The 144,179-nt window shown below is 40.1% G+C and overlaps 6 protein-coding genes across 50 annotated transcripts in view; 2 read left to right on the top strand and 4 right to left on the bottom strand.

The window, feature by feature from the left end:
• Positions 1-7,290, bottom strand: part of PSMC3 (proteasome 26S subunit, ATPase 3) — a 10,454-nt gene extending 3,164 nt beyond the window's left edge. The window contains exons 1-7 of the mRNA XM_070759809.1: positions 6,770-7,290; positions 6,478-6,558; positions 3,464-3,589; positions 2,584-2,688; positions 1,872-1,934; positions 986-1,123; positions 683-826 (exon numbers count right to left, since the gene is read on the bottom strand). Coding sequence (XP_070615910.1) covers positions 683-826; positions 986-1,123; positions 1,872-1,934; positions 2,584-2,688; positions 3,464-3,589; positions 6,478-6,558; positions 6,770-6,796 — 684 coding nt within the window. The 5' untranslated portion in view covers positions 6,797-7,290. The remainder of the gene's footprint in view (positions 1-682; positions 827-985; positions 1,124-1,871; positions 1,935-2,583; positions 2,689-3,463; positions 3,590-6,477; positions 6,559-6,769) is intronic.
• Positions 7,291-11,704: 4,414 nt separating this feature from the next.
• Positions 11,705-36,471, bottom strand: RAPSN (receptor associated protein of the synapse). Of its 4 annotated transcripts, none has more exons than XM_070759774.1 (8): positions 32,722-36,471; positions 26,955-27,293; positions 25,422-25,580; positions 24,441-24,539; positions 24,237-24,359; positions 22,493-22,546; positions 20,933-21,132; positions 11,705-12,817 (listed from the first exon to the last, which is right to left on the bottom strand). In XM_070759774.1, exons 1-8 carry the CDS (start codon positions 32,935-32,937, stop codon positions 12,745-12,747), a joined length of 1,263 nt encoding a protein of 420 aa, XP_070615875.1. In that variant the 5' UTR covers positions 32,938-36,471; the 3' UTR covers positions 11,705-12,744. The 4 variants fall into 4 exon arrangements, with proteins under 4 accessions (XP_070615875.1, XP_070615882.1, XP_070615890.1 ...); XM_070759781.1 differs by lacking the exon at positions 32,722-36,471 and adding an exon at positions 30,872-31,875; XM_070759789.1 differs by lacking the exon at positions 32,722-36,471 and adding an exon at positions 30,872-31,875 and having other exon boundaries at positions 26,955-27,286.
• Positions 36,472-38,615: 2,144 nt separating this feature from the next.
• Positions 38,616-98,283, bottom strand: CELF1 (CUGBP Elav-like family member 1). 41 transcript variants are annotated; one of them, XM_070759536.1, is made up of 17 exons: positions 98,016-98,126; positions 86,717-86,812; positions 75,875-75,917; positions 73,785-73,898; positions 58,663-58,850; positions 57,253-57,335; positions 56,718-56,766; positions 55,752-55,886; positions 55,499-55,578; positions 54,645-54,806; positions 53,647-53,716; positions 50,813-50,941; positions 48,845-48,955; positions 48,534-48,719; positions 47,426-47,569; positions 46,445-46,612; positions 38,616-41,511 (listed from the first exon to the last, which is right to left on the bottom strand). In XM_070759536.1, exons 4-16 carry the CDS (start codon positions 73,853-73,855, stop codon positions 46,485-46,487), a joined length of 1,536 nt encoding a protein of 511 aa, XP_070615637.1. In that variant the 5' UTR covers positions 73,856-73,898; positions 75,875-75,917; positions 86,717-86,812; positions 98,016-98,126; the 3' UTR covers positions 38,616-41,511; positions 46,445-46,484. The 41 variants fall into 41 exon arrangements, with proteins under 41 accessions (XP_070615637.1, XP_070615525.1, XP_070615627.1 ...); XM_070759424.1 differs by having other exon boundaries at positions 53,647-53,728; positions 98,016-98,111; XM_070759526.1 differs by having other exon boundaries at positions 73,785-74,030; positions 86,717-86,820; positions 98,016-98,107.
• Positions 98,245-106,472, top strand: PTPMT1 (protein tyrosine phosphatase mitochondrial 1). Of its 2 annotated transcripts, XM_070759738.1 has the most exons (4): positions 98,247-98,603; positions 104,353-104,433; positions 105,618-105,809; positions 106,014-106,472. In XM_070759738.1, exons 1-4 carry the CDS (start codon positions 98,274-98,276, stop codon positions 106,221-106,223), a joined length of 813 nt encoding a protein of 270 aa, XP_070615839.1. In that variant the 5' UTR covers positions 98,247-98,273; the 3' UTR covers positions 106,224-106,472. The 2 variants fall into 2 exon arrangements, with proteins under 2 accessions (XP_070615847.1, XP_070615839.1); XM_070759746.1 differs by lacking the exon at positions 104,353-104,433 and having other exon boundaries at positions 98,245-98,603; positions 106,014-106,310.
• On the bottom strand, positions 106,444-119,390 carry KBTBD4 (kelch repeat and BTB domain containing 4). The gene is made up of 4 exons (XM_070759380.1): positions 119,138-119,390; positions 116,919-117,563; positions 108,920-109,026; positions 106,444-107,920 (listed from the first exon to the last, which is right to left on the bottom strand). Exons 1-4 carry the CDS (start codon positions 119,154-119,156, stop codon positions 107,060-107,062), a joined length of 1,632 nt encoding a protein of 543 aa, XP_070615481.1. The 5' UTR covers positions 119,157-119,390; the 3' UTR covers positions 106,444-107,059.
• Positions 119,356-138,241, top strand: NDUFS3 (NADH:ubiquinone oxidoreductase core subunit S3). The gene is made up of 7 exons (XM_070759758.1): positions 119,356-119,540; positions 120,617-120,679; positions 125,006-125,103; positions 126,648-126,797; positions 131,233-131,358; positions 135,524-135,643; positions 137,988-138,241. Exons 1-7 carry the CDS (start codon positions 119,498-119,500, stop codon positions 138,159-138,161), a joined length of 774 nt encoding a protein of 257 aa, XP_070615859.1. The 5' UTR covers positions 119,356-119,497; the 3' UTR covers positions 138,162-138,241.
• Positions 138,242-144,179: the final 5,938 nt, after the last annotated feature.

The following is a 144,179-nucleotide window of genomic DNA, read 5'->3' as shown; positions in this document are numbered from 1 at the left end:
AAGCTATAATGTTGGAGTTCAGCCCCATATTCAATATGGAAATGACTAAATCACAGGTGGCCATCCAGTTCCCAAAATTTCCGGCAAGAGGGAATCTAGCACTGCTTTAGGCAAATATTTCCACTGTTTAACAGATCTAACTATAATTCTTGTTAATAGTATCAGGTTGGTTCTTGTCTTGTTCTTAACTCAAACAGAAAATAGGCCCCTTTTTTTGTCACACACTTTTTGTGGACTGCTAACATGCTTCTCTTTACTCTCCTCTTCTTCAAGCAATCGTCTATAATTCCTCCAACTATTACTCCTGAAGTTGGGTTTTTAGGCTCCTCATTGTTTTGCTACCTATCTTCTAAATTCAGTTTCTGTACAGCCATTTTAAAATGTTGTGGCCTACAAACAATTATTTTCACGGATGGGCCACAACACCAAAGTCCAAGAAAAGCTAACCAATGCAGAAAATAATTGTTTGTACACCACAACAGAGCTAACAGAAATCTATCGAACAAACAGAACAGTGTAAATACTAATTTTAAAAATTAGGGAGAATAGGTTCAGTCAGTACAATGTCTTTAATAATAATAATAATAATAATAATAATAATAATAATAATAATAATAATAATAATAAAACTGGAAGCATTCCATAAATTAGGAGAAGCCATCAGCAAGCACATGGGTTTTACCTTTGTCTGTGCAGCACAAGCTCTGGCCAAGAGAGTTTTTCCTGTTCCTGGAGGTCCATACATGAGCACCCCTTTAGGAGGTTGGATTCCCAGGTTTTCAAATTTCTCTTTATGATTCATTGGCAGAACTATTGCTTCCACCAGCTGTAGAAACAAAAAGTAAACAAAATCATCTTCTTAACTGCTGAATCCCTGCTGGCTCTGTAATCTTAATTAGGTTAACATTTTAAAAACACCTAAAATGTTTTCAAAGTTCTGTAAATATTAAGCCAAAAAAAAAAAGAATTAGCAACATCTCGTTACCTCTTGGATTTGTTTATCTAGCCCTCCAATATCACTATATTGTTCCGTAGGTCTCTCATCTACTTCCATGGCTTTCACCCTTGAGTCATACTCTGTGGGCAAGGTTTCTAAAATCAGGTAGGAGTCTTTGTTCACACCCTGCAAACAGAAATACATAAAAATACTTTTTTGAATTCTATCTCTCCCCCATTTTTCTCTCGTCTTACTCATGCAGTTATTAAGAGGCTGCAGTTATTAAGAGGCTGCAGGGGAGAACTACTATTATACACAAAATGGACTCAATACATAGTAACATGAAAAAACAGGGGAGGAAAAAAAGAGGGCAGAATACATTACTCACAGTAACTTGAGAAATATTCAATTTTCCCTTAAAGGTGTTATTTAGGAACATTAAATGCAATGAACATTATTGTATGAATTTATTCAATTAAAATGAAAAGGAAGATGTATGCTTTTTTTGTTATTTTGAGGCGCTAAACAGCTTTGAGATGAGAGAGAAGCAGTAGAGGTATATGGCACAAAACAAGATGGTAATTTAAATTACAGTCAAATTAAATATGCCAAGATTAAGTCTTATAGAAAGTATATTATGTATTATTAAAACAATACTAGGCTGTTTTTGTGTTAAAGAACTATAGATGTTTGTAATCCAAATTCATTTATCTGCCATATTTGAAACTATTAATCATATTTTCCAACCACATTTCAAGAGAGGCCTACTAAGGACTAAATAAATACTGCACAGTCAGAAGGATTACCTCGAATACACAGGTTTACAAATACTGCGAAAGTCTTAGGAACAGTGGAGTTATCTATGAAGTTGCTTTGTTTTTAAAATCAAAGTATGTTTGGTTATTCATTCTTATGCAGCATAGTAACTACTCACCACTAGATCTCCAGGCTTTAACTTTTCAGCATCAACCAACCCAATCACAGGCAGAAAGTAAGTCTGTTGAAGAAGAGGAACATTTTTTTTTCAGCTTGACCTAAATCTTATCAGAATTGTTTGCATACCTTGTTTTGTGAACTAGCAGCAATTTTCACTTTAGATGTAGGATGTCCTGGATTAAAATTTCAGATGCTTGTTAAGAACAAAATAGTTTAACTTCATTACAATATTTATTTCACCTTTGCCTTTTTATGCAAAGAGGCACAAAGAGGTTAAAACATATTCTACATGTAACATATAACATAAAATGACAGAAACCAAAACAGAAGAACATTTCAGTTTAAAACCTTAATCTCAAAAATGTCTGAATTCATACATTTTAAACATATTCTTGACTGAGAATATGAAAAAGTAGGCTCTTAGCAGATCACACTACGATCCTGACTAATCTTCTCCAAGCTGGACATAGATAAACAAACAACTTTAGAATTCTTAAGGATGGCCAATTATTGAGAAATCTGGAAGCTGAAGGATGCGTATCTGGAGAATGTTCACTTGGCATCATTAGTGAGAAAGGGGTGAAGTGGCACATATTGCTGAGAGCCCCTGCCAATATTGGAACAGTCAATACTGAACTGAATCTTATTAATATAAGACAACATCATATATTTATATAATTAAAAGCAATTTGTTATCATGCTGCTTTCACCTGTCGGGTAGAGGTTTTGATGACAGCGCACTTGCCCTTCCTTTGTGAATCAAGGTCAATATTTGCTCCATCTTCTTCCTGGTCATTGGGGTCAACATCCAGCAGCTAAAGATGAAAAAAAGATCAGATGGAAACATAATTATATTGGTCAAGTATATAATAGTATCACAAAATTATTTCTGTCATACCCAGCAGTGGACAAAGGCACTAGATATTTACTCAGTGCTAATGCAGACTTTCTCCTGCAAGCTCTTAAAAATGTTATAGATCCACGTCTAAAAAAGTGACAATTTTCTTTTGTTGAGGAAAGCAGAGGCCTCACAAAAATAAATGGATACACTATAAAGTATTAAAACTATCTACTTATCATTATAAATCTTAGTTGGTGTAATCAGGCAGTACATCACTTATTTTAGCCTAAGAAACAAATTGTGGGTATGATCCTCTTTCTTCCTGAAAGGGGAATGTTTACAGAATCACCTATAACAGCCTACCTGTGCTATAAAAATATGCAATTTTTATACTTATCTTTCTTTGAAAACATCCAGGTTAGCTAGAAATGAATTTGATCCTTGAATCTGCAATAATTTCTTCTAACATTTTCTTTTAAAAAACAAGATTCCTGATTGATATATGCTTATTCTGCAATAAGACTCATTATTTTCTTTCACAAGTGTTCTGGATTACATTTCAGAAATCATACCAAGAAAGAATATCAAGTCAGATTATTAAAAAGTGAACTCTTTTTAAAACCGGACCAAGTTATAATAATCTCATTTTGCATAACCTTTTCTATTCTTTTCTTCAGGGCATTCACTCACAGAAAAATTATAATATTTATAGATGCTATAGACTATATATTATACTATAAGAAACATACCTCTATGACATTGGATACAAGGTATGGCAGAGTTTTATTCACTTTGATCTTTTCGCTATTTTCTTTAATCTTGTCTTTCATTGCTTGCAGCTCATGTGTTACTCTCAGTACTTCACTCTTCATGATCTGAAAATCCAGAGCAATTATTCTTAAAAAATAATTATTAGATTTCCTGCAAATCTGGAAGAAGATAATGAAAATGGGGGAAATGCTAGGAACCAAATGAATCAAAGATGAAATGAAATAGTAAAATCACTTGGTTTTAACAGAGTAATTGGTTTTGTGGAATTCATTTTCTGAGGAAAAAACAAATCAGCAATTATTTGTAAAAATATTGTGCAGCAAGCTCGCTCTTGTGAAAACTGCACGAGAATCAGTATGTAGCTATCATATATTCATGCGATAAAGGGAAATACAATATAACTTACACCATTTTATTTCATACCCACAACACAGGTACAGTGTTGCCTAAAGATAGGGGATAGAGCTTGTGAGAATATGCCAAGAATGGGTGAACTTTCCATGAACCAAGCTAAGTTTTAGCTGTTCACTGTTAGCTCAGTGAACAAATTTAGAATTGAACTGAAAGGCTTACTTTTTAAATAGATTACATCATAATTATGCAACCCATAGTGCATTAAAAATGTACCTCACCAGTATTTTTTTAAAAGTAATAAATCTGTCCCAGGATTTATGCCAAGTTCCTCCAAACCTCACTGCCACCACCAGCTCCAGCACTGCTGCCATCCTACTGGTCAGCTAACAATCTATTGGTATACCATGTATTCTGTTGCAGCCAGTTATTATTAATTTAGCAGCCCTTTCTCTTCTATGAGTTATCACAGCCTTCCATAATCCTAACACGGATTCCTAGAGAACATGGTATGCCCCTTACAAATATCTAGTGCCAGGGGCACTGGATATTTGTGAGGCCATACTATGTTCTGGTATACCATACCAGAAATTGTAACCAGGGCCACACCAAAGGTAAGAAGTCTCTCCAATCTGCCTTCATGTCACATGGCTACCTCCAGAAAGTTTAGAGGATTTTCTAGTTGCCATTTCTAACACTTACAAGATAGAATCTTTCGCTTTCTCATCTGAACCGCATTGGCCGTTACTTCCTTCTTTTCCTTCCGGAGCAGTGTTTCTCAACCTTAGCCACTTGGGATGGACTTCAACTCCCAGAATTCCTCAGGGAACATGCTTCCCCAGAGAGCACAGCTGTAGAGTGCTCTCTGTTTACAGATAAATAGGAGGCGGGTCCCTATTCATGGGACCACCTCTTGCCACACATCTCCCAGCAACCGATCAGGGCTCACAGGGTTGGCCTTCTCAGGGTCGCTTCGACTAGATAATGTCAGTTTGCGGGGCCATGTGGGAGGGTCTTCTCTGTGGCGGCTCCAGCTCTCTGGAACCAACTGCATCCGGAGCTCCGCGCAGTCCCCACTCTTCCGGCTTTCCGGAAGGCCATGAAAACCTGGCTTTTTTGGCAGGCCTGGGACCGATGAGCTACACCATCTAGCTCCAGCCATGGATATGAATCGTTTACTTTGGGGTTTAAAACTGTTATTGTATTATTTTAAAATATTGTATGCGGCCCAGAATCTAGTTGCAGTTGGACAACTTATAAATTAAATAAATTAAATTAGAGTAAAAAATAGCCAGCTTTTAAAGAGGCGCCAGGAATGCTTTTGGGTCAGCCCGTTTTTTAAAAAAATGATTTTCCGTTTTCTGCATTCTCTGTACAAAAGCAGAACAAAAGATAGCCTTGCAAGGGAGGGGTGGGGATATAAAACATTCAGACATCCCAAATCGCAAATGCACCCAATACAATTTGTAGGCACCCTAGAACAGGGGTCTCCAATCTTGGCAACCTAAAGCCTCGAGGACTTCAACTGGAGCACCGTCTTCTACCGCACAGCTTCCAGCGACTGCTAAAGGCCTACAGGGATGGCCCTCTCCAGGTTCCGTCGGCTAGGCAGTGTCGGTTGGGGGGGCCGCGAGGGAGCGCCTTCTCTGTGGCAGCACCCACTCTCTGGAACCAACTACCTCTGGAGATTCATACTGCCCCCACCCTACGGGCCTTCCAGAAAGCCTTAAAAGATCTGGCTCTGTTGGTAGGCACGGGGCTGTTGAGCAATTGATACATCTTCCAGGTCCAGCCACAAGAAGTGTGAATGTTTTTATTAGGGGTTTTTACTACTGTGCTTTTAAACTGTTTTTAGTGATGATATTTTGCTGTACGCCACCCAGAGTCCTTCGGAAGTTGGGCAGCAATATAAATCAGATGATAGACAGACAGACACACAGACAGACAAATTGATAGATTTAATTAATTTAATTTATTTGACTTATATGCCACCCTATCCCATGGGACTCACGGGGATGGATGGATAAATAGATAGATAGATAGATAGATAGATAAATGATAGATAAACAAATTCCATCGTGCTGTGGCTAAATGGATGAAGGGCATAATTTAAGGTTTTTTAAAATTGTTTTATTGTTTTTATGTTGATTTTATTTTGCTGCCCGCTGCCCAGAGTCCACAACTTGAGCCTCAGTGGTGCAGCGGTTAGAGTGCAGTACTGCAAGCTACTTCTGCTTATCACCGTCTGTCAGCAGTTTGGCAGATCGAATCTCAGTAGGCTCAAGGTTGACTCAGCCTTCCATACTTCTGAGGGTAAAATGGTAAAATCTGAGTAAAATGAGGACCCAGATTGTTGGGGGCAATAATTGTTGACATGCTGTGAGCTGCCCCGAGGCCACGAAGAGGGGTGGCATACCAACCCAATAAATAAATAAATAATAAATAAATAGGCTCACTCTCTGTAAACAGCTTAGAGAGGGCTGTAAAGCACTGTGAAGGTTTATAAGTCTTAAATGCCATAATGGGATAACTCCCAGAATTCTATCCGCCAGGCTTAAAGTTGCCAAGATTGGAGCCCCCTGCCCAGAAACTTTTTAAGCCCAGGTTCGTTCCCAAGGCGGCAAGCCCCAGTGAAACCTACCTTGATCTCACTATCCAGCAGGCGGGTTCGCTGGACGATCTCTTCCGTGGACATCTTCAGCACCTCTTCCCCGATGCCATCCTAGAGAGGGGGGAAAAAGCCAGTCATGGCAAGAGGGAAACCAGGCAGGCTCTGCCGATCACGGGCCTTCCCAGCCAAGCAAGATTCCCTGAGGGAATCTCCACAAGCCCTCTCCCCGTTCCATCGCAAGGCAGCTGCTCTCACTACTCAATATTGCCCGCCGACCCCTCATTCTCGCCAAAAATCCCGTCCCCCTCCGGCTTTACTTTACCTCCGCCTCATCCCAAACCGACGCCATTTTTCCTCCCTCAGGAGAAGAGCTGGCCTTTTAATTCTGGAGAGCAGATATCACACGATGGATAAAAAAACCCAAGCCTTTTTCTCCTCTGCCCTGAAAACTAACTCTTTTTTTCCTCTTAGCGTCACCGCCACTATGTTGGCCTCCGCCGCCCTTTCAGTTCAATTAGTTCGCTTCAAGCTCCTTGTCGAATCTGCCAAAGCTGATTTGCTGAGGGGGGTGGCATTTTCTCCGTTCTCGCGGCTGACATCCAGCCGCCATCTTAGTCAGGGGCAAGAGCGGAGGCCCCGCCTTTTGAGTCCGTAGAGATAAAAAATATATATACTGTAAACAAGAATCGGCACGTGGTTTCACGTACGGCCGGTTGTCTCAGTGCCTTAAAAGAAAACGCCACCCGCCTGACCAGACCAAACGCGCCTTTAGTGTTGATCTGAAATTCCATCCATTTTTACAACCCCATTTTTCTTTCGGAAAAGATTCCCACCTCCTAACTCGGGAATTCTGGGAGTTGAAGTTCTCGCATCTTAAAAAGTTGCCAAGTTTGAAACTCCTCCTCCACCACTAGTTTAGACCAGGGGTAGGCAAAGTTGGCTCTTCTGATTTGTGGACTTCAATTCCCAGAATTCCTGAGGCAATCATGCTTGCAAAGGAATTCTGGGAGTTGAAGTCCACGTCATAGATGAGCCAACTTTGCCTACCCCTGGTTTAGACTAAGAATGCCCTCAATTTAATTTGGCGTTCTGATTGGTTCTTGTTATCTTACACCCGGACAGATACCGGTAATTGTTGCAGCAGGTTGCAACCATAGTTCCCTCTAAGCTGAGCAGTGAGCAATCGCTCACTTAAAAATCATCATCAACTCAAGAGTTTTCCAAACCTGCCCAGAAGCCGAGAGGGAAAGAGTGAGAGGGAAGGAGAGAGAGAGGAAGAGAGGAAGAGAGAGAAACAGATAGAAAAAAGAGAGGAAGGAAAATAAAAATAAAAATAATGGGAGTAAGGAAGAGAGAAAGAAAATCAAAATCTAGTTTGAAACTAGCTCAACTATTTAAGTGGCATTTTGATATTGATAGAGTTGCCCTATTATGAGCTCACTGTTATAGACACACAGTACAGTATTTTATTTTGAAATTCTCTGAGGCAAAACAGGGTGGGTTTTTTATTTGTTTGTTTGTTTATTTACTTATTTATTTACTTACTTATTTATTTATTATTTCTGTGCCGCCCAGTCCCGAAGGGACTGCTGCTCAGACACTATACTTTTCCGCCCATCCCCCCCAAAAAATTAGAGGGAACACTGGTTGCGACTCTAAAGAAAGTGCAGAGATAACCAGGATGATGAGATGATTGGAGATTATAAAATACAAAGAGAGGTTGCACATTTGTCAAGAATCCTGAGGTATAACAATGATAATCATAGGGGTCAAAGGATAGAATAGAATTTTGTTGGCCAAGTGTGATTGGACACACAAGGAATTTGTCTTTGATGCATATGCTCTCAGCGTACATAAAAGAAAAAGATACATTTGTCAAGAATCATGTGGTACAACACTTAATGATTGTCATAGGGGGTCAAATAAGCAATGAAGAAGCAATCATTATTAATAAAAATCTTAGGATACCAGCAACAACTTACAGTCATACAGTCCTAAGAGGGAGGAAAAGGATGATAGGAATGATGAGAAAAACTAGTAGAAATAGAAGTGCAGATTTAGTAAAAAGTCTGACAGTGTTGAGGGAATTATTTGTTTAGTAGAGTGGTGGCGTTCGGGGAAAAACTCTTCTTGTGTCTAGTTGTCTTGGTGTGCAGGGCTCTGTAGCGACATTTTGAGGGTAGGAGTTGAAACAGTTTGTGTCCAGGATGTGAGGGGTCATTCAATATTTTCCCTGTCCTCTTTTTGACTAGTGCAGTATACAGGTCCTCAGTGGAAGGCAGGTTGGCAGCAATTGTTTTTTCTGCAGTTCTGATTATCCTCTGAAGTCTGTGTCGGTCCTGTTGGGTTACAGCACCAAACCAGACAGTTATAGAGGTGCAGACGACAGACTCAATGATTCCTCTGTAGAACTGAATCAGCAGCTCCTGGGCAGTTTGAGCTTCCTGAGCTGGTGCAGAAAGAACATTCTTCGTTGTGCTTTTTTGATGATGTTTTTGATGTTAGTTGACCATTTTAGGTCTTGAGATATGATAGAACCTAGAAATTTGAAGGTCTCTACTGTTGATACTGTGTTGTCTAGTATTGTGAGAGGTGGAAGGGTTTCTCCTACCACCATTTCTATGGTTTTGAGTGTTTTCAGTTCTAGATTGTTCTGGTCACACAAGGATTTATTTATTTAGAAACATAGAAACTTAGAAGACTGACGGCAAAAAAAGACCTCATGATCCATCTAGTCTGCCCTTCCAGCAGACGTGGTTGGTAAATCCACAGTAACTGAATTTAAACATGCCTGGGATAAACATATATCCATTGTAAGATAAAATACAGGAAATAGTATAAGGGCAGACTAGATGGACCATGAGGTCTTTTTCTGCCGTCAGTCTTCTATGTTTCTATTTCTATGTTTCTTATTTCTTTTTACAGTTTCTTCCTGTATTTTTATCTTAGGATGGATATGTTTATCCCAGGTATGTTTAAATTCAGTTACTGTGGATTTACCAACCACGTCTGCTGGAAGTTTGTTCCAAGGATCTACTACTCTTTCAGTAAAATAATATTTTCTCATGTTGCTTTTGATCTTTCCCCCAACTAACTTCAGATTGTGCCCCCTTGTTCTTATGTTCACTTTCCTATTAAAAACACTTCCCTCCTGGACCTTATTTAACCCTTTAACATATTTAAATGTTTCGATCATGTCCCCCCTTTTCCTTCTGTCCTCCAGACTATACAAATTGAGTTCATTAAGTCTTTCCTGATACGTTTTATGCTTAAGACCTTCCACCATTCTTGTAGCCCGTCTTTGGACCCGTTCAATTTTGTCAATATCTTTTTGTAGGTGCATGTTTCGAAACACGCTACTCTTGCTTGCTCTCTCTCCTGGCCCGTCACAAAAAGAGCGGCTCTCGGCTGGGGGAGGTAAAGGGAGAGGCAGGTGTGCGCAGGCACCGACACAAGATGCGCACACCCTGTGGGATTGGCTCGGCTCCTCCGGGTTCTTCCTCCAGTGGCATTTTGAAACATGCTCCTGCCTGTGAGGAGGTGGCGGCAAGGCAGGGATCGAGGCTCTGAGGCCGCCCTGCCCACCCCATCCCCTGCCCTACAGTGACATGGAGAGACACGAAAGTGTCCTTCCACCTGCCAGTCCCAGGATCCACCACCCTGCACCTGTGGCTCAGCGGGCAACTGTCTCAGTGGACTCCCTGGTGGGGCCCTCCTGCCGCCGCTGCTCTTTTCCACTACCGATCATGACGCTGCTGGGCATGAGTTAACTCAAACATCTCCTCCCAGTGGGTGAATTGCTGCTGCCGCCACCGCCTTTCCAAGGAAAGGTTGGGGAGCCTGGACCAAATGGGAGCCACCGGGCAAGTGAGTGGCTACCTCTCTTGCTCCCGAATGGGCTCAGAAAGTAGCTGGGGGGCCGCATTATTTTAGCGCATGCCCTGAAAAGCTCTGTTGGGTTTAATATCAGGGTATGTCCAGTAATGAACAACCAAAATTTTTACTGCCACTGTGGGTGTGGCTTGCTTTGTGGGTGTGGCTTAATGATCATGTGACTTGGTAGGTGTGGCTTGATTACCATGTGACCATGTGGGAGTGGCTTGAATGATCATCATCATTCAAGTGAACTGTTAAGTCCTTGACTTACAACCTTACCAGTGTCACTCGCTGGGGTGACAATTTGCTTCATGTTTCCCGTGCTCTCCTTCCTAGGTCGCCCCCCCCCCCACGGCTCAGGCTGGGTAGCTAGGTGAACGGGTGCTGCCAGAAGCATAAATGCTGCCGGTGCCGCTTCCATCCATGCCTTCTGCTTGCACCTCAGGCGGGAGGTGGCCAGGCGAGGCTGGAGAGGAGCCAGGCAGGAGAGAGGGAAGCTCGTCCGAGACCAGGAAGGAGGAAAGAGGTAAAAAACAAGGAGCGCAGACGAAGCATCAGCAGCAGGGGGGAAAAGGAGAGCCGAGCCGAGACCGGTAATCCAGGAAGTGACAGCTGCCGATCTGCTGGAGCTGCGCACACATCTTCATTTCCGCAGGTGGAACTTTGTTCCACCCCATCCTGCCTGCTGCCCATCCCTGGATATATCTTATTGTTGGGGAAACACAGTAGGTAAAATCGTAAACTACTCAAGACTCATTTATACCGCCAGGCATGGGGGAGTTGAGATATTCCTTCCCCCTAGGTCATTACAAGTTATGCATGGTATGTCTGTGTGTATGTTTGGTTTTATAATAAGGGTTTTTAGTTGTTTTATTATTGGATTGTCACATGCTGTTTTTATCATTGTTGTTAGCCGCCCCGAGTCTACAGAGAGGGGTGGCATACAAATCCAATAAATAATAATAATAATAATAATAATAATAATAATAATAATTATCTTTTTATTTTCTTAATTTTGTATTCCTCTCTAAAGCTGTAAATGTCAGACCCCAAGTAATGCTCCCACTACAAATCTAATTGCTTTTCCTCAAAGAACAAATTTATTTAGATACCTCCCTTTGCTCTGGGCAGCGACTGTCTTCCTCCTCTTCTTCCTCCTCCTCCTCCCACCCAAATTCTGAGATTTTATTTCTTTCCTAATGGGTTTGCACGCATGATTTGCTTTTACATTGATTCCTATGGGAAAAATTGCTTCTACTTACAAACTTTTCTACTTAAGAACCTGGTCACGGAATGAATTAAGTTCGTAAGTAGAGGTACCACTGTATGCATCTTTTTTTCTTTCTTTCTGCAATTTCTAAAAGATGAAAACATCTACAGCTTTAGAAAACACTTACTTCTAGGCTATGATTTTATTTATTCCAGTATAAACAGTTTACAGAAAGTATAAATACATTGCAGACAATTCCATGATTGGACAAATCACTGCCCACATAACATTACAAGAAGATCGGAAAGGAATACAAGGCAAGAAAAATTCCCTGGGACACCCCCACCCCCCCAGTCCCACACAGAAATTAAATGTTATGTGAGAATGTAAGCAAATTAAAGGTATCTGATACTTTCAGAAAAACTGAAGGATCCTGTACACTGAAAAAAGAGATATACTGAAAGAGTTACATTGCTGAGGGGCTGGTGGGACATCACAGTCTCTTGACTCTGACAAAATCAGTTGTCCAATCTGGCTCCTTCCAGACAATTTGGACTTTCAATCCCGTAATTCCCAAGCTACCCAAAATTCTGGAAATCATTTGGAGAGTATCAAGTTGGGAAATGTTCTTTGCAAATGGAAAAAGACATATTATTAACAGTTGTTTTAAAGCATTAGCAGCTGCTAGGTACCAATATAAATGACGAAAAACATCAGTCAGAATGTTAAGTTGAAGTAACTTCCAGCAATGTGTGGAAAAGTGTAGCTGTCTCTATGCCTACGAGAAAGCAATACTGTGCCAGTCCAAGAAGCATTATGTAGGCAGGATCAGTATGCTTCCCATGAGGAATGGATAAAAAGAAGTGAAGTATGAGTGTCAGAGTTGGCCCTGAAGGAGGCTATCAAAAGAAGCAGAAAATTAAAATCAAATTGAGATTGTGGAAGGTCAAGCTAATAGTTTGTTGAAGGAGTAAAAGTGGCTTATTGTATCTCCTTTGAAAAAGGAGATGATACAGAATTCCAGGAAAAGGTGTGAAAACTCAGGTGTGTCGTGACAAAGATCTAGGTCTGCATTTTCCATCAATTCTATAGGAGATTTTGTATCTATATGATGGGTTTCATCTCTAGATCATGTAACAGAACTGCTCCACTGCTCTGTCTTGTTCACACCTACTGAATGAATTTTCTTAGGTCATCATTTCGTCAGCAGATCACACAAACCCTGGTTTAACTGAGGAACGCCGGCAGTTGGGGCAACCTCGTGTTCCGTTAGTCTGCAGGCACCTGCAGTGGAAAAGACAGTAGGAAATACCTTAGACAGAAGTCTGAGTAATGTTCAATTTTATGTTCCAAATCCTGATGGAGAAGGTCATGATTTTTTCTGCTATGTTTTCCTGCATATTTCATTGAAGTGATTGTTTTAACTACTGCAATATATTCCTTAATATTAATATTTTAAGGCTATCTCATCTTTCTGTTCCTATAAAGAAATGCAACATAAACAAATATAATTAAAAGACATGCTTGAAATAAACAGTAATAATTTAAACAATTATAATTTAATTGGAATTCACTCATTTGAAATTATTTGAATTAACCCCTTCACTGAAAAGCATTTCATTTTCACAATGTTTACTTCAAGAAAGGAGCCAATAATATGAACATCATTGTAACTGCTGCTTTTTTGTGCTTTGAGGACAGAATTGAATAATGATATAACTCTGGTTTCTTAAAGATGTTTAGGTACTTACCTTTTAAAAAATTAATAATTATATCAGCAATAATGAACCCTTCCATTCTCTCTTCCACAATCTATCATACTGTATATTCACAAGCTACTTGGAAATAACCCAGCTCTCTGTGCTTAGGAACATGTATTGTTGCAATGCAGAATAAAATTTGATGAATCTGATTGCAAATCTCTAATTGCAATAGGATTAGAATTATAATTTGTTCTGATTTTAAAAATACATAGTAACAAAGTACACTGGATCCAATTTATTTTCTTCTTGGATTAATTTTTTTTCACCACATAAAAACAATCAACCAGAACCAGATAAACCAGAATGGAAACATAACCTGACTTGAACTGCACTCCAGGACATCTCAAAATGCTATATATCTATATCAATGGGTCGTAAGGGGAAATAGCCTCCTTGCTTTTATTCATGCCCCCATCCTTGATTAATTTGTTATTTAATTTTATTTTACAATATTTCTACAACATCCATTTTGTGAGATTTTGGGCAGCTCACAATAGTGAGGCTTATCAAAATTCCTTCTTCAAGGCAGTCATTTTTCTCTGGAGAGAGAAAAGAAGAAGAAAAAAAAGAACCACTACTTTTTATTTGTACCTGTAATGTTTTCTTCTGGTCCCAGGGAAAAAAGGGAGGGTTGCAGTTTACAAAGTATTACCATACAGGCACAAAACATCTGCATATTTTTTTCTGTAGGTACTGTTGAAATATGGCACTGGTGACTATTTGGTTGCTATGGTCTAGCTCCCTATTGTGACATTAACTTCTTTCCCCAAAGGGAAAAAGGTGTTGCCAAAAAAATTATATTTTTTTCCAAATAGAAATTTTATTTTTCTCCAACATAGAATAAAAAAAACAATACGTAAGTACAAACAGTAAAACCTTGCTTAAAATAAAACATATATAATTTTTTTCTTTTTCTATTGATCCTTCAATGGAGGCTTATTTTCTTCCATTAAAAAAACATTCTATAGAACTTATATAATATTATCAAGTAAAAGAAAAACATCAGAAAACAACAGTCCTTTTCCCACCTTACACTAAAAAATTACATTACATCAGTATAAACAATATCTAACTCTCTATTATGCCCATCTTAATACAAACTTTCATTTCTACATTGAGTTAATTAAACCAATATCAGTTTATCCTGTAATTACTATAGCTTCTATATATATATATCTAAAATAGAAAAAAATACTTATCATGTATCACATACGTTGCATGAGACAATTCTATATGTTTAAATTCTTATTACCGTATATACTCGAGTATAAGTCGGGTTTTTTTAGCCCAAAAATGGGCTGAAAAACCCGACCTCGACTTATAATCGGGTGACTGACATGTCACCACAAGAGGGCGCAAGCGGCTGAGGGAAAGACAGCCGTCTGCCTTTGCTTCAGCTAGAAAGAAGCGGCAACTGCCCGGTCAAGAAGCAAGAATCCACCTAGCCAAACGGCTTTTTTCTTGTTTAGCGCGGCGTTCAAGTGGTTGGCAGGTTCCTTTGCTTGCACGCAAGAGCCAACCACTCGAACGCCACGCTAAACAAGAAAAAAGCCGTTTTGCTGGGGGGGGGGGGGGAAATTCTTGCTTCTTAAACCGGGAGCAGTTGCCCCCTCTCCCAAAGCGATGTCCCAAAGCGGTCTGCGGGAAGCGACCGAGGGAAAGGCAATCGTCTGCCTTTCCTTCAGCCCGAAAGAGAAGGCAAATGCCCCGCCTTCCCCCAGCCAGTTAACCGAGCGCTTCAAGTTAACCGGCTGGGGGAAGGCGGGGCATTTGCCTCCTCTTTCGGGCTGAAGGAAAGGCAGACGATTGCCTTTCCCTCGGTCGCTTCCCGCAGACCGCTTTGGGACATCGCTTTGGGAGAGGTTTAAGAAGCAAGAATCCCCCCCCCCCAGCGAAACGGCTTTTTTCTTGTTTAGCGTGGCGTTCGAGTGGTTGGCAGGTTCCTTTGCTTGCACGCAAGAGCCAACCACTCGAACGACGCGCTAAACAAGAAAAAAGCCGTTTCGCTGGGGGGGGGGGAATTCTTGCTTCTTAAACCTCTCCCAAAGCGATGTCCCAAAGCGGTCTCCGGGAAGCGACCGAGGGAAAGGCAATCGTCTGCCTTTCCTTCAGCCCGAAAGAGAAGGCAAATGCCCCGCCTTCCCCCAGCCAGTTAACCGAGCGCTTCAAGTTAACCGGCTGGGGGAAGGCGGGGCATTTGCCTCCTCTTTCGGACTGAAGGAAAGGCAGACGATTGCCTTTCCCTCGGTCGCTTCCCGCAGACCGCTTTGGGACATCGCTTTGCTTGCGCCTGCCCCTCCTACAGCGGAGAGAGGCGGCAAATGGCCAGCCCTTCCCCCACCCGCTTAGCTGAGCCCTTCGGGAAGGTGCCGCCTGTCTTCGCTGTAGGAAAGGCAGGCACATCCGAAGCGCGTGGGGAAGTGGCTGTGGGAGGCAACGACATTCCTAAGCCGGTGAGGTGTAGGGGGGGGGGGTGGCGAGAAGATAGAAGCAAGAATCCACCCCCCCAGCTTTTCCCCCCTCTCCCCGCAAGAAAAGGAGCCAGCCAAACACTCCAATGCCGCGCTAGAGGGGGGAAAAGCCGATGAGGTGTGTGTGTGTGTGGGGGGTGGATTCTTGCTTGTCTTCTCAACACCCCCTCACCCCACCTCTCGGGAAGAGAGCAACAGGAAAGGACGCGGTTTTCTTCTGCCGGGTCGAGGACAAAGCGGGTGTTGAGGGCGGCGGGCGAGCAACATTTCAGCGGGGAGAAAACCCCAAGCTGAGAGTGCCTTTTAAAATCACTCTCCTCTCAGCCTCGGCAAGCTGCCGAGAAGTGGGGTTTTCGGAGTGGGGAGGCAAAAACGCTCAGAATGTCACCAACGAGGCATTTCTCCAAGGGGCGGGGGTCCCTAAACTTTCCTTTAACCCCAGCGGACACAAAGATGGGAATGCGTGGTCCTTGCCAGCCACCCATCTGCGGGGGCTGCTCCGTGCCAAGGCAGAATTAAATTCAACAACCAAAATATTATATTTTTAAAAAACATACTTTTTTGACAGTTTGTTTGCCTTTTAAAACATCTCTCTGGCTGTGCCTAATGTCAACAATAAAAATTTTTGCCAGGTGAATTTTTTTTTGCCAGATTAGCTATGGATCTCACTGAAGAAATTTTAAAGAATACTCAAAATGATTCTTCATTTGCTTTGTAACCTTAAATAAAAAAACAATACAGTATTGACTCTGTAATTTACCCGGGGAGGGGACAGGAGGGGGGCGCAGACAGACAGGAAAGGAAGACAGACAGACAGACAGACAGATAGAGACCTATGACCACAATTGAGCTCAAAATTTGTTGTTAAGCAAAAGCATTGTTAAGTGAAAATCACCACATTTTACTCAATCCATGACATTTCCTAGCTCTAACAGTGATGTGCAAGCTAGGGAAGTACCGGTACATCTGAAGACATGTGTAATGTTCTAGTTATGGTTAACTGTGTGGCAGAAAGTGGACTCTGGGTTTGTTTTCCTATTACAGTGAGGTTGAATGTACCATATATAATTTTACAAGAGCTCTCTCTCTTTCTCTCTCTGTATATACACATACAGTTTATATAGTAGATAATGTACAGTATATTTTTGTGTGCCTGTGTGTAATATTTATTTACACATATGGCATATATACATAGAATTAAGTATATTTTGGATGTTCAGTAATTGTAAATATAGAGGGAAATTGTATCTCTTTGAGGCAAGGAGAGGTCAAGTATCCTAACCCTAACCCAAACCAGCAGGAGCAGGGGATTAAGGTAAGTACCTAGGTACTTGCAATTTTTTTGCCTATACCTGCCTTGGGGGATATATACCTGTTTACCCTCTTTTAAACTTACAGAGCTAGTTTACTGGCTTTCTTTGAAATAAATATTCTAAAATATTTAATCTACTGATGCCTCAATTGATGTAATTTTATTGGTTTCCATTTTTATAAGTTACCAGTAGCCGCTGCAATTTCCACCCTCGACTTATACAGGGGTTTATAAATTTTCCCAGTTTTTGTGGCAAAAGTAGGCGCCTCGACTTATAGTCGGAGCGACTTATACTCGAGTATATACGGTAATAAGAAAATTTGTGTTGCCAAAATTAATGTTGAAGTCTGCAGCCACTTACAGCCAAAAACAAGATTCTCACCTTATCTTCTTTAACTAGATTTATAGGAAGAAAAACTAGTTTCGGTGATAGAAAACCTACTAGCTGAATACATCTACTCTAACATCCAATTTATCTCTTTCATTCCTTAGGGCGATATCTTGATCCAGCTGTTAATGCATGGTGAGGTGGCTACCCATTTCCTTGAGAATTAAAATAGGCAAAGAATGGTTCTTCACAGTGTTCTCTTCTTATAAGAAAAAGGCCCCTGTAGGGCCATGTACAAGAATGAGCTGAAGTTTCCCTGTCCCTGGACTAGATCTTCCAAATGGTATTGATCTTCCTTCCTTCCTTCCTTTTTCTCAACAGGCAATGATTAACATGTTAAGCAGTGAATATTCTTAACAGCATTTTGCCACACATCCGACTTTTAATTTTAAAGACAGTAATGACTTGTTACATTTTGCTGTTTTATAAATGCCCATTGGCTATTTGTCAGGGCCAGTACAACATGTTCACAGGAGTATTTTGGTTTCTGAATATCTGCAGTGCTATTTAGTGCACTCTAAAGTTAACCTCGCCGTCAGACCCTGGCTGCCAAAAACACTCATCCATGAGTTCATTCGCTATTTTTCTTGTAACGTGGGCCTTGATAGCTCTTTGTTTACAAAAGGCTATCCAAGTTTCTCCTTTACTCAGGTTGAGTGATCAATTTGAAAAGAAAAACAGGACAAATACCATCGTAATATTCGCTGTATAAGGCGCACAGACATTTCCACCTACTTTGGGGGGCGGGGGAAGTGCGTCTTATAGTCTGAAAAATATTTATTTCAGTTGGGGGGGGGGTAACATAGGTTATCAATTCTTAACAATGCTTATTGTGCACAGCACAAATGAAAACCTGCTGTAATTTAAAAAGTCCATCCAATCAAATTAGTCCATGACTTTAAAACCGAACAATTAAATAAAGGTTATCAATCAAAACTACCCATCATACATATTTCAAACAGTCCCCTGCAATAGTGCTGTGTGTGTATATATATATATATTTGTGTGTCAAATCACCCTGGTATATTGAAGGAACATCACAGCTCCTTTTTTGCCGCTTGGCCCAACCTAGCATCATTTCCAAGGCGGTTTATTTATTCATAGCTGTCAAACTATATTCTGTATGTGTCACATGTTTTTGCTGAATTTGAAAATTAAGGGAGAGTAGTAATTGCCAAAGTTAAGGAGATACAGTAAGATAACCAGGCTCTATGTTAACTTGCTACTCAAATGAAAAAAAAAGTGTTTTTGAAAATCTCTTTAAAAGCCATCAAGCTTTCATTAAGAGGAGGAGAGAGCTGAGCTGACATTTCGCAAGGCTAAGCCGCTGAAAATTGGAATCCGGACACAACTTTGGAGGGGGACCTTGATGAGAAGAACATCTGGAGCAAGCAGGACTGTCAAGGGAAATAATGATAGACTGATACCATATCATTAGCAATAGTATTTAGACTTATATACCGCTTCGTAGTGCTTTTACAGCCCTCTCTAAGCGATTTACAGAGTCAGCATATTGCCCCCAACAATCTGGGTTTTCATTTTACCCACCTTGGAAGGATGGAAGGCTGAGTCAACCTTGAGCCTGGTAAGATTTGAACTGTCAGGCAGTCAGCAGTTAGCAGAAGTAGCCACCACGGCTGATACAGGCAGACTTGTCACCCAAGAATTCCAAACAGGATGACCCCTGATTAAAGTGACCTTTGACTCAAATGGGGAACCAGCAAAGAGCCATGAGAATAGCCAGGAAGGTTCAGAACAACATGAATGCTACTGTTCTGGATAAGATGAAGGGACAGAAAGAGGACCTGGGGACATTTACTTATGTGCCTGTAAAAGCAATGTACGTGCGCAGCTACCAAAGCAGTGGTGGGTTGCTATCGGTTCAACCCAGATTGGGCAAATTTGTAGCGGTGGAAGGCTCCACTCATCCACCCATCTCTGCAGAAGCGCTGTGCTTGCACTCCCACTAGCGAATTTTGTTTTTTTCTCTCTCTCTATTTCATGGAGCCAGTGAGTTTTTGAGCTGAATTCCTTGCTAATCTAATCTCTTATGTGCCATACCTTTTAATAATAGCTTGACGTATTTTTAGTTTTATATCTTTATTGAAGGATGCTGCTTCTTGTGAGGCAGTTATATAAATTTGATAGATAAATCTTGAGTTGGGGGGGCGGCGGTTCCAGTGGTTAGAGTGCAGCACTGCAGGCTACTTCAGCTAACCGCTAGCTGTAGTTCAGCAGTTCAAGTCTTACCACTGGCTCAAGGTTGACTCAGCCTTCCATCCTTCTGAAGTGGGTAAAATGAGGACCCAGATCATTGGGGGAATATGCTTAGAGAGGACTGTAAAAGCACCATGAAGCGGTATATAAGTCTAAATGCTATTGCTATTACTTTAGTGTGGTATACATAGGTAGTATAAGCACATACAACATATACAGATTTTGTATATGTAATAGTATTAAGATAGTTTTCAGCTGAATGTTTCTTCAAGTGCATATTTTAAATGGAAAGTACATTTATTAACATCTCTGCAATTCTAACTTGTTATTTTTCTAGTTCTCAGCTTTTTAATGCATAGATGACGGAATGAGACAGCACCCAGGAAAAAAGGGAATGATCGCAACACACATTAAATCACATTGTATAGCACAGGACTGGACAACTTGTGATGTCTAATTAAATGCAGCTTCTGACCAAGTTAGAACATTCCACTGCATGCTTAATATATACCTGATTTTTCTATTTTTGGATAGGCAGTGTAAACAGGCTGCTGGCAAGTTGTTAACCACAGCTGATAACTGTGTTTGGCTCAAGGGGTCATGGGTTTGGGGAGTCTGACTCTCAAGCTTGTTCCCCTGATTTAGCATGCCAAAATTTACCTCCAATTACACAGATATTATGTATGTCTAAATCACAACTCATTAAAATTGGACTGTAAGGACATAAGAAGTCAACTAAGACATTGATAAAATGATGCATTCTTAAGTAAGTACACTGCTCAAAAAAATAAAGGGAACACTTAAACAACACAATATAACTCCAAGTAAATCAAAATTCTGTGAAATCAAGCTGTCCACTTAGGAAGCAACACTGATTGACAATCAATTTCACATGATGTTGTGCACATTCAACTTTGTACAGGACAAAGTATTCAATGAAAATGTTTCATTCATTCAGATCAAGGATGTGTTATTTGAGTGTTCCATTTATTTTTTTGAGCAGTATATAAGTAGCAGATTAAAAATCAAATTTGGGAAAAATTTCCCAGCTTTCAGGGGAAAAAGTTTCAGAGATAAGGAGTTGTTTCAATGGAGTGGTAGCAAGGATTTTTTAAAAACCATGAATGCCAACACAGAACTTCCTTGCTTCATTTATTCTGGAGGAATTGCATCTTCTATTTTTTGTCTTTAGGGTTCTGCTTTCCCTTATTCCAGCATGGTTTACAGTCTCCACTCTTTCCCCCTTACTTTAAATGGAAGACATGGGAGCAGGGCAATGCCTGGAGCTGGTGGTTTCTGTCACCAATGGATTCGCCACACATGCCACAGTAGAGTTCCATTTCTTCCACGCATTCGTGGAACTTCACCACGTGATTACGAAGTTCCCTCTGCTGACCCTTTGTGCGATAGATCCCTTCACAGAGGCAATGGACCTTCAGCAGGCAAAGCTGCATATAAGAGAAGACAGAGAAAAATAGCCACACGAAGAGAGCATTAGAAAGGAGGCACTCCAATGGGTCCAGCTCATTCCTAGTTCCTGATTATCCAAAACGCTGCATCTTTTAAGCTTTTGAAATGTGGTGTTCTTTTCTCATCCCTTCTGCTGCCTTTTATTTTACTTAGCAGAAGCTCACCAACTGTCAGACAGATCCTTCTTTTCTTTGCCCATTTGCTGCCTCCCCTCCCCAAACTCTGCTTCTCACCATTCCTATTTGTACTTTGGGGAGAAAATGGGTGATTTCACTCTTTGCTTATCATTTTATCTTAGACATTCAGCCATCACTTCTTTTTTTCATATTTACATAATTGCATGCTCTGCAAAATCCTCCCTTCTGAAGAGTTCCACGTGAATAATGCTAGCTACATAGTATGTGTAGGGCTTGGATTTCTCAGTGCAAGAAATTTTGTGTGGGTATCCCTGGTACCTCCAAAAACCACAGGTTCAAAATGTTTCAGGCTTTTGGGTTAAGATATAGTATTTTCTAGCATCATCTTTCCAAAGCCACAATTAAATACCCTACCATTCAGAAAAATCAGGAGTTGCAATAATTCCACTTTAGGAGATGCCCCACCACCCAGAATCAAAACATCTGATGCTAGCTTTCCATTCTTCTATGTAACCCTCACGGGAGAGCTAATTTTCTGATGAGCGACAGAACCTCATCAATAATGTCTAAAGGGTTGGAACACAAATATGGGCCATTACTGTTTATCCCTCCCTTATGACATCAGTGGGTTATTAATGTTTCAACATAATATTTGGATAAATACATTTATTTATTTATTTATTGGATTTGTTTGCCGCCCCTCTCCGTAGACTCGGGGCGGCTAACAACAGTGACAAAAAACAGCATATAACAATCCAATACTAAACAACTAAAAAAAACCTTATTATAAAACCAAACATACATACAAACATACCATGCATAAATTGTAGAAGCCTAGGGGGAAAGAATATCTCAGTTCCCCCATGCCTGACGGCAGAGGTGGGTTTTAAGAAGCTTACGAAAGGCAAGTAGGGTGGGGGCAATTCTAATCTCTGGGGGGAGTTGGTTCCAAAGGGCTGCCACAGAGAAGGCTCTTCCCCTGGGTCCTGCCAAACGACATTGTTTAGTTGATGGGACCCGGAGAAGGCCCACTCTGTGGGACCTAACTGGTCGCTGGGATTCGTGCAGCAGAAGGCAGTCCCTGAGATAATACATTTCAAAACCCTGTATGTTTATCATTGGGTGGAATTATGACATACATAGATAAACACATATTAAACAGAACATCTAGTTTATCGTGGATATGCTAAAAAAAACTTACTTTGTTTCCTAGTCCCTCTGCCAGCTCATGAGCCCTCTCAATATTTTCTAATGCCTGTAGAAAGCAGAACATATATGTACTTGAGTCAAGTCCGTAAGATTTTGGGGAGCCTAAGATAACACAACAATAAAACAGTATGAACGTAAGTGATGTGCATCCAGGAAAAAACACAAGATACATAAAATCCTAGGACTTGATAACTATCCAAACCCAAGGCCTGGCTTTCAAAGACATCTTGAACATCATCAGGGCAGGAGTCATGCAAATCTCAGGATGGGTGCTCTTTAAGAGCAAGTGCTACAATAGCAAAAAAAAAAAAAGGCCTTGCTTCCTCTGGGTGCTGATAGATGACATTGTTTAGCCAAAAGAATTTGGACTGTCAGTCCAATTGTAGGAGACAGCAAAAACTATCTCAGCTGGGTAGTCCATCAAGTAATTAGCCCATGCCATCAAGTGTTTACAGATGAGGAGGGTGAGGTGCCAAGGTATGTAAGATGATGTCTTGAAATATGTGGCGGTTCTTAAAAACCTCTTGCTTGAATCTGCGATGTGTACCAGAGGTTCAGAGGGTGCCGAGATAGGGAGAACTGCATTAACCTAATCCTTGGAAGTCTAGGTAATTCTAGGGAACATTTAGTTTGCTGAAGTAATTAAAGACACTGGATTAAGAGCAAGGAGACTCTTGATTTCTCATCCTCTCACAGGAATAGAAGCCAGATGGGTCGTTTTGTGTCAGTCACTCTCAGCCCTAGACCTGAGTGTCAGCCCTAGGGGAGGGGTAGGCAAAGTTGTCTCTTCTATGACACGTGGACTTCAACTCCCAGAATTCCTGAGCTAGCATGACTAGCTGAAGAATTCTGGGAGCTGAAGTCCACAAGTCATTGAAGAGACAACTTTGCCTACTCCTGGCCTAGGGATTTGTAAAATCCTGGAAGAAGAAATGTCAAACCACTTCTACAATGTTTTCAAGAAAACTGCTTATGTTTATGAAATTGCCAAGAGTCAAGATTTCATGATATCCAAATTATACATCTATCTATCTATCTATCTATCTATCTATCTATCTATCTATCTATCTATCTATCTATCTATCTATCTATCTATCTATCTATCTATCTACCTACCTACCTACCTACCTACCTACCTACCTACCTCTATCCATCCATCCATCCATCCATCTTCAATAGACTCTGGACAGTGTACAAGCCATAGTTAATAACCCTACTAAATGTTATAATATTCTTCATCCACATTAATACAACATAGCCATAAAACTAGCTGTGCAGCCCACAGGATCTCATTCTCGGCCTAAGGCCTGCTTATAAGCAATGGTTTTTAGTATCTTCTGCAATGTCAGAAGGGAGACAGCATTATATCTCTGGGGTCAGCATATCTTATGGGGAATCACTTTGATCATTTCTGGATGCTCAACTACAATAAATGAATCATATTTGTCAAGGCAGCCCATGGTGAATCCCAGCATTATTCCATTTATTCATTTTATTTGGAGATAACTGTGTCACACAACTAGGGTATTCATGTTGCAGATCAAAAGCTACATTGGATAAACAGTTTTGAATACAGCTGAACACTTATTTCCTTGGTATGGATGTTACTGTTTGGACAGAAAGACTGTCGATAGAAAAGGGAAAAAAACTTCATGCATTTTAGAGCCCATTTTGGTGGCTCATAATGCAAATGAATCTAATAAGGCTGCAGTTTCTTACTACAGCCTTTTACTGACCTTGTCGAGGTCCTTTTGCATCAGCCAGCACTTGGCTACACCAAGCAGCACCTGAACCTGTCCCAGACGGTTTCCAATCTCAGTCATGATGCTCATCGAGGAATCATAGCGGGGAATGGCTATCTAGGTTGTAAGAAAAGGTGTCAGTCGCTGTGCACTATTGCCCTCAAGGCAGTCTCTTTGATAGAGAGAGGGTCATCATACCTGTACATCTGCACGATTGCGATGGATATCAGCAAAGCAGAGCAGGCACTGTGCTTGCAAAGGACGGTCTCCATGCTGAAGGGCAATCTTCATTGACTCCTAGTAAAACAAGCTTTCAGAATCTGAACTCAGGTTCAACTTCTACTATGCACTAAGTTCTAAACTGTGATCTAAGGAAAAGATGTTTGAGTGAAGGAAAGGGTGTCTTGTCTCGTTCGCAACCTACTTTAAGACAGCATCCCTTCTCCCAAATTGTTTCAACAAAATAAAATGGGTGAAGGAAGAGGTAGGTTGTGGCAGAAGAGAAACAGCACGTATACCTCTGAGTATTTGACCTCAAACGGTCAAAATACTTTGCTATTGCTCTGGAGTTTGACTGGGTTCCTTCTCAGTTCAAAAACCACTTTCTTCCACCAAAGAACAGAACCTGTGCTCTTATTTTAAAAAAAGAAGTGGCATGTACTGATATTTATGGATAGATGGCTTTCAATTTATTTTTGTCCCATAACAGGGCTTTATAACAAAAAAAATGATTGTATTGACAGTGGATACAGTTGCTGCAAGATGGCCAACAAAACACACCAACAACTAATCCATTTGCTACAATAGTCTAACAAAACAGTGATTACAGCATAACTCAATGTGGTCAAATCTGCTTTCTTCTGAAAGTGATGCAACTAACATACACAACACACACCCCAAGTTAAACCCCCAAACTCCTAAAAACCCACCTCTGCCGCCAGGCATGGGGAAATTGATTCCCCTCGGCTGTCCCGTTTTATGTATGGTTTGTTTAGGTTGTATGATTGTTTTTAAATTAAGGGTTTTAACTGTTCTGTTTTTAATCATTGGATTTGTATTGTGTATTGTTGTTGTGAGCCGCTCCGAGTCTTCGGAGAGGGGCGGCATACAAATCTAATAAATAATAATAATAAATGATAAAGGAGACTTCCCCCTACTCCAAGAAGCCTGTGCTTGTACCTCACAGCACTCCATAGCATCTGGCAACCTCCCCAGCTTCCGATAGGCTACAGCCATGTAGAACTGGCTCATTGCTCGGTACTTTAAACTCCAGCCCTTTCCATAATCATTCACCAACTCTGCTGCCTTGCATGGGAAAAACAGAGCTTTTTCATAGTCCTTGAAAAGAAAAGAAGAAGCAAGGAATGAAGTTGAGGGGAAAGATACAGAAAGGCTGCAGAAATGGTAAAAGCTATCTATGATTGCTTACAGTTATGAAATCTTTTAAGCTGTTCTGATTGATTTTGACTTTTTCTATGGTTAACGGTGAGATATAAATCCATCAAGGAATAATGTTTATGACAATTTGTAACCTAGACTGATTGATTTAAAAATGACAATGAAAAAAGTCACCTATTGTTTTTTTCATTGTAATTTTTATAAGAAGCTGCTTTTAAAAGAAGCGCTAATATGTTTGGGAATAGTGAACTCATTGGAATATATTTTTCTGGTTTAAAAATGATGATAGTAAACGCATGTGCATTATACATGTACACATTCTGATGATAGTAAACGCATGAGTTCAATATAGCAAGTTTCCACTAAGTAAGAAAACTGTAGTCGATACATCTGAAGCCTCTGTTAAGATAAGGCAAATCCTCATACTTCATTTGAGTTCAGTGGAAAGATTGTAAAATTAATATTGTTAAGTAAATTTGTCTAAATTTATACTAAAATAAGCAATGTTAATGTTTTGTTTTGTTTCCATTTTCATCAATTTTATTATGATTGATGCTCTGAGTCCATTTTGGAATGAGCGGCAGATAAATACAATAAATGAATGAATGACTGAATGAATGAATAAATGAATGAATGAATGAATGAATAAATAAATAAATAAATAAATGATAGAGTCCTTTCCTTTATGTCACATACTAAATTGGTCAAACCATGTTAACTTTTATGGTGTTTGCTTTTGAGTACTGTCATAACGACTACAGAATTTACATTTGTTAATTGACCACCTAGTGTTTTTTTCTTTATTTAACTTTATATAACTTTATTTATATACACACACATAACATAAACATTTTAAGAACATTGGACACTTTGTGACCATCCTGGTTTGTCGTTCAATAATAATGCCATCACAAATACATGTAAATATTTACCTTGCAATATGTTTTGTTCTTACACAAGCATCTCTCATTTCTGCTTATCTTTATCCGATCCTTCTTAACTTTCTATCTTTATTTTTCATATTTTTTTACTGTTTTTCATTTCTAACCAGTAATAAAATATCTCCCAAATTATATAACAATCTGTATCATCCTTATCTTTCATTTCCATTATTAATCTATCCACTTCCGCACAAGCCATTATTTTTTCTATTAGTTCATCTTCAGTTGATGTATGTTAATGTTGAGGGTATAAATTTCCACAGAAATAGGAAATCCTTGAGACAGTTGGAAAAATGTCTTTATTCCCTTTTCTTCCATCTGCATTTTAAAACTTCTGATCTACATTATCTTGTCATTTTTCTGCAATACTCACTTTGAGATGTGTGTAGAAATTTCCTAGACTGCAACAGACGCGACACTCAAGCATCTTATCATCGTTGTTGTGTGCGTACCGTAGAGCTTTCTCAAAACACTCCAGAGCTTTTTGGAAGACACTGAGGCCAAGGTAGGCATTGCCCATACTAAGGTTGACTTGGCCATTTAGTTGCAGGCCCAACGTTGTACCTCGCATGTTCAGGCAGGTCTTACAATAGGAGATGGTTTTGGGGAATTCGCAGAGCTTCTCATTGCTCCGTGCCAAATTCAGATAGCTCTCAGTAAGGTAGTCCGGATCTTCTAGTTCTCGGGCAGTGTCAATCTGCATGACTGCAAACTTTCAGCAAAAGAACATGATGTTTAAGAAGCAATAAGTCTAATCCTAAAATTCAGTCATAATGAATTCATGTAATTTTATTGATGATTTTTTAAAACAAGATTAAAACCAATACAGTGGTACCTCTACTTATGGACTTAATTCGTTCCATGAGCAGGTTCTTAAGTAGAAAAGTTTGTAAGAAGAAGCAATTTTTCCCATAGGAATCAATGTAAAAGCAAATAATGTGTGCGATTGGGGAAACCACAGGGAGGGGGGGAGGCCCTGTTTCCTCCCAGGAGATTCCTAGAGAGGCACCACGGAGGCTTCTCTCTGACTTTTCCAGTTACAGTTTCGGAGGCTTGGGTTTGTAAGTAGAAAATGGTTCTTGATAAGACCCGGTTCTTATCAAGAAAAGTTCATAAGTAGAGGCATTCTTAGGTAGAGGTGCCACTGTATAGGCATTATTTTTTTTTAGAAAGAATAGTGAATAAGTAAAAAAAAAATAGAAACATAGAAACAAAAGGAAAATTTTATCTCTCTCTAATCAAACTGGATAATTTTGTCATCTCTAGTAACTCTGACACGTTCATCGACCATAATCAAGATTGGAGGTGACAATTTGGACCTTCTCCATGACAGACAAGACTCAGGGCTACAAAACTTGCCCTGTTTTTACTATAAAGTTAAACTGCACCAAATGGTGTCATGTACAAAATAGTGGCTCAAGAAAGCAGTCAAATGCTAAAGAATGTGGTACCCTATTTGCATACGCTTTTGATTGTCTGTTTTTGAAAATGTTCATCCAATTTTTAATTTTAAAAATCCATAGGAAAAAAAGGAAAAGGATATGTTTTTTCTTCTTTTCTCTTAAATGAAATTTAGACGATGAAGGGGCAATTGTGTAATAATTATTACATCAAATAACCTGTTGCTTTTATTGCTATTGATGTATTTTGACTCAGGATTGACTCAGACTTCCACCTTGGTTGGTACAATGAGGAGCCAGATTGTTGGGGGCAATATGCTGACTCTTTAAACCATTTAGAGAGGGCTGTAAAGCACTGTGAAGCAGTATGTAAGTCTAAATGCTATTGCTATGTATAGAATAGAATAGAATCCTTTATTGGCCAAGTGTGATTGGACGCACAAGGAATTTGTCATTGATGCATATGCTCTCAATGTACATAAAAGAAAAGATACATTTGTCAAGAATCATGAGGTACAACACTTAGTAATTGTCATAGAGGAAAAATAAGCAATCAGAAAACAATCGATATGAATATAAATCATAAAGTTACAAGCAACAAGTTACAGTCATACAGTCATAAGTGGGAGGAGATGGGTGATAGGAACAATGAAAAGACTAATAGTAATAGTAATGCAGCCTTAGTTAAAAGTTTCAGTGGTGAGGGAATTATTTGTTTAGCAGAGTAATGGCATTTGGTAAAAAAATCTGTTCTTGTGTCTAGTTGTCTTGGTGTGCTTTATGTGTATGTATGTATTTATGTGTATGTATGTATATATGTATGTGTTTTCTAATTAGTGTTGTTTTGTTAGCTGCCTGGACAAGCCCTTTAACCTTATAGATAAAACATGTTCTATACTGAACAATAGGGCTCAAACATTTGAAACAGACTTTTTACATATGAGTCAGTACTAGCAGTATTATGTGCAATCCACAGCTGACATTGGAACATGATCTTTCGGCTGTGGCGAGGAGGGCGTTTGCCCAGGTTTGCCTGGTGCACCAGTTGCGGCCCTATTTGGACAGGGAGTCATTGCTCACAGTCGCTCATGCCCTATCACCTTGAGGTTCGATTACTGCAATGCTCTCTACATGGGGCTACCTTTGAAAAGTGTTCGGAAACTTCAGATCGTGCAGAACGCAGCCGCGAGAGCCATCGTGGGGCTTCCCAGATTCGCCCATGTTTCTACAACACTCCGTGGCCTGTATTGGCTGCCGATCAGTTTCCGGTCACAATTCAAAGTGTTGGTTATGACCTTTAAAGCCCTACATGGCATTGGACCAGAGTACCTCCGGAACCGCCTGCTACCGCACGAATCCCAGAGACCGATAAGGTCCCACAGAGTCGGCCTTTTCCGGGTCCCGTTGACTAAACAATTAATTAACTAATTAATTAATTAATTAATTAATTAGATTTGTATGCCGCCCCTCTCCAAAGACTCGGGGCGGCTAACAACAATATAAAGAGACAATGTAAACAAATCTAATATAAAAAATAATCTAAAAAACCCCAATTTAAAGAACCACTCATATATACAAGCATACCATGTATAAATTCTATAAGCCTAGGGGGAAGGGAAATTTCAATTCCCCCATGCCTGACGACAGAGGTGGGTTTTAAGGAGCTTGCGAAAGGCAAGGAGGGTGGGGGCAACTCTGATATTTGGGGGGAGCTGGTTCCTGAGGGTCGGGGTCGCCACAGAGAAGGCTCTTCTCCTGGGTCCCGCCAAACGACATTGCTTAGTCGACGGAACCTGGAGAAGGCCAACTCTGTGGGACCTAACCAGTTGCTGGTATTCGTGCAGCAGAAGGTGGTCCTGAAGATATTCAAACAATGTCGTTTGGTGGGCCCCAGGGGAAGAGCCTTCTCTGTGGCGGCCCCGGACCTCTGGAATCAACTTCCCCCGGAGATTAGACCTGCCCCCACCCTCGTCTTTCGTAAACTACTCAAGACCCACTTATACCGCCAGGCATGGGTGAGTTGAGACACCTTTTCCCCAGGCTTTTTATATTTTATGTTTGGTATTGTTTGGTTTTTTAAATATGATAGGGTTTTATATGCTTCTTTTTAATATTAGATTTGTCTCGCTATAATATTGTTTTTTATTACTGCTGTGAGCCTCCCCGAGTCTTCGGAGAGGGGCGGCATACAAATCTAATAAATTATTAATTATTATTATTATTAAACTAGACATATTCTTTGGGATATGCTTTGCAAAGGGCCTCTTTCAAATGCTTTGCACAGCACTACTAAGCAAATTGCCTGTGATGAATTCTGCCAGAATAGACTAAAGAGCTAATTCAGCACAGAAAGTACAACTTTGGAGATATGGACTGAAATGTTCAATTGGCAATGGAGTTCACAGAACATATTTCACTTGAACTCTTTGGAGAAAATCAGGATAAAAATATATTATAATAATCGGAAAATCCCTTTCAGACCCCAATTGATTTTTTCTCTTGGATTCCTACCATTTTAACCAAACTACTTTAATATGTTACCAATTTAAATCTTATAAAAGCTGTTAGAGATTACTCTGAATATAGTCCCCTTCAAAGCGTCTGAAAGAATTTCTACTTGCGTATTGTGTTTTCAAAAACACCATCCACAGGCTTTATTATAACAATCTGGAGAGGAGTCAAATCAACACATCAGGTTCAAACTACTGTGAATTTATGGAACTTACATTACATTTTATGAACATGCAAGTTTACTGATTTCAGCATTAAGCCTTTTTATTCGTCTCCCCAACCTGCTTTTTGTAACATTTTATTAACAAAGAGAGTGGAGAATTTAAAACATTGGGTTGAAAGTTAGCTTGATAATACAAATTTGCAATCTAGAATGCACCTTAAAATATCAATGGATGGATAAACTGTTCTTCCTTATGAAATGTTTTTTTCCTGTCATCCGATCAGCATCTGGTACCAGCTGTCCAAACAACACTTTATTCTTCTGTTGTATGCATGATCTTTCATGGTAAAAAAATTATTCCCATAAACTCAAGAATTAACATTAAAAATCTCTAACCAGTCCCTCCAAAGGTAACTGAACCTCTCTATTTTGTGTAATGTTTATAGATCCCATTTGGATGTAGATTTAAATATTAAACCCTGCTCTACAAGCAAGTTACTACTACATCTGCAAGTACAATTGTTCCTAAATATTTTCATCAGGGGTCCCATGAACAGAAATATACTTTAACTGAAAGCCCACAGGCTTATCAGTCTCGACCTTTAATAAACTTAAAACCATTTACAATCCAAATTGTACAATACAAATATAGTAGTCTATACGATTGTTAACCAGATATGGCTACATTACTATACTACAAATACAGGTAGTCCTACCTTTACGACCACAACTGAGCCCAAACTTTCGGTGCTTAACTGAGACATTTGATAAGTGAATTTTGCCCCATTTTACAATCTTGCTTGCCACAGTTAAGTGAATGACTGCAGTTGTTAAATGAATTTGGTTTTCCCATTTTCTTTGCTTGTCAGAAGGTTGCAAAAGGTGATCATATGACCCTAGAACACTGCAACTACACGGGGATGCTGCAATGATTGTGTGAAAAACGATCGTCAGTTGCTTTTTTCAGTGCTGTTGTAACTTCAAATAGTTACTAAATGAACTGTTGTAAGGCAAGGACTACCTGTGTCACACCATTGGTGTTGGGGGTTCAGGGTTCTAACTCAATACTACTGTAGGTTTTCCACTGTAGGTTTCTCCAGGTTTCTCTTTCCTACTTTCCAGAAGATCTAGATCTACAAGATAATGAATTGGGAGTAGAAAAATCATAATTCACACCTCATCTCAACTATGGATCTCTGGAATGCCTTTTAAAACTCCTACTCACCCCTCAACCAGAAATAATAATAATAATAATAATAATAATAATAATAATAATAATAATAATAATAATGACTTTTTGATTCAAGGCAATGCACGGAGAGGGGCGGCATACAAATCTAATAAATAATAATAATAAAAAATAATAATAATAATAAATAATATTGAAAATGATTAAAGATTTTTGCAGTATTTACCCAAAAGTAAGAAGATCTTGAATTTAAGATCTTCCAAAGCAACATTTAATAGAAAACAACAACTCAGTGAATCTATTTATTTATTAGATTTAAGTGCCACCCATCTCACTTTGAAAAGGGACCTAGATGGCTTCTATGGCAACCATCACATTGTGAAAGTAGTTATTTTGAACAGAAAAAGAGAATGTTCCATTCAAATAAATGATGTTGAAAAAAACCTAACCCTAACATAGCAGTGTAAACTGTGTGTATGTGTGTGTTTGTGTACACACAAACACGTACACACACGCACATACTGTTCAACCTACAGTTATTTTATACAGCTGACAATTCTACAACATAAAGAAGAGTCGTAGCATACAAAGTTTCACACAACCACACAACCCCCAAGTGCAAATGACTAATGTTGTAACACCCAACGTACTTAATTCTGCTGATGAGAAACCTTTAGATTGCTCATTAGGTCTAGGTGGAAATGCAGAATGGCGATTTTCAAAGGTAAGAATTTGGCCGGGCTTCAGGACCTGCAATTTCAAAACAGCGTTTGCTGTTCCGATTGTGGCTGAACTGTAAATCTGGAGCCCCACTTTTCTACCCACCCCCCTCTGGGTGGCAAGAGAAAAAGACATGCAGCCAATCAGAATACTTTACCTTTAACATATCTCTGTACCTGCCCATCTCCGAGTGAGCAGTGATGAGGCATCCCAGAACTCGAAACCTGCCGGCTGCATCGGTGCTCTTTTCCAAAACCCGCAACCAGACTTGAAGGGCTTTTTCTGTCTGGCTGGACTGATACAACTGGAGTCCTTTTTCTATCTGCTGCTTGGTCTGGTCCTGTCCCATCTTCTTTGTGCTCCGGAGCTGCATACACCAACTTGTCGGAAGAACAAACCTGTCGGAGTGGCTGTTTAGATGGGCTAAAAGAAACAATCACAGTGAAGTTGATGCTAAAACGGGAAGATGGGCTGCATGGTGCCAAAGATTAGGGCCCACCGGAATCTTGGATGGCTCAGCCTGGAGGAATGTCAATCGGAGATGGGAGAGAACGTCCCACCCCAAAGGTTGAAGCGACCACCCTGGTCTTCTAGAATAGCATCCTCGGCACTGCTATTCTGTCAGAGCTTTCTACAAGCCAGGCCACAAACAAGACAGTGGAAGGCAAGAAAAGCACAGAGAGGAAAGCAGGAAAGAGCCTAAGTGGCTGGAGTGAAATTCAATCGGAATGGACCCTCCCAAGCCCCTCCCTTCCATTGGGGACAGCTGTGCCCGCCAATCCTTGCCATGTGATCTCACAGGAATGTCAGACTTGGTAACCCCCAAGGTCAGGAAGCAAGCTGGAGCAACCAATCTCCTTCCCTCTGCGCTGCCTTTATATAAATACCTCAGAGAGGCCAAATGGAGCCTTCATGTATAAGCGGCAAACGCAAAACGAAGGGAGGTTAGAGATGACGTTTCAGAGCTTTAAAAGGAAAAGGTGTTTTTTTTCCTTCAACCAATTAATAGGGGGGGGGGGGGGGAAATCACTAGAATTATTTCTAGTGGGATGGTCACTAAGAGCTAGAGACAAACATTTTTTATATTGTATTTTATTTCAGTTTTGACAATGTCAGTTTTTAAAAAAAAAAACATGTTATATGACTGACAAAAATGTAAAAAGGACCCATCAAAAACAAACGGGAGATTATTCTAGCTATTGTACAAGGAAAGTTGAAACCACTGAGAGATTTTTTAGTTAAGAAACTACTTTTGGGAGATTGTGACAGAGATAAATAAAGAATGGTTTGAGAGAGTGAAGAAAGCAGGTTGTTTCTTGGCAACCGAGGATTGGGGGAAGAGGAACAGCTGAAGGACTCCTGCTTGTCAATTTTCATTATTCTAAAGTATTTCCGCTGTTCTCTCTGTGTCAAGTCACCTGCCAGTTCTCATCCTAAAACCCCATCGTAGTGTGGCATATCTTACTCATAAATGGGGGGAAAAAAGGGGGGGGAGTGCAGTTTCCTCAAGACAGCATTTATTCCAACGGCTGAACTGCAGTCAGCTTTTTCTGAAAATGTGGGCCCGAAAGAACATTATTTTCAGAATGAAAGGTCATAAGAATCTAGATACTTTATGGATACTTTGTTACTATTTCTGATTTTTTTGGGGGGGGGAACAGAATGTGCAGAAATGAACATAGGAATACTGTATATGAAACATGGAAGCATAAAGGAAGAATATGAAAAAGGAAGTAGGAAGAAATGTTATAAAGGGAGTTATGACAAATACTGACACATGGAACAGAAGGGCTTAGAATGAAACTGAATAATATTCTTCCGTATCTTTGAATCTACTGGTAGATTTCCAAGCCACTGTGACTTTTTTGCTAGCCATTTTCTAGATAAAACTACTCATGTGAGTTGGATACTTCATGGGCTAAAACAAACGAGGTGACTTAGGAAACCTCTTGTGAGATTCTGAACCCATGGAAGCCAAGGAAATGGACATCTTTACATTGTATATGGCTCAGTCTCCTTGGGTTTTTTTAAAATTGGAAATATCAGAGAAAGAACAGGCAACTTGCCAGATATGCAGCTCTATTTCTTGGTTGAGCAGGAGCCCCAGTGAAAATCCTAATCTGGTGTACGGAAGCTGTGAGGGACTCAATGGGCTGAAACAGATTCTGTAATAGCTAGCTATTCTGTAACAGATAGCTATAAGTCCAGTAGTCTTCTGGCTTCGTGTCAGTTTCAACACTGATTTTAGACTGGGCCAAACTCCATCAGATGGAGCACTGGATTTCTCCTGGATTCATGATTCCTGTTTGAAAGCAAGCACAAACATGGACAGCAAGACCTTTACTGAGTTTCATCTGGTACACCAACCACCTTTGCTTGTGGGATGTGAGACCTGCATAACAGTCAATCATAACCTTATCAGTCCACACTTAATTACTACAATGTGTTCGACTTGGAGCTGCCTTTAAAATGTAGGGAAATTACAATTGTTTAAAAAAATTAACTCTGTATGGATGAACATTATTTTAGCAAAATAGCAGCTATGCTATGATTCTATCTATCTATGTATCTATCTATGTATGTATGTGTCTGTCCGTCTATCTATGTGTCTACCTATCTATGCATCTATCTATGCATCTCTCTCTCTCTCTCTGACTTCTATGCCGCCCAATCCCAAAGGACTCAGGGCTTACAACAGGATAAATTACAAAACAATAAAAATAAGTCAAATATAACTCTAAACTGTAAAACATTTATTAAAAGCTTTCCAAGTATAAAATGCTGGGGATGACCTATAATGCTGTGACTTACAGCTTGCATCCTTATTACCTTCATAACAGTGTACTTTTTGTTTCTGCCCATACGGAGAAGGGATGTTGCCCTAGCCCTAAGGAAGAATAAGATAGCTGTCCATTTTTTGAGGAATGGGATCCTTCTCTGCCAGATTGACAAAGCATAGTTTGTTAGATACAATGCTGTCAAGTGGAAGCAGCCAGGTCCACACATGTAGAGTCCAAGCTAACTACTTTATTACATTCTGTTTATTATAAAGTAATCTCTTCCGATTGTCTTCTCCTGGGAATTGATAGATAAGGTTCCATGGAGTCTGGGAGGGGCATGGTGGCGTCAGTGCTGGTTCTCTGTTGTGACAACCCCCCCCCCCCCACACACCTTTAGGGCACCCGGGACCAGTTATGTGGAGGTTTTTCCATGGACCAGAGGATGGTGGTGGTTTTCCATGCTGCTTGTACCCCACTTTGCTTGTTTGCGGCAGTTTCTGGCATACTGTGGCCAGATGCTGACCCACAGGCTAGGGGTTTGGGCTGTGCAACAACCCAAATCTAACCCCAAATTAAGTCCGCTTCCGTATTTTGTCACTTCCGATCACCTAAAATGTTATCTGTGAAGTTACTGAATTTTTAACTTTATTGGATTTTATGCTGAAATGCTGCTTTGTGTGTTTCTCTATTTTTATAGTGAGCCACTCAGTGTCTATCTGGGGCAGCAAGGAAATTCTGTGAATATGCATTTAATTTTATTGGAATCGCCCTTCCAAATTTATTAAACAAACCCCAGCACACAGTGCACTGATACTGGGAGACAGAATGGGAATCAGATTTATGTCAACTAACTTATGCACAAATTAACGTTAGTGACAATGCTGTATTTTTAACTTTTTATTAACTTTATCTGCAGTGTATTGAAAGAGTAGTTTACCTGCAGGAATCAAATAACTTCACCTGTTATGTGGTTAAAAGAAAGATCTCTGCATATCATGGTTTATAAGTCAATTGGCAATCCAAATTCCTTTTCAGTTTCAAACATCAGTAGCTGTAGAGAAGGGCTAAGACAGTTAAGACACCTGTGTAAATCAGTACTCTAAAACAGCCATTGCAATATTTTATTTTTGAGATGAGAGAAAAGAAAAAATATATATGTCAGAATGTATTACTCCCTTGCATTATACCTCAATCCTAAAAGCCAATTAGGAATGTGAAATTTGTCTGTTTTAAACATTTAATTCCAACATAATATACTTAGAAATGCTGTTAACTATTCTAAGCATGTAGCATGAGATTATATCCCAGATTAGGAATAATCTGTTTTCAATACTTTTCTGTATTTAAAAAAAAGATAGTATCCATACAAACATATCATAAGAACATTATACTGAAAGCAACTTTATTTAATTTGAACAGAATTAAAAACCAGAAATCCCTTCACTTGCAGTTCAATTCACTGTTATCTTATTTCATTGCAAGTAAGGACCAAAGTACAGAGTTGGTATGTGATAAAATGCCATATGATTTTTTTGGGAGCAATTGTACCTAATAAAAACTCAGCTACATCCCTATCTAAATTCTTAATGCCAATTGAACCATATGGAAATGATTGATCACAGAATATGACAAACATTTTAGTGTTGCTGGGATTTCAGTTGAATTAAGTTTTTAATTCTTAAAAAATATTTTTTTGAATTCAAGAATGGCTGGAATTAAAAATCACGAAGGTGCATTTAATAACCAGATTATGTTTTAAGGGACTTGGGTTCCTGTTCTGGCTTTGGCTGAACATCACCTTCATAGGAATCATAGGAAATCTGGAAGTGTGCCTATGGTTTACCTAAAGATTAGATTTTTAAATATGTAGTTGGGGCGATAAAAGGAAACCACTAGCAAAGCAGAGGCCTTGCTTACACAATTCTTAACCTCATTCAACACTGTTTTCATTTTAGTACTAACATATAAGAAATACTGTACAATGATGCTTGTAATGTTTTTATCAATGTCGAATGGATTGTTCAAGTGTTTCCTCAGTTTTCCAGTCACACTTACAAATGACTTCAAAATAGCTTTTCAATCTTCTGTTGTTTAACATACCACAAAATAGGTGATGCAGAATATTGTAATGGTGCAACAGAAGGCACAATGACGACTAAATACTCACCCTATACATTTCAAATTAAGCCATTCAAAACATTTCCAAAATCATTTCTAGGATTATTCTAGCAGGAAAAAAATATAGCAGAAATGATTCATGCACATCATTAAAAAATTATTAGAAGAACAAATGTTTTTCAATTTAACTTGATTTAAGAAAGAATCCAAACAATTATTAGTATTTATTAGGTGGTAGAATTTATTGCTTTATTAGAATGTAAAAGTTAAAAGAAATAAGAATGCCAATTAGGTGACTTTTAAATGAATTTCTACCTAAACCTCATTCTTATTTTGTAGGATTTTGCTTCCTTTATTTGCTAAGGTAAAAAGTAAAAACAATTTGAAGAAATGCATCCTGCAATATAGGTCTTTAAGATTTGTTTGTAGTATAAATAATTATAATCTATACTCAATATAAATACTTATAATAAAGTTATAATAGAAAACACTGAAGTTTTGCAAGGACACTAAAGATGCAAGTACAGTTGCAGGAATTAGGAGAAAGAATCTAAAAGGCTATCTGTATCAGTGACGGTGAAACCTTTTGGAAATGAGTGCCCAAAGTGGAATGTACGTGCCTGTACATGTGCTGGAGAGCCAGAGACCCAAATACCAGCTTTTTAGGGTTGTTTTGGAGGCTTGGGGGCCCTTTTCAACCTGAAAAACGGCCTGGTTTTTTGGTGCCTGCAAAGACCAGCCGGCTGACGTGCGTGCCCACAGAGAGGGCTCTGTGTGCCAGAAGTTTGCCATCATGGATCAATATTGTTTATTTTTATATTTAAAAAATGTGGAAGCTTTCCCAAGGTGGAGAAGCACTTTTGTATAATAAACTATTCCTCAAGTGTATATTTGCCGACCAGAAAAATCTTTGGTGAGACTGATCCTGGTCCAGTCAATTTACATCAGGGAGAAAAAGTAATCCTTAAAGTGAAATGCTCAGAAAAATAATGTAACTTAAGAGAGAGGGAAAAGGTGAGCTTTTATATTTGGGGAAGCAGCATGCCAATGACAGAAAAAATGATTTAGACTAAGCAACTCTGTTTTCAAATACCCGGATACCAATATACCAATTTGCCTGTTCTATATAAGTAAAAGAAGGATGACACAAAAGTTTCTTCTCAAACAGTTTAATAGCAAATAAACAAAGGGAGATACCACACTTGGCATATACAAAATGACTTCTTGTCTGTGTGTCTGTGCAATTAAAACAGCTTTAAGTTCCCCAGTGGGACAAAAAGAAACCACACACAAAAGGAAGAAAATTCCTTAATACATACTCGCTTGTTCCAAACTTGTAACAAAACTTTCATTTTTTAAATCCACTACACAAACTCCGTGATCAGAAAAGCAACATGTGCTTCTTTTTTAACCACTAAAGTAAAATCCATAATTTTCTACAGAGTACAACACAATTTCACACAAAAAAGACATTTTGTTTTGCAAATCAAACAAGAAAAAGGAACAGTTCAAACAGGGTAAAGAAAAGCATTGCTACAACAGAATCACGACTTTGAGTTGATTAAATCCTGTTAAACTGCAGAACAGATTCTACATTTGGTCATAGTGGCAATTTGTTTTCTTGTCACATTTGTGAATCACTTTACATTGTTTTCTAGTAGAAAAGGCAAAAAACTGTACAAAACCCCTAGTGTTAAATACAATGTTTGTACCAATAAAAAAGCCCACAGGTTTTTTTTCCAAAATGTAAATTTTCTTTTTTTTTTTAATTATTCACAAAAAGCAGCTAGAAATAAAAGGCAGCTGCTGCTTTACTGTCTTCAAATCCATTAAAACCACCACAGAATTATTAAAACAATCAAAGGAAAGAAAGGAAAGGAACATCTAATGTTTGGCATTTTGGTTTTCTCCAGAGATTTTTTTATTTTTTACCACAGGATTCTCCAGAGTTTCTCATGAAACTGTATGCGCATTATAAAGAAATGTATTGGCAAAATTAATTAATACACTGCAAGGCCTTGACTTCCCTGCCATCAGACACCCCTGTGCATTGTGACTGTGAGCCTAAGGTCAATCATCTCACAGCTGTACCCCACATAATGCAATGATATATTCCCCTTTCAAGTCATTCTCATCCTTAGCGATGCTGGTCGCAAGGTTGAGAGAAAAACAAATACGGAGAGAGATGACCCATCCAGCAAGAGTTGGCGGCTGGTTTACGCCAACAATAGAATGAAAGCTCCCTAAGGCCTAGATAGGTCTCTTACATGTTTCTACTCTCCAAATGTTTTGTTTCACATTCCTTCCTCCTGTTAAAATTCCTTCATAGCTTCTCCTCCACCCCGTTGCCCCTTGTGCTTAGTCCTTACCACAGGACTTTTTGCAAGTGCTGTGAAGCCCCTGGACTATATCTCAGCTTCTAAAGCAGATCATATGTGCAGCAAAGCTGAAGCATGTTTCCCAGAGAAGGATAATCTGTCCTATTTCTTCATCAGGCCAGGAAAAAAAAGGAACAAAAGAAAAGAAAAGAAAACTGCATGTCTCCTAACCCAATTAAAGAACATAACTTTTTTTTTTAAAAAAAATTCTCCACAGAGGAGATTTCCCCCAGCTAAGGCCCCTGAGAAAAGGAGCCGGGGTTGGTACCCTGTTCAGGCAACAGCCAACGTGCTGTTATATTGTGCTTGTCACTTGGAGAAAGAGCCAGCAGTTTTGTGCCTAGGCTTACAGATTCCTTCTATGGGATATATACGACATGCTATTTCAAGTGTAAGAACGAATTGGAGAGCAATCAAGCTTCCATTCACTGAGAGTTAATGGTGTTAAAATTTCACAAAGCAAGTCGCATATTAAACAAGAGGTACAAATTAAGGCTACCCCAAAAGAGCCTGAGCTCCGTTGGATTTCAGAAGCAGCATTACGCATAACATCCCACATCTTTCTGTTTAAACTTGTATCCCTGCCGCTGCCACCATGACCATCTGAACAGTGCAATCAAGCCCCTGAGACCTTTCCATAGCTGTGATAATAGAGCAAGGTGCAGATACTGTGTAAAGCAGTCTAAATGCACAGGAGATGTCCTTACATGACATATGATCACAAGTCTGGCATCCAAAAAAGGACAGCTTTGAAACCTAATAAATTGCTCAGTTTTTGCACCAACTATAGAAAACAGAGGTGAAGGGTATATATATGTATATATATACAGGATTGTGAAGAACACAGCAGGAAACATGCAAAACTTTTACAGGGGGCATTATTTGAAATTTTAAAAGAAAAACAAAACAAAAACTCACATTTTGCTGAGGAGATTGTAGTTACAAAAACTAAGCATGCAAAGGTTTAACAAAATACAACACCAATTTTGATTAAATTCTCACTGCAGACAAAGGTTGATAATCACACAGGAAGGAAAAAAGCAGTTAAGTGCCAGGGCAAAAATGCAGCTACAATCAGGAAAAATGTGTAGTTCAAGTGTTTTTCTGCTGAAGCTACTCGAGTCAATGAACACATGCTCTCTCCTAAAGCATGGCTAGTAGGTTCAGCAAAATGTGACCAGAAGCCTCCTGAAAGCTTTGAGTTGCATCCTTTTACTTTTTCCTTCAAAGATTTTTTTGTTGAAACTAAGCACACAGAAAAAACTAAGCCTAGAAAGTGATTGGCTGTATGTTCACAGAAATACAAATAATCCACGAGGTATGCTAGCAAGGCTGCTCTGAAGACAATTACAAAGGATCAGAATCACAAAATCAAGTGGTTATCATATGAAGTTCTAGAAAAATAGAATTCTTTTATATTCAAATGCAAGTTTAAATATTCCCCATCAGCAGTCTTTCTAGCAAAACCAATTTGGCAGCACAAAAAAAAAAAAGGAAGGGAAAAAAGAAGAAACAAACATAATAAAAATACACATCAGCATCAAAAGTCAACACAAGGTCAAAGGGTGAGAGTTCAAGCATCAGAGAAGCTGAAGAGACAAGGATTTGGACGATGTACTTGAACGCCACATCGACATGCTTTAGGCACAACGATGAACAAACGGCAGGAATCTAGAAAAAAACAAACCAGAAAGAAGGAGACCTACTGAGTTACACAGAACAGTACATCCAAACAGAGAGAGAAAGAGAGAAGAGAGTGAAACAGGAATGGGCACTGTACAATGAGACCTCTTGGGGAGGGGAGTTGACAAGGAAGGGCAGCACATGCCAACAATGAACAAGTAAAAGTTGAAGTGCATAAGACACCAAATAAATGTAAAAATTGTCAGAAATTAAATGGAACAGAGGCCTGGGATTCCCTTTAGACTCTGGCTACAGAATGGACTTAGCGGCATACAGCTGTGTATTCAACACAGCTCTAAGTCAGTGTTCCTGCTATGTCTTCATGCTGCTCCCCCCTTTCACTGGAACCTGACTTCATAAAATGTAATTGTAGGACAGTTCACATAACAGGTGGGAGACAAAGCAGAGATCATTGGGCAACTGGGCACTGATAGTTTAACACTTTCTTTTTCTTACCATGGGGCATACTTAGGCAATAGAAATTCATATGCGTGTGTATGTAGACATATGTAGATTCTGGCATTAAAATGACATTAAATACATTTACTATGTAAGTAAAACTGATGCCCCCAAAGAAAGGAAAGAATTAAGACTTGACTGCAAGTTAAGACTTGCTGCAACTGAGCCCTTTTTACTATGATATTTGCAAGAAAAAAATTCCACCACCCTCCTTTGCAACTCTTTTCAATAAGTAAATGTTGCTCTTTGATTCTGTGAGGAGGAATTCTGGACTCTCAAAAGTTCTACAGTCACCTCTGCCAGTTTTGAAAGGAAGGATTTTTATCTGCAGACTTGTAAGAGATTTTCAAAGTGACAGAATCTCTAACTGGATCACAACACAAGAGGAATAAATATCAAGGACAAACACATTTAAGCATTCTCTTAACATAGTGTTCATAAGCAATTGTCTGAAGCAGCATATGATTATTGGAAAAATATCATTCTTAGATTTGTCCTCACTTCCATCCTAATTATAATAAATGCATGTTACATCATTTTGATTTAAATACAGAGATCTATTTCAACTGAATATTACAAATGAAGTATACATTTGTGTGAATGAAATTTATTTTTTCTAACAAATGTCAAATTACACTATGTTATTTAATTTTAAACTTACTTAAAAACAACACTGGCTTGGAGTAAAAATGAGTGATCTCTAAACAAACCATCCTTTCATTAGTTCAATTTTCAGATCCAGGGCAACCCTTCTTCAGCTGAAACAAGGGAGGAGTTAATCCTTGTTAACCTTTTCCCCCTCTTTATAATTCCCTACACCCCTGAATGTCCTGGGATTGGGAAATTCATTGGAAAAAATTGATAATAATGCTAAGAGAAGTACATTAGCAAAGCCACTTCCCCTGGAGTATCTTTAAGGAACCCAAGAAGGCTCCCACTGGCAGAAAAACCTTTGATTCAACTAGAGATGTGCAGCATTCATGTCAAAAGATGGCGAAGATCTGGCTTGAGCACCCCTCTCTAATGTGTCAACTGCTCTTTTAAGAAGCAGACTCTTTTCTTGGTGTGTGTATTTATCTAAATATCTTTGAATTAAGGAACCAGCAAAGATTGCATTTGCTCCTATCCTTGGGGGTGGGGTGGGGGTGAGATCAGAAAGGCTAAATTGTTGCATTGAAATGAGTGTTTTTTTAAAAAAAATATTATCATAAAATATTTATAGAACATTGTCTCTTTTCCAGAATCTACCCATTCACATAATTAACAAAATACATAGTTAAAAAACCACATGCAAAACCATGATGATGACTTCTTTATTTTAAAGATATCCACCCTATCTCCCAATAATACTAAGGCTCTGGTGTTGCAAAATTTTCTTCATGAATGCAAACCCTGGTTCAATATAAATTTCAGTATAACTTGAACTTCTTTATCAATTTCTGTGTTCTGCATGTGTATTGCCAAACTTGCCATTTTAATCTAAGGATGTGTATATAAGTAACTATGATATCAAGTAACTAAATGATTATGTTCCAATTTGATCTCTTTCGATGATATTTTTGCCAAAGATTGGGCAGAGGGAGCAGACCAAGTAACAAGCTATGCAGAAAAATGATATGTGGAAGCAAAACTCCAAAGGGGAATCTATATGTATCCTTGTATAAACCAGATTCATTTTCTTGCCAAGTGGGAATCTCCCTGGGAAACAAAGATTCATTATTTATTCTGAAAAATGTATTTGTGTGGCCAGATCAAGGGATATTGAGGAGAAACAAGTATTTTGGTTGAAGCATTCTATCTTAAACCATTCAGAACAGCACCAATGAAGGCACAAGAATTCTGCCAATCTATTCCAAAGATCTCTTTTAGAATTTAACCTGCAGTCTTAACTTTGGTAACTCTGACGTAGAATTAGGGCACTTGCATTGATCATACTTATGAAAGGAAACATTATAGGATAAGCATAACACAAATATTGTGTTGCTAGTTCAACAGGAGGAAAGTTGCCCCATAAGCTGTTATGATGGAAGCATACAGAAAAGTTACAAAGTATATGGACATTGAATAAATAGTGACAAAGTATTTAGAAAAGCTAGTAATAGTGACTGAGAAGAGCAGTACTGGGAGGAGTGACTATAGCAAAAATTGAGCACAGCTTTCCCCCTCCACTGGTTCACAGCATTAATTCTTATCCTATTTAGCAGTTTGCTAGTTACAAACAGGCCACTGAAAGTCAGTAGTTTCAATCATGCACATTGTTTATGTATGTATTACACAATCACATTCAGGATTATGCAAAACCCTGGTCTTATCCAGTGAAATAATTTAGATAATAAATATTCTCCACCCTGGAGCAGTATAAAACTTCTATAAAAATAGAAACAACATTCTTGGTTATATCAGGTTGCAACTGGAGCAACTGCTCCCAACCATGACCTCTTTTTTTTCCTGAAAGTATATTTTTATTTAAAAAATCCCTTGACAATTCTGGGACCCTCAACACTCCCCCGTCCTCATAATATCAGGATACAACTTCTCCTAGTGCACAAACTTCAAATGGTATACAGTTATATAAGTGTATGCATATCCTTTTAAATTAGACCCCAAATATTCAACACTGAAGGATACCACATGCCAGCACAAATGGAAAAATTGGCAATTTGACCATTCAACATTTTTATCACCATTGCATATGCCTTTTAAATAAATGCTGTTTAATTTTTACTATGCCGTTTATCGTTATAAATCTGCAGTGAGATCCCAAATTCATCAGAAAAACAAATTGAATCACAGATATGTGGCCTTGTGCAAATTATAATGCCTCTGTTTTAGTAAAGAAAGGAACTCAGTCCCGAGTAAATGCCTGGATATCCTACTGAGTTTTATCTCATACAATGGCATTTCAAACTTGATGAGCTTTTGAATCTTCATTGGAAATAATTTTTTTCCATCTTCTCTTAAAATGCCTTATTTCTAAATACAAAATTTATGGGTTGACCGGCGTGCTGTGAAAATGTTTTAACAAATGAGAAAGATCATATTCAGAAAATAGTAATACATTGAATCTGTAGATATATAACACTGTAAACTTTCCTAACAATAGGACTAGCTTCTTCTAGCTTCAGGACTAGATTTTACATAACTTCTTGCCATGGCTCAAACTCATTCCATTAAAAATTCCCTTTGGATTCATGTCTAGTGTTTATAAAAATTTAATACTTTTGGCAGTTACACCCATGTTAAAAAAGGATGTATATTAGCAGGGGGAAAAATCTGACTGAATTATTAGGCACTGGGCTCAGGCAATATGTAGACCATATCAAAATTCTGCAGAGATTCAGTCCTTTGAATTTAGTCTGTTGCACTGGCACACGCTAAAAAGAGAAAACTGCTATGTAACTAGATGACAATATTTGTGAAAAATAAATCTACATAAGAAACAAGAAAAAAAAATCTTTGGGACAATATTATTCTGACACACAGTTGTACAAAGTTGGGGAGGGGGGAGAGAATGCCAGAAATCAGAGCAATAAGAGCTCATTTGAAATTCATCTGTCAGTTTAACACTAAGGAGACTTTAACTTGTACTTTATAAGCACCATTTCTTCATGTATAAGTTCTAGAACAGGGGAAGAACAAATTTTATCATGAGACATTGGCTCTTTAGCAAGATTGTAAATTAAATCCAGGAATTCCTGGATTATAGCCTAAAGTATAGATAATTTCATTAAACAAACTAACTTCAAGTGTAGTTTCCAAGAAATTGAAACACTAATTCATATTATCCAATTTTTAAAAAGGTTGTTCTGTCCAAAGTGTAAACAGCTGATCAAAAAATGTCACTGGATACTTTTATAAGCTGCAACCACACACATTGCACTATACAAACGTATTTTAGCATTATAATTACTGCATTTTTCCTTTACCACATGAATATTTTTGCCCAACTATTATCCTCCAACTGACTGATTCTGTATACAATTCTCACATAAGGCATTGACTAAATAAACCTAGTAAATAGCTTGGCAAAGCTCCTTAGGGGTTGTTCATTAACCAACCACCACATGATTTGGATTCAGCTTCCTGCTTCCCCCTTACATGAGTATCATTGGGGTATCCTCGTATCTAAGTCATGTAGTGTCACTTCCAATTGCACTTACTATTTTCCTTTCCTCTCCAAGGTGGCTGGCATTGGTCCTTCTCAAAAACACAGTTACAAACACAGCAAACTTTTTTTTAAAAAAATAATAATAATAGTGATATGGCACCTAAGCTCCAAAGTAAAACACTGGAAACAAAAGCACAAAGTTGTTCTCCATCCGCAGAATTCCCAGTAGAGGCTGCAGCTGAGTCTTCGGGGGAAGATGTGCCAGACAGAATGGTATCAAACAGCTTCCGCGACTGTAAAAATACAGCCTTAAAAGAGTTTTTGAATCCCTAAGTGGGCTCCTCCCCAACTTACCAGAAGATCCTTCTCACTCCAGTTCCAGGGGGAGGGGCACTCAATATGGCTTGCTGTCATTCTTAGAGCGCTTGAGCTGTACTTTCAGTCGCTTCATGCCAATTTGAAATCCATTCATTGATTGGATGGCAGCTTGTGCAGAGACGGGATTGTCATAACTTACAAAACCTAAGAAAAGAAAAGCTCAGAGTTAAATGCAATTTAGAGGATAGGAATGAGTATATCACCACCACCACCACCACCACCACTTGCATTTTTGAAATACAAAACCACTCTTAACTTTCAGTCTAACTACAGATAAAGGCATATGAGATGGAATAGGACTTAAAAAAATACAATTCCCTACTCGACTCAAAACAAACAAATAAATGTTTAGTATCTTTTTAGTGCTGTAATCTGTAAGTGCCAATTATACTGATAAATTTAATTTCTTGGAAAAGAAGAACTGGAATATTTCAGATGCCACCAAACCTGGAATTTTTACTGACTCATCATGCTAACTCTACTTTTAAGTTTAGAGTCACATTGCTTTCTTATTTACTTACCCTGTTTCCCCCAAAATAAGACATCTCCTGATAATAAGCCTAATCTGGCTTTTGAGTGCATGGCAATAAGGCTTTTTTCAGGGTTCAAAAAAATATAAGACAGGGTCTTATTTTGGAGAAAACACGGTATGTTTTTGTTAACATATAACTTGCTTGTACAAACAAATGGATATATTTTCAGCTAAAAGATTTTAATTATTTGAAATACTTCAGTGTGTTCTTTTAATGCGGCTCTTGACTTAAGTTGCTAGCTGCAGAGCAGCAATTTACTGACTTAAATATTTCACAATAAAAGTTTCTGTACCAGTTGGTTGTTCTTTTGTGAGGAGTAAATCTGAGAGAAAGAACTAAAGGAAGACAGTGGACAAACCTTCCAAACAACTGTTCTGATATGAATATTCTTCTCTTTTACGAAAAACAATGTAACAGAACATACCAAAACATTTGCTCAGATTGGTCTGCTTGTCAATGAAAACCTTGGCAGAGACAACGTTCCCAAAAGGCATGAACATCTGTAGCAGATCTTGGTCCCCAAACTCCTGGGGAAGATGGTAGATGAACAGATTGGCTCCTTCTGGACCTTTAAAATATTAATTTAGAAGGAAGTTAAAACCAATAGAACTTCTTGGATTTTACTAGAGAATAAAGGACAAGTAAAACACGTTCGTTTAACAGTCAAAACTCATGCTATTACTGAAAAATATGTCTCTAGGAATCAATTATCTCACAACGTTAAAAATGATACCTAGTGCTCATTGTTTTTTTTAAATAAGAACAATAGAAACAAAATAAAAAAAATAAAGGATCATTATTTGTGGTTTCAGTCGAAGAACCAAAATACAGATACAAATCTTGATAATTAAATACATAGGCACTTTCTAGCCCAGTTCAGGAAGTTGTGATACAATACAATTCAAAATAGGGATGGAGTCAGTTGCAGAGCTCAATTACTCTTTCCATTTTAAAGCCTACAACATCAGACTGATGTTTCAATAAGGTTGTCATGTATTTAAAATGCGATAATCACAATACGTATATGATCTGTAAGACAATGTTATCCATAAAGTAACAGCACTCTTTCATCAGGTAAAACTAATTAGACAACCTTTCATTAAACCAATTTTTTTCACTAAACCAAGATTTGCCAATTTCAATTCTCCAAATTGCAATAGTTAACAACACTGGCCAAATAACTTGCAAAGCAACTGTACAGATTAAGTATACTGTATGCAAAACCCACTACATTCTTTCTCATAAATAAGAAATTATTAATGACAGATCCAAATTATGACTGGACATATTAAAAATAACATACCATATATATTAATTTTAAAAATGAATTTCCTGGTTGGGTGAGAGATAAAACTAAACAGAATTTTAGAATTAGATGTTTCAGAGTAGCCAGAATATTTTGTAAAAACGTCTACAAAATACACCAGGTCTGTATGTCCTATGTTTTATCCATGATACTGTATCTCTGGAGAAGAACGTTTTGAGTATAGCATGACATCTAGAGCTCAGTATGACATAGCTAAACTACCTACCTTCTTTCTGACTTCCTGCTGCACCAATACTCTGCTGTGTTAAAAGACTCTGGTTATAAAGTGTGGGCAATGCGGCAGCAGCATATTGCTGGATCCCAGAGTATGCCTGAGTTAGGGCCTCCATTGTGCTCCCTGTGCCATTTGAAAGGCCACCACTACCAAGCCCTCCATTTAAGGCTGCCATTCCTACACAGAAAACATGAATAAATATCATTGTTTCAAGTAAGACAATTGATCAAGTAAGGGCAATTGCGACATGGGGTTGAAGGAAAGATGGATTCTAACTTTTTCTTACAATGCACTGAACTTGCCTGCTAAAGAGCCAACATTCAGGCCTGCAGTAGCCCCTGCCAGTGTTTGCAGCGCTCCAAGAGAAGCCATTGGGTTTACTGAGGAACTGCTATTGGAACTGGGTGACGAACCTGCTATTAAAATGAGAGTGTTAAAACATCAGCAACAACTTCCAACAATGTCAAAATGACTTAGCATGATCTCTAAAAGGTCTAAATAAAGCACATTCAAGATCCTTCTAAAATATCAAGTGGAAAGTGGGATAAGCTTTCCTTTTTTTCTCGACTATTTTCCAAAGAGATTTTCAGTGAATAGCAATCACCAATCTTTTGCCTTGCATCCTCTTGGTTCCAAAATGGGTATCTTTTCATTTAACAGAACAGAATATTCAACAGAATTGGAAGGGACCTTGGAGGTCTTCTAGTACAACCCCCTGCTCAGGCAGGAAACCCTATTCCATTTCAAACAAAATGGTTGTCCAATCTTTTCTTAAGAACTTCCAGCGTTGGAGCATTTACAACTTCTGAAGGCAAGCTCTTCCACTGATTAACTATTCTTTCAGGAAATTTCTTCTTAGTTCTAGGTTGTTTCTCTCCTTGATTAGTTTCCACCCATTGCTTTCTGGCCTGCCCTCAGGTGCTTTGATTTTCTCATCTTTGTGGCAAATCGGGAGATATCAGAACACTCCTATCATTTCAGACACCCGTCCCTCTTTTTATTAAGCTAGACACACCCCATTCCATCAATAGTTCTTTGTAGGTTTTGGCCTCCAGTCCCCTAATCATCCTTGTTCCTCTTCTCTGCACTCTTTCTACAGTATCAACATATTTTTTTTGTCTAAAGTATGAGTCAGGTAAGAAACAGCAAGAGTTTTTACCAACATTCAGAAGAACTTCTCCTATTTTTTGCCTAGATGTAAATTGCAATGGCAGAAAAATCTCTGGAGTATCCATGTAGTATCCAATGAAATGCTCATCCAGAGAGCTGGAATCATTTGCTCCTTTACTAACGGCTCAACTGAATTACTATTTAAGCAGAATGAGCGAGACTATAGAATTCTTTCTCTTTTGCCATCTCAAAATAGTGTTGGCTCAGTGACTAAACCTGTTCTACATCATATGTATACATACCACACTCTGATATCATATCTTAGTACAGCAACAAAATCTAAGAAGAGATGCAAGAGGTCAATCAAGCACAGGCAGATTTAATTTTAAATTGTAGTGCTTTTCTTAAGTTTCATTTATTTTCTTCCATATCTAAAATTACTATCATTTAGTTCCAGTCAGCACACATGAAAGGTTTCCACTATCAAGCCAAGCAATTGTGTGGCTTGCTTTTCACTCCATGATATGTAAATAAGATTAGAAATAAATAATCCTTTGTTTTAAAGCAATAAGCCACAGGTTGAGAGGAATGTTACTGCCTTGCTGTGATTTATGATGTGAAAACATGTAGTGATGCCTCAGTTGTGATTATAAGTCTTATCCCTGGTAGGTTTTTCTGCCTCCTCCAGTTTTGAGATGTTCAAGTTAAAAACTACTGAATAGAAATAAACCATTACTACATTTATCTGTGAGATCAACTTGTTTGTTCAAAAAACATGATTAAAGCAAGCCATGTTGCAATATAAAGTACAAGTAATGTCATTGTAGAAACCAAATGTGTCTAATTTACATCTCAATTTTCAAAAAAATTGTATCTGCAAAGAAAATCCAAGAGAATGTGGTGGTGTTCATTGAACAAATGGATCAATTACATTTACAAAACAATAAATATCCTGTTAGGTTTTCGTCAAATCAGAAGCACTCACTGCCTTGTTTTTTCAACCAAACACATGTTTTGGAATTTAATTATTTATCTTCATAAATGGCAGGGTTTAACAATTGAATTTTGATAAATGTTTCTATTGTTATATATGCATAGAGGCAAAAACAGGTTAATTAATCAAACAACAAATAAATAAATAAATAAAACAACTCCCTTACCTGAACTGGTGAGCACACTTAATGGACTATTGGAAGAGTTGAGTGCAGTTGTTCCACTTGGGTTATTCTGAGCTGCGCTAGCTGCAGCTGCTAATGCAGCTAGATTCTGCAATTGCATTGCATTCAACCCTGCAACACATCAATCAATGAAGTGTGTCTGTTTCTACACCATTAACCACTGGAGGACCCAGCAGCAGCAGCACTCTTAAATGGGTTTGAAGAAGTGGTTAATCTTATTACTAAGCCAGTTTAACAAGAACTCCTCCTTGTTTTAAATGTTGATTATCAGATTTGTCATTTATTTATCATTTTATTATCAATATTAGGTAGGAGACAAGAATAGAAAAAGGAGACAATTTATCAGTGAGATTAGCTACCTCTGACTTTTTATTAATGTTCCCAAACCAATGGAAAGCACTTTATAAGATCAAATTAGAGGTTAAATTTGCTTGCCTACTTCCATATTTTTTTTTGTAATGACTATTTTTTTTAAAAAAAGTTGTCATTCCATTACTGATAAAAGTCTATCAACTCATCTAATACTCTATTTTATGTTATGCATACTATTCTTTCCATTCAACATGTCTCAAAGTAGCTTTTATTTTTATTACATTCATCTTCCAATTCTTCTTTCAACTAAAAAGCTTTAACTTTTCCTTGATAGAATTTAATTTTAAAAATAGTTACAAATATTCTACATATTTAATTGACTAACGTTGACTAGTCAGGGCTAAATTATAGGAACTTGCTCAAAGGAAAAATTATCCTTTCTTCAAAATTAAATTAAGTTTTATGAAGAAGTTGATGAGACAAAAGCATCAGATATACCAGCACAGTAAAATTAAAGAAGGTATGTCTTGACACAATATGCATATTGAAGGAATATGCTAGGTCTCCAAGAGTGAAATAAGGTAATTAAATCTTTGAACCGCTTGACCTGCAGATCTACAGTCAGCTTCAGTGGCCTGCAGTACAGCATTCTACCCACTGCGCCACCTCGGTTCTTGTCATTGTGTGGCCACGGCGAGTAGTTGAAGATGCTACTCCTCCCCATGGTCCCGATTTCTAATCCTGGCCAGGACTGGAGGTAAATGTTGCCACCACTAGATGAAGCCTCAGCCTAAGCTGGTTATATCTATCCTGATGGTGTATATAGATATTTTGACCTTTTTCTTTTTATAAGAGGCCCCTGCAGAGGGTGATATACAATGCATTACAATGTTATCTATAGTTAGAGTGTCATTTTGGTTGGTGGTATGCCCCAGGATTTTGTAAATGTAAAAAATGTGCCACAGCTCAAAAAAGGTTGAAAATCATTGAATGCATATAGGATGGGGCAGTGATTAGAATGCAATACTGGAGGCTACATCTGCTAGCTATCAGCAGTTCAGCAATCCAAATCTCACCACCTCAAGGTTGACTCAGCCTTCCACCCTTCTGAGATCGGTAAAATGAGGACCAAGATTGCTGGGAGCCATATGCTGATTCTGTAAACTGCTAAGAAAGGGCTGAGAAGCACTGTGAAGCGGTATATAAATCTAAATGCTATTGCTATGTATATACTTCCCTTATATCTCACCTCACTCTTTTTCTTCCAAGCTAAATAACTCTTAATTGCTGATATCTCTAGCCCCTTTATCATATTGACAAATTTTTGTCCTTTATTGTATCAACAATTCTATTTTCAATTCTCTTCTTAATGATTTCATGCATGAAATTAACTCACTTTATTTTTTTTAACAGCAGCTTACATTAGACTGATTTATTCACTAAGTGCTCCACTAAGATCCCTTTTTTGGTCAGCGTGTGTCAGCTAGGATCCAATAAATATAGAAGTGAAGTTTGGATTTGTGTGCCAATTTCATTTTACACTTATTCATACTGAAGGGCATTTGCCATTTTGAAGCCCATTTACCCGCTGTGGGTATTCCTTTATCCCTTTGTACTTCAATGTAAATAAGTTTTAAAAGATATTGGCATATAAATATTTAAAATCCATTTTTATTACTCATAAACATGTTATCACTACCAAATTTGCTCACAATAATTCTGTACCAAAGCCTTGTCCGCACATCCTAAACCACTTTATTTTTGAGAGTATAAGACTCATCTTTTTCCTCCCTAAAAGAGGCTAAAAATTTGTGTGCGTCTTATACTCTGAATGTAGGGTTTTACATTGCTACTGTCTCTGAAGGAGGTTTTTTCCAGCCGTAAGTCTTTGCAGGATTTTTTCATTGCTACTCACGTTGAATAAGGTTTTTTTAAGCCCTAACCGGGGATAAAATAATATGCTGAAGGTGACCACACTAAGGATGCCAGCCAGATTAATATCTGGCAGGGGGATTCCCCCCCCCCCCGCATTTTCCTCCCCAAAAACTAAGGTGAGTTTTATACTCTGAAAAATATGGTAGTCTAGAAAATCAGTGAAAAAGACTAATCTTTCTGAAAGTCATGCTGACTACTTTTCAACAAGTCCCATACATACTTTTAAAAAATTCTAACAATACTTTCAACCATTCCTCTCCAGAACAGGTGTGAGATTAACTGACCCACAATTTTAATTTAGTATTATTTGCTTCCTTTTAAAGGTCAGATTGCCACCTGTTCCCACAAAATAGAATGTAGCAAAGTTTAAAGAGAAGGTGCTTATATTTGTGAAAAGATCATCCACTGCTTATTCATATTCAAGTTAAAAACTTGTGATTGATATCATCTGTGCCTGAGACAGACAACCAAGATTTGTCTCCACTAATATTAATGTATCACAGCACACCAATCAATTTTCACTTTGCTATTTGTCAGATCTCAAGCAGAAAGAAGAGGAAGCAACTTACCTCCCATTGGGTGAAGGTTGCCCAGTGTGTTCAAATTCCCAGAGGAAGCAGCTGCTGTCTGCTGAAGGAGCTGTAAATAAAGCTAGACATTACACCAAAAACAGAACAAGAGTGAGAATGAGGGCTGGCTCCACTTCTGGGAGACACTGCACTACACCACAGCCAGAATGCCGTTACAAGCACAATTCTTACTGACCACACATATCACCAATACACACAAAGCAGCAGTGATCCCATACCAAGAAGGATGCTATTAGAAAAGGAACAATCCAATTTCCCATGCAATTCCAGATGAAATATTATCCCCTTACTCATAGCTAGTGTGCCATCAATAGGTTGGCTACAAAAGTTTCTAACCCTGGTGAAATATTATTTGCCAACTCCTCCCAACTCAGCTACCATAAATGTACTCTGGGAGGAGGCAAGGTAAATAAAAACAAGGGAAGAAAGCTCTAAGTGCAAATCCACGGGCAACAGTAATGTCTTCACATATGTGTATATTGCAGGATCATATAAAAGTTGGTAGAGTACCATATATTGATACTGTAGTAAAAAAGAAAAATAAATCTTCAATTCCCTATTTACTCTCTAATGGGGTCCCCAACCTTTGACCTACTACTGGGCTGCGAGATGTTTTAAAACTGGGCTGCCCAAAATGTCAGGTGAGCTTGTGCATGCATGCTCAATTGCACAAGCAGCGGATACATGTGCTTTCCTGCCACTCACGTGGACCCACCCCCTTTCCCCCCACCCAAGTACACAAAGTACATAGTCCATAAGTCCTCAACTAAGTGCCACATTCTTTATTGCAATAGAAATCCTAACATATGGCAAGACTTCAATGCTAAAAAACCCCTATTTCAGTTGTCTGTACTTACCACTACTACCACTCCCAATTTTTGAGCTTATAGCAGAGCCTCAGAATGAGAACACTTGCAAACAAGAAATGAATGTTAAACCAAAAATAATTCTGAATAGAAGCTGTCAAGCACACTCACTGCCAAATACTGGGGTCCAAGTGTGTTCAATCCAGCCAAGTTTCCCCAAACAGAGGCAGCACTAATCTGTTGCATCTGTTGCTGGAGTTGTTGTGCGATTCGTTTCTGTTCTTTATCCTTCTGGGTATCTGCAAATTTCACTACGATGGGAGAAGAGCATCCCTGCAATACAATTCACACAGCTGAAGCTTTTGTCATCTTTCCAAAATCCTAACCATTTACATTCTTTAAATAATTGCTTTAAAAAGAAGATACATTCAGAAAATGGTCTTCTTTTTAAAGCAACCTGTCACATTCCAGAATTCCAGTGCAGATTCATGTATCATATATTATGTATCTTTCCTATTTTGCACACAAGTGGAAAGAAGTGTGCGTGTGTGCCACGCAGGGGGTACAAACTAAGAGATGTTAGCAGCTTAAACCAGCCATTTATCTATTAGGATTTGGATCGATACAATTTTTAAAAAAATCCCTTAAAAACTCAAAAACAATTGAATATATGAAGATTTAAGTGTTTCTCAATTTTTAATAAACTTAAATATCTGGCTGAGAAGGAAAATATTAACTCCTTTGGTAATAGTGCAAAAACAGAAGCCAACTGCATTCTACAGCTTGGAAGCTAAATATGAAAAGAATTTCAAGTGAAGGTATCTTTAAGAGGGTGTAATTCTGTGGACTTTAATGGGTGTCAATAAGACTCAATAATCAAATAGTAATTAAAACTAATACTTTAAATTGTCCTTAGGATACAATTAGCAATAATTGGTCTTTTTCTGCCGTCAGACTTCTATGTTTCTAATATTGAGTTACAAACTTAAAAGTCTCTCAAAATTATTTTCTTTTCTTTTTTTTACCTCCATGGTTTGTGCTTGATGCATTGCTTTGATTGCTGTTTGTGCCATTGCTCTTGTGGTAAAAGTCACAAAAGCACAACCTAAGAGAGAAGGGAATACAATCAAAATTAAGTAGCAGTTAATCCAAGCTACCTCCTGAACAAAGAAACAGAATTCAATTTAAGGGGATTGTGTGTGTATGCAGATGGGGGAAGACAAGAGTTGGGGAGATTGGAGGAGAAGGAAGAGAGGTTGCAAAGAGGTCTGTATATACCTCGGCTTAAACCATCAGGACCCCGTAGAATTCTGCACTCTTCAATTTGACCAAAAGATGAAAACATCACTCTGATATCATTTTCATTGCACTTCTTTGAGATCATCCCAATGAACAGTTTTCTATCTTCCACGGCTAAGAGAAAAACAACAACAAAAGTTGTGGCCTGACTATTTAAATGATTGGGTAAGTTTCCTTACTTCCACAGAACAATCCAGCAAAAATTACCAGCAAGTTGTCCCAAAATGAACATTATCATAAGTATTGGAATACTTTCTTTACCCTGCCACTACAAATCTAGAATCTTCAGTCTAGAGCAGGGATGTCAAACCTGTGTCCCATAGGCTGGATGTGTCACACACTGGCCATGCCCACCCCCACATGGGTGAGATATTGAGTTTGACACCCTTGGTCTAGAGCAAGAGTCAGAAAACCTATTTTCTCAAAATTTAGTAGAAGAGCTGTATGCAAAAAGCAATGAACTGAAAACATACATTTTGAGTTTCAAACAATCTATTTCAACATTATCAGAAGTGTTTCAAACTTGAAACTGCCTTCTTTTGAATATGTCCGTAAGTTGCAATTTTGACATATAATGCAATGTTGCCACAACACTGTGATAAAATATACCAAGGCCAAACAACAATGGTTCTCAAACTTTCTAATGCTGCGACCCCTTAATACAGTTCCTCATGTTGTGGTGACTCCCAATCATATGTCTAGCGCCAATTCTCCCAACTGATTTAAGCTGATTGGCAGGGAAGTCAGAGGGACCCCACACTGTAAATGCCTGATTGGTCAGATTGTAAAAATATGTTCCAAGGTGCCAGAATAGAAGCTTTAGTTCCTAACACCATGGGAAATTTGTCTTCTCCCATGGTTTTTGGCGACCCCTGTGAAATGGCTGTTTGACTCCGAAGGAGTCCCTACCCCCAGGTTGAGAACCATTGCTTTACAAATACTCACCATTATTCTTTTCACTGTCAGCGGGCTTCATTTGAATGGGATGGTGCATCTGTGATAAAGTAATGGAAGAATGTTACATTTTTCAAGATAAACTGTTTGGAATATGCAAAACAAATTCAAAATGTTTCCAGTATGACACAATCATTTTGCACTTAGAATGGCCTCTTCTGTCCATTTGTGAAGTATTTTGAATATGAATTAGCCCTATTTGTGCTTAAATCACTTCTAGGAAGGCTTGAAACTATTTAGTAACTAAAACGGGCATTTCAAGCTTGAAAAATGTTGAATTTAAAGTCTTGAGCACATCCTATGAAGCATCTTCACCCATCACTCATACAAAAATATATTAATTTGAAGCATGTTATAGTTAGGAACTTATAATTCTATTTGTAAAAATATCATTCTGAATACAAAATAAGTTATAAATATATAGCAGGACAAAAGATCCTACAAAATCTACTAGGGAAAATGTAGTATTTACAGTGAGGATTTGCTGATAAAGTAAATTAACAAGAAATAATATAATTTGTCATACCCCTGGGAGGATCTTCATGTTATGAAGAGCATTCTGTGCTTCTAGTGCAGCTTTACGGGTATAAAATGTAACAAAACAGCACCCTATGAAATAAACACATTCTGTAACACATACTAAAAAACCCACTTCTAGTCTAAATTACTACATCAGTTAATTATCTAAGTCAAGTATTTCTAGCAACCTAATTCTGAACTTTTTTGAAACATATAATACACATTTAAATGCCTTATATTCCAGGTGTAGCTTTCACATGACCGCTAACCATCTTTTATAAGACTGAAAGCTGTTTTGGTGGAATATACAGTATAACTACCTAATTATAGATGGTGTTTAAATGATCTAGGTTAGATCTAAAGATGCCCTACACAAAGTGACCAATTTTATTGGAGGAAGGGGATCTTTATTAACTCATTTTGTCCTATGCAGTTTCTTATGCTATAACAGTTTTAATATTCTATTGATAATAATCCTTCAGGGGAAGGGAGAATAAACTTGTTCTGCAGATGAATTATTTCTAGATCAGACAGCATATTTAAAATGTTATATGTTTATTAGGTCTTGTTAATTTACACTTCACAATGAGTTGGTACAAACTATGTAATTATTTCTTCTGATTTGGTGCGGGGGTAAAACCCAAATGCCCTGCAAATAATAGAGCACAGCAAGATGACTTACATTTTTTCTAAAACTTTTCCCAGTATTAACTTTACTTTAACACTCTCTGCCCACTATCTGAAGTGTCACAGATTCTATCATTCTACTACATAAGACTACCAAACTGTAATTTATAGTATAACTGGCCCAATAAAAACTTATCTGCTCTTGAAATAAAGTGCCTACACACCTCATTTATGACTCACCTACTTAAATAATGTCCTTGTCCTCCTAATAAATTAATAGTTTATAAACTGGACTGGGGCCCAGAACAATTTTCAGTCTTATAAATAGAGTATTGTGTATTCTATGAAACCAATTTTGTAAATGTTCATTGGATATTAAATGGACACTAATTATTTATAAAATGTATAAAATGCATGATTATGTATAAAATAAAATTATTTATAAAATTAGCACATATCATTGTGGATAACAATATAAAAATAAGTTCAATTTATTTATTTTATTTATTACTTGGATTTGTATGCCGCCCCTCTCCGAAGACTCGGAGAGTCTTATTATTATTAACTATTCACACAACTGTGGTCATTTACTATAACTATTAAATATTGTAATGAATGACACCAGTAGGTGCCTCTATATGTTGGAATATATAATGGAAACAATTGGATAAAATTTAATGTAAATTACACTGGATGTCAATCATTAAGTCATTTTGTTCTCTTAAGTTCTCTAAGTGCAGCCAAACGCTGCCTTTCTAAAACTTGATGGGAAGAAGAAAAAAACTCTCACCTTTGCTCTGAGGAGGGTTTTGGCTTCTGTCTCGCAGGACATTAATTTCATAGACAGCACCATACTGTTCAAATAGATCTCGCAAGTCTTTTTCAGACCAACTCCGTGGGACCTGGCCCACAAACATCTTGATAGCATCTAGGTCTGGTTGGTCAGGGTGATCCAATGTGCCATTCATTTTCTTTGAGCTATATGAGTAAATTAGAAAAATGTGATAAGTGATTTTAAGGGCAAGGTAATCAATCAACCTTTTAGTTCACATACAGTGTTTAAATTGCTAAAACTCAATGTATTTAAATAGAATTTACAAATTTGAAACGTTAAGACAGAAAAAATCGGGATATTTTTCTATACAAAAAAGGAGGTTGGCTGATGACTCACTGCCTTATCTTAAATATGCCTGAAAGTGTTTAACTTTATGTAGCAGCTTATAAATGGAAATGTTTTTGGATAAATAATCATTTGAAACAGGTAAGAGCAGGGCAGATAAATACTTTAAAGTGATTGAAACTCTCTCTAAAAGTGCACAGAATGTTAATAAATAATTTTATTTAATGTACTATAATTTAAAAATTGGTGATAGTTCCAGCACATCATGAGAAAACATATTTCAAATATTCAAAATAATTAACTTAAAAATAATTAGAATTTGGTTCAACTTATAATTACTTTTAAAGTATATACCTGCTTTTTATATAACTCAATTGTCCCATTTTTAATGTGACTTAATCTGAAAAAACGAACAAACATATAGTTGCTCTATATCAGAGGTCTTCAAACTTGGCAACTTTAAGGCTTGTGGACTTCAACTCCCAGAATTCTCCAGCCACAAGCTATGCTGGTTGGAGAATTCTGGGAGTTGAAATCCACCAGCCTTAAAGTTGCCAAGTTTGAAGACCTCTGCTGTATAAGGATTCTCTCAAGACTTGTGAACTTCAAATCCCAGGATTCTCCAGCCATAGGTGGCTGACTGACTAGCTGGAGAATTCTGGGAGTTGAAGTCCACAAGTCATAAAGTTGCCAAGTTTGAAGATCTCTGCTGTATAAGGATGCTCTGAAGACTTGTGGACTTCAACTCCCAGAATTCTCCAGCCATAGCTGGCTGGAGAATTTTGGATATAGCTGGCTGGCTGGAGAATTCTGGGAGTTGAAGTCCCAGAGTCTTAAAGTCGCCAAGTTTGAAGACCTCTGCTCTATATAATTGCACTTCTAAAAATGAAATTGCCTCCGGATACTCAAGAATAATTATGCAAATTTGTATCAACCCATAAGAATTAACTCTTAAAAATCAATATAGGATCTTGCATAGTAAATACACACTGTGATTTAAATCATGAAATTGATTCTTTCTGAAAAGTGATTTAAATTAGATCCATCCTAAAAATGGTTCCAGTTTGGTAAATTTACTTAAGAACTTATATTATTTTAACCTAATGAACTGAGTAAGAAAAATAATAAAACAGAATGAACAGAAAGACTGCTTAATAATATGAATGCCCAATAATGAAAATACGATAAATGCTGACTCAATTAAAGGTAGAGGCATCAATATGCATGAATCCTAAAAATTAGAAAAGACATACTGTATTTAGAAATAGAAACCTAAAGGGGAACTACAGAATGCAGTCCAGTACCTATAGACAGAGGAGGGAAAAAATGGTAGGGCCATTAATTGGCTAGAAACCAAAATACCAAACTTTTCTGTTTGAAAAGTATGGATGGCGGAAATGCTGAATAACAGCACTACTGTTGGAAGATAAATGACCTACTGCTTAGACCTGTTATTTTTTATTATTAGATTTTTATCACATAGTAAGGCAAGTGTAAAATTAAGACTCCTAGATTCTAGGACAGCAGCTTAACCACTATACCAACATGATTCTACAAAATATAAGATTTTTAAGGAAACGGCTTATCTTTGAAGATGCAATTTTTGGGGAATTAGAGATAGAAGGCTTATTAACACACACACACACACACACCGCTGCCAAAAAAAAAAACCATACAAAATCTAATTTCTTACAATTAGAATTGAAAGTATCTTACAGTGAGATATTTGTATGAGAACCTGAATTAGGGAGATATTCTCATAATCACAATTTATCACTCCTTCTTTATAAGACTACTCAATTCTGCAACTGGACGGTGCACATTTTATTTTGAATATACATTACATATATTAACTGCTCTGTGCGGGTACCAGCGGAAGACTCCAGCCAAATTTACTCAAAGGTTGGGTGATACTATAGCAGCATTATTGTGTTTGGGGTTTCAAAATAAAATGATGGTCCATATCCTCTGTGATACATTAGATGATACCATAATTTCAAAATTAGTTATCATAATTTTTGATGCCTTTCATTCTATAGGCAGTCCTTGACTTATTAGTGAATGTTCAAAATAACAACCCCTCTGAAAAAAATGAATCTTAAACTTCTTTTTATTTAGATCTTAAATTTACTAATGGACGGTCATATTAAAATTGAATAGAAACTTAGGAAAAAGGAAGCCATATTTAATTCAAGAAGACCTGGATTTAACATATGGTATTGCAATTCTACTATCATGGCCAGATATTGACAACTGAAATTTAACAGGATTGAGAATGATTACTAACTGTTTAAGGGCAAGCATGTGCAAAGCATTAACTTCAACAACAACAGCAACAAATATGGTACAGTACTCTAAAATCCTGAAGAGAAATAAGAAACACTTAAAGAAAACTAAAGGAGGAATGCATAATGATAAAACAAAGCACTCTATTCTTTCCTCCATTATAGGAACAGACTTTACAAATTATGTCAGAGAGATTAAATCTCAGAATGAGCTGGGCTACTTACAAAGAAAAGGTAAGTCAAAGAGCTCCATTGCCAAGAGAAAGCATTGTATTAGTAATGAGTAATAGAAAGAAGGAAGAACTTTTAAAACTCTTTTTTTTAAATGCCAGATTTCTGTTAGAAGAGGGATTTAGTTCTAACTGGTCATTATGATGCCACAGGAGGGAAGGAGGGAACTCAAGTTTAGGTTAGACAAGAGAGTAAACAAATAATTACTTAATAATTAAATAAATTCAAAATTGAATTATTCAAATAAATTCAAATAAAGTTAATTCAATAAATTTATGACCATATAGATTGCATCTCAGGGTAATGAAAGGAGTCACAAAATTACTCTAAATAATCTTTCAGGACTCTAGAAGACTGGCAGGGCTCAGCAAATGTCACCCACATCCTTGAAAAGGAGGACTTGGGAAACTACAAACCCATCAATAATTTCATGTATATTACCCTAAGATTATTAAACAGCACTTTGATGAGAATGTCCTAATTAACATGTAATCTTACATTTATTTGCAAACATATCATGCTGTGAGATATGATAGCTTTTGAGAGAGGTACTAAGTTAGCACTTTGTTTTCAGCAAAGCTCTTGAAAAAATATCTCATGATGCTCTTTCTGCTTGGAGGGTAGCATCAAGTGGACAAGGCTGTGTCCTGAGCCCTGGGCTGTTTAACACTTTGGTCAATGATGGGTGAGGGATGCCAATTAAGTGACACAAAGCTGGTAAAGAAGGCTAGTACAAAGTGGATGGAAGATCCAGAGAAATCTAGAAAGGAGCAGGTAATGGGCTGAAATGAACAAAATGGAATTTAACAGGTAGGAAATAAAACAATATCTGACAGGAAATGAGCATTGACTCACCTGATACGCTCGTTCTCAGAGCGGGAGGAGTCAGCAGTCAGGATGGGTTGTACTCACTCATCAGAGGTGGGACCGAGTTAGAGAAGTATAAAAGGAAGCAGATTCGCTCTTTGATCCCAGCTTTCTGACGAATCCGAAACAGCGACTCAGTGTGGCAACAAGCACAACTAACAATAAACAAACGGTGTAATTCTAAACAACAACTCCATCCAACAAGATAGATGAACTTGAAACAATTAGAATGGCAAAGTTTGTAGGAGAGCCGAAACTAGATTGAGAAGCCAGATTTAAATGAAGGGGAGGGACCTGACTGCTGACTCCTCCCACTCTGAGAAAGAGCGTTATCAGGCGAGTCAATGCTCATTCTCCAGAGAGGGGAGGAGTCAGCAGTCAGGATGGGACATACCAGACCTGCTGTCCCAAGGGAGGGCTATAATGAATGCTCCACCACTCGCTGTAACACTCTGCAGCCAAATGCTACCTCGGCCGAGGCATACTAGTCTATGCGGTAGTGGTGAATAAAGGGCGTGGGAGTAGTCCACGTAGCAGCACTAAAAAGATCTTCCAGAGGACACTGGGTAGCTCAGGTAGCTGAAGTGGCTGCACTGTGTGTAGAATGCACCGTGATGCCAAGTGGTCGTTGTAAGGAATGCAAGTCATAGGCCTTTGCAATGACATTTTGAATCCATCGGCCAATGGTTGAAGAGGATACTTTAAGGCCTAGAAATTGTGGAAGGAAGCCGACTAGGAGCGCTTCTGTCTCCCTGAACTGTCGAGTTCTCTCTATGTATATTCGTAGGGCTCTTCTCACGTCGAGGGTGTGCCATCGACGCTCTGAGGGGTGAGACGGTCTCGAGCAGAAAGAGGGCAGGACAATACTCTGTCCCCTGTCAAAGGACAAGCTGACCTTGGGAATGAATGCTGGGTTACATCTCAGGATGACCTTGTTGTGGTGGAAGCAACAGGTCATCCCGGATCGAGGGAGGCCAACTCAGAAATGCACCTTGCGGAAGTTATGGCGATGAGGAAGGTGACCTTCTGTGACAGATGTCATAGGGACGCTTCTCACAGAGGCTCGTACGGGGGGCCTGTGAGAGAGTGGAGGACCTTAGAGAGGTCCCAAGTAGGGAAACGATGAATTGTTGGAGGGTGTGAGTTGGATATGCCCTTGAGGAAGCGGGAGACCAAATGGATGTGTCCCAATGATGGCCAATGACCACAGGCAATCATAGAGGAGAGAGCGGTCATTTGACAGCGGATTGTGTTGAGAAAGTCCTTTTTCAAGACCCTGTTTAAGGCACCAAAAGACCTTTGAAAGAGGAATATTGATGGGAGAGAGGCCTTGGCAAATACATCAGGAGCAGAATTTCCGCCCGGTGGATGAATAGATGGATTCAGTCGACGCTCAGTGTGCCCGGTGGATGTAATCGATGACATCCGGGTTAAAGTCCTGGCGGGTCAGGATGTGCCGCTCAAACGCCAAGCGGTCAAGTGGCAAGAGTTGGGGTTCAGATGAAGGAGGGACCCCTGAGACTGAAGGTGAGGAGACACTGGGATCTATTACTGACAGCATCTTTAAGTCAGCAAACCAGGATTGCCTGGGCCAGAATGGAGCAATTAAGATGAGGTCCGCTTGCTCTTCCAACATCTTGTGGATCACATAGGGAAGAATTGGAAGGGGGGAAAGGTGTATATGGGCAGCGGAGGACATTGACATTCTCCACTCCCTGGGATCGGAAGCGGCTGAAGAAGCGCAGCAATTGGTGGTTGAGTGGGGTTGCAAAAAGGTCCCCTTGTGGTCTGCCGAACCGGCATATGATGGATTTGAATACTGCTGGGTCCAGTTTCCACCACTGTCCGGCTGAGCCAATCCACCTGGACGTTGTCCGTGCCCTATATGTGCTTGGACATGAGGGAGCTGAGATGTCGCTCCGCCCAAAGGCTGATCTTTTTGGCCTTCATCATGAGGTGTTTGGATTGAGTGCCTCCCTGGTGGTTGATATGTGCCTTCGCGGTCATGTTGTCCGTTAGGAGGAGGATGTCCTGGTCCACTTTGATGTTGCGTAAGTGTTTGATGGCCAGAAAGGCAGTGTGCAGCTCCAGTCAATTGATGGAGCATGAGGACTGGGTTTGGTTCCAGGACCCCTGGACCATCTGGTCGTTGCAATGGCCTCCCCATCCTGTGAGACTGGCGTCCATGGTGATGTTTGGATGAGCCTTGTAGAAAGTACCTTTTTCGATGGCCTTGGACGTCCACTAGTGTAGAGAGCGATGGACAAGTGGAGAGAGATGGACCTGCCTGGAGGAGGTGGATTGGCCCCACTTCTGGAAGGGAAGAATGAACCATTGGAGGTCCTGGGAACGAAGCCTAGACCAAGGGACTATGGAAAAACCGGAAACCATTTTCCCTAGAAGGGAGAAAAGGGCTGAAAGGGAAGGAGAGGGATCTGCCTGGATTTAGGAGACCCGATCTCTTATTCTGTCAATCCTCTCAGGAGAGAGGCTGACAGTCTCTGCGATGGAATCAATAATTGTCCCCAAGTGTAGGACAGAAGTGGAAGGGCAGAGATGGCTCTTTTGGAAGTTAATGGAAAAACCATGCTCGGTTAGGATGCGGGCCGTAGTCTGAAGATGAGAATTTGCAAGGGCTTTGGATAGGGCCAAGATGAGGATATCGTCTAGGTAGCATTGAACCCTAATGGGTAGGGTTCTGAGATGGGTGGCCAAGACCAACAGTACCTTTGTAAATACACGAGGTGCAGAGGAGAGGCCAAAGGGCAAGGCCCGGTACTGGAAGTGCCTACCTACATAACAAAAGCACAGATACCTGCGGTGATCCCGGGAGATAGGGATATGTAGGTAGGCTTCTGTCAGATCTAGGGAAGCCATGTAATCGCCCTTCCTAATACAAGCCAAAATGGTTTTAAGAGAATGCATTTTAAATTTGCGATAGGTTAAGTAATAATTTAATTTTTTAAGGTCCAAAATAGTCCTCCACCCCCGAGGATTTCGGGACGATGAACAGGATCAAATAAAATCCTTGGACTTGGAATTCAGGAGGAACACTCTGAATCTCTCTAATGTCCAACAAGTGTTGAACTGCCTGATCCATAAGTTCCTGCTTAGCCAGATCCCTGGAGACAGAGCATGAGGCAAAGTAGGGAGGGGGAGGAGATAGCAACTCTAGGGACAAACCATAACGGATGGTTTTAACAACCAAAACATCCGAGGAAGTGGATTCCCAACGGTGGGAAAACATGGACAACTGTCCTCCAATGGGAGGATCAGTGGAAGAGGGGAAGTTACCACTTTCCCCTGCAGTAGAGGCGGCTGCTAGAAGAACCGCTGAAGGGGCGTTTCCCTTTGAAGGCTGCAGAAGCGAAGCACCATTTGTGTTTAATGTCCACAGCCCATTGTTTAAGCCAAGTCATGCGTCTTGCCGAAATGGCCGATACCATTGTCTTGGCAGCGAACCTGGATGTGTAGAGTGGAGTCCGAGAGGAACTGGCAAGTTGCAAAGAGCTTGTTAAGGTCCTGTTGGGCCTTAATGTTTGTTGCTGGAATGTACTCTTGCATCTGGCAAATCCAGATGAGAGCCGACCTTGTGAAAAAGGAGCAAGTAGATGTACCTTTGATGGCCCAGGCAGCAGATTTGTGGGTCTCCTGTAGGACCTGGTCTATATTCTGTGTTCAGCTTTGAGCAGTTCATCTGCCTCTCCAGGTAAATTGGCCAAGGAGTGGACTGCCAGAATGGGAGTATCCACTGATGGTACCTCCAGGAAGGAGAGCTTGGAGACCACCACAAAGAACTTCTTTTCCACACTCGATGGAGCTGAACCAGCCACTGGGTTGGAGCATTGCTTCACAGCTGTGTCCAGAAAGAATGGGGGTGCTGCAACAGTATCCTGCTCTGGAGTGATGGGTTGGAATAAGGCTTCTATTTGGAAAGAGGAAGGCTGAGCCTGAGCTGGAAAGGCTGTGAGGCCAGCTGCAGATTTAGCCTTGAATAGAAGGATTGGGAAGAGGTCAGGTGGGAAAAGAGCAGCCGAAGCTGGTTGTGAAGGACCCTGAGCTTCATCCACTGACAGGTCGACAGGCTATCCATCCGAGCCCTCTTTATCAGAGTTTTGGGAATCCTCATTAGAGGAGTTGGTAAATTGGATCTGAAGCAACCTGTTGGTTGACAGTGGCTGGTTTGCTGAGTAGGCCGGGGCCTTAAGTAACTGTGTGGGTGGTATGGACGAGGCAATATGCTGGAGATTGGTAGTGATGCTTCCTTGTACGCAGATTCAATCCATGAGGATTGTACTCTCTTGAATCTGGCCTGGGGTCATTAAGGACCTCTATCTCAGGCTGGGGCCTATTGGTCTTCTTAGACCTCTTGCCTGCAGGCTGAGGGGCAGCTGAAGGCTGATCTGCCATGACAGAAATTAGGTCAGTAGAGAAAAGAAAGAAGGAGGCAGTCCTACTAGAGGTAAGTACTGAAGGTAAAAGACCTGGACTAGCAGAGCGGCCTAACAGGGGGAACCTGTCAACAATTTATAGGCTCCTCTGTCCACAGCTTATTTACTATGTGGACCTCTCTATTATGTATTGAAAGGAAGTATAACTGTATAACCTCTCTCTCCTTTAAAAAAAATAATAATTTAATTTTTTATTTTTTTAAAAAAATTATACTAAGGAACTCGAGGAACCAGATTCAATGGCCCAAAAAAGGGTCTCTCTGTTTGAGAAACAACAGGCCTAATTTAAAACTCTGGATGGTAAGCCAATCAGGGGAGTCTCCTTCGTTATAGCCTGGGCCCTTCTGGTCTGCAAAAAAAAAAAAAAAGGGCGCGGGGGGGAGGGGAAATACATACCGATTTTGGAGGGAGACAGTTGAGGCAAGATGAGAGGAGGCACTCCTCCCAAGCCCCGCCTACGCAGCAGGGTAATGGAGGGCTATGCTGAAGGTGGTAAGTCAGGAAGGAATGCTGTGTCTCATTAGGAGTCCTGACCGCAATAAACCTCCAACAGGAACTTAAAATGAGGGTTTCTTGGCTGGAAGTGAAAAGGGTGAAGCCGCTGCTTCACTCCGTGAGGGGCCAGAGGCAAGCAAGGGCTTCAGAGAAGCCGAAACCGGTGCCTAGAAAGCCTGAAGTAATTGCGGATTAGCGAGAAATGCTTGCAGCCGCGAGAAAATCGGCCCGACCCTCCCGTCAGCTGTGAGCCAGACCCACTTAACAGCCCAGGTCACTAACTTGCCAACTGCAATGATTCACTTAACACCTGAGGCAAGAAAGGCCATAAAATGGGGCAAAACTCACTTAACAAATATTTCATTTAACAACAGAAATTTTGGGCTCAATGGTGGTCACACGTTGAGAACTATCTGTAGTAGTACACATATTCCATCGTTTAAAGTGATCAATATAAAATTCAGCTGTTCTAATAGGATTTGTCCGACATTAACTCAGTTACCTCTTACAGCAAAAGCTTATAAAGCAACAAAGGGAGCTCAGGAAGGTATCAAGTCAGGAAAAGGGTGCAAAAACTTTCCAAAGCATTGGCTGTAACATGGAACACAGTGAAGACAGTCATCAACACGTGGAGAAAATATGGCACAATAATGGCAAAAAAACGGGGTTGTTCTTTTAAAATGGATTAAAAAAAAACAAGAAGAAAATTGTCCAAAAAGCTGCCAAGAGAACTGCAGCAACCTTAAAGGAGTTGGGGGAATTTCTAGAAAATACTGAGTGTATACTACATGTGACAACGATCTCCCATATTCTTCGTGTTCTGAGCTGTGGGGTATGGTGGTAAGACAGAAAGAAGCCTTTTCTTAGAAAGAAAAATATTCAAGCTTGGATACATTTTGCAAAAACCTACATCAAGTCTGATAAAAGAATGAGGGAAAATGTATTATGGGCTGATGAGAATTGGGGCTTTAGTCAAGATGGAAAGAAGTATGAACAGTTCCAAATATCAGTCAATTTTGCCACAAAGCCTTCAATATCAAATACTCTAGCAATTTGAGGGCTATCTGTACACCCTGCAGTTGTGTTGATGCTGGTGAAGTGGCCACTGGAACAGGAACAAACATTTTTAGCCTGAGGATTCTAATCTGCCAGAGAAATTTGTAAGAACCCAAAAAGGACTACCAAATGCAAGCAGAACTGAACTTCTGCAAACATGATAAATTATTTTAAATATATAATTATTATAAATTAACATGATGTTATATTTTGACCTTAAACTAGAAACTCTGGATTTTAACCTAGAGATAACATGGTGGTGATGGGGATAGAACCCACATTGTTTTCTAGCTTCATGAAATGGTTGTTTATTATAAAATAGGGCATCAAGTTGCTGGCATGCCAGTTGTAATTTCAAAGAAATATACTGTCCATAATCCAAACATAAACTGTAAAACAAGTTGATTACTAAGAGATCCAGTTTTCTCCATCTGGGGAATTTTACATAAACATCCTAATAGATGTAGCTTCTATTCTGGGTACACTCTTTCATTTATTCTGAGGTCTTAAAGTATCAAAACAGTTAAGCATCTGATTATAAATCATACAATGGCCTACAAACATTTGCTCTTCAGCCATGAACTTGTGGTGGTGACCCTACAGAACACTGAATGACTAAGTCTATGTGATTTTCTACTTTTTGGGAAATAAGTAAAAAAAAGAGAGAGGTAGAATGTAGGCATATAAATTCGATAAGGGCATATATCCCTTTGTAAAATGTAAACCACCCATTTTTAATTCACCAACTTTGTAATTGGTAGAAATGATAAAAATAATTACCTTAAAATAATCAAAATAAATCCTACTAAATTGATTCTTCCCCAAATGCTGCTGCTAGCCAGATGCTAAGCTGCCATGGATACTATAGATAAAGTACACATTGTGGGTTGCACTGCTTTCAACGACAGCTGTCTCCTTAATGTTTTATGATTTTCAATCAATAAGAGACATTTTTAAAACTCCTATCTTTTTTCCTTGGAGATAAAAATAAAATTTGAATTGGATATACTATATTCATTCCCTTTTTCTTGACAGCTCTCAATTCTGATAGTTTTCAATCCAGCATCCATTATTTGCTTCAACAGGTTTAGCTAAAAATCATGTTATGTATGAATCCCACTGTAATGTAAATCCCAATATTCTACATTTAAAAAAACAATGACATGATTTAGATTTTTTAAAAAATCGAACAAACTGGAGGTTCTTTCTTTGTGTACTCACGCTTTCTAAACATCCAATTTTCATGGGATTAAAGTGAACTACCAAAGCCATCCATCTAGCTATCAGAACTTCAACTAGACCCTCTTGTACACCTACTCGGGATAATGTTTTAGAGTAATGTTACTTCACTGCTCTCATTTTGCTAGGCTTTCTCTCTCAGATACAAAGACATAAGGCATGACAGCAAGAAAGGCCTTCAATGGCTGCTTGGTGCAACATCCATATCTCAGAACTTTCCTAAAGATACTACTTTTCTGGGAGGAGCTGCTCTAGAATTAGAGCAAGGGTAGTGTTTATATTCTTTGCTCAGTCACATTGTCCAGTCTACAAAAAGGAGAGGACTTGATCTAGTTATGGGGCTCAAGCTGGTTTTAATCATTGCTTTAAATCAGAGGGATCAAACTCATGGCCTGGGGGCTGAATCCAGCCCGCAGGGTGCTTAGATCTGGTGCTGGAAACAGCAAAGGATTAGACCTTGAAAAGGCAAAGGACTGGCCCGCGGTGCCTCTGCCAATGAAAGTGGAGCTCAGAAGGGCCATTTTCGCTGGCAGAGCACTTGGGCTACCACAGGCACCCTCAACATGAGTGACATTAAGCTAATTCACCCACCCTGGTCCCCCCCAAGGTCAAACACAACTCTGATGCAGCCCTCAAATGAAATAGAGTTTGACACCCCTGCTTTAAATAGTTACCTCAAAGGAGTAAAGTAGGCTGAATTTTAAGTATTTAAAAGCATTTGGAGAATAATTTTAACTAACAATTTCTTTGATATCAATCCTTAAAAGTAACAAAAGCCTGAAAAAATCAAGAGTTTAAGCAGAAATTACTTAATTCTTTAATTCTATAAATTCTTTAATTTAAAGAATTTAAATTCTTCTTTGATCATTTTATATCGTACGTGATCATCCTTCCCCTTTAATATATATTTCATATTTGGAGTTTGGAACTGAAGTAGAATGTGTATATGGGGCAATTTTTAAATTTATCTAAGGAGTGTGCAGCATAATTTCTGGGAAATGCCAACATCTACTTTTTTACTGACCATCAGGGGGAAAAAACCAAGGATAATTCAAATCAGATTTGAAGGATAATTATAATGCTACTTTCTTTCAATATTTTGTCTAACGGTGTTATTATCTTATGCTTAATTTATTAAACTCAATGAAAAAAAATAAGGTACAGTTAGGATGTTTTTTAATTAATTCAAAACTTAAGAAATATGTTTAAAGAAAAAGCACATCCTTCTTATTTAACCCTGCTGTTCTGTTCGGGTCTGTGAGACCCGAAATCAAGGTTTGAGACCCTGTAAAAAATTTTCCCTGCATATCTGAAACTTGAAATTTCATGACTTTTCATCATTTCAGGGGTTCTCTCTATGAGAATTTTTTTGGGGGGGTGGGAGGTTTCTTTCTTGCTGAAAAAAAAAACTCCCTAATGTTATGTTCCCGGGTCACCCTGACCCGGACCGAAAACTCTTCATTTGCAGTGCTTATGTTTGGTCTTTTTGAAAGCTTTTTTCACTTGGAAAGTAGTCTGAACATTTCTTCACACAATGGAATGAAAATTGAACTGAAAAAATTAATCCTTATTGGTTTATTTTGCCCATAAATGTGCCTCCCCCCCCGTTTTTGTGAAAGTTTTTTTCAATTTATGGATAGTTTTGCTTGCAAAATGCAGTCTATTTTACTGGAGTTGGTGTGGGAATGGTACCTTGAACATTTCTGAATATAAGAAAAATATAAAGGAACTGAAAAAAATGATTCTTACTGTTTTTTTAACATCAGAAATAAGGCCTCCCCCCCCCCCTGGCTGCTTGCAACAATTTTCACTTTTTATTTTTTTATGCTCCAAATCCGAAATATTCTTTAAAATCTTACGCATTCATTTACTCAATTTAACAATGCTGATCATCAAAAAAATATTTGTGGGGGTGGGGGAAAAATTTTTTTCTTGGCAAAAAAAAAGTCACATTTACTCTGTTCGGGTCATATAGACCCGGATCAAAATGATTTTTTTTAGGTACTTGAATTTGGTCTTTTTGAAAACTTTTTCCACTGGAAAACTAGTTTGAACATTTATGAACATAATGATATGAAAATTGAACTGGAAAAATTGAGACTTATATTTTTATTTTGATCAAAAAGCCCCTCCCCCCATCCTTTTTGAATTTCGTGTCAATTTATATTTTTTAAGGCTACAAATCCCTAAGGAATTTTCCCCCAAAAGGTTTGATATACTAAATTGAACAATCCTGAACATAAGAAAAATATAAATGAACTGAAAAAAATGACTCTTATTGGTTTATTGTTTTATACTCGAGTATAAGCCTACTCGAGTATAAGCCTATTTGAGTATAAGCATGGGGGCCCATTTATGAGCAAAATAAACCAATAAGGATCATTTTTTCAGTTTAATTTTCATATCATTATGTTCAGAAAGGTTCAAGCTACCAATCCCACACCAAAATAGAATAGTAAAATAGAATGCATTTTGCAGGCAAAATTATCAATAAACTCAAAAGTTTTGATATACTAAATTGAACAATCCTAAACATAAGAAAAATAGAAATGAACTGAAAAAAAATGATTCTTATTGGTTTATTTTTGAATATAAGACCATATCATTTTATACTCGAGTATAAGCCTACTCGAGTATAAGCCTATTTGAGTATAAGCATGGGGGCCCATTTATGAGCAAAATAAACCAATAAGGATTAATTTTCTCAGTTCAATTTTCATATCATTGTGTGCAGAAATGTTCAAGCTACCAATCCCACACCAACTTTAGTAAAATAGAATGGATTTTGCAAGCAAAACTATCCATAAATTGAAAAAACTTTCACAAAAACGGGGGGGGAGGCACATTTATGTGCAAAATAAACCAATAAGGATTAATTTTTTCAGTTCAATTTTCATTCCATTGTGTGCAGAAATGTTCAAACATGTTTCCAGGTGAAAAAAGCTTTCAAAAAGACCAAACATAAGCACTGCAAATGAAGAGTTTTCGGTCCGGGTCAGGGTGACCCGGGAACATAACATTAGGAACTTTTTTCGAACAGAACAGCAGGGTTAAATGAAGATAAGGGATAAATTCTACCAAATTAAATATAAAAGTTGAGGTATTTTAGTGAATCAGGGTGGTAGATACAATTAACACTGACAGCTTAACAAAAATGCTCTCTGGAACATTCTCCCTTCAGAGATTAGAAAAGCCCTGACCCTTTGGGCCTTTCGTAAGATCTTAAAGACCAAGAGATATAATGAGACCTGATAAGGGTCCCATTTTGTTAAGGGTTGTAATTTCTTGGAAGCTGTATTTATTTTCATTGTGTTATGCTTATAATTCAGTTTTAATTGATTTTATATTGTTCACCAGTAAGAGTCACTTGTTTGATATTGGTGGCCTTTTAAACTGAATAAATAAAATGCATACATGAGGATTTCTGTCTCAAACCATTATCAAGTAAATACATCTATAAATTGTTGTGTACCGTCTGATAGGCATTCCCTACCCATAGTGTTTCTTTTTCTTTCACTGAATTAAGATTCCTTAAGATATGTGACTTGATCTCTTATATTCTAGAAAGCTCTATGGACACACGCACAACCATGTCACTATTAATTCAGATAAGTTATTATATATTAATAAAGACTGAGGGACTCTAATGTACTTTACATAAAGCATAATGAGTGTTTATCTGAAGCAAAATAAGTCAACATATTTTGCACACTTACCTGAAGCCAATTTATTCCAATGTAGTGAATACTTCAATAATAAATCATAAATAACTGTAATACTTTGATAACTATGTTGTCCAAAGTAATTAATTCTTACAAAATGTTTGAGTGTAAAATACAGCAAAGTATGAGGAAATATAGTACATTAAATTGCATATTTAATGTGCTAAATACCAAGCTATAAAGATTGACATGTTTTTATGGCATTACTTCCTAGATTAGAATGACATGCCAAATTATACACCTCCCTAGAATTAGTCGACTATGGAACAATTGGCTATTTTGCCCAATACTGATCTAACTAAATATATTTCAGACTATTTTATTATCTAAATACTTACTTACTTTTTTAAACTCAATTGAGCAAATTTCCCACCCCAAGCCCTTCAAAATAATAAAATCAAAGCAATCAGTATCAATGTAGATGACTTTGAAAACAAAATACTTACATCGGGCTGACATTCAAGGAGCAATGATCCACCATCATTTCTGGGAGGAAATCCAACTTAAAAGCAGCCATCACTTCTCTGCTTACCACAAACCACTAATGCTAGATCACTGTCCTGTCGAACCAATTGAATACCACCACTTAAGTTCTGCAGGTCTTAACACACTGAGCCACATAGAAAAACATTCAAACCACAGGAACATAAGCTCAGGGAGACCAGCAACAGACACCACAAAAACAGGCTGGACTGGGGAAAGAAACATGAGGACCAGGATTAAAAAGGGGATGTGACCATATGAAGAGACTCAGCTCAGTATACAATGAAAATGCTGATGCACTGGACTTGTTTTGTGCAATTTCCCCTACTCAAGCAGTATTGAGCGCACTGTTAGATAAACAGTGTCAGATTCACAAAGATGTTTGTGTGCAACAGAGCAGAAGGAACTCTAATTTACTTCATAATTCTAATCACGCTCTCTATTCAAAAAATGATAGTAAATATTGCATTTAAATGGAACAATATTACAGGTCTCAGTAATACACTGAGTTTCTGGGGTATGTACTCATTACATTATGCTCCTGATATGAGCCAAGTTAATATTATGAAGTAGTGCAGGCTGATTTGATCTAGGCAAAAATAGTGTGTAACTAGTTTCATCCCCCCTGCTATCTCCCAGTAAGATTTATAAACCCAGAAATAAGGAATTATAAGGGAGATGAGTGGTTTAAAATATGAAAAATAACAGATATTATTTCTGCCTTGAATGTATAACTTATACATTGCATTGGCATCCTTCAGTCTTGAAAGACTATGGTATCATGCTCTGGATTGCCCATGCTGAACTTCTAGAGTCTGAGGAATAGGGCGGCACAGAAATCTAATTATTAACAATTAACAATATACATGTATTCCTCAACTTGCAAATGTTTAATGGCATCTCAAAGTTATGATGGCCTCGGAAAACGTGACTGACGGCCTGGCCTTGATGACTGTTGCACCACTCCCACAGTCATGTGATCAATTGATTTGCATTTATGATGACTGCCGAATCTTGCCATCATGTGATCACAATTTGCCTCTTTCCCAGCCAGTTTTAACAAGGAAAATCAACTGGGGAAGCCAGATTCCCTTGGGGATCATGAGGTTTTCTTTAACAACTGCAGTGACCACCCTAAAGGCCACGGTAAAAAATGGTCCTAAAATTGGGTCTAGTTACATGATGACTTGCTTTAAACTACACCACGTTAGAATGGAAATTCCGGACCAAATTGTAGGTGCGAGTCAAGGACTACCAGTAACTGCCATCTCCGCGAATTCATTGTTATTAAAGAAATTCAGAAACTATTCAAACATTCTTGAAAATATAAACAAATTACTGGTATGACTTTTCCTCCATAGAAATGGACAATACTAATATTGTGTTGAAATTATTACTTTGCATACTGAATGTTTTTCTCAAGATACAAGCTCTACTGGATTCAAATTCAGGGTTTAGTCGTGTAAAAACAATGCAGCTCTAAAAATGCTGTTGAATAAATCTCTGTAATCTAACTGTCAGCAAATATTTTTTGAGTATATAATTGTCCTTATTTATCACGTAGCAAGTAAGCTGTGGAGATACTAACTAAATAAAAACATGCCATAAAATGTTCTACATAAAAGGCTTCCTAGCAACAGGAACCATGGTTGCCTGTCTTATATCTACTTCCAACTCCCCTATGCCACCATGAGATAAAGAGATACACACACACGCACACACACACGCACACACACACACACACACACAATTATATCAAAGTACATGTCACGTACACCACCTATGACAGTCTAATTTTAAAACCCTGCAAAATTTCAGTTTTTAAAAATCACATTCATTAAAACATTCAAAGATATCTTTCTGTACTCCCCCACCCACCTACCAAGTGAACTGCCATACACATTTAATGCATTAGTCTCTACCTACTTTAAATATATTTGCTTATTTACAATTGCATTTTATCTTTACTGATTCTGGATAACACAATAGGTTATATTTGCTGATTCAGTATCAATTTTACTCCACAACATATTAGGGCAAAAATTATACTCACATTATTTTCTTCTTTTTTCCCCCTTGGTAAAATCAATAAATATCTGCATTTAACATGGCAAATACCAAGATGTTAAAACATTTTTTAATCTTGTGTATTAATTCTTATTAATGTATTAACTGCAATTTTCAAAAGTAGCTTGATTCTATCTCCCATGAATCTCACAAATAAAAGAGTGATTAAGTGTGAATCCAATAATCTGGAGAACTGGAGATAACACGTTTTCTCTATTTTTCTACATAGATGACAACATAGAGAATGCTTCTACAAAAGAGCATAAAAGAGAAAGCCATGCTTAATAATCTAAGAATTGTAGATAAAAAAATACATCCAAAATTTGGGCTAGGCTTATTCACAGTTGGCTTAGCTATGATTATATATAATACATTTTAAACTATCCATACATCCTATGTACACTCATAATTAATCCTGCCCATGAATAAGCAATCCCTCAAATTTTTAACCATGAAAATTTTGCCACCCATGGATAAACCAATTGTGAAAATTAAAATTCAACTTTTAAGAATGGTTTATGGTTTTTTTTGTTATTAAAATCAACAATTGGTTTATACACAGATGGGCTTATATAAACATATAAAATATATTAAATTCACAAGCAGAATATGACTATAACAGACTTTCCCTAGTGTTTCTATTATTCAGTGGCACACTGACCTTTAATGTTGTAGAAAATGCGATGGTGTACTGATAACTACTAGTAAAAATCTGCTCTCTTAAAGCCATGATCTAAGAATGCCTATTATTCTGCTTTAATAAATGCTGTAAATTAACCACTTGCTGCTGAAAAAATTGTTTTGGTTTGTTCTAAATTTCCTAAGGGTTTTTTGTCATTTTATGGTTGGGCACTGAAATAAACGATAAATTGGGCTATATTTAAATCCGAATTTTGGCATAATCTAAGTAAGAACTGAGATTTAGCAGAATACACATGCAAAGGTCCTTCATATAAACACTCTATTGTACAAGTGGTCCTCAACTTACAACATCAATGGAGATTGGAATTTCTGTTGCTAAGCAATGCATCTGCAAAGTACAATGACACTGCTGAATGACAGCAACCCCTATAATCCTTGTTCCTATCGTTACCTGAAACCCACATTCATTAGGGGAGGCAAATTCCTCCAGCCTCCCACAACCAAAGGGGATGAGTGGGTAAGACAGCAGGAAGTAGCAAATAGGCGTTGATTGCTTACCTGAACGCCTCTTCTCGTACGGTGAGCGGGTACAGCAGTCACATGGGTTGCTCATGTCCAATCCGGTGGAACTGAGCCTAGTATTAAAAAAGCTTGCCGGATCCGCCCCTTCCCCAGAATTCGCGAATCCATAGACTAGGCTCAGTTGTGAAGCTCTGTAGTGTTCAACTCTCATTGTTAGAGGAAGAAAGATATAGAAAGGTAAAGAAGACACATACAAGGGCGGGAAGTGACTGCTGTACCCGCTCACCGTACGAGAAGAGGCGTTCAGGTAAGCAATCAACGCCTATTCTCCGTACTGAAGGAGCGGGTCCAGCAGTCACATGGGACATACCCAATAGATGGTCCCTAGGGTGGGATTAGCTTGCTATCGTGTGAGATAACGGATTGGAGTACCCTTCTGCCGAAGGCAGCGTCCGCTGAAGCGTAAGAATCAATCTTGTAGTGCCTGATGAAGGAATTTGGCGAGGCCCAAGTGGCTGCTTTGCAGACCTCCTCCAACGGGGCTTGAGTCGCCCAAGCGGCCGAGGTGGCTGCGCTCCTGGTGGAATGCGCTGTGATGTTCCTTGGAACTGAGAGGGAGGCCGACTCATAGGCCTTAGATATAGTCCCTCTGATCCAACGGCCTATTACTGTTGAAGACACTTTGGCCCCCATGACTCTGGGATGATAGGCTACAAAAAGTGCTTCTGACCTCCGAAAGGGTCCTGTGCGTTGGATATAGATTCTCAGCGCTCTGGTGAGATCCAGGGTGTGCCATCTAATTGCCAAGGGATGGTCTCGTTGGAGGCAGAAGGAAGGTAGGACAATATCCTGAGATCTGTGGAACATGGAACTGACCTTGGGTAAGAAGGTGGGGTCCAGTCGCAAGACTACCTTGTCCTGATGGAATTGGCAAAGGTCCTGCCTGATTGAGAGGGCAGCCAGCTCCGAAATGCGTCGAGCAGAGGTAATAGCCACCAGGAATGCTACCTTAAAGGATAGGTACCTGAGGGACGCCGATTTTAGGGGTTCGTATGGTGCCTGCGTGAGGGAATGGAGAACCCGTGGCAAATCCCATGATGGGTACCTGTGGACCTTGGAAGGTCTGAGGTTGGCTATGCCCTTGAGGAATTCCTGAACTTCAGGGAAGGATCGGAGAGGCTGTCTGCGGGGACCTCCTAGGACAGATGAAATGGCTGCCAGATGACGCCGGAGGGTGCTGGTGGAAAGTCCTTTATGGAAGCCTTGCATAAGGAAGGAAATTATTCTGTGTATGGGGATGCACAGAGGGGAGAGACCTTCCTGTAGGCACCACTGGTGAAACTTGGACCACGTGTGGTCGTAGATTCGATTGGTCGAACCCCTTCTGGCCTTTAAAATGACCTCCACTGAGTCGGGGTCATGACCACGCAGCTCTAAATCTCTCCTGATAACAGCCAGGCGGTGAGGTGGAACCACTCCGGGTCTGGATGGAAGGAGGCCCCCTGCCGCAGCATATCCCCCGAAACGGGGAGTCGCCAAGGGTCCTGGACGGACAGCTGTTGGAGATCCGCGAACCAGGGCCGGCGGGGCCAGTGAGGGGCGATTAGGATTACTCGGGCCCTCTCGGTGAGGACCTTGTGAATCACGTCCGGGAGGATTGGAATTGGAGGAAATGCGTAGAGTAGGCCTGGAGGCCATGGACTCCGGAGGGCATTGATTGCTTCCGCTCCCGGGGATGGAAATCTGGAATAGAAGCGAGGGAGTTGGGCGTTCGCATTGGTCGCGAAGAGATCCAGAATTGGTAGGCCGAATCTGAGGGTGATTTGATGGAACAGGTCTTGATGGAGGTTCCACTCTCCTGGGTCTATTGTTGCCCGGGATAGCCAATCCGCCTGGACGTTGAGACTCCCCGAGATGTGATCGGCTAGGAGCGACTGGAGATGTTTTTCCGCCCAAAGGCCCAGCTTGAGGGCCTCCCTCATGAGAGCCTTGGATCTCGTGCCCCCCTGTCTGCAAATGTGGCTTTTCGTGGCAATGTTGTCGGTGAGAATGAGAACGTGCCGGTTGGGAATGCGAGGAGAGAAATGCTTCAGAGCCAGGGAAACGGCTCTTAACTCTAGCCAATTGATTGGCCTGGAAGCTTCCTCCGGGGACCACGTGCCCTGGGCTATCATCCCCTGGGCGTGGGCGCCCCATCCCGATAGACTGGCATCTGTGGTGATGACAAATTGATCCGGGCACCTGAACGGGGATCCTCTGTCCATGGCCGGAGACTTCCACCACTTGAAGGATCTGCGAACACTCAGTGGGATGACAATGCGTCGATTTGAGTTGCTGTGCCCTGATCTCTGAAAAGGTAACAGGAGCCACTGGAGTTCCCTAGCATGAAGGCGAGCCCAGGGAATGATGCCTATGCATGACACCATCTTACCCAAAAGGGAAGATAGAGTGACTATGGAAACTGAAGAATTAGATAAAATGTTAGAAATTAACTCCACTATACTGAGTTTTCTCTCGGGAGAGAGAAAAACCTGGGAGGATTCTGAATCAATAATGGATCCCAGGTGAGAAATGGATGTGGAGGGTTGGAGGTGGCTCTTATCAAAGTTGATGGAAAATCCATGGTCCTGAAGGACTGACATGGTGACAGAAAGGTCTGTTTTCACTTTCTCTAGGGAGTTCCCATGAATTAAAATATCATCAAGATAACATAAAATGTGGATGGGAAACGCCCTGATATAGGCCGCCAGGGACCCCAAGAGCTTTGTAAAGACCCGAGGGGCCGAGGAAAGGCCAAATGGCATCGCCCTATACTGGAAATGCCTGCCTTGAAAGGAAAAACGTAAAAATTTTCTGTGGCATTTGGCTATAGGAACGTGAAGGTAGGCCTCAGTGAGGTCTAAGGAGACCATGAAATCTCCCGAGTGAATGGCGGCCAAAATAGAAGACAAGGAGTGCATCTTAAACTTCCTATATTTGATGAATAAATTTAGTTTCTTTAAATCCAAAATAGCTCTCCAACCTCCGGAGGACTTTGGAACCATAAATAGGATGGAGAAAAAACCTAGGCCCTTCTGACCGGAAGGGACCGGTTGAATGGCTCTGATGGACAATAGATGAGAAATGGCCTCCTCCATACGGTTACAATCTGAGGATGACCTGGGAGAAGGGCAGGAAATAAAACGTTTAGGGGGAGGAGAAATAAATTCTAAAAGAAGGCCTGTTTGAACAGTGTCAATGACCCAAGGGTCCTTGGAGGTGAGACGCCAATTAGAGGCGAAATGAGCTAGGCGACCCCCTATGGGAATAGAGGTAGGATTACCATCTAGGTTTTTTTGAAGCCCTGTTAGAGGAAGCTCCCCTTTGGAAGCGAAACCCTCTACCCCTGGAGTTCCTACCTTGGGAACGAAAGCGGGGGGAATACTGACCTGGAGATCTCTGGTAGGAAGCCGCTTGATCTTGCTGGCGCCCTGGGCGACGAAAGGACTGCGTTTTGGTAGCCTTTTTTGTGGTTGGACCCAAAACTTTCTTCTTGTCCGTGGTTTCCGTGAGGAGTGGATCCAGAAGATCACCGAAGAGAAGGTCGCGCTTTAAGGGACCCTGGGATAACTGCCACTTTTGGCGAACTCCCGCTTGCCAAGGGCGAATCCATAGGAGTCTTCTTGCCGTAGTAGAAGCTGCAATAGACTTAGCAGAAAATCTAGTAGATTGCAAGGTGGCATCAGCCACGTACTGGGCAGCTGCAAAAACCTTGTTGAAGTCTTGTTGACCTCTCAAGTCATCGGGAGGAATATGCTGTTGAAGTTGGCGAAGCCACAGCAGCATGGCTCTGGAGAAAAAGGAAGCCGCTGCAGAGCTTTTAGTGGCCCAGGAATCAGCGGTGAATCCTCTTTTGAGCATTTGCTCAATGCGCTTGTCCTCTGGGCGGAGGACTTCCTCCGCCTCGCCTGGCACAGCCGCTGCCGAGTGAAGAATCTTGACAGGTTCATCCGGTTTGGGAAAGGATAGAAGCTCTTCATAGGAAGAGGAAAGTTTGTACAACTTTCTGTCCTTGGTGGAGGGATTAAGGCCAGAGGCTGGAAATTCCCACTGTTTGAGTAAAGCATCTTTAAACAACTTAGGCATAGGAATTACCTCGTTATCCTCCTGTTCCTCTGTGAAGTAAGGTAAATTCTCCTCCGGGGGATCAGTGGAAGTGGAGGCTTGTTTCTCCTGGGCCGCTAATCCCGTAGAAATTCTAGCTTTGAGGAGGAGAGATTTGAATAATTGAGAAGGAAAAATAGTAATAGGAGGAGGAACCTTTATTTGGGATTCCTCATCATCTGATAGGCCTTGAAAGGCATCCTCATCATCCTCTATATCCTCATATTCATCCTGGGAGGAATCTGAATCATCCTGAATAGGAGCTCTGACCGCTGGGGGAGAACCCAAGGGGCGGGAGGAGCGAGAAGGAGGAAGAGGTAAGGGAAGCTCATTGATGGTGGAGAGTTTGGCATCAATGGCTTTGGACAACACAGCAAAAATAGACTGGAACTCAGGAGGTAAACTGGAAATGTCAGCAGAAATGGCAGAAGAATCCCTAAAGGCCTGGGAGGATCCTGGCTGGGGGGAATCTTCAATAATATCTGGTTCCTCTGGACCTATGCCCCATAGGTTAGGTTGGGGTCTGTCTAGGTTTGGCTCATCCAGAGATAACACAGGGACCCCAGAAGGAGGCAGACTAGAAGCCTCTGGGGGGTCTTGACTACTGATTACTTGGGCCTGCACTTTCAAACGTTTTGCTGATTTGTCATGGATTTTTTGTAGGGCTAGGTCCCTTCTCTTCTCGGCCCTGGTGACCTTGGTCGAGGGGCGGGCCCCTGGAGAAGAGGAGGAAGAGGCCTGGGGGATACTAGTAATCTCATCGCCTGTAGGCCTGGCCTCTCTGGGACCTTTAGTTGTGCCTCTCTTGGGAAAAGTAGCCATAGTCTGACAATTAACAGAAGACAAGGCTGAGCCAATAACTGAATAATAAGGAGAAGAATTTCAAGGACTTCCCAAGAGGAATGGATCCTGCTTCGAGGCCTCGAAGCTGCTGAAACTTGAGGACAATCTGGGCAAACCCAGAGTTCGTGCCCCCAAACCCAGCGGGGCCAGCCTCCCTAAACTTTATAATTAAGTAAACCAAGGCACTCTGGTTGGAGGCTTAGCCGGTGGAGAATTTAGCCTGGGACCCCCAAGGCCCGCTCCGGGATCCACGCGGTGGACTGAGGCCTACACGGCTGGCAGGGGGCCAACGCGAGAGGCCTAGATTTAAAAAGGGCGCGAAGGCCTTCGCGCCGAAAAAGATCGCTGCGTAAAATTTCTTAAAGGGGAAGCGATCGACTAAGTCCAGGAGACTAGAAGGCGTCTCACTCCGCAGGAGGTATTTCTTAAGCCCTTAAATATTTTTGTATACAATAAATAATCAATAATTCAATAGGTAAATACTTGCACCAGGACCTCCAGGCCAAAGGATTAGAAGAATCCACAAGCGGCCGCAGGAATCGTAACCGGCAAAACCGCCGGGGGAAAACGAAACCGCAACTTCTCCCAAGGAAAAAAGCCTAGCCGCTTTTTTTCTTTTTTTCTTTTAAACGGCTGGCGCAATTAGTGCAAGTAAATAATTAAAGACAATAAATCTTACTACTTTTTGAAGGAAAAGATCGAAGGGAAGGTGTTAGAATGTTGAACGAGCTATCACAATACAACCGCAGGATATGCGAACTGAGCGAATTCTGGGGAAGGGGCGGATCCGGCAAGCTTTTTTAATACTAGGCTCAGTTCCACCGGATTGGACATGAGCAACCCATGTGACTGCTGGACCCGCTCCTTCAGTACGGAGAAGCAGAAAACTGCAAATGTCAAGCCCATGAGGAACAGGCTGATGCTGCGGGGTAGAAGAGGGAGTGGAGAGTGATTATGAGAAGTGCCATATAAGTTGAGGAGGGTGTGAAGGGAAGCAGGTAGTGTATGAGTTAGAGAGGGTATCACATGGCTTGGGGAGGGCGTACGATGATGCAATGTGAGTTAGGGAGGATGCATGGGGATACATGAATGACTTAAGTAGATTGAGTGCAGAGCGGATGGGGAGGGTGCTTAAGTAGGGAGACAAACTCCAGTGGCTTGTGACCATCCCTGCCAATTTCCCCCTTGACTTTCCAGGGAAGTTGGCAGGGTTACAAAATTGCAATCACATGATTGTGGGATATTTGTAAACCAGTTGTAAGTGCAAATGGTAATCACATGGCCATTAGGGTGCTGGGACAGCTGGAATTCTAAGGACTAGTTGTAACCCATCATTCATTCACTGTTGTCTTAACCTGGAATAGCCACTGTTGTCTTAACCTGGAATACCCACTGTTCATAGGTCAAAGATCACCTACACAGAGATGCAACTGTTTGGATCTATAGAAATAAAAGTGTAATACATTTTTTAAAAAGCTGTGCCTGTTTTGGGATTCACACAGTAACCCACATAATCCCACAAAAATAATTGTTTCATCCTCTACTAAAACATTTTCATTAAAACTGCTTTGCATTTTCTCTTTTCATGTTTGACCTTTTAAATTACATACTTTACAACTATCTTTTTCACTATACAGTGGTACCTCTACTTACGAACTTAATTCATTCTGTGACCAGGTTCTTAAGTAGAAAGGTTTGTAAGAAGAAGCAATTTTTCCCATAGGAATCAATGTAAAAGCAAATATTGCGTGTAATTAGGGAACCCACAGGGAGGGTGGAGGCCCTGTTTCCTTCCAGGAGATTCCTAGAGAGGCCCCATGGAGGCTTTTCTCTCATTCTATCCATCGACCTCCGCAGTTAGTTTCATTTCAGCTCACGCGAGCTGTAATTGATGATTCTAATCTCATCACTTCCTGCCTTTTCCAGGTACAGTTTCGGAGGCTCGGGTTTGTAAGTGGAAAATGGTTCTTGAGAAGAGGCAAAAAAATCTTGAACACCTGGTTCTTATCTAGAAAAGTTTGTAAGTAGAGGCGTTCTTAGGTAGAGATACCATTGTATGCTTATTTATCTTTGATTCTTATTTTCCAATAGTCATTTTTCTTCACCTCTTCTATCTCATTTTTCCACGAAGCATCTTTTCTTTCATAATTCTTATTTGCATAAGTCTACGTATGCAAATGTAGATTTCCACAATTAGTGAAGTAGCTCTACAGAAGTATATATTTGCCTCACTTTGTTCCAAGCAGCTTTTAATACATTCTCTTTCCTAAAGTCCATTTTCATTCAATCAATTGATCAATCAATATCTTCTAATTCTATTTTTTTTAAAGAACTTGAATATTCTCATCTAATAGTCATTCTGCACTAGATGCTATGAACTAATAGATTTCTTAAATTTGGAACCTCTCAATACCTGTCTATCCTTTAACAATTCTCTAAATTGTTCATCATAAAAAGATCACACTATGTTCATTTCTTTCCTTGTGTGTGCTTTTTACTTAGTCTACATATTCAAAATGGAGATTTTAAAAATAAAAATCTAATGTCCATCAAAAAATTTTAGTTTGTATTCAATTCTGGCTCTCTAAATTGCAGGATCACTTTTTTGTACTTAATTTGTTTCTATCTTCCTTCTTATTATATAATATCTTTCAACTCAAGTTGATGTTCATACATCATGCATACATGAATTTCAGAATAAAACATTATTGCAAATTTGTTGATTGGGCAAAGTTGGTAAATTTTGCACTATTCCCACTTCTCTCCCAGAGCCGGGGTGGCGCAGCAGGTAGAGTGCTGTACTGCAGGCCACTGAAGCTGACTGTAGATCTGTAGGTCAGCGGTTCAAATCTCACCACCGGCTCAAGGTTGACTCAGCCTTCCATCCTTCCGAGGTGGGTAAAATGAGGACCTGGATTGTGGGGGCAATATGCTGGCTCTGTTAAAAAGTGCAATTGCTACCTTGTTGTAAGCCACCCTGAGTCTAAGGAGAAGGGCGGCATAAAAATTGAATAAAATAAATAAATAAATAAATAAATAAATATGGGGGGGGGGGGCCCGCTTTACTGGAAAGACTTCTACCGGTATATGCATTGCAGTCCAAATAGAGACCACTAAAACCTATGCCCAGAACTGTGTATGCATGTTATGTTCTAGGCTGGCATAACCTGAAAGTGGCACTGGCTTTAACTAGGTTTAATTTTCTTTTTTTGATCTTAAGCCTTTAATGTTTTTGTAATTCTTATGCCTTTTCACAGATTCATACAATGTTGCCTATCTTGAAAAAGGATAGGAAAAATGAATAGGTAGTCCTTGACTTACAACAGTTCGTTTAGTGACCGTTTGAAGTTACAACGGCACTGAAAAAAGTGACTTAAGACTGTTTTTCACACTTACAACTGACTCATATTTATGCCGATTGTAATGTCTTGTAAACACTCTTTGCAACCTTCTGATAAGTCAATGGGGCAGAGGTGGGCTGCTAAGGTGGAATGGTGACGTGTGCTTGCCCCTGTGGCTCTGAGTGTTAGCGGAGTCCAGCGCAATTCTGTTACTGCAGCTGTGCAGGTAGCAGAATTGAATGCATGGAAACAAAAAACAGCACCAAAACACGGGTACATCTGCATCTCCGCACGCAATTCTGCTACCTGCACACCTTAGCAGCTCACCTCTGTAATGGGGGAAGCCAGATTCACTTAACAACCATGTTACTAACACCTGCAATAATTCACTTAACAACTACGGCAAGAAAGGTCATAAAATGGGGCAACGTTCACTTAACAAATGTCTCATTTAGCAACAAAAATTTTGGGGTTGTGGTTGTAAGTTGAGGACAACCTGAATGTCTGAGGGAAGGGAGGGTGGCATGATTTTTACCAAAATTGAGCTCTGTTTCTTCCATTATCATTTACATTCCCATAATAATATGCAACCTATAAATTCCTATTTTCAATCAGACCCACAATCTAACTGATATCAATCACGTTGTGACATTTTAGTCTTCTCATTCATAATTAAATACATCTTTCCCTTCCCTATATGTATTTATCAACTCTGCTCCATGAAAATTAGAATATTTTAATACTGTATTTATTACAACTTTCCAATTGTTTTTTGTTTCACACGCCAGACTTTAGTAATCCATGACCTTTTCCATTTAGTTTGCTTACATTCCATGTCTCAATCTTCCATATGTGTGTCTACTACCAGACAGGCCAGCAGTTCTTCCACGCCAATAATTATGGTCAATCAAGACTTTTAATTAATATATTTTACTGAGATAAAGAACATGTAACCTTCTAAATTATTTGCTGTATTCGTAATACTTTCAGCACTCTTTGAAAATATTAAACACCATTTTTTAATATTTTGACCAGCATGCCATATATAGTACTCTGCATTGGGAGCCAATATTGTTGCCCATATGCTACCAAAAACTTGTATAGGACATACAAGTAAGTTTTATAAAAGATATAGAACTCTTTTAAACTGAAGGATTCAGCCTCTCATACTCAGAATTTAGCTGTTGTGACTGTATCTTGCTTGCTAGATACAACATATTAAGCCCTTTACCCCATAAGTGACACATGGCTCTTAATTATGTGCAGAGTCAGATTACCTGAGCCCCTCCCTCTGCTATAAATACAAACGGTTGATCCTTTTGCAACAAAGAACTCACCAGAAGTCTGTGGACTGTGGCTGGAAAAGAGCAAGGTTTTCCATCTCTTCATCAATCTCTGAGTAACAGTTTGTATTTGCAAGAAGCTGGAAAAGTCTAGGAAACTGAGGTAGAAACACATTTGCTTCAGAAACCTGCTATTTCTATAGTAAATAGCAAAAATCTCAAGCCAGGCATTTGTGTCTGTATATGAATTTATTTATTTATTTGCCTGGTGCTAGATGTCACAATTTCATATAGGGTATGGAGGTTTATTTGACCTTTTATCTATATATCAGGCAGTCTGCTGAAGATACATGCTCTTATTTGGAAATTCTTGTGATCCATAACAATAATATGTAACTCTGCTAGCCTTTTTCTGGAAACCTTGGGTGTAGAGACACATTTTTAACAGAACACCTTTTTTTTTTAGATTTTTCCTATTTTAAATAATTTGCCAATTTATAAACAACTTGATCTGGACAGTTCTGCAATTTATTTCAACAATGAATGTTTATATCCTATTACACAGTTAAAACAGATTTTTTTAAATTTACATTTTACTTTTAAAAGTTTTGATTTTGTCTATGCTTTGTAAAAATTGCTTAGCTAACAAAGTCAATATGAAAGAGTGAATCCTATTCCTGTGCCTCTAAGCTTCAGAGTCAAGAGGAGGCACCACTGAAATTATTTCAATTTTTGCATTATTACTTTTTAAATTGCCATAATAATATAAAAGGCACAAAAGACCTACCTGTCACAGAAAATAGATTTAGGAGGTAGATAGGTGGTGGTAACAGGGACTACTGAACTGCTGTCCCAAAAGTAATAAAATAACAAGGGTACAAAGACACAAAGGGCTTCCAGAAAAAGTGGTGAAAGGTTTTTTTTGGCTTAGGTGCCAAAAAAGTGTGCGAGCGCATGAGTGCAATAGTGTGCGCACCCACATTCAAAATGCAATTTCCTCCCCCTGCCATGCCCACAACCTCCCTGCTGCCCCCCACACATGCGTACGATCTCCCTGTGCTTCCCCCCCACTGCACATGAGTACACACCTCACTGAAGCATTCAGATTTCCGGTTGGCCCATATTTTACCTTCCTCCCTGGGCTTCAGGAAGCCTAGGGAGAGTGAAAACAGCTGAAATGGCTGAAACTTCAGCAGATCAGCCCGCGCATGCACTCTGGAGTTGACATACAGCAATGCCTCACATACTGTCAGATAGAGCTCCACATGCCACCTGTGGCACACATGCCATAGGTTCGCCATCAGTGCCCTAGCCAGTTTCCCTGCAGATTTCACCCTCTGCCACAATATCTGAAAAGGTTTAAATTTACAATCTTCAGGAAAAGTTAAGGCTTTCAAATAGAAAGGGTTGTCACTCAATGATAAAGTACTTATTTTGACAGTCGAAAGTCCCAAATTTAATATTGGGCATAAAAGAAAGCCTGAAAGAAGGAAGTGTCTGCCAATCAATGTATGTATGTATGTATGTATGTATGTATGTATGTATGTATGTATGTATGTATGTATGCATTCGACTTCTATGCCGTCCAATCCCGAAGGACTCAGGGTGGCTTACAACATAATATAAAACAGTACAAAAAGATACAGCAATAAAAAGAAGTTGAATATAAACTCCAAAAAACTAACCACGATAAAACTCATTTATATAAAAGCCAGTCAAATCTTATGCATGCACACCATTCATAAAATAAAAATTTGGCCATGAAAGTTGGACAATTCATGCCCCCCAGGCCTGCCGGCAAAACCAGATCTTTGTGGCCTTGCAGAAGGCCAATAGGGTGGGAGAAGTTCGGATATCGAGGGGTAGTTGGTTCCATAGAGCTGGGGCAGCCACAGTCTGGCCCTGAGCTATATATGGCTTTATAGGTAATAACCAACACCTTGAATTGTGCCCAGAGACTAATAGGAAGCCAGTGCAGCTCGCGGAGCACAGGTGTTATATGGGTATACCGAGGCATACCCATGACAGCTCTCGCAGCTGCATTCTGGACTATTTGTAGTCTCCGAAAACTTTTCAAGGGTAGCCTCATGTAGAGCACATTGTAATAATCGAGACGAGAGGTGATGAGGGCCTAAGTGACTGTGTGCAGAGCCTCCTGATCTAAATAGGGCAGCAACTGGTGAACCAGGGGAAACCAGGGCAAAGGTCTCCCCGGCCACAGCTGAAAGGTGATGGTCAAGACCAAGTTGCGAACCCTATCTGAGGGGGACAGTGTTTCCCCTCCCAGAACAATGGACGGACAGATCGAACGGTCCTTAGGAGGAAATGCCCACAGCCACTTGGTCTTGTCTGGGTGGAGCTTGAGCCTGTTGGCCCCTATCCAGATCCTTACAGCTTCCAGGCACCGGCACATCATATCCATCACTTCACTGTACTGGCAATAAAAAAAGGTTAGATAGACCAATAACCTATCCCACGTTAAGCAGCATGCAATTTTAAGTTAAAAGTGGGGTGGGAGAAAATTTTAAGTTAGATTCAGTCTACAATAGCAACGTTGCTTGTTCAACTATTTATATACTGACTTGTCTCCAAGAGTTCACAACAGTATATATTTTACTCCCTCTGCCCATTTTCTCTCCACAATAAAATCCTACAGGCAAATCGGCTGAGAGAGACTGATTCACTAAAAGCTGCCCATGAAGCAAGCCTAGCTGAGGGGTAAACCTAAATCTCGTGCCCCAATTTTAATTCTTATTCTCTGATCATTGAGACACATCTTCAGAACTACAGTACATACAACCTTTTGCCCCCGGCCTTCCAGTAACCTGTCTCCTAAACTTGTGTGTTTAATATAGGACAAAATGAAGCAAATTAAGCCATATGGGTGGTCTTTCGTCGCCAAGGATAAAGATGCTTCCTCTTAACAATTTTAAGAGCATGGGGAACATGCCAATACAATTCTATGTTTTTGCCTTAGAAACATTAATCAATTGGTGAACATTTTTCAACAATAGTAGATATTATATTTAGGCTCCACCAAAATATTAAGCCTTGTAATTGAGAGGAGGGCAAAAGATCAGAGTAAGTGAAAACTGATACTAACTGAACAAGCACCTTAACTTCATACTTATAAAGATGTGATCGGAATTAATTATAATTGCTACTGAGATTCTAGGGCAGAAATAGGCAATGTATCTTTGACATTCCCCTTGGTATCAGTAAAGCTCCCTACCCTACGTGACTTTAATCTCTTGGCTGGCTGAGACTGCTGAAGGCCCTGGGCTTCTACTTCAGTCTCAGTACCACCGTCACTGAGGAATGCCATTGAACAGAGTGGCCACAAGGGCAGAGATGCGGGGGGAGAGATAGGTGGATGGGGAGACTTGAATTTATTTCTTAGATTTATATGCCAACCCTCTCCAGAGACTCGGAGCGGCTCACAACAACTCGGAGAGGCTCACAACAGTTTTAATTGGGGCTGCCAAACACCCAAATTTTGATTATGTGTTCATGAGACGGAGTTGAAAACTGAGGAACGTTATCAGGGAGGAGTGTCCTCAGAATGTCAACTCAGTCAATACAGTAAACCCATCCTGGATTTTCCCAAAACCCAACTGAGAAAATGACTGCCTCTTCTAAATGCGTATGTGCTAATGAACGCAGAGGAAAGCTATTCTCAAAGTGGAACAAAACTTGGCTGTTTTAACTAGCACTGTTCTAGAATTCTGGGTTTGCTGAATGCTGTGATATGGCTACTGTTTTATGATTCATTATTGATTTTCTTCTCTTTCAAAATATTTCTATTTGTTGTTTGTTGAGTGGGGTAGGATAATGAAGCTCTAGAATGCCTTGTAATGCAAATCCATGCAGTGTAAACTGATAAGTTACACTGCATTTTGAAAATGTTGAGAATTAAATTCTAGCCTGGTGTGCTTAGTGAAAGAAATATTCAGTTTACATAACCAATAAATACAGATATCAAATATAGGTGTAGGACAGCAGAATGAAAGTATTAAGCTCACACACATTCCAAATTCAATTCAAGGGAGGTAGGCTCCTGACATTCAGACAGGATATATAAGGCTCCATCTGCCATCTCAGTGCATATACACATGGAATAAGATGACTGACAAATTCCAGGAAACTGCCTTCACTTGTCCATGATAGCAATATGACAAGAATTAACAAAGCACTAGACAGATTAATGATGGTGCCATGGGGATTTTATCTTTCAGAACAAAATTTTTTTTGCAAGGAGCCAGGTATTAAGAAAAATGTAGCACATATTAATAAGAAAGTTATTTAGTAATATATTTATGAAAAGTACTCAGGTACAGCATCGATGTTAATCTGAGAAAAATATTTAACAAGTAAAATAAAAATCAAAGGAATGGGGGTACAGTGGTACCTCTACTTAAGAATGCCTCTACTTAAGAACTTTTCTAGATAAGAACCGGGTGTTCAAGATTTCCCCCCCTCTACTTAAGAACCATTTTCTACTTAAGAATTCAAGCCCGGAAATTTTCCAGGAAATTTGATAGCGGCCCGGAGGCCCGGCCAGTTTCCTGCCATTCCCCCTTTAATCCCAGCCATCTGGACTGCCAGAGGAGCCTTTTGGTGGCGCTTAAGGAGGCTTTGGCAGTCCAGAGCGAACAAAGCATTTTCCTCTCGCTGGGTGCTTGGATAGAGAATAAACCTCTGCCAGTGCCTCGCGCCGGGTGTATTGGAGGCGCATGCTCCTCCTCGCCGCCTCAGAGTCCCTCCTTTTTTTTTTAAGCCTTAAAGTTTTGGAGTTTTTTGATTCCCCTCAACTCACCTTCCTCCTTCAGCAGCGACTCTCCTCCTCCTCTTCTTCCTCCTCCTCCTCCCACCCAAATTCCGAGCTTTTATTTCTTTCCTAATGGGTTTGAATGCATTATTTGCTTTTACATTGATTCCTATGGGAAAAATTGCTTCTACAGTACTTAAAAACTTTTCTACTTAAGAACCTGGTCACAGAACAAATTAAGTTCTTAAGTAGAGGCACCACTGTATCTGTTATGCTTCTGCCTCAAAAAGCTGCCTAGTATTTTCTATAATATTTTATTCCTTCTTTGCTTTCCAAGGGGCCGTTTCTATTTTGAAAAAAATAGAAACAAATGACCATGAAAACAAATGTAACAGAAGTGCAAAGAATGTCATGTAGTAATTTGTTAAATAAGTCCAGAATGTGTGTTTTAATGGAGATGTTTAAACTAGAAATTGATAACTGACCATCATAGAAATCCTCATTACAGGCAATGTTGGCTACACTGGAGAGCTGAAATTCAGGAGGATTTAAAGCAGTAGTGGCAAGCCTAGGACATGGCTCTCAATCATGACATGCCACAATGTTTTGAGTAGCATGCCAGTATTTAACAATACCTAATAACTATTCTTGAAAGCATGACCTGTTCTCATGTAATTTTCAGAGGCTGCAGAGACCACACGATAATGGGATATCACATGGCCTCCAAACCCTCTGAAAACTGTCAGAATAGAGTGTGCTTTTATGCAGTTTCAGAGGTTGCAGAAAAGTATTCTCTGAAACTCCAAGAACTAAAGACACCAATCACTACTGTCATCTAGATACTTAAGAAAATAAAAGAAACTTTACATTAGTCTAATTCTTAACCCAAAAACTCAGTTCCAATTATGTAACATTTGTGGCAGTTCAAAAATATATATATAAAGGACAAGTGCATATGGAAAGGACAAGATTTCACAGTCTTTAATGTCTGTCACGGACATTATGCACTCTGGGGTATCAATTTTACACAGGACAAAGATATTTTTGTAAACCTACCAATCAGGTTTCATTCCAAGCATACATATTGGATTACCCCCAACTTTGCATTGAGAACTACACATGATAGCAAGCAACCAAGTCTCAGGCTGCAAAAGCAAACCTTTCAGCAATCTGGGTTAAATTGAATTTGAAAAGCCTATTTGCAATACAAATGTTACTAGCACCTATTTTTGATAAGTGCTTATATATTTAATATAGCAAAAAATAAACAAAATATTTCTACTTTTTAAAAAACTGCTTTGTTTATTCTATGAATTACTTTAGACTATGAATTTTGAAAGACCCATTAGGGCCTCTGTTGGCTTTAAAATAACCCCTCATAAATAATTGACATTTGCATTTAGACTTGGGATAAGCAAAAGGTTTACCTGTATTTGGCATTATATGAATAAAAAAAATAAACACAAGAATTTTAAACCTCTAGAAACATGTTTTTAGAAGGCATTTTATCTCTCTGCTTTCTTAACTCTGTAACATACTATATAATAACAATAACATTGCAAATTGTAAACTGAAAATACCACCTAATATATGGCATGTAAACAGACCCATCACTTGGATTCTAAATTATGCATTTAAGCAAAGTGTCTACTTTTATATTACAAGACAATAACAACAGTCTGTTAATGCAAATGCTATTGTTATGCCATTCTCAATTATGATTTTAGTTGGCATTTTTTTGCATAACTACGTCCATACACTGCAATAAACTATAAAGCATTTTTGGGGGTTTCTGCTGTATGAATGTAACCAGTGTCATTTCTCAACATGCTGTTACTAAGTTATGGTGGCATTCGAGTCTTAGCTGGCAGCCATTTGGTATGATTTGGAACTAGATTAAGAAAACTAATAAGCAGACATATGTCCCCAAACATACATCTTTTTGGCTAAAATCAGGAAGAAGCTTCTATGGCTTGCCCAGTTTCCCACAGTTTTTTGCCATTTGCAAAAATCAATTAGGTATTTATGTTGTTAAAATTTGGTTTAATCTCATCCGGTCATGTTGCTTGCCCTTCCAGGGTTTTTAGTGTTAGTTAGATTGATTTTTTTAATATAATATGATGGGTGCCTTTTAGATGCTCTTGTCCATCAAAGTTATAACCAGTAGAATTAATAGTATAATTACCCTGAACATTTTAACACATTTGAGATAGACATGTTAAATACTACATGTTTGATCATAAGTTCTAACATATGCCATTTATTATTTGTAACTAGATACTGAACTTGAAATATTTGCTTAGCCTGTGCCACTAGGTCATCTAGATGGTCAGGAATACAAGAGCTTGGCTGCATTCCACTTCTACACTGCATTAAAGCCACAACATTTTCTTTGGGTGCTGGCTTAGCATATAAAAGAACTCAGCTACTCTTTATGGCTCAGTATTACATAAAATTAACTTGGCCATTATAATTGCTTAATAAACCAAAGTTAAGTACAGCATGCTGTGATGTGTGAATCCAGCTACTTCTTTTTACTAGAAAGTGTTCTCAAACCACTTTAAGACACAATTAAATCAGGTTCTAATCTAATCTTCTCTGAGATACTAGAGAAAGAAAAAAATATTAATTAATCCCTTCTGAAGACTTTGGTGCTCAATGTACAAGACAATCAACAAGCAATGATAAACATGAATCTTCAAATCAATTCTTGTGGTATTAAAAACAAAAGCTTAGGAGTTGCATTGTTAAAAATGTATCAAAGCTTAGTCATTAGAGCAGCTCAACCATGTTTATCATGGCAGATTTTACCTACAGCAAACTTTAGAGGTTTTTCCATGTTTCCCATTTCATCATGATTCTGGAATTAGTTTTTGCTTTCCATTTGCAAAAACTGAATTATTATCTTTAAAGAGGGGGGTGGGGTGGTTTCAGAGTTAAGAATCTAAAACTATCGTTTGGGAATCTGACCTTTCTGACAAACTATAATTAAAATAAAAGCTTTGAAGCTACACTAGCAAATAACTGAAGAAATGAGTACTAGAATCTTTCTGATTTGGTTAAGAAGCAAGCAACCCCTGAAGCATGTGATACACCCCCAGGCCTCTTTTTTTGTCACCTATGCCTATCTGAAGTTGGTATTTATGGACAATAAACTAAACTGGTCAGCAAATTGCTAATATATATGACATGTCTTCTACTAAAATTTTGCAAAACAAAAACACTTTAAACACAAGAGTTAGGTAAAGCTGCTTTTTAAAAAAATGAATATAAGATAAAAGTACTGTACTAAAAACCTAAACTATCCACAATCTGGTGATATAGGTTCAATGTTTGTTTTGAGTAGCTTTACTACCCATGTCTCTCTCTGATGAAGACTGGGTTCAGTCAGAGGAGCTGTGGCAGAAAAGTTCAATGGATTCAGTCTCTAAAAGAAAGAAGGCGGAGTCAATCCCATACTTTGGATTCTCACGCCAGCACTCCATCCAAAATGTACTGTAGTTCCCTCTCTCTAGTTGGCTAAATACATCACGGCAATGTATCATTTGTGTAATAGGAGATAATATCCTGATTCACACATATTAATAAGCCATGAATTATAGCCCAAACTGGATTCACACATTGACTTAAATTATAATAGTTGGTTGAATTTGTGGCATGAATCAACAATTGTTCAGAAAACTTAAGTTGTGATTTAACATACTTTGTTAATCAATGTTTTTTCAAATCATTCACAATATTTGTACAAGATGGAACAACTACAAAGAGAACAAATAACAAAATGTAAGGGCTCTGCATATAGTAACAAACCTATATTTTTCATCAACAAATCTTCACATAAATACTTGGAGGAAAAACATAAGGCTTGAGGCCCTCTATAAAAGAATTATAGAAGAGAAAACTGTATCAACCTATTTGGGCCTTCTATAGAAATAGTTGCATCCTCTTTAGGAAAGCTGTTGTCTTGAATTAGATTAAAAAGCAATTAATATATTGTTTAAAAAACTCAATTAGGGATTTTCTTTTGATTTAACTCTAAAGGCCAACATGGTTCACAGTTGAGCCAAAATAATTTGAAAGACTACTTTTTCTCAGATGAGTCTGTTTATATATTGTCCAGGGACTGTGCCTAATACATTTATTTGGCCAACCATCTCACCAATGTAATTGACAGGAAGCAACAATAAACAGCTCTCCAAAGTACCATTCACTAATAATTTGGGCTCAATCATTTTCCTGGACCTTATGCCTAGGAAAACAAGTTTATAAGGTTTTCCAAAAAGTAACCAGAGTCTGGGCTAATCAAACCCTGGGCAATGTGGTGTTCCAGAGAGCAGACACAGCTATGGAAAAGGCATGTTTCTGAATAACACTAGATAGACCTGAGGCAATTAGGTATGCCCCTCTTCCCAAAACTAATGGATTGCTAGAAATTATGGGATAACAGAGTCCTTCAAATACCCTGGGCTCATGCCATTTAGGGCTTTGTATGTAATAGTCAGCACCTTCCATTGCGCCTGGAAGCAAACTAGAAGCCAGTTCACGTATTACTTTATAAGGCAAAGGGCCCAGAGTTTTCTAGAATCTGACAGCCCTTAAATTTCATTTAGTAGACAAATGCAGCAATTTTTTCTCCTCTTTTAGTCCAGATCTCCGGAGCTACCTACTACTTACTACTTCTGGACTACTCCCACCCTACTGGCCTTCCAGAAAGCTGGCAGGCCTGGGGCCACTGATCTGATGGGGTACCATCCAGATCCAGCCACAAATGTATGGTTTGTTTGTTTTAACTGTGGGATTTAGATTGGGGTTATTTTAGAAGTTTTAATATTATTTATATGTTTTAATTTTTGCTGTGAGCTGCCTAGAGTCCCTAGGGAGATGGGCGACATACAAATAAAATAAAATAAATAGGGGCATGCATAAGCCTACCACTGTGCCTACCATCCCTTGTCCTATTGTCCCATAAAAGTGTTACTTTTTACTTATGCTTATACAAACAACTACTATCCTATACATGTCTGACAGATAGATAAATAAATAAATAATAAATAAAAATAAAATAAAAAGGGGGTCCCTTTAGCCCTTCCCGTCTGGTCATCTGTCTCAGATGAAATGACTGTTCTCTTCCCTGTTCTGACCACTTGAAACAGCTTGTTATGCAACCCCGACTACTTCGACCAAGCCAAACCTTACCAGGTGGTTTCCATGATATCAATCCACGCGAAGTTTCAACGGGAGCCGGGAAATCGTCATTTCCACCGTGTGTGTACCACGTGCCTAAACCTCCAAGGGATCCCCTCCTCCTCCTCCTCTTGACCCATCCGGGTTCATATGCAGCAAAAGGCCAGGAATGTATCTCCCCCTCCCCCATCACACTTTCGGGGTCATTTTACCCAAGCCAGGTGCCGAAGGGATCGCTTACCACAGCCGCGGGGCAGGGCGAATAAATGGCGCTTTTTTTTTTTTTTTGGCTAGAGGGAAGGGAAGAGCTTCCTCCTAACGGGAAGAAGAAGCAGTAGCAAACCGTGCCTTTGCGTCGAGCCTTCCAGCGCCCGCCGCCGCCAAAGGAGGACGAGCCCCGCCCCCTGGCCCTGGGATGGCGACGACGCAAACTTGCAATGCCCCGAATCTGCGACCCGTTTTCCCCACCCTAGAGACAGCCCCCCCCCCCCACTCCTCACCCCATGGAGCGCCTTGAGTTTTGTCACAGTCACAGGCTGGGAAGGCAGCCTCCCCCACCATCACCACACACACACATTCCCACCCGCACACACACAAAAACACACAGTATCAGTATTTCCCAACTTTGGCAAATTGAAAGTATCTGGACTTCAACTCCCAGAATTCTCCAGCCAGCGAATGCTGGCTGGGGAATTCTGGGAGTTGAAGTCCAGATATCTTCAAGTTGCCAAGGTTGGGAAACACTGCCCTATATAGCCTCCTAAGTGGGGCTTTGGGACACTCGCAACCGTATGTATAAGGAAAGTACACACACACACACACACACACACACACAGAGGGGCTGCCTATATACCCTCCTAAGTGGGCTTTCAGACACTCGCAACCGTATGTACAAGGAAACCACACACACACACACAGGCTCCCTATATACCACTCTAAGAGGGGCTTTGGGATACTCGCAACTGTATGTACAAGGAAAGCACACACACACAGAAACATACAGAGGGGCTGCCTATATACCCCCTAAGTGGGGCTTTGGGACACTCGCAAACGTATGTACAAGGAAAGCATACACACACGCATACACAGAGGGGCTCCTTACATACCTTCCTAAATGTGCCTTTTGGACACTCGCGCTGGCTAAGACGGGGTGGGCGTCGTGCTCAAAGCACCTACGCTCAGAACATGGTGGGTGGGTGGGGGAGGGGGCAAGCAGCCAGCTGTTCCTCCCCCCTCCCAACCCCTTCCCCCCCCCCTTCACCCCGAGCCAAGCGGTTCGGATAAGCAAGCGAGCCCCCCGGCTAGAATAGAAAAGGAGAAGCCGTTCTTTTTTTTAAAAAAAAACGGGAGATACCAGGCCAGTCGGCCAACGTTGCAAAAGAGACCCGAGCACACACTCACCGTCAGTTGCTCGCTGTTCCTTCCCTGCCCTTCCCCGGGCTCCTCCTGGCGGCCACCGCCCTCGCCTGCCCCAGAGGGATCCGCCCGCGCTCACTCGCTCGCTCGCCTCTCTCCGCCTCAGGCCGGGTTTCGCAAGATGGCGGCACTTCCGGGAGAGACCATCGAGGCGCGCGAAAAAGGGGGAAAGGAATAGAAAAAACAAGCCGAACTGCGCAAGCGCGGTGTTTCGCGTCCCTTCCCCCCTCCTCTGTTTATTGAATGAACGCGCTCGGCTGGTTCCCAGAGCCAAGGAAGGGCGCCCGATTCCAGTTCTCCTCGGGCGGCTGGTGCTGCCTTGATGCTCGTCCCCGGCGTCGTGTCATGAGCTTCCCTAAAGACACTTCGCAGCAGCCCCGACCGCCTAAGCCCGATCTGAGCATGGTGATCTCCGCCGCTTTGGGTCCCGGGGTCGCCCGTCTCTTTTACTACCCGACTCTGTTGTACACGCTGGTGCGGGCGCAGCTGCCTGGCTCACGACGGCCGTGGTTCAGCCGCATCGACCGCGCGGTAGTGTTGGGGGCCCTTCCGCTGCGGGGACGCTGCCGCCAGGTAACGAAAATGAAGGGTCTGCGGGATAGCAATAGCATTAGCATTTAGACTTATATACCGCTTCATAGTGCTTTTAAAGTCCTCTCTAAGAATAGAATAGAATAGAATAGAATTCTTTATTGGCCAAGTGTGATTAGACACACAAGGAATTTGTCTTGGTGCATATGCTCTCAGTGTACATAAAAGAAAAAGATACATTTGTCAAGAATCATGTGGTACAACACTTAATGATTGTCATAGGGGTCAAAAAAGCAATGAGGAAACAGTCAATATTAATAAAAATCTTAGGATACAAGCAAAAAGTTACAGTCATGCAGTCCTAAGTGGGAGGAAAAGGATGATAGGAATGATGAGAAAAAACTAGTAGAAATAGAAGTGCAGACTTAGTAAAAAGTTTGACAGTGTTGAGGGAATTATTTGTTTAGCAAAGTGATGGCGTTCTGGGAAAAACTGTTCTTGTGTCTAGTTCTCTTGGTATGCAGGGCTCTGTAGCAACGTTTTGAGGGTAGGAGTTGAAACAGTTTATGTCCAGGATATGAGGGGTCTGTAAATATTTTCCCCACCCTCTTTTTGACTGGTGCAGTATACAGGTCCTCAATGGAAGGCAAGTTGGCAGCAATTGTTTTTTCTGCAGTTCTGATTATCCTCTGAAGTCTGTGTCGGTCCTGAATCAGCATATTGCCCCCAATAATCTGGGTCCTCATTTTATCCATAGGATGGAGGGCTGAGTCAACCTTGAGCCGGTGGTGAGATTTGAACTGGTGAACTACAGTCAGCAGTGTTAGAAGCAGCTTGCGGTACTGCACTCTAACCACTGTGCCACCAAGGCTCATTTCTTCAGGCCTTTGGGGTGGAGCCGTGATGACATGCCCCACCCAAGGGGCCCACGGGCCACAGGTTGAGAGCCTCTGGTTTACTCTCTATAACGGTGGCCTCCAACCTTTTGGCCATCAGGAACCAGTTCTTTGTGGGCTACCTCCAATAACTAACAAGCAAACTGAAATGAGATGACTAAACACAGTAAATCAGTTCCGTTATATTTGAACATCTCTCTCTGCAAAGAGGTTTTTTTCCCCTCTTTCCCCCTAGGCCTTTACAATTCTATGCATGGTATGTATGTATGTATGTTTGGTTTTTATATTAATTGATTTTTAATCATCAATACCAAATTACTATTGTACACTGTTTTATTGTCGCTGTTAGCCACCCCGAGTCTCTGGAGAGGGGCAGCATACAAATCCAATAAAATAAATAAATGTTCCTACATCCCATGGAATGAAATGTAGGATGTATGATGACTATAACTTGTTGTGTGTATTCTTAAGGTTTTTATTAATGTTTCTTCATTGCTTATTTGACCCCTATGACAATCATTAAGTGTTGTATCTCATGATTCTTGACAAATGTATCTTTTCTTTTATGTATACTGAAAGCATATGCACCAAACACAAAATCTTTGTGTGTCCAATCACACTTGGCCAATAAAGAATTCTATTCTATTCAATCCCATGGAATGGGGCTTGCCATGTTTGTACAGCGCACTGCCTGCCCACAGACCAGGTTTTGGGGACCCCGTCAAGCCAGTGGAGAAGTTGGTGATAAATAAACGGCTTGCCACACTATCTGTAGAAGACCTGATGTTTATGGGAACCTGGGAGGGGTGATTTCATGAGTGAGCAGATACAGCCACAAAGCATTATTTTGAGAGGTTCAAGGCCATCATATGTTCACCACCTGGGCGGAAGCGGAGGGAGTTGCCACGCTGGTACAACCTGAGTGGGCAATGTTGCAAGTTTGGCGGGGCGGAAGGGGGGCAAGGCAGATGAACTTTCAACTGGGTGGGAAGCTCAGATTTGGGTTCCCCGGTGTAGGTGCCAGGATGGCTACAGAAATAAATTGAAACTTTGAGGAATGCCTTGACTTGGACTCTGATTTAAATTTGGATGTTACCTGGAACCTTGACAATTAACCCAAATCTGTAACACCAAGATAAGATGATAAGCGTTAATTCACAAATTTCATTTGAAAGGCTTTTTCCTGTATAGTTAGTTCTCGACTAACAACAATTCATTTAGGGACCATTTGAAGTTTCAACACAACGCTGAAAAAAATTGATTTGGGACCATTTTTCACACTTACAACTGTCCCAGCATCCCCATGGTCATGCAATCCAGATTCATGTTTATGACAATTGCACTTTTCCAGGGTCATTTGATCCTCTTTTGTGACCTTCTGACAAGCAAAGCCAATGGGGAAGTCACATTCCCTGAATAACCATGTTACTAAATTTAACAACTGCAGGGATTCACTTAACAAACATGGCAAGAAAACTCATACAGTGGGGCGAGCTACACATAAACAAATTTCTCAACATAGCGACATAAATTTTGGGCTCAATTGTGGTCGTAAGTCAAGAACTACCTGTATATTCATGCATTATCTGGGGCTAGGCTGTGCAGAGTATTAAACTATGACTTGGTTTTTGTTGTTTCCTTTAAAGCAGGGGTGTCACACTCAAGGTCTGTTGACTGTGGGCTGCTTAGATCTGGCCTGTGGGCCGGCCTGGAAATATCAAAGGACCAGCACATGGTGCGTCTGCTGGCCAAAATGGGCCGCGGGAAGGCCATACAGCAGTGATAGCAGTGCCCATGCTATTATGCATGCGTGGGTGCCCACACCCATAATTCAATGCCTGGGGATAGTGAAAATGGCCTTCTGCTGAACACCCTATACACCCTAAAACAGCACATTTCCCAAATTCTGGCAGGCCCAGTAGGCCCGTTTCTCGCCTTACCCAGGCTCCAGAGGCAAAAATGCCCTCCCCATCCCCCCAAAGACTCTCCGGAAGCTGAAAATGCCCTCCCAGAGCCTCCGGGCAAGCTGAAAATCAGCTGTCCGGCACACACATGCACATTGGAGCTGAGTTAGGGTAATGGCTCGCATGCCAGCAGGTATGGCTGTGTGCCACCTGTGGCACCCATGCCATAGGTTTGCCATAACTGCCATAGAGCAGTGTGCAAGAGGTGGCATGCCAAACCCTCTGTGTGGGCACCAGCGCCGTCGCCAGCTGGTCTTCACTGCAGTGAAAAACTGCTTAAACACTGCCAAAAAACAGGTGATTTTCCAGCCTTTTGAGGACCATTTTCAGGCTGAAAAAGCCTGAAAATGGGCTGTTTTCCAGGCCATTTTCCAGACATTTTGGGGCCGTTCCTGGGGCCAAAAACAGCCTGAAAAAGACTTGAAAATGGCCCCAAAAAACAGCCTCCAAATGGCCAAAAACAGCCAAACACCAGGCGTGCATGCACCAGCCAGTCTTTGAGTTTCCAGTGCTCCGGCGCGCACACAAGCAGGGTAATTCTGCTTTGGGCACTCAGTGCCAAAAAGGTTCGCCATCACTGCCATAGAGAGTACCCTTGCGGCCCATTTTTTCCTCCATGGCGTTCTACAGCACTCTGCTAGCTGATAACCTCTTCACCTTCACTTTAGCAGCATCTGCCAACCAGAACTAGGTACCCTCCATGATTGGATTATTCCCCCCATCCCATATTTCGACCCAAATATTAACCAGGCTTAACCATGCCTAGCTTCTAAATCCAGATAAGGAGAACCAGATGCTAAGCTTGGAACTGCTGAGATAAGTATTTTATCTAAGCCTTGAGACTCTGCCTCCTGAAGCTGATCTAATTTTTCACATTTGATTCATTTAACATTTGTTCTTTTTTTCCCCCTCCAAGATTGTGTCTAAATCATTTGGTGGCAGCATAATAACATAAATACAGTTGTGTCAAAACTGACTAGGCCCCAATCCAGTGAAGTGTCTATGTCATCTTTCAAATTGTTTTCTAAATAGAAGCTCATTAAAACAGTGTTTCCCAACCTTGGCAACTTGAAGATATCTGGACTTCAACTCCCTGGGAATTGAAGTCCAAATATCTTCAAGCTGCCAAGGTTGGGAAACACTTCATTAGAAGATAAATCAATTTCCACAGGCCATTTTGGCTAGCAGAGTGCTGCAGGGCACAATACCTTGTTCACCTTGTCTTTAGCAGCATTTGCCAACTAGAACTAGGTACTCTCCAAGATCTGGATGGCTGTTGTTCAGAAGGGCTAAAACCACCTGGCTCTTCATCCAGGTCTTTGATGAGAGAGAGAGACCCCCCTCATATTACTGAGTTCGCCATCTTAACCTTTTACCTGTGATTGCCCTGGGTTTTCAGAGAAGGGTGGCATACAAATCTAAATAATAATAATAATAATAATAATAATAATAATAATAATAATATCCAGGGTAATTGAGAATTGGATGGTATAGCAATTTTGTAAATTATTACTAATATTAAGTCCTCTAGGGCCTAGATAGTAACAAAGATTGATAGACTGTTGGGCAGGCAGTTTTTAGAGACATCTGGAGAAATTGTCAATTCATTTATGCTCTGCTCCTCTACAAGAGTCAAGCCTCATAGCAGCTGGGGAATCTACATGTCTTTAATCTCTACATTATGGAATTGAGACTATTTGTGCCAGAAAGTAAATCTCCTTTTGCCTGGAATAGGTATTTTGAATGGAAAGGGCGAAAATACTTCTTGAGCCTGTGTCAAATGAACACCCTGGCTACACCCCAACACCACCTCCAACCTTCCGAGATCAAACAGAACCCTGATGCAATCCTCAATGAAATCAAGTTTGACGCCCTTGCTCTAAAGAGTAAGCGAGGGACACATCTGAGCAGTTTCATTCTAGCTGTAGATGTTCTTCCATGCCATATAAGATACCACCCCGGAGATGTTGAAACATAATGGAACTGATTTACTGACTTTAGTCATCTCAGTTTGCTTTACTTGTTGAAAAACAAGAAGCCTCACTAAAAGCATACAGGTAGTCCTCAACTTACAGCAGTTCATTTAGTGACCGTTCAAAGTTACAACAGAATTGAAAAAAGTGACTTGTGACCATTTTTCATACTTACAACCATTGCAGCATCCGCATGATCATATGGTCACGCTTGACAAGTAAATCACATTTATGACGATTGCCAATATCCCAGTGTCATATGATTACTTTTTGTGATGATCTGACAACAGTCAGTCAGGAAGCCAGATACACTTAACAACTGTGTTACTAATTTAACAACTGCAGCGATTCACTAAACAAACATGGCAAGAAAAGTCGTAAAATGGAGCAAAATACACTTAACAAATTTCTCTTTTAGCAACATAAATTTTGGGCTCAATTTTGGTCGAGGACTACCAGTACTTTTAAAAGAAGACTTCTTAACCTCCTATTTCATTTTTTTTATAGTCATAGGGAAAAAGAGAAGTCTTAAGTGGACAGTAATAATTATCTGAACTGGGAAACCGTGCATAGATGGATTGGACCTGATTAGTATTTGGACGGGAACTTGTTATGGAATTTTAACATGTAATAAACTAGAAAAATAAACAACAGTCCCAGAAAAAATCATTTTAAGCCACTTCAATACTATATTTAAAAACCTGTACGGATGTATCCATGTAGTCACCAAAACCTGAACTTGACTTTTTTTTTTATTGTAGAGCATGACCAATGAAAAAGCTGATATTCTCTGATACCTTACAAATTGTTGGCTATAACTTGCCAACTTCCTAGCCAGTTTAGAGCTTAATTAAGAATTCTTGGAACTGTTAACATTACATATGGAGAATGCAAGTTGGATATAAACTAAAGCACATTTAGAACATTTGGGCATGCTGTAAATTGGTTCTTCTTGCAGTTGATAGAACAAGAGAATATCCGAGGAGTAATCACCATGAATGAAGAGTATGAAACTCGCTTCCTATGCTACACCCCAGAGGTAAATTCCACTCATCATCACCAGTATATCACTAAAAGGATGTAACTAACTATCAGCGTAACAGAGTAAAAACCCAAGTACAGAGCATCAATTCTTTGTGAAGAAACAATATGGTTTAATAACTGACATAGCAATGTCCTGACCATGTTTGCAAAAAAGCCAAGGTTTGGTTATATATTTTTTTTCTGGTAAAGATTTGTAAGGAACAAATAATTTGGGATAGGAAAATCAAAAGGATTTATCCCAGGAGGCCAATTAAGTTTGATGTGCTGAATGCAAATCAAGTGCTGGGAGACTCCCTCAATTTTACACACCATTATGAGGTTAAAAGGTGGACAAAAGAATAAATTGACACTACACAAGATTTACTACAAATAATTAAAACAGTGTGCCTTTTTTTCTTGCTTAAAAAGCATGATAGGAGTGTACAAAATCATGCATGGTGTCAAATTTTCTTTTGTCTATCATTCACTGAAATCCAATACCAGTAAAAGAAAAAAACCCCCATCTTTATGCAACATGTTAATACACAGCTATTAGATGCATGGCTTTAAACTTGCTGGCTTTATAGTGCCTTCTAAGTGAAACACTGTTTGGGAGCAGTAGTGACCCCATGTTCACTGCTGTTACCGTTTCCCCAAAAATAACAACATCCCCTGATAATAAGCCCAAGCGGGCTTTTATTATTATTATTTTTATTTATTAGATTTGTATGCCGCCCCTCTCCAAAGACTCGGAGTGCATGACAAGAAGGCCAAGTGCTAATATCAGGATTCAAAATATATATATAAGACAGGGTCTTATTTTTGGGGAAACATGGTAAGTTCCCAATTCATCTGGTTGATCGCCATGTAACACATGTAGGATTAGGCAGGACTTTCACTGATCCAAAACTTTCTGCTTTATAAGGTACTTGATCTGATTGCTGCCTTAATTTACGATATTATACTCACATCTATTAATTTACTTCATGGTATCATCTAATGTTCCAGCTTTATTTATTAGCCTATTTTTGAAGTCTTCCTCAATGAGATTTTAATTATGTTGGAATAGTCATGTGCTGTTCTAGAACGTTTAATTAAATTTATATGGCCACCTATCTCAAAGTGACTCTGGGCGGTGTATATCATCAGTTTTACAGTTTGTCCTTCAATCTTAATTCTTATTTTTGGGGTTAATTACAGGAATGGGAGGAAATGGGTGTAGAACAAATGCGTCTTAGCACTGTGGACTTGACTGGAATCCCTTCGCTAGAAAATCTTCAGAAAGGTGTCAAGTTTGTATTGAAACATCGTGAATGTGGAAACAGTGTCTATGTGCACTGCAAAGCCGGACGCTCTCGCAGTGCCACTATGGTTGCTGCTTATTTAATTCAGGTAAGAATATTTTTTGATGAACAGGTCAAAAATGGAATGACAAAATAACTGAGTAAGAATACACTGTTCAAAACATGATTCACTTAATGGAAGGGACTTGCAGAATTTTATCTTGCTAGGTGCTTCCCAATTATAATGCTGAAATATACTGCTGTAGTTTAACAATAAATAGAAATTACATTTGGATTTTGTGGCCTCTTATAGGTCCATCACTGGACTCCTCAGGAAGCAATTGAAGTCATTGCTAAGATTCGTCCTCATATCATTGTTCGTCGTAAACAGATGGATTTATTAGAGGATTTTCATAAGACTGTAACTGATGAAAATCTTGCAGAGTCACAGAAGAAGCCAACAGATACAAAACACCAACTACCACAGAATCAGCAAAGAGACAGAAATTCACTGAAAATATAGGATTCTCCTCTGAAAACATCTGATTCCTAATTCATTGTTTAAGGACAAGTAATAAGTGTTTCTATTCTTGTAGAATAAGAGTTTTAATTACTGCCTGCTTTGCAATCGATAGGTGAGCATACTTTCCCTTTTATACTGTCTGTATTTATTTTAGAATAGCTGCTTGGGACTTCTTGACAATGCTTTTCTCTCTCAGCTATAAAATATTATGAAATCATGGTGCTGTTCCAGTAAAGGCCTTTATTGAGATTTGTACCCAACGTTCTTACAGTATAAGTGGGATTGACACCTAATGATTCAGTTCAATGATGTCAGGGGTAATTTTGCTATTGGTATTAACAGCAACACCTTCTTGTCCTAGAAAAAACAAGAAATCTGAAATATGTATTACTTAAAATAATTCTACCTCAAAAGTTGTCTTCTGCAGTTCTAATTAGAAGGACTTTATAGGAAATCACTTATTGGTGAGATACATTTCAAAAATTGTGACGTTCACAGCATGTGCACTAACTCTAGATGGCTTAGTAGAGTCTAGTAGAGTTTGGCTATTTAGGATTGCTGCTAGAAATGGGTTCACAACTTGACTTTGGGAGGCAAGAAGCTGACCAGTAGGAAAAGCAAGGCTAACAATAATTCAGCCATAACCCAGATTCACTAATTAAGTGCTAGTGAAAATAAGTATACAGCTAAGATGTTGATCTTTGTGAAAAGTAGGAAACCTCTCTAAAATACTATGATCAGCCTCAAGAAAACAGCTATAAGGATCTACACATCTCTCTGACATACTGAATGTGATGTTTCCATTGTCCTGGCACTGAAATACAGTATCCTGGTTTTCAAGCCAACACAAACTGCAAATTTGTAAGTAGCACTTTGAGGCCACGGGTGACAGTTACCACAGAGGTGACTGGATTGAGTTTGAAAGTGCTGGCATCTCCCTTTTTGTAACAGTCTCGGAAGATGTAAATGTTACCATTGCAACTGGCGATTTTCCAAGGGGATGGGACTGAACTCCAAGCGTCTGCCAAGCAGAGCCGAGTAAAGCTATCCAGCAGGGGATTATAGCACAAAAGAGAATCTCCCTGCGCTACTATGAACACCAAGTCCTTGTACACAGCAGCATGCATGCACCCTGCAAAGGGTAACACATAAGGCTTCACATAACACTTCTCTGTTTTAGTGTCATAGCACTGAATCAGCCGGGAGGGTTTAGTAAAAAAATCAGCATCATTCTCTTCACCACCCAACAAGTAAATGACACCCTTGAGATTCACGCCCGCAGCCCCAGACACTGCTACTTCCAGCTGGCTTGTTTCTGTCCACACATTGTCTTTCACTTTGTAGTATATGATGGCATTGGAGAGGATGTCTTGCAATGTTTTGCCGCCCAGTGAATAGATTGCATCCTTGTGGAGCACAGAAACCAGAGTATGTTGAAGCCTGTCTCGGGGCAGGGGAGCACACCACTCCCAGTCTATTGTAGTGTTGTTGCACTTCCACATGCGCCGTGGAATGGACCCTCCAACGACGTAGAGATCACCACCGTGCTTGCAGGCTGCAGTGATCTGGTGGCATAAACTGTTCTGGCCGCTAACACTGATGGAGTCGTCATCAGCACAGTGCAAAGAGACAGCAAGGGAATGTGTACGAGAGGATTCCTTTCCAATCAGATAGATATGAACTTTCTCTCCAATTTCCTAATAAGGAAGAAAGGGAACTTTTGTTAGCCTTGCATACATTAGTCAAAAGCGTTAGGCTAGAAAGCAAAAGACAGTGAGTACAAGTCCCGCCTTAGCTATGAAAGCCAGCTGGGTCTCTCTCAGCCCAATTCACCTCACAGGGTTACTATGGAAGAAATAAAAGGAAAGTGTGTTGGATATGTTTGCCACCTTATTTGTAAAAATAATAAAAGGTGGGACACAAATAAATAAAACCATGTGTCTAGGACCGGAAATACTGTACATATCCAAGATTGATGCTTTTCATACTTTAGATCAGTTTTTTTCAACCAGTGTGCCATGGGGAAATTAAACATAGGTCCCCAAACTATGGCCCGCGTACCAGATACGGCCCATGGAGGCCATTTATCTGGCCTGCCTCCTCCATCTGAACATTCCTCTCACAATCCCTCCAGCTATCAGCATCAGAAAGAGTGGAGGCACAGGGAACGCCCACTGACCAATCACCTTCTAGGATTCATCCCGACCACTAACGATGAACCAATAGCAGGCCACCTCTCATCCACACAGGAGGGTCCCCGCTCGGGCTGCCGCACACTTGTCATTGTGTGACCACGGCGAGTAGTTGAAGCAGTTACTCCTCCCCATGGTCCTGATTTCTAATCCTGGTCAGGACTGGAAGTAAATGTTGCCACCACTAGTGTTAGAGTGTCGTTTTGGTTGGCGATGTGCCCCAGGATTTTGTAAATGTAAAAAATGTGCCGCGGCTCAAAAAAGGTTGAAAATCACTGCTTTAGAGGAATTAATCATACAGTTCCAATCTCATTGGAAGAACCAAGTATTTAAAAGCTGAAAAGAAATGGTGATATTTCAGTGAATATTATTCCTAAAGAAGGAAAAAAAGCAATCTAAGGCACTTCTGCAGTTGGCAATTCTTGAGCAAAGAAGGGGGACACAGAGTCTGAACTCAAATCTTATGGGATGGGCAGATACAATACGGGGAACACATGTCTCTACCTTTAAGCTTGATTGCAGTAACTCTAAGAAACCTGCCCGCTCTTCTTTATTGAAGTCAATCCAGGTTTCTATTGCAGCTGTAGGATTCTGAGAGCAGGGGATCCCATCTGAATGATTACAGAGGTAAACCAAACACACACTCTTGTAAAAATGGCTAGAACAAGTAATCTCAGATCCTTTTCCATCTATTTAAATTGCCTTTGAATATTATAGTTCGTATCTTACTCAAGAATCTGCTCTATTTCCCAATGAGGACCACCGAATGAATGTGTGACTCACCTTGGAAATGTGACTCAACACTAGCTAAAGACGCACATTACATTCCCCTTGCACTCTTGTTCAAATACCAGATTTTTATTTTGATTGGGTATTTTCAGAGTTTCAAATTTTTTGTTGTAGTTCATCGAATTAATTATTATCAACATGCACTTTCAAGTTAATACAGTGATACATTGTCTTACGAACTTAATTGGTACCAGGACGAAGTTCGTAAGGTGAAAGGTTCGTAAGACGAAACAATGTTTCTCATAGGAATCAATGGAAAAGCGATTAATGCGTGCAAGCCCAAAATTCACCCCTTTTGCCAGCCGAAGCACCCATTTTCGCGCTGGTGGGATTCCCCTGAGGCTCCCCTCCATGGGAAACCCCACCTCCGGACTTCCGCGTTTTTGCAATGCTGCAGGGGAATCCCAGCAGGGAAATCCCACCAGCGCGATTTTGCTGAGGCTTCCTTCATTGGGAAACCGGACCTCTGGACCTTCCGTTGCCAGTGAAGCACCCATTTTCACGCTGGTGGGAGTCCCCTGAGGCTCCCCTCCATGGGAAACCCTACCTCCAGATTTTGCGATCTTGCAGGGGAATCCCACCAGCGCGAAAACGGGCGCTTCGGCTGGCAACAGAAGTGGGGTTTCCCAGCGAGGGAAGCCTCAGCATTTGCGATGCTGCAATTTCACTGAGGCTTCCCTCACTGGGAAACCGCACCGTTGCTAGTGAAGTGCCCATTTTTGCGATGCTGGGATTCCCCTGCAGCATCGCAAAAATGCAAAAGTCCAGAGGTGGGGTTTCCCATGGAGGGGAGCCTCAGGGGAATCCCACCAGCACGAAAATGGGCGCTTCGCTGGCAACAGAAGGTTGGGATGTGGGGTTTCCCAACGAGGGGAGCCTTCGCCTGGCAACGGAAGTCCGGAGGCGGGGCATCCCAGTGGCGGCGGCGGGTTCATAAGGTGAAAATATTTTGGAAGAAGAGGCTAAAAAAATCTTAAACCCCGGGTTCGTATCTCAAAAACTTCGTATGATGAGGGGTTCATAAGACGAGGTATCACTGTACAATGCTATGCATGGTACCGTATTTTTCGCTCCATAAGACGCAGTTTTTTCCCTCCCAAAGTAGGTTGAAAAATCAGCAGCGTCTTATGGAGCGAAGATGCAGGCAGGGAGGGGGGGGGGGCGGCGCAAGCCCAAAAAGCAGCCGCAACGGAGGCCAAGTCTCGCTCCAGGCTGTGCCCCCTCTGAGCGCTTGCCGCCTGTCCCTGTCAGCGGCCCAGCCACCTTCACCCGTCTTCGCGTCGCTTCGGAAGCCGCTCTGCATCAGCGGGAAGGAAGGCGGAAGGCAAGCAGCAAAGCGGCACTTGGCGAGCGGAGAGGCGCTTCGCTGGCTGCGGGCATTTCGGAATAGAAAAGAGCCCGCAACACCGGGGGAGGCAGGGGGTCCCGCGCCGCAAAGCATCCAGAGAGGCTCCCGCGGGGGAAGAAGAAACTAGGGGCCTCCCCTCGGAGGCGGGCGGGGGAGGGGCAGGTAACGCGCACCGCTGCAGGAGGGGTGAGGAGCCGAAGCAGCCCCCTGTCCGCCCAGCTGCCCGTCCGGGGATTTGGCAGCGCAGGCCGCTGGGCCCTCCCGCCTGCAGGATCAGCCTCGACAGCCCCCCCCCCCCCACTCGCCTAAAGGCCTGGCCGGGAGCCCGCGGGCTCGCCCCAAAAGCGCTTTCGCCCCGGAGAGCAGCCGCCGCCGACCTCTTCCTCGCCCGCAGGAGCAGGCCGAGCAGAAGCGCCCCCGCCCCGCGCCGGAGAAGTCGCCCCTCCGAGTCCGACGTTCCGGGCAGATGCAGCAGGAGCGAAGCTCGCCCACCCGCGGCCCGTTGTGGCTCGGGCGGAGCGGCTCGCCCGGGATGATTCTCTGCCCCACGAGCGCCTCTGGGACTGGAGGACAACCCCCCCGCCCGCTCGCTTGCTCGCTCTCTCGCTCCCGGTGCGTGGGCCCGCGCTGCGTCCAACCGGGCGCCCTCATGTCGAGGTTCTACTGTACTGCCTATTTTGGCAAGATTCTTCTTTATGTTGTCTAACAAGTTATTCTGTGAAATTTCCTAAATTTCAGAGTTTTATCCATATCCAGGTTGTGAACTACTATTGCAGTTTTCAAGATCTCTCTCTCTCTCTCTGTACTATAGTTTTTTCAGACGTGTCAGATTGATTAGTTTGCAAATCCCCAGATATTTGACTTCCTCCACTTCTCAAAAATTTGCTGAAAGGAAGAAAAAAACCCAAAGTTTTAGCGAGACTATTATTAAGTTTCTACTGTATTACAAAGTGTAGTTAATCTAGCCCAGGAGATTGAAACTCATTAAATTCTCTTTTAACAGTGATAGCTGCTAGCTACTTTATGTAAGATGCTGCCTGGCATTGTCATACAAGTTATTATTTACCCTTGTATCTGAGCTTTAGTAGAAAGTCAATTATATTTAACATCAAAATGATCCAAGTGAGATGTTGCTTGTTTGTATATTTTCCCAATTCCCCTAGGGCAGTGTTATTGTAATAAATATTTTAGCCTACTTTTTGGCTCAAAATATTTTTTTTCTATTTTCCTCCTCTAAAATCTAGGTGCGTCTTATCAGCAGGTGCGTCTTATAGAGCGAAAAATACGGCAATTTTACTATAATAAGGTCCATTGTTAGATGTGGCTCCAGATTTCACAATGTAATCATCAGTATAAGACACTATTGTGGAAAGGTCTGTTGTTTGGCTGATCTAATTACAACCAGGAAAATCAATGGCTGTAAAAGTCAGTGCTATTTAAAAGATTTCAGTTTAAGAAGAGTCACTAGTCTAGATGTAAGGAAAACTTTAAATGTTGTATACTCGCTATAAATAAGCTACCTATAGGGCAAGGTTCGACAAACCCAGGCGCCTGGTCGCCAGTGGCGCCTAGAAAATGTTGTCTGGCGCCTAGAGCTGCCTGGGCAGGGCGCTGCGGTGCCTCTGACCTCTCCGCTCCTGCCCGATGCCGGGGTTTCTGGCGCTCTCCTGCTGGGTCCCAAAGAAGGCAGGCAGGAAGGAGAGCTCCATTCTTCGCGCCTTTTTCCCGCCTTCCTTCTTTGGAGCCCAGCAGGAGAGCGCCAGAAACCGCGGCATCAAGCAGGAACCGGGAGGTCGGAGGCACCGGCACGGCAGCGCCCGCCCAGCTGAAGGTTCCTTGTCGGCACTGGCGGTGGGAGCGGGGGGGGGGGGGCCGCGGCTGCAGCGGCACAGGCAGTCGCGGGGAGATGGCGGGGGGAGCGGGGGGCGGCTAAAGCGGCCCCGGGCACCGTTCCCTGTACGCTTTTCCAGGGGCGCGCAGGGAGCCGCGGCCACCCGCCCGCCTACCGGATTTCCCTCCGCGCGGCTGGGGAGGTGGATTCGCCGCCCCCGCCAGCCCGATCTCCCTCCAGTGGCTGGTGACGTAGTTCTACCGCCCTCGCCAGCCTGATCTCCCTCCGTGGGGGGGTGGGGGGCGACGAACCGACGACCGGGGGCTGTCCGTCCGTGTTGGGTGGTGCAGGGCAGGCACAGGCAGCCCCAGGGGAGAACAAGGGAGGGAGAGAAAGGAAAGAGAGAGTAAGGGAGGGAGAGAAAATTGAATGAAGGAGGGAGAGAAAGAAAGAGTAAGAAGCAGAAAGGATAGAGAAAAAGGAAGAGAAAGGGAGGGGGAGAAAGGAAAGAGGGAGGAAGGGGGGGAGAGAAAATTGAATGAAGGAGGGAGAGAAAGAAAGAGTAAGAAGTAGAAAGGATAGAGAAAAAGGAAGAGAAAGGGAGGGAGAGAAAGGAAAGAGGGAGGAAGGGGGGGAGAGAAAATTGAATGAAGGAGGGAGAGAAAGAAAGAGTAAGAAGTAGAAAGGATAGAGAAAAAGGAAGAGAAAGGGAGGGAGAGAAAGGAAAGAGAGAGAAAGGGAGAGAAAGGGAGGGAGAGAAAATTGAATGAAGGAGGGAGAGAAAGAAAGAGTAAGAAGTAGAAAGGATAGAGAAAAAGGAAGAGAAAGGGAGGGAGAGAAAGGAAAGAGAGAGAAAGGGAGAGAAAGGGAGGGAGAGAAAATTGAATGAAGGAGGGAGAGAAAGAAAGAGTAAGAAGTAGAAAGGATAGAGAAAAAGGAAGAGAAAGGGAGGGGGAGAAAGGAAAGAGGGAGGAAGGGGGAGAGAAAGAAGATATGAAGGAGGGAGAAAAAGAAAGAGAGATAGGAAGGAAAGAGGGAGAGAAAGGAATGAGAGAGAAAGGGAGGGAGAGAAAGGGAATGAAAGAGGGAGAAGGGGTGAGAGATAGAAAGGATAGACAGAAAGGGAGAGAAAGGAAAGAGAGAAAGGGAGGGAGAGGAAGGAAAGAGATGAGAGAGGAAGGAGGAGACAGAGGGGGTGAAAGCGATGTCAGGTGGAGACTCGGCAAAAAACCAAGTTTGCTTAAAAAAAATTCTGGCTCCTAAATTTTTTGGCTGGCTCCTAGATTCTGAACAACTTTGTCGACCCCTGCTATAGGGTAAAGTTAGTTTTCATGTACAGTGGTACCTCTACCTAAGAACGCCTCTACTTAAGAAGTTTTCTAGATAAGAACCGGGTGTTCAAGATTTTTTTGCCTCTTCTTAAGAACCATTTTCTACTTAAAAACCCGAGCCCGGAAAAATTTCCCAAGAAATTTGAGAGCGGCACGAAGGCCTAGCCAATTTCCTGCCATTCCCCCTTTAATCCCAGCCATCTTGGGCTTTTCTGGGCTGCCAGAGGAGCCTTTCGGTGGCGCTTAAGGAAGCTTTGGCAGTCCAGAGTGAATGAAACATTTTCCTTTCTCTGGGAGCTTGGAGAGGGAATGAACCTCTGCCAGCGCCCAGAGAAAAGAAACGCTCCCTTCGCTCTGGGCAGCCCAGAGTGAACTGAGCATTTTCCTTTCTCTGGGCACTTGGAGAGGGAATAAACCACTTCACTGTGGTGACTCCCTCGCGCTGCCTCCCATACACCTGGCGTAAGGTTGCCTACTGGAGTGTCTGGGCATGGAAAGGCAAAAGGGAGCGCTTCGCTCCGGCTGGATCAACTCTGCTTCAGCCAAACTGAGGAGTCACCACAGTGAAGGAAAGGCGCCAGCTACAACGCGAGCGAGAGGAGAGGGGAGCCCTTCAGCATGGGAAAGAAGAGGAAGCCGGTAGCAGCAGCAGCAGCAGCCGCCTTTTGGTCAAAGGAGCAGGAGGTTCCCCTCTTTCACCCGCCTGGGTTTCTCTCTCTGGTGCAATGTACGGGAGGCAGCCTTGCGCCGGGTGTATGGGAGGCACGTGCTCCTCCTCGCCGCCTCAGAGACCCTCTTTTTTTTTAAGCCTTAAAGTTTTGGATTTTTTTTGATTCCCCTCCTCACCTTCTTTCTTTGGCAGCGACTGTCCTCCTCCTCCTCTTCTTCCTCCTCCTCCTCCCACCCAAATTCCGAGCTTTTATTTCTTTCCTAATGGATTTGCACACATTATTTGCTTTTACATTGATTCCTATGGAAAAAATTGCTTCTACTTACAAACTTTTCTACTTAAGAACCTGGTCATGGAACGAATTAAGTTCTTAAGTAGAGGTACCACTGTACTTTATAAAGCTTTTCAAAACTTCTAATGCCTCTATTAGAATTTGCATATAATATTTCATCATAAATGCTTACATGCCATGTTTATGGTGAGGTTTGACATAGCTAAGAAAAAAAATAAAACAAAAAGAAAAATGGATTGCTTGCTTGTTCTGAGCATAGTTGTTTCTTTGCAGACATTTCATTATTCAGCTAAATAACATCAATGCAATTAATTGTGGGATTTGCTCACATCTCTGCTAAAAATGGCATAGTAAGCTAATGTATACTGCTCAATAAAATAAAGGGAACACTCAAATAACACATCCTAGATCTGAATGAATGAAATATTCTCATTGAATACTTTGTTCTGTACAAAGTTGAATGTGCACAACAACATGTGAAATTGATTGTCAATCAGTGTTTGATTTACTTGGAGTTATACTGTGTTGTTTAAGTGTTCCTTTTAATTTTTTTAAGCAGTGTATATAAACAGGGAGCAAACCCCACACTTATTTGCACCAAAGATGTTATGTAATTGGATAATGAAATGTCTGCAAGCAAACACCAAACTCAGAGCTATAAGTGCTGCTCAGAATTTGCAGCGAGCTATACATACTCTTCTATTAAAAAGAAAAATCATAAAAATAACGAACCAATGTTAAAAAAGAATTACACAACTCCAAAAAAGGACACATGAAGTTACATAAAATTTTACTTATGCCAATAAGCTTTCTCTGAAATTTAGTTTCTTAGATTGTAACTGATAGGAAATCTCTATAATGGACTTAATATATAGATAGGCTTAAACAGAACCCAAACAGTTTAAGGTTATAAATGTCATAGCAGCATCTTTATTTAGCATCTTTATTTACTTCATAAACTATTCAGCTCATCAGAACTAATAAACTATTCAGCTATTTACAGAACTCTGCTGTAAATAGACACTGTTCTGAAACAGGACAAATAAAAGTTTTAAAAATACAATTGAAGTCCATGTAAAAATACCACTAGCATGTAATATGCTCATGCTTCTCCTGCTTGTTACCAACAGCCACTGAGAGATGGAGGGTTCTGACCAATACACCATCAACCTCTCAATCTTGCTGGCATAATCAACATAATCTCAGTAAAGTAACTTGTCATAAAACCCAACTGAAATAGATCCAGATGATCTGCTTCTGCCAAAGCCCTTTTTAAATGGACCTAGAAATAATAAGGGAGCAACATACTTGTTTTTCTAATGGACTTTATTCTAATTACACTAATTGTTCTAGGCAATGAACTATTGAACAATGAAAGTTCAAAGTAAATTTTATACAGGATTTGACTTATACAAATGCAGGGCAATCAGACAATGTGTAAACACAGCAATATTTATTTTTATTTTATTTTATGCCGCCCTTCTCCTTAGACTCAGAGCGGCTTACAACATGTTAGCAATAGCGCTTTTTTAAAGCAGAGCCAGCATATTGCCCCCACAATCTGGGTCCTCATTTTACCCACCTCGGAAGGATGGAAGGCTGAGTCAACCTTGAGCTGGTGATGAGATTTGAACCACTGACCTACAGATCTAGCAGTCAGTTTTAGTGGCCTGTAGTACTGCACTCTACCTGCTGTGCCACCTCGGTTCTTTGTCTGCTATCTTCTGGTTTTTTTTTAAAAAAAAGAGTTATCTAATGCTCAAAAGCAAGTAGCCAGAATCAAAATTGTAAAATAGTTTACCTCACCTACTACCACCTCTATTTTTAAGAATCTCCATAATACAGAGTTCAAATGTTGTGCAAAATTGGAATTTTAAAATTATCCTTTGTTTACAAAACACTTGCCCAGTTTACACTTTATGCAAAACCACAATGACTGGTGTCACATATTGCAGTCTCCCCCAAAGATGTGTATGCAATGCGTGAACCTAGTCAATTTTTCCACAGCAAACATTGCAGAAGACACAGTTGTTGATGGCACTGATAGCTAAAAAAAGGTTGAGGAGAAACAAGGGGGAGGCATTTCTTTTGATCCTGTATTGACATGCCAGTTTAAATAAATCTTTATCTATCCCCAAAATGGAGCCTGAACCTGAATTAAGCCATGAACCAGAGTAATAAATATATTAAAAATGAGTTGCAAAGCAATCATTATCATCATAGATCTTAGCAACTGACTTACCTGAGACAATGTCTGTTAGGAAACGAAGAGGAACGTGCAGAAACTCCTCTGTTTCCTGAAGCTGTGCTAAGTATGATTTAGCACAATGTTTGGCCGTTGTGTAGAGCTCTACATCGCTATGCTGATCAGCCAACCACATAATCTGCAAACAATTTTTCACTTGCACTGTTCGAGCCAAGAAACGAGAACATTCCTCAAAAAGAGAAGTTAGCTGGTACATATCTGCTGCTTCATACGTCTCCTGCAAATATTCTGCCCGTAATTTCACAGTCCCATGGTAAATATAGTCTACCACAAGTTGAAAGACACTCTCACTAACATCTTGTAACTCAATGACACGGTTGTGTGCCTCCTTAAGGTTGGAAGTGAACATAGAACGAAAAAAACAGCTTTGGGCTGAAAGGACTAGGCGGTGTAGTTGGAATTCTTTGCCTTCTACAGAAATGGTGACATCAGCAAAGAGCTCATCTTCAAGGCACAACTTCATAATTCCTCGGGCCACACGGCTGGAATGTGAACGATCACTGAAGGTATAATTCATAAAATAGTTTTCCTCATTTGAGGAATTTCCAGTATCCCCCGTTGAGGAACCTCCTGTCTCTTCCAGTGAGTCCATGTTGTTGCCGTGATTTAACCTCCAGTAATCTGAAATTCAATAGACATTGGGAATTCTTCTGGTGTTTAGTGCCTTAAGTAAAGCAACTTAATGTTAAATTTACTTAAAATACAATTTGGGAAGAGGAAAAATGTATCTTACTGTGTAAGAGTTAATTATTGGATAATGATTTCTGCGATTTTTTTACAACTGCAACAGGAATCATTTTTTTACGCAGCACATAATACATAATAAAAGCTTATAAAAGTTTTATTTTATAAATAAGCTTTATTTTAATTATAAATTTTAAAAAAGCTTTATAAGCTTTTGAGGTATCTCAAAAGACACCACTTAGGTTTAATAGTAATCACTAAATAGCATATTTAATGAAGTAGATGTTAAATAGACTTTAATGTGTATACTGTACTGCTTTTTACATTAAAAAAAGCTAAAATAAAACAAGTAAATACCAAAACAAAAAATAGGACTTAGCTATGTTCATGAGTTCATGAGAAATAACTCAGACAAGTGTCTTCAGTAAGAAGTTCATGTAATTGGCAGGAAATTTTGTGTTTCTTTCATAATTCTATCACAGAGATCACCAGTTACATTTTCAGTATATAAAATACAATACAAAATCAAGCCCAATGAATGCTGAATTTTATGCATAGTTGCATATGCTAAAATCTACTGGCTTACAAGACCAACCAACCAACCAACCAATCAATCAATAAATAAACAGCCTTGAAATAAATTCTGTTTTTAGGGTGTTCGTTTTGCAATCTGCAAAATACATGCAGGGATAATTTCATAACTGTAAACATATTTAAGCCACATCCACTGTGGGCTAAAAAACATGGGTACTTTGCCGCTCAATATACAACGCAAATCCACTAAAGCATGCTTTGATGTGTTAAGCAAACATCTTAATATTATATGGTAATCAAACTATTTATTTATATTTATTAATTAGATTTGTATGCCGCCCCTCTCTGAGGACTTTTAAAAGCATTCCTTTTTTTTCTTCTTAACACTGTAGGTAGTAAACCATGAAGCAACAGAAGAAAAAAAGGAATAAGAGGATAAAGTATTGGTGAATTAGAAACTATCCAATCCTATGCAGTCTCTTAGAATAGAGGTCTTTAAATTTGGCAACTTTAAGACTTGTATGGACTTCAAGTTCCAGAATTCTCCAGCTAGCATAGCTTTAGCATTGCTGGCTGGAGAATTCTGGGAGTTGAAGTCCACAAGTTTGAAGACCTTGTTTTAAAAGTAAGAGAACTAAGAACTCGTGATCTCCAAAATAGGCTTTAGTTTAGTTTCTGTGCGGGGTGTTGTGTGTATTATCACGTAAACAAACGACAGCCAAAGCCATGAAATCACACTAAGCTGAGGTGATCACTCCTGAGCAGCCCCAGCTAATCCCTCTCCTCAACCCGACGAGCCCAAGTCTCGCGAGACTTTCTTCAACTGCGCGGGACGGGCTTTGCCTAATAACCCATCTTCCGCAACAGCGCCGACATGCCGCCGCTTCGCACAATTCGCGTCCCGCCCCACCCGCGGACGGCTACCGAACCCTCCCGCCCCCTCAACCGCCCCGGTTTCGGCCAACGGCGGGTCTTACTTGCGATTCCCCCCTTCATTCTGCCGTCTCGGGATCGCGCGGAGGGATCGGTGGTGAGGTACAACAGGAGGAGCCGCTGCGCTTTCCGATTTGGTGATGAGCGTTCCCGGAAGCCAGCTCTCGGCGATCGCCCGAGCCGCGCGCGGCTTTCATTTCCGGATCATCTTTTGACCGTTTAGGCGCGCGGATTGGCTTTTCTGCGGGTGGGAGCGCCCTACAGCCTTTGGTCGCGAGACTTCCTCTCCGTCGGGCCAATCGGAGGAAGGCGCCGACGCCGCGCAAGCGCACGATGGAGGGGTATTGAAGTCCTTGAAAAAAAACCCGTGGGCCGGCGGATCGGGCTTTCTCGAGGCGGTGGGGATGCTCGCGGCAGTCCGAGGGCTAGCCCGGGTCGGGCTGAGAGGTAATCTCGCTTAATTGCCTTAATTGGGTGAAGTTTCTCTTCGCCGGTGGGACAACGTTGGTTATTAGTACTATTGGTAGAAGGGCATTGATTGTTATTTCTGGAGGACATGTCTTTCCCCCCCTTCTTCCCAAGGGTTGCCGGGTAATGTAGTTCGCTAAGGCGATTAGAGTGTTGACAACTCCCTCATCAAAACTACAGTTCCCATGATTCTGTAAAGAGGGAGCCATGGACAGTTCACTGTACCTACCGTAGTGAGAGCAAACGCGTCTTTCTATTATGAACATGAGCTTCACTGTAGTGTCTCTTCCTTGTTCTGTCGATTTCTTTTGTTCTCCGGTTCCCAAAGTTACATTTGTCTGCCGTTTTAACCTTTCGCAGTTGAGAATATGGTGTCTATCCCAAATAAACGTACTGCTTGATTTGGTTTGTTTTGATTTGTATTCCACCCATCTCCCGAGGGACTCTAGGCGGCTCACAAGAAAAATTGAAACCTATAAATAGCATTAAAACCTCTAAAAACCAATTTAAAAACAATTTAAATCCCACCGTTAAAAATTTGGTCAACTTCCAATTGTGCACCAATTGTGATGATAATTACATAATTCGTTTATTATGCCTACCATTCCTGTCCTAATGTTCCCTCTTATCAGGACCTATCTTATTCAGCTTCAACCACAACAATACACAAGCACACAATAGATACAAACTCAAAGTAAACCGCTCCAAACTCAAATGTAGGAAATATGATTTTAGCAACTGATTAGGTAATGCATGGAACTCACTACCTGATACTGTAGTATCATCACCTAACCCCCCAAAACTTCACTCTTAGACTATCCACTGTTGACCTCAGTGCACCAGCATGCCTACTGGCCCTGTCCTAATGTTTCTCTATTATTAGCACCAATATCATATATATAAATATTGTTATATCTTTGTATACTAGTAATACGTACTTGACAAAATAAATAAATAAATAATAAAATAATGTATATAAACTATGTTATATCTATATGTATATTACCAATACGTAAATTATAAAAATTTATAGAATTTTCTTTTCAATTTTGTAGCTGCTGGGCGCCCTGCAGTCCTATTGCAGACGCGATTTGAAGGAAAATCTTCTGAAACTAGGCGTAAGTCTGATTTACTTAATATTCAAGCACCATTTTCAATATGGATAGTTTAGGTAGATCAGCAATATATTTCAATGCATCTAGAATATTCATTGTTTGATTGGCTAAAGGAATCCCAAAATACTCAATCTAATTCATGCTTAAGATCCTGTTAACGCTGCAGTGTTTCCCTAATTCTAAATGTTAAGATATTGCTGGACTGTAATTTATTTATTTATTATTTATCTATTTATTCGATTTTTATGCCGCCCTTCTCCTTGGACTCAGGGCGGCTTACAACGTGTTAACAATAGCACTTTTTAACAGAACCAGCATATTGCCCCCACAATCCGGGTCCTCATTTAATTTTTTTTCTTTCCCAACAATTCCTTTCATTGTTACTAGGGATTGTGGAATTTGTAATCCAACAATATATGGACATCCTAGAATGGAATCATTAGTTCCTTTCTTTTATGCTAGTACATTTGACTTTCAATCATTGCAAGACTTTATGTTATAATTTGTGGCCAGGTTTTTTTTAAAAAATATTTATTTATTCAATTTATTCAAATAGGAGATTATCTCATCAAGAAAAATAATTACTTGTCTTTTTAGCAGTTATTTTTAATATTTTAATTGCTTTTTTAAAAAAAATTCTGCAGGCTATAAAAGATTGAGGATGGAATTACTGAACAAAGGAATTACTGAAACATATTGGCTCTAATTTGGTTTCAGTGAGACCTCTGGATAAGATTGTATTCTCCTTCAAGGTTTCTGGACTTGGAGTATCTGGTAGTACAGTGGGTGAAGGCTCTGATTAAGGTGCCACTGACCTGTGGTTAGATGGTTATATTAGTGCAAGGTACTCCGTATGGAGCTATCATTAAAGATGATGGAACAGATAAAGTTGGCATAATTTGCATCAAACTAGCTGCTGATCAACACATTACATTTTTTGCAATGTAACTTGTTCTTTGGCTGTTGTATTAATTATTCAATACAATAATCAGTTATCAAATTCAGAAATACTACTTTTGACATTTTGCATGGTAGTACATAAAGGTACTATTTTTCCTTCAAAATGATTACTTCTGCTTGAACATCATTTGAGAAAATTCTCAGGGTTCACCTCTGCAATAAGTAAAGGGAACTTGGACTTGGAGCCGTTGGCTGTGTCTGATGCAGTGATGGGTTGCTACTGGTTTGGGCGAACCAGTAGCGGCGACTGCAGGAGACTCCACCCTTCCGCCTGGACATCATCAAAAATGTTCTGCGCAGAAGCTTCTGCCCATGTGCGGAAACATTGTGTGCACGCAAAGTGCCGCTTCCGAACCAGGGGCAAACATAAGAGAAACCCACTACTGCTCTGATGGCATGGGTCTCCTTATAATACACCTGAAGCCTTCTTCAAAGCCCATATTTGATGTATGTGGATTTTTTTGTTTTAAATTGTTGACTTGTTTTAAAACACGTTATTGTACACTGCCCAGAGTTAGCAGATTGTGGCAATATTCAAATAATATAAATAAATGTGCATTTTGTTACCCATTTACAAATGTTGAAACATTTACCATAAAACCCTTTGAGGAGTTGAAACATTTACCATAAAACCCTTTGAGGATGACTACAGTTATCTTTCCAAATTACCTTTGTAGAAAGCTGAATGTTTCAGGCATCAGTCCATTTAGTGAAAATAAAGTTCTTACTTCATCTCACGCTCTGGTCCAAGCATAGTTGGAATAATTTTAAGCTTGCTTTTGTTATATAGTAACACACTAAGCCAGAAGTCTTCATAATTGGCAACTTTAAGACTCGTGGACTTCAACTCCCAGAATTCTCTAGTCAGCATAGCCAGTTGGAGAATTCTGGCAGTATTTTTTTCAAGAAACGTCAACATCATCAATCATCAACATCATCAATCAGAGTGTGTCATCTAGGTACAACATTTGAAATTAACATTTTTACCACTCTTTTCTTACTACATAAAAACAACTCTACTTTTACAATTTAATTAAACTTATTCAAAACCTTTCCCTTTCATTTTATTTAGCTCCATATCTCTTTTCATGTACAGTGATCCCCCGAGTTTCGCGATCTCGATCTTTGCGAAAGGCTATATCGCGATTTTCCCACCCGATGACGTCACTCCCTTCCTTTCTCATCTTTCTTTCTCTCTCTCTTTCTCTTGCTTCTTCCTCTCTCACACTCTCTTCCTCCCTCTCTCATCTCTTTCTTTCCTTCTCTCTCTTTATCTCTCCCCCTCTTGCTCTCGAGCGGCAAGCGAGCAGCCGGGCGGGCGGGTGAACGGGCAAGCGAAGCGGCCGGCCGGGCGGCCGAATGGGCAAGCGAAGCGGCCGGCCGGGCGGCCGAATGGGCAAGCGAAGCGGCCGGCCGGGCGGCCGAATGGGCAAGCGAAGCGGCCGGCCGGGCGGCCGAATGGGCAAGCGAAGCGGCCGGCCGGGCGGCCGAACGGGCAAGCGGCAAGCGATCTTGGGGTTTCCCCTTTGCCTGGGCGGCGGGGAAGACCTAGGGAAGGTTCCTTCGGCCGCCCAACAGCTGATCTGCTCCGCAGCGCGGCAGCAGCAAGGAGCCGAAGATGGGGTAACCCCATCTTCGGCTCCTCGCTGCTGCCGCGCTGCGGAGCAGATCAGCTGTTGGGCGGCCGAAGGAACCTTCCCTAGGTCTTCCCCACCGCCCACACGCAAACTCCACCATCCTGGGCAACGGGGAAACCCCATTTTCGGCTCCTCGCTGCTGCCGCGCTGCGGAGCAGATCAGCTGTTGGGCGGCCGAAGGAACCTTCCCTAGGTCTTCCCCGCCGCCCACACGCAAACTCCACCATCTGCGCATGTGCGGCCATGGAAAAAGGGGCGCGCATGCGCAGATGGTGTTTTTACTTCCGCACCACTACATCCCGAAATATCGATTATTGCGAGGGGTCTTGGAACGGAACCCTCGCGATAATCGGGGGATCACTGTATATTCATTTTTTATCCAATGATAAAAAAATGCTCTCATACATCATAATACTCCGTTTCTTCTTTCTCTATAATTGCCATTGTTGGTATTCATTTCTGCACATTCCAATATTTTCTTAATTATCTCTCCTTTTGGAGGGATTTTACCAGGTTTCCAATTTTGCACGAATACAATTCTTGCTGCCGTTATTACATGAAGAGTCAAATATTCAATTTCTTTATTTCTCTGCTATAATACCCAACAGGAACAGTTCTGGTTTTAAATCAATATGTTGTTGTGTCATTTTTTTTCTAGCCACTTTTGAATTTGTGCCCAATAATATCTCGCTTCTGCACATGTCCACCACATGTGATAATTGCATTGGCATCCTTCAGTCTTGAAAGACCATGATCCCATTAAATCAACTAAATGTTGAAAAAGTCCACAAGTCTTAAAGTTACCAAGTTTGAGGACCACTGCATTAAGCTTACTTACTAAAGATTACTGACACACACATACCCCTTACACATAGAAACTACATTCACTACCAACTTTGAGATGTCTCCCCTCCCAACCCCTATGTATCAAGTGGTGTCCTTGTAAGAAACATTCACAGCAAATTGAAGGGTTCGTGAGTAGCGACAGGGAAAAATCTCAATCAGAAACCTGAGGCCTGGTAAACCAAATTGTTTCTACTCACTGACTATAACTCAAACATTGTATGGCTAGCATGCTAACCTAATAGGAAGGGATAAATAATAAGTCCATGTGGATGGGTTTCTTCAAAAATATTCCAGCGTTACACTAATTTCCACTGTGCCTGCCTTTGAGAGCCAGGGTGGCGCAATAGATAGAGTGCAGCACTGTAGGCTACTTCAGCTAACTGCTAGCTGTAGTTCAGCAGTTCAAATCTCACTAGTGGCTCAAGGTTGACTCAGCCTTCCATCCTTCCGAGGTGGGTAAAATGAGGACCCAGATTGTTGGGGGCAATATGCTGATTCTGTAAACCGCTTAGAGAGGGTTGTAAAAGCACTATGAAGCGGTATATAAGTCTAAATGCTATTGCTGAATGCTATTTTCTTTGTCTTGCCTTTGAAAAATAGTGGTCAAAGCTCTGGTTCTACTTTCACTCATGGTCGCTCATCAAAGTGTTCAAGGAGTCCAGTATATACTGAATTATTTCTTATATGCACATACAATTATGTGCATATAAGAATAATGTTGTATTTTCAGAAGGATTTTGTTGCTTTACTTTAGCCAGGTTTTGTCCCCAACTATTATTTTCATAACTTGTTAATTTTATTCTTGAATTGCTATTTAATTAATAAAAGAAGATCTAAGCACAAATCTATTATTTTTATAACTTACCATTCTGAACTTTATTTTTAGCCACAGTTAGACCCAAGGATGAAATATCACAGAAACAGCTGTCTGCCTTTGGAGAATATGTTGCTGAAATTCTGCCTAAATATGTTCAGCAAGTCCAGGTGACGTCTGCCAATTATTTTATACTAGGAAATGCCAGCTCACTTTGGAATGAAAATGTATATTAAAGAGTACCTAGAAAGGCACAGTATTTTTTTCTTGCTCCAGTTATGCAATAAGTTTAAATTATTTCAATTCTCCTAATTCAACCACTTTTATGTTTGTTTATATATTGCTATCTTGCCTTTTCATAAATAAATGTGTTAAGTGGTATTTAATTGAGTAATAATGAGCAGATAAGGCATTTCAGTGGGAAACAGGAATCAATCCAATCCTGGATTAAATATCCCTACTTAATTGTTGAAATTGCTTCACAACTCTGTTGGACTGGCCACCTAAAACTGACAGATAATTTCAGATCTTCCTGGGAAAAAGTTAATAGAAAAGACATAAAACTATCCTGATTTTTCCAGTAATGCTGTTTTACCATGAGGGCTAGATGAAGCAAAACTTACCTTAAGATAGAGAATTTTAGACAAAGGAGAAATAGAAACTGCTGCCTACCCATAGTGTATATATACACTGCTCAAAAAATTAAAGGGAACACTTAAGCAACACAATATAACTCCAAGTAAATCAAACTTCTGTGAAATCAAACTGTCCGCTTAGGAAGCAACACTGATTGACAATCCATTTCACATGCTGTTGTGCACATTCAACTTTGTACAGAACAAAGTATTCAGTGAGAATATTTCATTCATTCAGATCTAGGATGTGTTATTTGAGTGTTCCCTTTATTTTTTTTGAGCAGCTTCATATTTATACTAACAGCACCCCTAAATTTAGGAGGCTTTAGTCTGTATTGACACTTTCTCACATCTGTTTTGTAAAGGGAATATAAACAATTTATTTTGAGTCATTGTCATTGTGAGATGCAAGCCATAGCATATATTCTTCTTTATTGCCAGATTTACAGGAACATTTGTCACCAGTTATTTATTTTATTATTATTATTTATTGGATTTGTATGCCGCCCCTCTTCGCAGACTCGGGGCGGCATATAGTTGAATATCCCTCTTAACTAAATTTCCAGATTTTTCCAATATTTCTATTTATACTATCAGATGGTCAGAATGACTCTTAAAAAGTAGGAAAATTGTTATATTATGTATAAATTCCACCTAAGATGGCCAAAAGCAATTATTGCGGCAGTTAGTTGCCAATCTTACCTTTTTTTAAAAAAAATGACATTTTATACTCTCACACACGCACACAATCACATCCTCCCCCAAACACATACATACACATATGGATGGATGTATAAAAGTAAAAATAAAAGTGTTATTTATCATCGACTTTAAAATTCCTTCCTCCAGTCCTCAAAGCTTTAATTAGATTTATATATATGTGCTACTACTTTAAATCCTAATTATTTTTATACTAGGTAGATTAAATTATTGGCATAATGGTGGCTTTAATTTTAAGATTGTAAATTTTTCTAGTCAATGACTGAAATAAAAGATTAGCACTAAATGAGCCTGCTTAGCATTGCAGTTTTCATAACAAGCTAATCCCTTTAACATATTTATTTTTCTTTCTCTACCAGATTACATGTTTCAGTGAGCTGGAAATTTTAATTCATCCTGATGGAATCTTTCCTGTGATAGCTTTTCTGAAAGAGCACACAAATGCCCAGTTCAGAAACATAATTGATTTGACAGCAGTCGATATTCCAAGTCGGCAACATCGTTTCGAAGTAAGATCTACATTTCAATATGTACTGCCTGTAGAATTGTGTTAAGTTTAACACAAAGGCTACTAAGGTTAAAGGGTTAGGGGTTAGCTACGTATGTTGTATAACTTTGTTCAGAAAATGTGAAAGTATTCTTCTTGCATATTCACATACTTAGGATCCATCTAGCTTCATGTTTCCTGACTTTCAGGTGTCCTATCACGACATTTTGGGTCAAAGGTGTTTCCTTCACCTTCTGTAGATTGAAATTGCTACCGATGCAGAAAAATTTATCATATTTAACATGATGCACCGTATGTTGTTAAACATCCCCATTTAATTTGTAAAATTTACAAGAAAGTTCCTTGGTTACTTAAAATTGCTTAACATTTTGCTTAAAAGAAACATTGAAGGCTGTTTTTCTCACCCTCACCATGAAGGATTCATTTGATTATAGCTGAAAGCAAAGCATTAGCTTCTCTGTAATGATTCGCTTGTGTAATTTTCTTAAATGAATATGACAGCCATTTAGGATTCAAAAGTGCAAGGCGGTGCAGGAGATTCAACAGTGCTTGGTGTGTGTGTGTGTGTGGGAAGGAGGTGAATGAGTGTACAAAAGAAGTACAGTGAGTGTTGGGGAAGGCTCATAAGGGTGGCACATAGAAAGTATGGTGAACCTCGGGCAAGGTGCACAAGCCTCTAAAGGAGGTGCAGTTTACCTGATGTGTGTGTATGCACTGTGGAAGATTAAACCCTCACTGAAGACATTCAAACAACTGTGGCTTGCTGGGAAATGTTTTGGGGGAGTCCTCATCTGCTTGGCTCATTTTTCAGTGTTTTAAGAACGCTGTGTAGCTTAGTTAGAATGAGAGGAAAGCTAATTGGCATCCTCTTTTGTATCTGATCTTTGATTCAAAATTTACAGTTGGAAATGTATTATTATTATTATTATTATTATTATTATTATTATTATTATGTCAGTACAACACAGCAAACGAGATCACTATGCTGGATTTCGTATTTCATCACCAGTCGGGCGCTTCCCAAGCACCTAGAACTGCATGATGTAGTGGCGAATTATGTTTGCCGATCCCAGTAAAGCGGCCTTTTGCAATTGACAGATGGAGATTTTGTCAATTCCGATGGTTTTCAAATGTCCGCTGAGATCCTTTGGCACTGCGCCCAGCGTGCCAAGTACCACTGGGACCACTTTCACTGGCTTATGCCAAAGTCATTGCAGCTCGATTTTTAGATCTTCGTATTTCACTAATTTCTCTAGCTGCTTCTCCTCAATTCTGCTGCCTCCTGGGATTGCGATGTCAATGATCCATACTTTCTTTTTCTCCACGATCATAATGTCTGGTGTGTTATGCTTCAGAATTCGGTCAGTCTGAAGTCGGAAGTCCCCCAGTAGTTTTGCTTGCTCATTTTTGACCACTTTTTCGGGCTTATGATCCCACCAGTTCTTTGCCACTGGTAAATGGTAGTTCCGGCACAAGTTCCAGTGGATCATCTGTGCCACAGCATCATGGCCATTATTATTATTATTATTATTATTATTATTATTATTATTATTATTATTATTATTATTTAGATTTGTATGCCACCCCTCTGAAGACTCAGGGCGAATGATGTCACTTTGTTAGCTAAAAAAATCTTAGATTATTATGAAAGTAAAAAGTAAAAAAAAATGAAAGTGAATGTTAAATATTAAAACAACAAGGGTAAAGTCCTGCATAATCAAGATGAGTGGAGTTCTGTGAAATGTGTGAAACCACGCTTTTCTACAGTATCCAGTCATTTTTCTTCAGTTAAAGTTTTGAAAAAATCTAAACCTGTCACATCAATTTGTAAAACACTTATATCAGAGAAAGTAAGATCTGTCTTCCATCCCATTTTGGATGTGGGTGTATCAAACTATTACTGTCAAAGTGGAATTCTCAGCCGAATAAAGTTGCTTGTAAATAAAGATTAGATGACAGTTTGCTTCACAATCAAGGAAAGATCAACTGAAGGTTAATTTGCTTGGAGAGGAATCAGGGCAGATTTTGATCCTTGTGTTGTCACGTGTGTATATGGATATGTGTGTCTGTTGGATATGTGTGTCTGTCTCTATGGCTGTGTCTGTATAGCTATCTAGGGTTTCCCATATACAGTGATACCTCGTCTTACAAACACCTCATCATACAAACTTTTCGAGATACAAACCCGTGGTTTAAGATTTTTTTGCCTCTTCTTACAAACTATTTTCACCTTACAAACCCACCGCCATCGCTGGGATGCGCAGCCTCCAGACTTCCGTTGTCAGCGAAGCACCTGTTTTTGCGCTGCTGGGATTCCCCTTAGGCTCTCCTCCATGGGAAATCCCACCTCCGGACTTCCATGTTTTTGTGATGCTGCAGGGGAATCCCAGCAGTCAAAAAAACGGGCGCTTCGCTGGCAACGGAAGTTTGGAGGTGGAGTTTCCCAGCGAGGGGAGCCTCAGTGAAATCGCAGCATCGCAAAATCACAGAGGTCCGGAGGTGGGGTTTCGAGGACTTTGGTGTTTTTGCGATGCTGCGATTTCACTGATGCTCCCTTCGCTGGGAAACCCCACGTCCAAACTTCCGTTGCCAGCGAAGAGCTTGTTTTTGCAATGCTGGGATTCCCATGCTGGGATTCCCTTGCAGCATCGCAAAAACACAGAAGTCCAGAGGTGGGATTTCCCATGGAGGGGAGCCTCAGGGGAATCCCAGCAGCACAAAAACGGGCGCTTCGGCTGGCAAAAGGGGTGGATTTTGGGCTTGCATGCATTAATCACTTTTCCATTGATTCCTATGGGAAACATTGTTTCATCTTACAAACTTTTCACCTTAAGAACTTCGTCCCGGAACCAATTAAGTTTGTAAGACAAGGTATCACTGTACTTCTAGACCAGCTTAATACCCATGCTTCACTACGAATCTATGCGACGGGGCTTGATAAATTAACACTTAAAGCTTAAAAATTAATGAGTAGTTTAAAAAGGGACTGTATTATTTCGCTAGAGATGGGAAGTAAGTTTCTGTTACAGATGAAAACATTATTTGTATAGCATAGACTTTCAGATGAATTGTTCAGGACCTCCCTGTAAACAACATTCTGGTTTTGCTCTCTGGCTGGAGGATGACCAGGCTGCCAAGTAAACTGACTCTGGAGCATGCCACATACAACTGGCCATGGGAAGAAACAGTCAGCTTCCCTTACATGTGGGGGATGGGGAGGTTGAGTATAAGTTTTATTTTTTTGCACCTTAAAACATACATAATGGAAAACACATGTACCATCATAATCAATCATCTCTAAGAATACATATTTTAAGGGCAAATATATCTAAAAACATCTTACATAATAAATTCTTAATTCAAAAACCAAGTTGTTTCCAAAGACAAAAGAAAGACTAAATCAGTCTAGAGTAAAGAAAAGAAAGAAAAAAGATCAGAATAAAATATTAATTCAAAATACACGTTTACATGTGTTTTTGTAATGGCATATGTAAATCTTTTCCTGAGTTTTTTGCCTTTCCCCCCTTTAACTGGAGTTATAATAGAAGGAACAGATTTGTTTGAACTGAGAAGGAACTGGGGATGGATCTGTCCTCACCTTCCAGCCTCCATCAGTATTCATCTGGCTAGTGTCCTATTAGTATGTGAAGAGAGTTGAAGGGTGTTTGGAAACTCAAACTGTATTTGCTGTGTGAATAAGAAGGAGCAAGAAAGAGACAGGAAGAAGCTTGTGTGTGACTTAGATCAACTGTTCATAGGGATCACATTTCTTTTCAGGTGGGGAGAGGGAGTAGAACTCCTTAGCATCAGAGCTTGTTAATAATAATATAAGAAATACTTATGCTCTGATGGTCATTTTGAAAAATCTTTTCTTAGTAAGCAGCTAGAAGCCTAGAGGAACATGGGGCAAATTTTAAATTTGTAGGCTTTACATTTCTGGAGATTTCATGATTAATGCTTTTATAAATAGATTCAAATGTTTTTGATCTAATCTTGTATGGGTTTTCTGTATGAACCTGTTGTGAAGCCTGGACAATCACTCCAGGTTTGGAGGATAATTTAAAACAACTCATAACAATTTTACAGGTGGCGCACTGTTCAATTTAACACTATCTGTTAAATATCTCTGAAATATAATTTAATATTGACTTATTTGCACAGATATTATCCCTGTTGAGATTTATCCCTTTATCCCGGCTTTCTTTCCTTCCTTCCTTCCTTCCTTCCTTCCTTCCTTCCTTCCTTCCTTCCTTCCTTCCTTCCTTCCTTTCTTTTCCTTTTTTTTGCTGCACCTTGTCCTTTCAATTTTGATTTTGTTAACTCATGAGTTTCCTGAGTAAGCATCTTTTAATCCATCATTTCAATTCTTTCTTCTTTTTTATTTATAGTGCCTAAAATCTGTTCATTTCACTATTTTTACTTATTTTTTGTCATAGATTGTCTACAATCTCTTATCTCTACACTATAATTCCCGAATTCGTGTGAAAACATATACCGATGAACTGACACCTATTGAGTCTATAGTACCATTATTTGAAGGAGCAAATTGGTATGAAAGAGAGGTAAGCATTAGGCATGATAACTCTGGGAATTTAGTAAGGAATTGATTTCATTGCCGTTTATTAACACATTTGAGAATACAGTATTCATTCATTTATTCAAGAAAATGTATATTGTTGCCCAATTCATTCACAGGAACTTTGAACAGTACAGTAGTTGAGCTTCTGATACCAGCGTTGCTTAGAGCCCCAATAATGCTGGCATCATGACTTAGGTAATATTATTCCTTATTTGCAAGTCAGCCATTCAGACATTGGTATTCTAGATTACTTGCAGATCTTTTAGGAAGTGATAAATGTTCATTCCTTCCATTTTTCCCCCACGCATGTTAATATTCTTATTTCAAGGAATGTACTAGTGTTTCTATATTGTGGAAAACAGTTTCTCAATGACGCTGATTGTATATTAGAATTGCAATCTAAAATCTTCATATAAATACAGGGGAGAATTTTGGTTTTCTAAATAGCTTTTTCTCTCTTTTGATGGGCAGATGTTACTTTATGGTAAGATTTGGGGTGAATGAAGAGTATGCCAAATGAAAAAAAAAGTTTTATGTTGACTCAAGCCAAAAGCCAACTGGATAATTCAAATAAGCAAATAATATTTTTCATATTACAGAATCAATCTCTGTTAGTGCTGCAAAAGGAAAGTATAGCATCATAGGTGAATGGCATGCCAAGATGCGTTGAGATGGGCCATATTTGATGACTCTAATTTAAATCTTTCCAGATGTGCAGGATTTGTGTTTAGTGGTTTGGGGATCAAGAAATTGTCATGATATACAAGGAAATGTGACAAGAATAGATAATAGTGTTTATACATAATGCATATTTTTCAAAACCGTGTTTAGTATATTTAGCAGTTAAAGAAAAGGAAAACAAACATGAAATGTTTTAAATTACATTTAGATTCCATTCATTTTTAAATATTTCCCCTCAGTTTGAGCCTCACCTTTGAAATGGCCCGCTTTTTAAATATAAAACTAACACTTAGAATTCTGTAATATAACAGTGTGAAATGATGCCTTTTAATGAAATAAATATTCATTTTGAATCTCGGTTTTAATCAACAGAAGTTGATCCACTTGGTGCTCAACAAAGAAAATAATCTGTCATTTGTATTTAGGATTGGTTCTTTATTAATAGAGATTCTGCTTGTAAATTACCAAATTTTATATTGGAGATATCATCCTTTCTGTTTTACAGATTCTTTGTTGAAAGCAGAGCTACTTTTGCTTTCATTCTTTACATACTATTTTGCTAATATTGCTAACAGGGTGATTTAAATGGATTAGTACAGGGTAGGCAAAGTTGATTCTTCTATGACTTGTGGACTTCAACTCCCAGAATTCCTGAGTCAATCATGCTAGTTTAGGAATTCTGGGAGTTGAAGTCCACAAGTCATAGAAGAACCAACTTTGCCTATTCCTGGATTAGTATATTTCCCCTACCTTATTTCATATATGATTTAAGACAGTGAATATACTTAATATATAAAGCCCTACATGAGTTAGGACCAGGTTACTTATCGGACCATCTTCTGTCTTACACATCCCAGCAGCCAGTTAGGGCCCACAGAGTTGGCCTTCTCCTGGTCCCATCAGCTAAGTAATGTCAGCTGGCGGGGCCTAGGGAAAGAGCCTTCTCTGTGGCTGACCCGACCCTCTGGAACCAACTCCCTTCAGACTGCACCACTCCCACCCTCCTGGACTTTCGCAAGGTCTTAAACATTTACCTTTGCTGGCATGGCAAGCTTGGGGACGTTGAGCTTAACATCATGCTCCAACCGAGGATATGATTGCCTGATTGTAGTCAAAATGAATGTAAATGTCTTATTTTTATATCTTTGTGATTGACATAGGGGAAGGTTTGGTAGGGAAGGTTTGCCTATTTGCCGATGACTCTAAAGTGTTGATATTCCTGGAGGCGTCTGTAATATGGTAAATGATTTAGCTTTACTAGATAAATGGTCAAAGCAATGGAAACTGCAGTTTAATGTTTCCAAATGTAAAATAATGCACTTGGGGGAAAAGGAATCCTCAATCTGAGTATTGTATTGGCAGTTCTGTGTTAGCAAATACTTCAAAAGAAAAGGATTTAGGGGTAGTGATTTCTGACAGTCTCAAAATGGGTGAACAGTGCAGTCAGGCGGTAGGGAAAGCAAGTAGGATGCTTGGCTGCATAGCTAGAGGTATAACAAGCAGGAAGAGGGAGATTATGATCCCACTATATAGAATGCTGGTGAGACCACATTTGGAATACTGTGTTCAGTTCTGGAGACCTCACCTACAAAAAGATATTGACAAAATTGAACGGGTCCAAAGACAGGCTACAAGAATGGTGGAAGGTCTTAAGCATAAAACGTATCAGGAAAGACTTAATGAACTCAATCTGTATAGTCTGGAGGACAGAAGGAAAAGGGGGGACATGATCGAAACATTTAAATATATTAAAGGGTTAAATAAGGTCCAGGAGGAAAGTGTTTTTAATAGGAAAGTGAACACAAGAACAAGGGGACACAATCTGAAGTTAGTTGGGGGAAAGATCAAAAGCAACATGAGAAAATATTATTTTACTGAAAGAGTAGTAGATCCTTGGAACAAACTTCCAGCAGACGTGGTAGATAAATCCACAGTAACTGAATTTAAACATGCCTGGGATAAACATATATCCATCCTAATATAAAATACAGGAAATAGTATAAGGGCAGACTAGATGGACCATGAGGTCTTTTTCTGCCGTCAGACTTCTATGTTTCTATGTTTCTATGTTTGGGGTTTTAATATTAGTTTTAGGTTTGGGTTTCTCTTGCTATATTTTGTACTGTATTTTTATCTTTATTTTTCTAAGCCGCCCTGAGTCTGCGGAGAATATAAGGTGGATTGTCCTGGTTCAAAATCTTCACCACTATACCAACCAGGTTTTTTATAATGAAATGCACAAATTGTTCCATTGGCAAACAATGTGGTACATGGAATTGCTCGTTTGGGAGGCTTATTTATACAAATAGAACCAAATGTGGATACTCTGTTCCAGGCAGAAATACTGGCATAGTGAGGATTTTTGGGGAGGGGGGGGGGAGGGGGGAGAAGGGGGAATCAACAACATCAGTGACTCAGAAAAAAGAAGGAAAATAGGGGAAAGTTGGCTGTTAGGGCATACCATGCTGGGATCCTGGCAGCATCAATTGAGTGCAAGAAACACATACAAGCTGCTGGGAAGCTTGGAGGGTGTGAGGCAGGTTAGTGGAATATACTCTGTCAGGAGTGAAGGGAGTGGTACCGGCCAGCCTTGGCCTATGCAAGCTATCTAGACTTTGTTTCACATGAAAACTATAACAGGTAATTTATTTTCTGGAATATTATTTTTGCTAAACTGGATTATCTGATTTCTCCCAGTTTCAAAACAAAATGTTTTCCCTATTTTGTGCTCACCCCTGGTGATTTACTTCAACAAATGGTGAATCAGAGCTTCTGGTGAGATGGGACAGCTATATAAATTTGATACATAAATATTTATTTATTTATTTATTTATTGGATGTGTATGCCGCCCCTCTCCGCAGACTCGGGGCGGCTAACAACAGCAATAAAAACAGCATATAATAATAATCCAATACTAAAACAGTTAAAAACCCTTATTATAAAACCAAACATATGTACAGACATACCATGCATAAAATTGTAAAGGCCTAGGGGGGGAAAGTATCTCAGTTCCCCCATGCCTGGCGGCAGAGGTGGGTTTTAAGCAGCTTATGAAAGGCAAGGAGGGTGGGGGCAATTCTAATATCTGGGGGGAGTTGGTTCCAGAGGGCCAGGGCCGCCACAGAGAAGGCTCTTCCCCTGGGTCCCGCCAAGCGACATTATTTAGTTGACGGGACCCGGAGAAGGCCCACTCTGTGGGACCTAACTGGTCGCTGGGATTCGTGCAGCAGGAGGCGGTCCCTGAGATAATCTGGTCCGGTGCCATGAAGGGCTTTATAGGTCATAACAACTGATACTTTTATAGATCTCAAGCATTTGTTAATTTAAGTTCCAGTTGCCTACATTCCTAGCAGTTAATAGCTAATATTTCATGTTTGGGAAATGATAATTCAAATCAGACCGATCAACTAGCGTCTATAAAGTCAACGTACCGAGCTGTTCACTTGCCCAATTTTTGTTTTTCCAGGTCTGGGATATGTTTGGAGTATTCTTTGCCAACCATCCAGATCTGAGGCGAATCCTTACAGATTACGGTTTTGAAGGTCACCCTTTCAGGAAAGATTTCCCCCTGTCTGGATATGTGGAGGTATGAATAGCATAATGATTTACAAAGTCATTTCACAACAGACTGAGCATCCATAATGTGACTTGTATTTTTATTTTGAGGAATAGAAATCCCCATGGAATTCTGTTGTGAAGCAGACAGAGCAAGCAAGCAAGGGCTAATCCAGGAGTAGGAAATTTGTCACCCCTCACTGCCATATTTGGGTTGGAGGTGGCTGAATGCTAGCAATAATATTTGCACCACCAAAGATTTATTTATTTATTTATTTATTATTTATTTATTTATTAGATTTGTATGCCGCCCCTCTCCGTAGACTTGGGGCGGCTCACAACATACAATAAACAATTCACAACAAATCTAATAAATTTTAAAAATTAAAAAACCCCATTATTAAACCAGACATACACACAGACATACCATACATAAATTGTATAGGCCTGGGGGAGGGGGGAATGCCTCAATTCCCCCATGCCTGACGGCAGAGGTGAGTTTTAAGGAGTTTACGGAAGGCGAGGAGGGTGGGGGCAGTTCTAATCTCTGGGGGGAGCTGGTTCCAGAGAGTCGGGGCTGCCACAGAGAAGGGTCTTCCCCTGGGACCCGCCAGACGACATTGTTCAGTCGACGGGACCCGGAGAAGACCAACTCTGTGGGACCTAATCGGTCGCTGGGATTCGTGCGGCAGAAGGCAGTCCCGGAGATATTCTGGTCCGATGCCATGAAGGGCTTTATAGGTCATAACCAACACTTTGAATTGTGACCGGAAATTGATCGGCAACCAATGCTGACTGCGGAGTGTTGGTGTAACATGGGCATACCTAAGATTCCCTCTTACTTCCCCGATTCTCCATTTGAAAGCAGAACCAGCAAACTGGATCTGAAGAGAAAGTGGCCATCCCCGTCTGTAGAATCTGTCATCACCCATATAATATTTTGCAGGCAAATTTAGGATATGTAAAATGCAAGGATGAAATAATTTCCCAAAGCGGCTTGGCGCAAACCAGCTTCCTTTATCTTCCTGAACAGAGCATTGACCTGCCGACGTCTGGTCTCTTCTACAGTACCTATCCAGTCGTAATGACAAACATAAACAAGGCAGAGGCCACCCAGATGCATTCAGGAAGCTCACAGATATACAAAGGGAATGAATGATAGATCCTCTGTCATCATTGTCTAGTAGCTGGTACTACTGAAAGTATACAGTTGCAATTTGCCAATTAGGAAATAGTTTCAAGACAAACAACCCGATCTTCTACGTGCTTGCACAAATGCTAGTCAAAACTCATCTTCTAGATTCAGGCTACAAATGAAAATTCATTCTGTGGTGGGGATGTGAAGCCAAGGACTGAGCATGAAAGTCTGGGGTAGCATCCCCAAAAGACAGTGACAAGGGAAATTTTCTTGGCAGAGATGACATTTTAGTATTATCTGTGTTAGCAAAAACTTCAGAAGAGAAGGATTTAGGGGTAGTGATTTCTGACAGTCTCAAAATGGGTGAGCAGTGTGGTTGGACAGTAGGAAAAGCAAGTAGGATGCTTGGCTGCATAGCTAGAGGTATAACAAGCAGGAAGAGGGAGATTGTGATCCCGCTATATAGAGCGCTGGTGAGACCACATTTGGAATACTGTGTTCAGTTCTGGAGACCTCACCTACAAAAAGATATTGACAAAATTGAACGGGTCCAAAGACGGGCTACAAGAATGGTGGAAGGTCTTAAGCATAAAACGTATCAGGAAAGACTTAATGAACTCAATCTGTATAGTCTGGAGGACAGAAGGAAAAGGGGGGACATGATCGAAACTTTTAAATATGTTAAAGGGTTAAATAAGATCCAGGAGGGAAGGGTTTTTAATAGGAAAGTGAACACAAGAACAAGGTGACACAATCTGAAGTTAGTTGGGGGAAAGATCAAAAGCAACATGAGAAAATATTATTTTACTGAAAGAGTAGTAAATCCTTGGAACAAACTTCCAGCAGACGTGGTTGGTAAATCCACAGTAACTGAATTTAAACATGCCTGGGATAAACATATATCCATTGTAAGATAAAATATAGGAAATAGTATAAGGGCAGACTAGATGGACATGTGGTCTTTTTCTGCCGTCAGTCTTCTATGTTACTATGTTTCTAGTATTGAATGACAATCCACTTGTACATATATACATATATCAAGGAAAAAAATGACTTGCAAAAAATCCAAATGCCTAGATCAGAGGTCTTCAAACTTGGCAACTTTAAGACTTGTGGACTTCAACTCCCAGAATTCTGGGAGTTGAAGTCCACAAGTCTTAAAGTTGCCAAGTTTGAGGACCCCTGGCCTAGATGGTCTACCCCTCCCCTCATTTTAACATTGTTTCTCCATTATTAGGTCAGGTATGACGATGAGGTGAAGCGAGTGGTCGCAGAGCCACTGGAATTGTCTCAGGAGTTCCGCAAATTTGACCTGAACAGTCCTTGGGAGGCTTTCCCTGCCTATCGCCAGCCTCCCGAAACCATGAAGATAGAACCAGGAGAGAAGAAAGAAGAGGGGAAACCACAGTGAGAAGGAGATGAGGTTGCGTACACTTGCCACCCCTCTCCCCAATTATGTATTTATATATAATAAAAAGAAATAAAACTTGGTGCGAAGGTTCTGCTTATCTCATGTGCAGGAGAAATTGAGCTTTCAGATTGGTTGTGAAATGAAAGAAAATGTTATCTATAAAGTGAAATGAATGACTAATTGTGTGGTGGCTCAGGAGGTTTTTTGGGGGGCTATCATTTTTTTTTAATTTTTCTCCACCTTAAAATAAAACATACATGAATAAAAACACAACATCAATGCCTAATAATATCTATGTATAATATTTCTTATCTAGTAAACACTTAATTGAGCATTTTACTTTCTTTTTTCATTTAAACGGTCATAACTTCATCCCTCCAACATTTAAGCCACTTAACAATGATATTTAGACTATAGAAATCAAAAAATGCCACTTCAATGCCTAACAATATATACATATAGAATTTCATTATCTACTAAGAAAATTTCATCAATCTAATAATTAAACTAATCAACAAATAAGAATAAAATTTATTTATTCAGAATAATATAAATCATAAACCACCTTAGCTCTTTGTTACATTAATATCTAGTGCTACCACCATTTCTTTTTTCGTCATCTAGGTTTCTACCATCTAATTTCTAGTTCTTATACATCACTTCCAACATGATTATTCATTTTAACGATTTTTAATTTCCATCCATTCATAAAACTTTCCCTAAATTTTATAATATTCCAAATCTTCTTTATCTTTAAGTTTAAGTCTATTCATTTCAGCACAATCCATAAGCTTTCTTAATATTTCTCTTTCATTTGCTATCTTATTCAGTTTCCAATTTTGTGCACATATAATTCTAGCTGCAGTCACTATGTGAATAATTAAATATGTTTCTTCTTTATTAAATTTTTCTGGTAAAATGCCCAGCAGAAATATCTCTTTTTTTCTTTTTATAAATATTTTTATTGATTTTATAATGATATAAATACATACACAACATATGACAAGTGCTCAGTGATTAGTGCCCACCACCAGACAACATTTGTACCCCTCCACCAAAATGGGGGCATATTTTGTATATACCATTTTAACTCAAGAGCAGTATATCTATTTACATATTATAAAGTGATTCCATTTACATATTATGAAGTGATTCCAGCCAGCAGAAATATCTCAAGTGTCCGTAGTCCTTTTCAATATCTTCTCAATCCAATGTTGAATTTCTATCCAGAATTGTTGGGCTTCAGTGCAAATCCACCACATGGTGGCGCAGGAGGCTGAATGCAGTATTGCAGGCTAATTCTGCTGACTGTCAGGTGTTCAAGGTTGACTAAGCCTTCCATCCTCCCAAGGTTGGTGAAATGAGGACCCAGGTTTGGTGGGGGCAATATGTACACTCTGTAAACTGCTTAGAGAGAGCTGTAAAGCATAGCAACGTGGTATATAAGTCTAAGTGCCGCTGGCTATTGCTATTGCTAAGCCTGTCTGTCAGTCATTGGCTCTGTGGAAGAGCTTAAGGGGTTCTGGGTAGTGGTGGGAAATAAAGGAGGGGAGTGGGTGCTTCTGGGTGGTTGAGACAATGAAAGGAGTTAAAGGAAAATGAACATACAGTGGTAACTCTACTTAGGAACTTAATTTGTTTTGTGATCAGGTTCTTAAGTAGAAAAGTTTGTAAGAAGTAGCAATTTTTTCCATAGGAATCAATGTAAAAGCAAACAATGTGTGCGATTGGGGAAACCACAGGGAGGGTGGAGGCCCTGTTTCCTTCCAGGAGATTCCTAGAGAGGCCCCACAGAGGCTTCTCCCCGCCTTTTCTGACCCTGTTTCCTCCCAGGAGATTCCTAGAGAGGCCCCACGGAAGCTTCTTCCCGCCTTTTCCGGTTACAGTTTCGGAGACTCAGGTTTGTAAGTGGAAAATGGTTCTTGAGAAGTGGCAAAAAAAATCTCAAACACACAGTTCTTATCTAGAAAAGTTTGTAAGTAGTTCTTAGGTAGAGGTACCACTGTATAAGGAGTGGTGAGCTGAGCTTCTCTTTGAGACAGCAAAAAAAGCCTCCAGGCAAAGAATGGATGAGAAGATTTTCAAGGCTTTGTAACCATTGTCACTACATTCTGATTTATGTTTTCACACTTGATAAAAATCTGTCAGGAGTTTTAACGGCTAGAAAGATAGGAACTTATATCATAGAACTGGACTGTTGAGAATGTGTGTCATTCTGAATTATAGCTGTAATCATGCAGCCACACCATTACTTGGAACATTAATCAGAATAGCCTTCCTGGGGTTTCAGCATCTTATTACTGAGGAATATGGGAAGCCCTGAGTGAGGTGCTCACCATCTGCCAGCTCATACATGCTTTTTAAAAGGTGCAAGAGATTCCAAGCTTGAAACAGTTGCTTCAAATTGGGAGCAGGATTTCATGATGTGACAACATTTACCTTATGCTTGGAGCAAAACACGCTGCTCCCGATCTTAGCTTGAGACCAAATGGAGGTGTTTCGAGAAAACTTTTCATCCTGAGATTTGTTTTGTAAATTGCAATAAGCTTATTTATTTTTATTTATTTATTTATTTATTTTGTCCAATACACAATGAGGGTTTTACAGTATCCAATCCCTTCAGCTCTGCACCAGGGAAGGGTTACATATTTTTGTGTCGAATCACCCTGGTGTATTAAAGGAACATCACAGTTCCTTATTTGCCTCTTGGCCCAACCCAGGGCCATTTGCAAGGCAGTTCATTATATATATATATTGGATTGGATACTGTAGCCTAGGGGATAATTCTCTGCCTTACAAGGCAATGGTTGCAGGTTCAAGTCCCAGTGGGTATGGCTAGCTGATGAGGCCAAAATAAGGCCGAAATAGATCTATCCTAGTCTCCCATAATTTTCAAATTCAGCAAAAAACAACATGTGAGACACACACACACACACACACACACACATATATATATATATATACAGTGATCCCCCGATCATTGCGAGGGTTCCGTTCCAGGACCCCCCGCAATGATCGGTTTTTCGCAAAGTAGCGCTGCGGAAGTAAAAACACCATCTGCGCATGCGCAGATGGTGTTTTTACTTCCGCAGCGCTAGCGAGGAGCCGAAGATTGGGGTTCCTGGGAAGGGGACTCAGCTGGGAAGCGGCGCTGGGGTTTCCCCACCGCCCACGCAAACTCCTCGCTGCCGCTCACACCGCCCTTCGCCCGCCCACGCCGCTCGCTCGCGCCGCTTCCCAGCTGAGTCCTGAAGCCAATTCGCTCCAGGACTCAGCTGGGAAGCGGCGAGAATGAACGGCGTGGGCGGGCGAAGGGCGGGCGAGCGGCGGGGCGCGCGGGCAAGCAGGCGGCGGACAAGCCGTCCGCTCGCGCCGCTCGCTCGCGCCGCTTCCCAGCTGAGTCCTGAAGCCAATTCGCTTCAGGACTCAGCTGGGAAGCGGCGCGAGCGAACGGCGTGGGCGGGCGAAGGGCGAGCGAGCGGCAGCGAGGAGTTTGCGTGGGCGGTGGGGAAACTCCTCACTGATGCCCGCCGCTCGCCCTCCCGCCAGCAAGAGGGGGAAGACCCAAGGAAGCCGCCCAGCAGCTGATCTGCCCGGCGCCATCTACGCATGCGTGCCCATAGAAAAAAGGGCGCGCATGCGCAGATGGTGTTTTTACTTCCGGGTTGAAAAGTCGCCATATAGCCGTTTCGCAATGATCGGGATCGCAATACCCGGGGGATCACTGTATATGTCAAATGTTTTAGCTGGAATTTTAAAATTAAGGGAGACTAGGATGATCCCCTTAATTTTAAAATTCCAGCTAAAAAAACATTTGACGCATACAGAATATAGTTGTCGGCTATAAATAAAATTAACTGCCTTGAAATGGTCCTGGGTTGGGCCTAGAGGCAAAAAGGAGCTGTGACGTTCCTTCAATATACCAGGGTGATCCGACATAAATAAATAAATAAATATATATATATATATATATATATATATATATACAGTATATATATATACAGTATATATATATATATATATATATATATATATATATATATATATATATATATATACACACACACACACACATACACACACACACACACACACATAGCAAAATATATGATGAAGGTTATAGAGGAGATGCTCATAGTAAAATATATCTAAGAAAGAATAGAAAAGAAGATATAGTAATAGAACATATCAATGAAACAATAGAAGAAGGGATATAGGAATAGAAGAAAGGTATAGGAGATATAGGAGAGCAATAGGACGGGACGGAAGGCACTCTAGTGCACTTGTACTCGCCCTTTAAAAATTAAACTGGGATAGATCTATTTTGGCCTTATTAGCTAGCCATACCTTCACTGGGACTTGAACTTGCAACTTTTGCCTTCTAAGGCAGAGAATTAACCTCTAGGCTACAGTTTTTCTTTTCAGCAAAGCCAGGAAAAAAAAATTAGAAGAGCTAGTTGCATTTAGACTGCCATTGGCAAAGAATAGGGTGAGAAAAGCAAATGGGAAAAATAACTGCTTATTTAATGCTATGCTTAAAGACAGATGCTTGCTGGGTTCTAATCATCACTTGCCTGACACAAGCAAGGATTTACAGCTGCAATTTTGGGTGACCAGCCAAACTTTACTACTGTTCAAGACTGATCTTGGCTGCCAGCCGCCTATTACAACTTGAGATTGATGTATGCAATGGGCTGTGCTGGGCATGAACATTGCTAATGATGCTTTTCTAGTATTTAGCTTGTAACTTGTAAAATGCAGGTTATAGCTGGTCTTGTCGATGTGCTTCTATATGCTAAAATATCAAGGCAATATCAACATTGCTTTTTTGTGTCTGCTTGTTGAGTATTGGTGCCAGATTGTCAAGGACAGAATTGTGTCTTATAATTCTGCACTGGGAAGGGAAAAACAGCTTGAAGCCAATAGTGAAATAAATTAATTTTTTCCCTCCAGTTTGCTGCTGTCCATGGACTCTGTTCAAGTGAATGATTCCATGTGCAGTTCTTCACTGAATTTCTGTGAATGCTTGTGCAAACAGCCTGGGGAACATGTGCTTAAAGCTTTGCTTCCATTGTCTCCTATGAAAATGTAAAAAAAATATTTTAAAAAATAATAATCACCTCTTTCACTATTTTTTTTCTGTACTCCTGATGGCAAGGTCTTGATTACCACCCTTTTTACTATATAGATTTAGATGGAAAAAACAAAAGAGCAGCTGGTTTGCTTTATTCATTCTATCTGTTCCACACTTGAAATGTTTCAAATTTTCTTCCGTGTGCAACACAGGAGAGAATATTTCAAGTTTTGTTTGCTTGGAGCACATCCAATTCAAAACATTCAGATAAGTGTACTTTGAGCACAGTGAGTTTATACTGAAAGAAGGATGTTATGATAAAGTTGTGGAGAATGCCCTGGAAGCTGAGAAGTTTGCAAGCAAAATATTTAACTTGACCTCAAATAATTAAAAGTGTTCCTTGCCACTGGGATTTAGAGCCCAGAAAAGAGTCTGGAGTGCAGATGTTTTAAGTTCTATTAATATTTAATGCACATTAAAAGTTAGAAACCAGCAGCATGGGAGATGTCTAGAAACAACAGAAGTCATGCCAATTTTGAAGCAAAAAGTGAAGCCACGTAAGGTGTGTGGATGTGGAAATAATAAATCACGAATGCTGTAAGAGTAGATCCTTGGAACAAACTTCCAGCAGACGTGGTTGGTAGATCCACAGTAACTGAATTTAAACATGCCTGGGATAAACATATATCCATTGTAAGATAAAATACAGGAAATAGTATAAGGGCAGACTAGATGGACCATGAGGTCTTTTTCTGCCGTCAGTCTTCTATGTTTCTATGAGATGGGTGCATCAATCTTCCTCAATCACTTTCCCCTTTTGTAAATGATGTGAATCTGCCTCACCATCATTTTTTCTCCAGATGTGGTAGAAGAGTGATATCTAACCTTTTTTGTTTGCTGAAACACGCTTGCCCACACCCATTATTTATTTATTTGTTTGTTTG

The sequence above is a fragment of the Erythrolamprus reginae genome, chromosome 1 (genome assembly GCF_031021105.1).
Source record: "Erythrolamprus reginae isolate rEryReg1 chromosome 1, rEryReg1.hap1, whole genome shotgun sequence".
Classification (NCBI taxonomy): domain Eukaryota; kingdom Metazoa; phylum Chordata; class Lepidosauria; order Squamata; family Dipsadidae; genus Erythrolamprus; species Erythrolamprus reginae.
This window is presented reverse-complemented; position numbering and strand designations above follow the sequence as displayed.

What these genes read in the sequence shown, in the direction of transcription:
- RAPSN (XM_070759774.1), bottom strand. Translation starts at nt 32,937, where the DNA reads ATGCAGCTCCGGAGCACAAAGAAGATGGGACAGGACCAGACCAAGCAG. An exon ending in ATTTCTACACACATCTCAAA is followed by an intron (nt 25,581 to 26,954) that starts GTGAGTATTGCA and finishes TTTCTTTTCAAG; the next exon opens with GACTATGAAAAAGCTCTGTT. An exon ending in TCCCATGTCTTCCATTTAAA is followed by an intron (nt 12,818 to 20,932) that starts GTAAGGGGGAAA and finishes TTTCCACTGCAG; the next exon opens with GTGCCTGCAGACTAACGGAA.
- CELF1 (XM_070759392.1), bottom strand. Translation starts at nt 73,855, where the DNA reads ATGGCTGCTTTTAAGTTGGATTTCCTCCCAGAAATGATGGTGGATCAT. An exon ending in ATCAAGCACAAACCATGGAG is followed by an intron (nt 54,807 to 55,498) that starts GTAAAAAAAAGA and finishes ATTGTATTGCAG; the next exon opens with GGATGCTCTTCTCCCATCGT. An exon ending in AGCAGGAAGTCAGAAAGAAG is followed by an intron (nt 47,570 to 48,533) that starts GTAGGTAGTTTA and finishes AATATTTTAAAG; the next exon opens with GTCCAGAAGGAGCCAATCTG.
- PTPMT1 (XM_070759738.1), top strand. Translation starts at nt 98,274, where the DNA reads ATGAACGCGCTCGGCTGGTTCCCAGAGCCAAGGAAGGGCGCCCGATTC. An exon ending in TGCGGGGACGCTGCCGCCAG is followed by an intron (nt 98,604 to 104,352) that starts GTAACGAAAATG and finishes TTCTTCTTGCAG; the next exon opens with TTGATAGAACAAGAGAATAT. An exon ending in TTGCTGCTTATTTAATTCAG is followed by an intron (nt 105,810 to 106,013) that starts GTAAGAATATTT and finishes GGCCTCTTATAG; the next exon opens with GTCCATCACTGGACTCCTCA.
- KBTBD4 (XM_070759380.1), bottom strand. An exon ending in CCTAACAGACATTGTCTCAG is followed by an intron (nt 109,027 to 116,918) that starts GTAAGTCAGTTG and finishes GTAATCATTCAG; the next exon opens with ATGGGATCCCCTGCTCTCAG. An exon ending in TACTGCAATCAAGCTTAAAG is followed by an intron (nt 107,921 to 108,919) that starts GTAGAGACATGT and finishes CTTCCTTATTAG; the next exon opens with GAAATTGGAGAGAAAGTTCA.
- NDUFS3 (XM_070759758.1), top strand. Translation starts at nt 119,498, where the DNA reads ATGCTCGCGGCAGTCCGAGGGCTAGCCCGGGTCGGGCTGAGAG. An exon ending in AGCCCGGGTCGGGCTGAGAG is followed by an intron (nt 119,541 to 120,616) that starts GTAATCTCGCTT and finishes TCAATTTTGTAG; the next exon opens with CTGCTGGGCGCCCTGCAGTC. An exon ending in CCCTGTCTGGATATGTGGAG is followed by an intron (nt 135,644 to 137,987) that starts GTATGAATAGCA and finishes CTCCATTATTAG; the next exon opens with GTCAGGTATGACGATGAGGT.